At 40.1% G+C, this 124,971-nt stretch overlaps 4 protein-coding genes across 5 annotated transcripts in view; 1 reads left to right on the top strand and 3 right to left on the bottom strand.

Moving 5' to 3' along the window:
• sp3a (sp3a transcription factor) overlaps positions 1-8,471 on the top strand; it is an 11,726-nt gene extending 3,255 nt beyond the window's left edge. Inside the window, exons 4-7 of one of the 2 annotated variants that reach the window (XM_030758765.1) lie at positions 1,555-2,794; positions 4,686-4,872; positions 4,954-5,150; positions 6,093-8,471. In XM_030758765.1, the coding sequence (XP_030614625.1) occupies positions 1,555-2,794; positions 4,686-4,872; positions 4,954-5,150; positions 6,093-6,385 (1,917 nt within the window). In that variant the 3' untranslated portion in view covers positions 6,386-8,471. The remainder of the gene's footprint in view (positions 1-1,554; positions 2,795-4,685; positions 4,873-4,953; positions 5,151-6,092) is intronic. The other variant, XM_030758764.1, reaches the window with a different exon arrangement.
• A 34,369-nt stretch (positions 8,472-42,840) lies between these two features.
• cdca7a (cell division cycle associated 7a) lies at positions 42,841-46,058 on the bottom strand. The gene is made up of 10 exons (XM_030757866.1): positions 45,926-46,058; positions 45,092-45,235; positions 44,880-45,002; positions 44,580-44,780; positions 44,410-44,481; positions 44,142-44,333; positions 43,913-44,041; positions 43,679-43,828; positions 43,462-43,598; positions 42,841-43,364 (listed from the first exon to the last, which is right to left on the bottom strand). Exons 1-10 carry the CDS (start codon positions 45,944-45,946, stop codon positions 43,334-43,336), a joined length of 1,200 nt encoding a protein of 399 aa, XP_030613726.1. The 5' UTR covers positions 45,947-46,058; the 3' UTR covers positions 42,841-43,333.
• Positions 46,059-46,919: 861 nt separating this feature from the next.
• On the bottom strand, positions 46,920-73,978 carry map3k20a (mitogen-activated protein kinase kinase kinase 20a). The gene is made up of 20 exons (XM_030757865.1): positions 73,859-73,978; positions 72,180-72,369; positions 69,451-69,538; positions 66,718-66,819; positions 64,904-64,969; positions 64,789-64,817; positions 63,412-63,549; positions 59,467-59,553; positions 57,535-57,609; positions 57,346-57,452; positions 55,239-55,374; positions 51,237-51,281; positions 51,108-51,138; positions 50,858-50,997; positions 50,688-50,750; positions 50,488-50,577; positions 48,480-48,596; positions 48,268-48,342; positions 48,004-48,154; positions 46,920-47,838 (listed from the first exon to the last, which is right to left on the bottom strand). Exons 2-20 carry the CDS (start codon positions 72,336-72,338, stop codon positions 47,129-47,131), a joined length of 2,409 nt encoding a protein of 802 aa, XP_030613725.1. The 5' UTR covers positions 72,339-72,369; positions 73,859-73,978; the 3' UTR covers positions 46,920-47,128.
• Positions 73,979-76,397: 2,419 nt separating this feature from the next.
• On the bottom strand, positions 76,398-99,508 carry rapgef4a (Rap guanine nucleotide exchange factor 4a). Its single transcript, XM_030757902.1, has 27 exons — positions 99,441-99,508; positions 95,858-95,919; positions 94,686-94,736; positions 94,493-94,599; positions 93,729-93,850; positions 93,447-93,630; positions 93,273-93,357; positions 92,706-92,766; positions 92,493-92,569; positions 92,229-92,375; positions 89,985-90,100; positions 88,938-89,023; positions 88,487-88,565; positions 88,212-88,362; positions 87,431-87,519; positions 87,210-87,240; positions 87,040-87,118; positions 84,716-84,862; positions 79,209-79,306; positions 78,838-78,963; positions 78,520-78,698; positions 78,347-78,437; positions 78,194-78,244; positions 78,000-78,087; positions 77,824-77,888; positions 77,660-77,714; positions 76,398-76,891 (listed from the first exon to the last, which is right to left on the bottom strand). Exons 1-27 carry the CDS (start codon positions 99,496-99,498, stop codon positions 76,764-76,766), a joined length of 2,613 nt encoding a protein of 870 aa, XP_030613762.1. The 5' UTR covers positions 99,499-99,508; the 3' UTR covers positions 76,398-76,763.
• Positions 99,509-124,971: the final 25,463 nt, after the last annotated feature.

The following is a 124,971-nucleotide window of genomic DNA, read 5'->3' as shown; positions in this document are numbered from 1 at the left end:
TACGTGAGACTGTGGCTCCTGTATTGCAAAGTGATGAAACCAAGATGTCCATTTTTATATGTAATATTTGTAATTCTGGTCTTATTCTTTTGTTTTATACTTTAATCTATTGTTGATAAAACAGCAAAATCAAATATGTATAACAAACGCATCAAGGAAAAAGCTCTCCAACACCTTAAAAATGAGCTGATATAGATCAGCATGTATTTTGACTGTTTCTGCTGTTTGAAGGTTAGTTAGGTTTAGTGTTTAGTTTACTTCCATCAGTCAGTCAGGATATCAGGTTCTTGTTTTCTCAAGTTTGTGTTGATTTCTAAATGATTTTCTTCAGTTATTACAGATTAATTGAAACCTATACATTATGACATGAAGTCTTCTGGCCATCATCTTGTAGTGCCCCATTTTTTTGTTAGTACTCAAGACTTAACAAAAAAGGGTATTGCAGGTGAACCTGTGTGTATTTGTGTTGCACGGTTATGTGATGTTCTGGGATGATTTCAGTATGAGCTCGCACCTTGTGTCTACAAAATAAATTTGCAGTTTTTGTTTTTCATATTTTCATAAGAGAAAGTTGTTTCACTGTGTTTGGTTTGCATTTCTAGCTGGTCCGAGCTTATTGATGTATAGTGTTGCTCAAGATTTCTTTTATTAAAAACAAATGTGACCAAAACACTGCTGAGAATCAACTATGTCTGCTTGAAGCATCCCACTTCCAGGCGTTCACTTTGAAGCAACTCCAGCAGAGTTAATTTATTCTAAATACAAACTCAGCACATTACAGCTGTGGTACAAAAGAGTAAGAAAATTTCATGTAGGAGCTGTTTGATACATTGAACATAAACACAGATGTGTCCAGTTGCTGAATTTGACTATCGTGCAAAATCTGATGTGAATCAAATGGCTAATTAAACGCAACCAGTTGCAGTTAGATGAAGCCGGTAGTGTTGTCGTGCACAGGACTTCCCTTGTAGGCCTGATGTAGGATGCCAGTAACATTGGGTGGTTAGCACTTGCACCTCATGTCACAACAAGAAGGTTCCTGGCTTGAATCTCCTGGTCAGCTGAGACCTTTCAGGGCAGAATTTGCATCTTCTAATTGTGCCTGCATGGGTTTTCTCCACATGCTTCGGCTTCAGACCAAAGATCTGCCTGTTATGTAATTGGTGATTCTAAATAGGCTGTGAATGTGAGGGAGATAGAGTGCTTGAAGTGTATAGAAAAAAAATGCTGTGTGAATGTATGGTTAAATGTTGTGTAAAGAGATTTGAGTGGTCAGTTAGACTAAAAAAGCACTATGTAAATGCCAGTGCATTATCTAATGTTGGATTTAATGCTACAGTGCTACTAAAAGACCAAGGGAATCAGCACAATTACATTAACATTAATAAGAATGGCAGGTAGACGTCTAAATTTCAGCCATACAGAAGAATTTTGGTCATTTAGCTGATGCAGATATAATTTTTTAATAATGGTCTTTTGCAAACTTTAAAAGATGAATATAACTAGGTTTCTGAATGTTATTTATTTTATTTTATTATTCATTTTCTTCCATAGACCTCAGATCCATCTACACAGCTTACTGGAGCAGAGAAATGGGAGGTGTTAACCCCCACAACAGCAGGAAAAGACGAGTCTGGAATAGTTCAGATCCAAAGTCAAGGGATATTAACGTCAAATGGACAGTATGTTCTTCCTATCCAGAACTTACAGGGTCAGCCAATCTTTGTGACATCAGGAACGGACGACTCCTCTGCCAATTCAGTGCCTAACATTCAGTACCAAGTAATTCCTCAGATTCAGACAGCAGATGGACAGCTGAGCTTCTCCACGGCCAGCGTGGAAGGACCAACCCTGACTCAGGATGCTACAGGACAGATTCAGATTTTGCCTGATGGTAGCCAGGGTCTCAGTGTGACATCAACTGCAAGCATCCTTAACAACAACCAGAACCTCATTTCACAAACTGCTAATGTCCAGCAGATCCAGGGGGTTTCTATTGGCAGCTCCACCTTCAACAACCAGGGCCAGGTTGTTACTAATGTGCCTGTGGGTTTGCCCGGGAACATTACCTTTGTTCCTATTAACAGCGTGGACTTGGACTCCCTTGGCCTGTCTGGTGCTCAAACTATAGCAACAGGGGTCACTGCTGATGGCCAGCTAATTATGGCAAGTCAGGCTGTGGATGGCTCAGAGAGTCTGGCTAAGACAAATGACCACCTCTCACAGACACTACAAGTAAATGACTCGAATCCAAATCCTGAGATATTTGTGCCAACGTCTTCCTCTCAACTACATGTTCCAGCAAGCGAAGCAGGTCTGCTAACCCAGAACACTTCATTACCATCGGTGGCTACAGACCAAACCAACTCAAGTTCTGGTCTCCAGGAAGGCTTTGCCCAGCACAATCAGGAGCAAAATGTCCATGCTTCTTCAGCTCAGCCCATCATCCAGCTGCAGCAGGTTCCTGTTCAGACCACCAACGGACAGGTGGTCCAGTCAGTGGCGGCAGGTGGGCAGAGTCTGCAAAATGTACAACTGATCAATCCGGGAACCTTCATCATCCAAGCTCAGACAGTTACACCGTCAGGTCAGATACAGTGGCAGACCTTTCAGGTGCAAGGAGTGCAGAACCTTCAGAATCTCCAGCTGCCCACCACACCACCCCAGCAGATAACTCTTGCTCCAGTCCAGACCCTGTCACTGGGTAACATCAGCACAGGACAGATCCCCAACCTGCAGACCGTCACAGTCAACTCAGTGGCCCAACAGGAAGGAGACACTGATCCCCCTGCAGGTATAGTAGCGCTTTATACTGTCTTTGAGAAAAACTTCTCAAAGATCTAAGTAGCCTGCACCTTACTGACGTCTCTCTCATTCACCTGTTAGCTTAGTTGCATCTTTTTAGAGTGGGACAAATTAGACCTCTGCTGTTGTTATTAGTGCATGAACTTTTTTGATCTCTTGACAATTCTTAATGTAGCAGAATCCACCTACGAGTAAAGGTCTAATAAGCAATTGAACTTAAAACGCATGTTAGACTGTCCAGGGCATTTTTAAAGGTTTTAAAGTCAAAATGCTCTTTAATTATTTTTCGTCCCATAATTATGCTCTAATTCTCTTAAGTTTAGTTTTCTTTTATACTTACTTTCAAATCCAGCTAGTTTAATGTCTTCCAGAAAGGTCTCTAGTGAGAAAATTACTTTAAATTGCTATAATGTGCTCAATTACTAATTATACTAATGCAATGAAGGTCAGTGGGATTTGTTCTTGGTGTTTAAAGCAGACAATCCACAGTGACATCTGTATATTTGTATGTTAATTCATGTAACTTTTTGCATTATTACTGCTAAAAAGTTCACGTGTAAATATTAAAATTAATAGTGGCTGAATTCCATTTAGCTGCTTTTGTTTCAAAATCATGAAGTTGTGGATGTTAGCTCACTGAAACATCATCACGTTTACTTGGACACATGAATAACGTTAAACAATTACATCCGCGCTTTTCCTCCAGCAACAGCTCAAAAGTGCCGTAAAATAGTTGCTTTTTTTTTTTTTAAATGTCCAGCAATCCAAAAACAAAAATGTCTCAATTTTCAATCATATGAAATGGAGGACATCAACAGAGCCCTGATAATTTAAAGGTTTTCCTTGATAATTTTAACTTAAAGGGATTCATTGTAAATATGCTCTCACCAGACAGTTACATCTAGCTAGATTAGATTCAACATGGTGCTGGAGCATTTCTCAGAGATTTTGGTCCACATTGACACAATAACATTTCACAGTTGCTGCAGATTTGTCAGCTGAACATCCATGGTGTGAGTCTCCCATTCCACCACATCCCAAAGGTGCTCTACTGGATTAAGATCTGGTGACTGCGGAGGCCATTTGAGTACAGTGAACTCGTGTCTTGTTCATGAAACCAGTTTGAGATTATTAGAGCCTTGTGGTAGTGTGTGTGATTTAAGCAGCCATCAGAAGTAGGGTAAACTGTGGTAATAAAGGGATGGACATGGTCAGCAACAATACTCAGGAAGGTTGTAGCATTTAAACAATGCTTAGTTTTTACTAAGGGGCCCAAAGTGTGCCAAGAATATATTCCTCACAACGTAAACCACCACCAGCCTGACTTTTTGATACAGGGCAGGATGGATTCATGCTTTCATGTTGTTTATGCCAGACCAGCCCGTCTGTCACCAACAACCATGTCATATTCAAAGCCTCTTAAGTCACCTTTCTTCCCCAATCTGATACCCAGTCTGAGCAGGTCGTCATGTCCACATGCCTAAATGCACTGAGTTGCTGTCATGTGATTAACTGATGAAATATTTGCATTAACGAACAGTTGAACAGGTGTTCCTAACAAAGTGGCCAGTGAATATAGCTTGCCTAGTCTCATCAATGTTCATTGTTTACGTCCTTAAAACCTTTGTGTTTAACTTTATATGCAATTATTGCTGTCATAACATTGTGATGAAATTTCCGATTGTAGCAAAGTCCATCCACCCATTTTCTGTCACTCATCTGGGCCAAAAAGTCCACAGGGTATGCTTAATTAGTCATCAGAATTGTCACTGATACATTAAATTTGCTGCCTAGCTGTCAGTCACACAGTCACAAAGCAGCTCTCACTGTTCAGGCTTTTTGGCCAGTTATAACTGCAGACTGTTAATATTCATTTTTAGATATTCAGATCAAGGAAGAGCCAGACTCCGGAGAATGGCAGCTTAGCACAGATTCTACCCTGAACCCAAGCGATCTGTCCCATCTCCGAGTCAGGCTTGTGGATGAGGAGGATCAGCTTGGCCAAGAGGGCAAGAGGCTCCGCAGAGTGGCATGTACTTGCCCTAACTGCAAAGAGTCGGGTGGGAGGTGAGTAATTCTAACCAGTGTTTCTATTGTTTCTCCGAGCTATATGTCAGTATCTCTAATGTCAATGCATGTGTTTCTCAGAGGATCTAGCATGGGGAAGAAGAAGCAGCACATCTGTCACATCGCAGGCTGTGGGAAAGTGTACGGAAAGACATCACACCTGCGAGCACACCTGCGCTGGCATTCAGGGGAGCGACCTTTTGTTTGCAGCTGGATGTTCTGTGGAAAGAGGTTCACACGTAGCGATGAGCTGCAGAGGCACAGGAGAACACACACAGGTGCCCTTTTTTTGCTCCCTCGATGTTTGCACATCAGGAAAACATCCATAAAATCAGTAAAATGTGTTAATTTGTGCCCTGCAAACTGTGAGTCATGTAAGAAATAACAGCGTTTGTCCCCCTCTGGATTTAAAATGTCAGGTTAGGATTGAAGACCATTGTGAAAAAAAAACAAAAAAAACAGCCAGATTCACATGCTTGGTGAGAATTTTACAGCTCAAAATGAATGTGCTTTAAACAGTTTGCTCTGCGGTCTAATTTGAAGGATCTGTTAACAGCACTAAAACATTACAAGAGTAATGCGCTGTATTTTTAATCATGATCCACGAAATGCAGGAAGTATGAATGTATGTATGAGAAATCCAGATAAATGTACTGCCACAGCGAAATGGCAGTACAGATCTTTGAAAGGGATTTCACCACTTGGTCACACTGTTGTTGCGTTATCTTTCCATATCACTGGCAGAACGAGGCCTCTGACAAGACGGGCTAAAGTAGCAATTTCATTACGCTGTCAGCGGCAGGATATGAACAGTTAGCATTCACAGTTAACTTTTCAAGAGGATGTTCGATGATTGTAGGCTTCTAATTGGTAATAATTGTAATCAGCTGTATAGCATCAATTTGTCATTTTTGTCAGTGACAGACTGGCTTTAGGAAACTAATTCAGATTAAACATTGGACCCAGGTCACACAGCATTCTGTAACAGCACACAATAAAACTATTACGAATGTGCATGTCACTGACAGTTCTTCCTTTTGTTATTTTTTGTTTCATCTATTCATGGATCAGTCAATTTGAACTTTGCTTGCCACTTTTTTCCTTTTTTTTTTTTTTTTAACTTCTGATCTGGTGATAGACGACATGCTTAACCTTCTCCAAATGTATTCAGCATCAAACTCTATCTTTGAAACTGCGTTTCCTCTCTCTATCTCTGGCAGGAGAGAAGAAGTTTGTCTGCCCAGAATGTTCTAAGCGCTTCATGCGGAGCGACCACCTGGCGAAGCACATTAAAACTCATCAGAACAAAAAAGGCGTGAACTCTGGCAGCGCTGTGGTGGCCTCGATGGAATCGGCAGGGTCCTCAGACAGTATCATCACCACGGCAGGCGGGACCACCCTCATCCTCACCAATATCCAGCAGGGCTCCAGCAACGCCCAGGACATCCTAGCCAACGCAGAGATCCCACTCCAGCTCGTCACCACAGTAGCGGCCAGCGAAGTCATGGAGTGATTTACACTCCACTTATGAACTTCTACAACCTCTCTCATACTGTATACTCCTACCTGCATTTTTATTCACGTTTTGAAGGAAAAACTAAAATTATAAATATATAAATATATATATATATATATATTTTAACACAGAAATAGTCAGTCCATGTCCATCCTCAGTTTAGACTGAGGGAAAACAAGCAAAGGTGGAAAAAGACATTGCAGTAAACACACAAGGAAATGCCTTATTTTGTACAATATTGTGTAGTTGGAAATGTAGGATTCCACTTTCTTTTAAATTTACTTCTTTGTTAATGTGATTTTTATGGAAAATAATTGGTTGAGCAGTTTTTTTCTTTGCCTTTTGTTGATGGGATGTTTTGATGAGGTCCTTCATAATAAGCAAATATTTTTCCCCCCATATTCCTATGTGCAAAGACTAAATCTCACAGCAGAGCTAATTTTATCCAGCTGAAGTAAAGTTATTGTTACTGCCCATGTAAATTTTACGTTTTTATTATTATTATTATTATTATTATGCATTCTTGTTTCCTTGCAGTCTGCTTGCAAAGCCCTCCTTGCTCCCTTTTTAATGAATTTGCTCAAGCCTACATTTTGCAGGTGAAAATGGAAAAAACAATCAGAATTTTTGTATTTTAATTCCTCTGGAGCATATACTGTTGATATGATACATTATTTGCATATGAAATATTTCGACTGAACAGCCATTTATATCGGGCTTTACATAAACGATGCATTTGCGGTATTGAAGGTTTAGAACGTTTCAAATGGCTCCATTATGTGTAATTCACGTGTTTTTTGTAAAACCTTTTTGGAGGACTTCCAAACAAAAAATATGTTGTAATATGAAGAGAGAAAAAAAAGCCATTTTTTTTAAAGGTAATTGCCAAATTTAAAACCAAACTCAGGATGACTCGTGACTGTGTGATATAAGTAAAGTAACCCCCCCCCCTGTAGCTTCTTCTGTAGGCCATCGTGGGATGTTGTGGGGAAACGTTTTTGATGGATGGAAAAGCTGATGTGAATGAAGCTGTCATCATGTTACCTATGCTCATTTGATCCTATCATGTCAGCTGTCCTTTTACTCTGATTTCAAACAGCAAACTCCTGCTCGTGTTAGGGAGTTTTCGCTGGTGTCTGGCTCCCATCAGAACTGTCGCGCACTTGAAAAATCTCTATTACTAAAAAAGTGGTACTCTTTTAAACGTCACTGCTCTCAACACTTTAATCTTGTTTAGATTTTGTATAAAAATGTTTTGTACGTTTCCCAACAGACTGTCTGTTATACCCATTGTCAGTAAATGTGCATTGCTTTTTTGTTTGTTTTTTTCTTTATTTGCGTGTTACATTCCCCTGTACTGGGTTATCCATTTATGTCTTCTTTTTTTTTTCTTTTTCTTTTTCTACTGCCACCCTCCAAACTGCTTAACTGTTAGATTGAATACATGTACACGCTGAACAGTGAATTTGCTTGTGGCATATTTGTTCTTTTAGTTTGTTTTTTTTGAGACGGTGCAAAATATATAATGTGATCAGTTTTACTCCTGTGGCCACTTGTTCCTCTTCAAGAGATATTAAAATGCCATCTGAGTCAAATAGCAGGAAACGCATGAAGAAAGTCTTCATTATTCTTTGCTAAACACTGAAGGTTTATCCTCACTCCAGTCTTCTGTATAAATATGTCAATATAACATCAATATAAATGTTTCTGTTACACTTGAATGCGCTTTATTTTTGATTTATTCCTTTTTTTTTTATGTGTATCATGTCTTCTGTCTGAGGGCAGTTTGATATTTCATACTAAAACGACTAAACGTGAGACCAGTTTGAATTTTTTTCTTTGCTCTCTTTTCCCGAAGACACCTCAGCTCCTTGGAGAGTGTACACTGTGGGTTAGTAGTCCAGTAGATGTCACTGCAGCCAAGGGATGAGGAGGGGAGGTACGTTTGACCCCCTGACCTTCCCCATGTAGCTGCAGCTCAGATGAAGACAGAAGTCACCGAGGCCAATGAGAGGTGCAGACCCCCACAATTAACTACAAGTTAATGTCGCACAGAAATGTCAGGAACGTATTCTGCTGCTGGAGAACAAACTACTGTCGTGACTTTGAACAGACCCTGCAGAGGGGCATGCTCCGTCTCTGACTTCAGAATGTGCGCATATTTCCTGCCACTAATTTATTAATATTTTGATTAACCTCAGCTATGACACATGCTGCATCACTATCTTTAACTCCTTCATTAAATGGAACATTTTACTAATTAGGCACTGTTTCTATTTATTTCTATAATACTGGACTCGAGACTGCAGAATCGGAGTTAGTTGCGTATTATAGCCTACCTGGTTTTAATGCCTGTGAACATAATTAAAGTGGTAGTCTATGAAAAGCTTTATCTGGTAAATCTAAGTGGAAAGCAGATGCTTTTTGACTCTTCGTCAATTTGAGTTTGAAAATGTGGTCTATAATGTTCAAAAGGACTCGTTCATTTTGTCATTCCTTTCATTTGCATAATTTAATGAATCCAATTCATTGTAATGCAATACCAAGTGCACCAGGAACATAGAATGACAGTTTGAGTTAATGAAATGTGTTAACGGTATCATCATTTACTTGTATGTTAATTAGTCCAATTAATTTCCCCTGCTCGGTAATCTGAATATTGTAATAATCTTTGCTCCCCTGCAGGAATGAAATCTGTGATGCACAGACCTCAGGGACGATCAGCGTTGAGAATCGTGCTTTTTTTTTTTTCAGTTGTGAATTGTTGCAGATTTGAAAAAGCTTGAGTGCTTTAAGGTTTTTTGTTTTTTTTCTTTTTTAGGTCTGGAACTCAATAATATTTCTGCAGCCTTAATATTGCTTACCACTGGTTGTGTGTCATCTGCTTTTATGATGCAAATCACACGCCTAGTCCAGTATCAGACCCCAGGATAACTTTGTCTCGCTTGACAAAGTGCCACTGCCTCGTAACAGGAAGAGCCACGGTTCTTCTGGCCGTGGCAGATAAAAGGTGCCATCAGTGGGCGATCCTCCGTGGCAGCTCGGCAGGTTAAAGGGAGGAAAGGAGAGATCGGGTGGCTGCTGAGCGTGACACTATCCACACTCACTTTTCAACTAACCACCTAGATTTGAGGTGAACTTTGTTCAAGCGCCTCTTTTTTGTGTTCTCAGATGCTTATGTCAACATCGCCCTGCAGAGTATAATAATGACGAGCTTTCAACAGTCCAGTTAATGAATTTTGAGATAGGTCTCAAAAAAGAAGAGCCACGGCTACACAAAAGGCTTAGATTTGATCAGGTGATGTCTTCACAGCACGCACTTAGTTGCAAATTGTAACTGATGCAATTTGAACACCATGAAGCACATTTTGCAAAACAACAAATCAGAATTCAAACTGTGTCCTGTTTTGGAGAGCAGAAGGAAAGCTTTTTCGATCATATGACTTCTGTGTTGTGTTTCCGTGATAGACAGGTATCATTTCAAGCAGTGCTTACGCTACAAGTTGCTTGTGTACCTCCATTGTACCAAATAGATTTGGTTCTTCTAACTCTGTTTTTGAATAGCAGTGTAATTGTACATGGTGCTCAACTTCTCTTCCAATTCATGTGCAAAATGCATAAATACAATAACTGTGCAGAGGGAAAGAAACACTGTAATCATGCAATAACATTTCCAACTGTATGTGTGATAGAATTCAAAATGATATTGGGATTATGGTTCTTAACCATTGGGAGGTAATGTGAACTGTTGGCAGAAATGACTTATTTCATTATGCTGTCCCAAATATACGAAATACTTCAGCGAGAGGGCTGCTTCTTCCCTATCCGTGCCCAATTTTAACTGTTTTCCCCAGTTGTTGAAGGATAGGCCTGCAATTTTGCAAAATGACTATTATTTGCCTTTCTCAAGGAATCAACAACTTGAAAGTACAGTGCAATGAATTGTTGGGGTTCTGCAGCTGCATTCATTTACAATGTGTCCTTTTTTTTTTTTTTTTTTTTTGCTCAAAGCGTTTCACAGAATTTAAAGCATAAAGCCTTTATTTAATTTTCCTTTGGATATGAACTGCAAGCCTCTTCATAAGTAAAAAGCACTTACCATCCTAATATTTTGTTTACAGCACTGTACTTATGTTGTTTTTCTCTTTAACCATTAGGAATACATTTGAAAGTATAGTTTTTTTTTGTTTGGTTGGTTTTTTTAAAAGTGCCTCCCGTTTCAACATTCCTGACACATTCTTGCCCTTGATCAACTGCAGAAGGCAGACAATAGCGCAGATCATTTTCCCCAGGCAAGGAAACACAGCATGGATCAACTCAATAACCTGATATTCACTGTCTTCTGAATGTGGCCAATTTAGCAGAAGGTCAGTGCCTTTTTTTTTTTTTTTTTTTTTACTCCAGAGACTATTTGGTGACCTCCCTCCGGAGCCCCAGCGGGACCAGAGGAGACAAACAGAATCGCCGAGCTAGAAAGTGCTTGTGTTGACATTGCGTTAAGGTCTGGACTTGTCAAGGTGAACAGATACCTGGTGTGGGACAAGGGGGCCTATTATGTATACCCGGTGGCCACGACTAGTTGTTGCATGCTCGTGGATTAGATTTTTTTTTGTGTGTGTGTGTTTTGGCCATTATGGATGATAAAAATTTAAAGATGTACATCAGGTAGAAAAGTAGGGTGTGCACGTGTGTTGGTGTGGCTTCCATCATCCTTTTCTATGCAGAGGTGCCCTTCACGACGTCAAATTTAACACTCTTGTCTCAGGAAAATTATGGTCTGACTATGTTCTGTTTCAAGAGGGTGGAGTTCAGGTCAGATCTATCTTTGCTATCTTTATTGTGAAATTTTGCTCTCCTGCCGTTTTGCATTTATTGACTTTATGTTGTTTTTTGTTTTTTTTTGTCCCCTCAAATCCAACTGTGAAAATTGAATCAACAATAATGCTACGCCTCCATCAAAATTTCCCACATTATGCCATTCTTTGTACTCATACACAGTATGTGTCTGTTTTTAGTGAGGAGACAATTGCATAAAATGATGTTAGAGATCTATGAGAAGATTAGCAGGGATCATTTTTAGCCTTTCCTCACAGCAGTCATATAGTTTTCACTCTGTATGAAATAACTCTCCTCATTTTGAACCTCAAGGTCAAACAGCTTCAACTTTTCTGAGTTGAGAAAAAAAAAAAAAAGAAACTGCGAGTGTTCGCTGAGTATTTTCTTTTTGTGACAAGAGCTGGCCTGCAGACCATTGAAAACAATTTCCGATATGAAAGGAGACGTTTTGTATCTGAAAATGTACATTAAATGGTGTCAACAACATCCCAGAGGTCAGAGCAGAGTCCCCATGGAGACTGAATCTGACTGCTGTGCTCAGAGACCAGACACCCCCCCTGAGTGGCGGCTCTGTGATGGCTCTCAGTTTCTCTCGTCATGTCCCTGGCAGCTTTGACACAGGTAATATGCATGCAGGCTGACAGTGGCTGGGATGTGCGGCAGAGACAATGATGTACATATCATTTTCCTCACTGACTGATTGAAGACTGTAATCTGTGCTGGACTTTCTCTCTGATTACACACGTCTCAGGGAGCAAAACAAGGACTCTGAGCTGCCACTGGGCACTGGGCTCATCCAGGGCTTTCAGCCTTCAAGAGGACTGAAGTCCGCCTTTAAGGTGAGCTCAATTTTCGTCCCATTTACACTATTGTTACAAGTGTCGGATAGAATGCATCTAGTAGATAGTGGTCAAACAGTGGATGTCTGAAGATGACACAGGAACAGAGACGTATCTGACACCCAAGGTCATCCTATTCCCATCTCCAGCAGAGTCACAAATGTTTAGAGCTCCTGTAAAGACACTCACAACGAGAGAGCGGAACAATATGAATGTTACATTCGCCGGCAACATGCAAAGTGTCTCCTAGAGCTCAACAGGCCAATATTAAACCTTTCCAGCAACAAAGAGAGAGCATGCTGTCTGCAGCTTTAGTGCTCTATTGTTCTCTGTACAAAGAAGGCATTTAACTGGTCTAATGATGAAGCAAACCATTATTTTAGGGTATTTTCTTGCATAATGTGTAATGTTTGCAAACAGCGCACTCACACATGTAATACACTCTTAACCTGCCTGAATAACCTTGTGGGGTACTCGTGTCTTTATGTAAAACCTGAGAGATTTCTCTGTTGACAATAGGTCAATCCTTTACAGAAGGTACCTAGCACATTACAAGGTTGGTCTCCAGGGAGAAGTAATGGGTTCTGGGCAATTGACCAACCTGCCATGCTTTACTGCACCTGCACTGAGTTAGAGCTGTCATCATTACCACTTCCTCTAACGTTCCCCCGCAGCAACCCAGACACTCCCACTTAGAGCGATATTTCACTTTGGTGGAACATTTTCACTTTTTTTTTTTTTTCCATGCTTCCCTCCATATATGAGTGGAAGAGTGGTAGTCTAGCTTTTACTTTCGAAGCAGTAAGGTAACCTCTAGCAGGCGTTTGGGGTCTGCACTGTAACACGTTTCCAGAACAGGCCGCAGTTACAAGCTATGATCTGACTTGAACTTTTCAGATTGAAGGCGATGCTTTCCAAAAGGGAAAATCTTAAGGAAAAAGAGTTGCAAAAGACGTCTGCCCATATTTTCTCTGTGTCAAAATATGAAGAATATGAGGTTAGTCATTTGAATGGCATTCATCCTCTATTTTAGTTGGGTTATTCAAAGTGATTGCGAGATTGTACAGTCTGAAAATAATCATTAGGCAGTTCCGAGAAAAAAGCTGTTTGAATGGTTCATTAAAGTGAATCAGAAACGGAACAAGCTCCTGCATTAGTTACTTAATCAAGACTTGCTGTTAGAAAGCACCTTTAACTTAATTTGTATTTTTCATTAGTGCAATCCTTTAGAAATTGTTCTGCATTTAAATATGTAGCCACGCTACAGACAGAGGAGGAATCAAAACTGTGGAGGTCACAGACATCACGCACATACAGCTTACTGATTACAACGCCGCCTGAAATCGGGACTAATCAACAATTATGACAACTTCTTCGTGCTTTAACAGTAGTTACATTAAGACTAATGCAGATAGAACAAACAACTGCAGAGAAGTAAGTCTTTCCTTGCAGGTTTCTTGATAAATGGTCTCAGGCTTAGTGACTGCAGAGGAGTTTATGATGTTCATCAGCAGGTAGTTTTTTTCCCCCATTTGAGTTGTAGATATTTAACTTTCCTGCTTCTTTTTTTTTCTTTCTTTCTTTTGAGCACTGTGAGTCTTGAAAGGGTTTCCTATCAGCTGGTTTCACAAAGCGTTTGAGATAAAAACTGTAATATTTATTTAATTTTTGAAGAATTCCCACACAGCTTATGTTTCCAGAAATATGTCTGGTAAATTACAGCACTGACAGCTCGATTTGACAGCATTAAAGTATAATTTTACAGCTGTAATCCACAACAACAGTTTCTTACTGTTAAAACTATTACAGGAAAGTATAGAATGAAGGCTTTACAGTATAATACTGTCGACTTCCTTGTTGTCATTATGTTATTTGTAGCATTCCTGCTTTAATCTAAATAAAAAGCTAATTGAAATTAATACTGTATGTAACCTGAATTCAGCTGCTGCATCTACAGGAATGCCAGTCATTGTTAGATAAACCTTAACACAGTTCTTTGACACAAAAACACTGAAAACCAGTCCACACATCATTAACAATCAACATCTAAATAAAAAGTAATACTGAAACAGCCACTTCTAAATTAATGACGTGATCCTATCCATTGATTTTACAGTATTCCCCTGTACTCAATCAATTCAGTTTGTTGTATTTGTTATCTTTTTTTATCTAAAGAAGGTTTTGTTTTGCTCTCTGAGCAATTATTCAAGACAGAAACTAACCAGTCACTTTACTCTATTAAAAATGTTTCAGGGTTTTTGAATGACAAATATCAGAAATTATCAAGGCCTCAAAGCCTGCGGCAACTTTGCTCTGACTTGCAGATGTTTTTCTCTCGGTTTTCACTTCCTCCTCCCACACATGTCTTATATCAGTATTTGCCGGATCCAAAACGACCAGCTTCGAAAATGAAGGAGAGGAACTTTACATTGTGCCAGAAAAAGGAATGGAAATTGCGGGCAGTGTCAGATAATTGAGCTTGTCGTAAGAGACATGTTAATAACAGACGGAGATGCAGAAGACTTGTCACTCCGTACCCTGGGTGACAGACTCTCTCTGCTGTTGATGAGCTGTTTTAGAGGGGAAATTGTTCCACGCAAACACCATCGTTATTACAAGCTGGCAAGCTGCTCGCTTGTGTACCCAATTCTGCTTGAACTGACAGAATCCAATTGACCGGCACATATTCATGCACTTTATTTTCTTTATTCTCACCAACAATGCAGATAATTACTGCACCAAGTAAAACTGAAAATAGAATTTCACTGTGTCCCAGAAAACAATGCCGGAGCTGTCTCAGCAACATGTCTGCTCAAATTGCCATGACTGGGAGACCTACTGTAAGACAAGCAGCAATCCAATATTACTTGTCAACGTAAAATCTACTGAAACCATATTACCACTTTCTTCTGTTATAGAATACAGTGAAATAACTTGCAGTTTGCTTGGTTTTTTCCTGCCATTGTCCCTTCTGCTGCAAAGCAAGGCCTCAAGCAGTTCTTTATAAAGCAATGCACTCAGAGCCTTATCAACACTTTTAGCTTTGAGCTATGACCCAACCTGGATTTATGGGTCTCTGTGCATCCTGTTGAGGGTAAACTTTTCCATTTACCATCGCTCTGCTTCAGGCTTTTTTTCTGTTTTTCTGTAACAGTGTAATCAGTATCTGTAAACAAAAATGGTGAAATTGCAGTATTGGGTAGCAGATTTGGGTTATCTCTTCAGCAATCATGAGGAGGCTGATTATGTGCAGAATATTTTTTGGCTTTTAAATCTCCAGGTTATTAATCAGTTGCAAACTGAAGTGTGTCTTTATGCTCAGAAGATGGCAATATACTCTGGTTTAGCTACACGTGAATAATTCACCGTTTCTGCCTTTTTTCCATATGCCACTGAGACTTGTTCTCAAAGAGCGATTGCATCATATTTTAATAAAACAGCCCTTATTTAGGTGCTGAAATAGATTTTTAATCCCTTGTTGTGTTTTCCTGTAGAGTTCAGAATTTGTTTTTTTATTATTTTAAACTGCATCATCACTAAAATCTTTACATCATAGTTGCTTGTTGATTAATTAATTGTTCATAACTGGTCTCTGCAGTAAATATTTTCCACTGTAGTTGGAACGGCCTAAAGCCCAGAACTTGCCTTGTTGCTTTGTTTTCTATTGAGTTTTTATTTTTTCTAATATATATATATATATATATATATATATCTGTAGATATTTATAGCAGTGCATGTGTCCTAAAGGGTTGGAAGAGGGCTGAAAATGTATATGGATGTTACCCAAATGAGTTGAAATAGGTTCATTTGCCTAAAAATGACTGAACATGGATTTTGATGTGGTTAAAAGGCACATTTGCCCTAAATTTCAAGCCTGTGTTCTGCTCAACAATCCCCTTGGGAGCTAATGTAATCAGCGGAGTAGCAAATGGGACGTTGTCTGTGATGCTCATGCCCTCAGAGAATACCGCCACGGTGGGAAGGTAAAGTGTCTCCCAGGGACCAAGACCACATCTGCTGAGTTCATGTCCCTCTACCACCTCTGACACATCTCATTAATAAGAATCTTTCACTGACATTTATTTAGTTATTTATTTAACTTTAACTTTGTTGTGAGTCCCGCTGTGCAGAGGATGTGTGGCTGTCATACTAATGTATAGGGACAGTGTAGTGCTGCTGTCCAACAAGTCGTCCGTTATCTGAGGGAAATGTGTCTGTCCAGAGGTGGGGGCGGCTTTGTGCTCTCAACCAGGCCACCTCTCAGCCTTTGTGCCAGTAACAAGCTCAGCTCAGGCTCCAACGAAGCGAGAAATTGTAAACTCTCCGGAGAGGCCCAGTGGAGAGATAAGGGCTTAGTGTTTGCTGGCAATGTGCATGGGGATGAATCTGATACGGCCGAGTCCCACGCCAGAATGGGAGTGATGATACCTCCCCTTCTATGGAGAGTTATGTTTAATCCCCTTTACCAGTGTATTCACTTGCAAATATTCCTGTCACCATTAATATGTATTAACATCCTTCACACACTGTTCAATACAGATTTATCAGACTCCATTTTTCCTCTTATGCTCACCATCATCTCTGTGCTGCTCTTGAACCGCAGCTTTTTATAAGGAGAATAGACCTGAATGTGCTGCTGATGCTCAAGCAGGGTTTGATGTCGACTCCACCAAAAAAAACAAAAAGTGTGAGAAGAAGTGTGTCGTACATCATCATACATAAAGTCTTGGATTCAAAATTATTTTAAAAAACAGACTCAAAAAAAAAATCCTGAAACTGCTTTAGATTATTTCTCAAATTAAGTCCATTGTTACCATGTTGGCACACTTCATTTTTCTTCTTGACAATATTTTTCATCTCTTCAGAACAAAATTGGGTGCAGGTAAAGGTAAATGTTAGGTTAGTGGGGTTTAAAAGTCATACAATCATCTAAACCTGCTTATCTTTTATGCTTACCTGCTATGCCATGTTTTTTATGGATAAACAAAACCACCATACTTCTTACCTATCGACCTGTACCTGCAGAGGAACGGGAGATGAAGCATTCCTGCATGATTTTCCCGCCTAAAAAAACAGCTTTAGCTCATTGAGATCTACAGAACCCCAGGTAACGCTTGACTTACCATGTTAAAATCTCGTTTTTGATTATTTTGACTTTAATTTTTTTATGAATTGAAGCTAATTTTGAATTGCAGCACATGGCATAATCTAACAAGATAAAGAATGTTGGATGGGATTTGTGTGACATTTTGTTTGTGTTTGGGGGTCTAATCCAGACAAAGCCCTGAGAAGCTCATTACAGCCTGGTGAGGCCTTAAGCCTGTGCTGTCTGCATTAAAGCAGCCAAGAAGTGTCTGTCAGCTTTCCTGGCAGAGCCCAAATCAAGCTGTCAATTACTGGACGTGTTTATGGAAATTACATGTTTGTTAACATGCTGGAAAAATGTGCTCTCGGCTCAAGCAGCATGTGTTCGGAGAAACAATTTTGCTCGGAAATCACCTTTCAAATGGATGAAGGTGATCCTCATCAGATCACAGACACAGGGAACATTTTAACTCTCCCTGTCCTGATATGTGTGAGGAAAAGCCCAGACGGAAGGAGACACAACTAACAATCAAAGGTGGAGTCCGTGGATGACGCTGTGTTTTTGTTTATTAAGTCATCTCTCGACTGTAGTTCAGCCTCCTTTTTTTTTTTTTTTTTTGTTACTCTTAAAGCGGCAAAAGCAGCGTTTAGGTAACTAATGTGGCTGTGAAAGGAGACAGCTGACATCACGCTGTGCAAAGTAAACATTACACTAAAGGCGTTTTATATGTGTACAAAAAAGATGATTTCACCTCGACAGGGAGCAACACGTCTGATTTATAAACAAGAATATCAGGTTAATAATGGATGCACAGCATTTCCGTTTTCACTCTGTGCATAAAGTTGGCCCTTTACACCAGGAGAATGGTTCAAAATATAGCTTCACCTTAAATAGATTTGTAACAATGCCTCGCGGAAATGAAGCGCTCGCTTCCATTCAGTCTAATGTCTCCGATGAGATGTTTATGTCAATTTCCTCGTTGGATTTCTCTCACATAAAGGCCTTGATTTCAGCCTCCCGATGATCATGAAATTGAGCCAATCGACATGCATGTCTCAGATGTCTGGTCGAGCTCATCTTAGACAAGGTAATTTTGTCAGAGCAATTACCATTGTAATGTATTCCAAAGTCAGGGCATTTTCTGCTGCTTAGGTGAGCCGCTGACAGCATGTTTTGATTTTTAAGCAATTGTGCTTTTCACTCTGAGATCATGCTCAGGTCCACATTTCTCCCTATGTAACAGCCCACTATGATTCCATTATTTCACATTAACATCTAATTACCTCACTCAGACCTGCAGCTATATTGAAAAGTCAGTGCGAGTTCTGGGGTTTGATGAAGCTGTAAGTAAAGATGGGTGTTTACGAAAGAAGAAAATCCAACTGTAAGGCATACGCAATTCCCAGTGGGACCATATTACCTGTCAGGGACGATGACAATGCCCTGGAGAATGTCACTGTGCAGTGAAACTGTCATCACACTATTACGCTCACCATTACTGGCCCTACATCTCCATGTAATGGCTGTGGCACACTTTACAATTCAGATTGTCTTCTCAGTCATTGGCACTTAAATGCTGCACTCCATTTTATGAAAAGATAAAGATCTCTGTAATCTGCCAGAGCTCAACCATCCCTTGAAAGCTTGTCAGGCAGCATTTTGTTGTTCACAAGAAGTTGTCATACCCCATAGCATCTCCCTTTGTTGGGCTGGTGAAAGTGTCTTTTTGAGTGCACTATTGTGTGCTTGTTGATGTGTGCTTGCCTATAGAGTCAGACTGTGTTTTGGTCCAGCAATTTATTTGAGTCATCACAAGAGGAATGTGTAATGTGGTATATTGTACAGTTCAGCTGTGACTGCAGATCAGACGATCCCTTAGTCATGGATTGTCAAATTAGCGCTCATTGGTGGCGCCTGCTTTGTTGTGTTTTAGCTCAGATGCGTAGCATGCCACACTCTCTGCATTTATACCTGAACCTTGGTGTTTATGGGTTGAAGAATGAGTCTGGAAATAGTTTCTTATCTTATTCTTATCAAATTATGACATGACAATTATGGCACTTATAACAAGAGCCTGTTTGTTCCAGCTGAAGGCATCGATCTTTAAAACAAATGTGCACCCTGTCACTGGGCACAGCTGGGCACTGGAGCTTTTGGCAAATGTTCTTCAAACTATTGACTGTAAATTAAAGATGGAAATATAAAATATAAAAATATTTGCATTTTGAAGCCTTGACTTTACTTTGTTGATTTCTGTCATCTTGATCAAAACCAGCAGTGACCATATGTGGACATGAGGGGTGTGTGCTGAGCTCAGTTAGAAAGGTGCATCTATAGATTGTATTGGGGAATTACACAGACATAGATACCTGCTAACAAAGTAGCTGACCATAATTGGAGCAAAGCCTTTTTGGTACTGACTTTTGTTTGTTCAATCAGCTGCTCAGCTAACCGCAATATCTGTTAGACAGTTGCATTAATAATGCTCTAAAATTGACCAACGTGGTTGAAACAGTCCAGTTTAGTGACTCATATTTGCGGAGCAGAAACCTAGCACATAGCTTCTTTTATTCCAGCCCCACTTTGGCATTTTAACATGGGAGTCTATGAGGATTGATTCACTTCTGGACCTGCAGTGCTTAAGTTTTCAGCCCCGGAGTCAACCACTTAGTTTAAACAAGAACTAAACATTTTAGACCTTTTTCTTTTTGATTTTTGTTTTTGTTTTTCAGCAGGAGGTCAAATCCCTAACAAGAGAACTTTCTGGACTCTGCAGTGACAGATTAAGCTTTCTGTGTGATTCACTGACTGATAAAGAGGTTTGCTGTGTACCAGTGATTTCACTAATTACCCTGACAGTGTATTTCCTTTTTAACGCATTTGAATTTCCATGCTGAAAAGTATGTGAAATGCTCAGGACTGGATTTGTAAAAGAACACTTTCTGATTGAAAAGCGCTAGCCTACATAAAGAGCAGTCTTTGTTGCTTCCACTCTCACAATAAGCTCCAGTCACTTTTGTTTTGGGGAATTGTTTACACAAAGAAAAAAATAGAATATCACCAGTCATATCTCTTAACATTTCAGTTGCCAGCAGGTCTGGGAGCAGTCCAAATGGAAAAAAAAAAAAAAGCTAAACTGCGAGCCTGCATGTGATAGCAGATTGAGTTTAACAAGCCAGATGGGTTGTAATTGTCTGATCAATCCAATGTTTGTGAGCTTTTATGCCTTTTCTTATGGTTTGTTTTCCTTACGTGCTATTTCCTCTGCTGATTTGCCTTCCCTTGGGGAGTGTCTGTGTCAAAAACACTCTCTGCCTGACCAGCGTTACTTTGCGCAGGATTCTGTGTGCTGTCTGAGTTGGGCAGCACCTCCCATGGAAGTGACTGGAGCAGTATCATCTTCCACGCCTGTCTGCCATGCCACTGCAGTTTTACTGGTCACCTTTTCAGAGCAGTTGTCTGTTACAGTGCTTTATGATTAACGCTGCCCCTGCTTTCTCCTCTGCGCAGAGGTTAGTGAAGACCTTTCTCTACACTAAAGAGTCACTGAAGAGTCATATCATCTCTAGCGAAATTACTCATCCACATTAAGATATTTACATACTTTCATAATTAAGCTGCTTTTCTGATTTAACATGATTTAGGTTTAAAAAGAAATACGGCATGCGTACAAATCTAACTTACAACTTTTCCAAGGCGCAGTCTCATAATACAGGCATTGTTATTTTCATGCCACATGTAACAGCAGGCACTCGTTCTAATCATAATCTTAAGAGTTGGTCCCTGTACAGATGTGAAGAGGTTAACCCTTCACTTTTGGAAGTCGCTGGCTGGTTTTCTTGCCTCTCCTTTACTTTATCACAGTAATTGAGACTCTTTCATGGTACTTCTGTTTCTTTTCCTAGATATATAATGCACTGGATAGATCCTCAACATGCTCAATCACAGAGAACTAATTTGACTGTATTGTTTGACAAGTGTTCCTTACAGCTTGGTGTGAGTGAAATGCAATCTAAGAACAATTATGCCATTTTCTGAGAACAGTATGGGGCAGGTAAGAACCATTTGGGATTTTTGCAGGTTAAATGTAATGGCTACTCTTAAGTACAGAATTTTAGAGTTTTGGGGGGATTTTTTTTTTTTTTTTTTTTATTCAAACCTGACTGCCTTCTGTAGCAAAGAGAAAAGAAAGTCAACTATCTGTGCTGGATGCGATATTGTAACATTTACAAAATGCCTATAGTTGTGTCCTCACCTTCTTGCATTTTCTTTCAAAGCTGCAGAACCTGCGACTGTCTGCCACAGAAAAAGAGGATCCGGTCATTTTCATGGTGAGGCTTTAATTCTAATTCTGCACCACATCAGGTACCTAATCTTAAAAAATGGCCGGTAAAAGACCCTGAAGGTGCACTGGCATTTGAGAGGTAGTGAAGTAAAAGAGCTCAAGGTTGCAGAGGACTGAAACCCATCTGAGCCACGTCTTTGAAGCCCCTGTTGGACTTTTAAATTTTTATCACTCCTGATATTTGTTCTCAATGGCAAATTAACAGCCTTCCTCGTGCCATTCAGTTTCCTTTCTGAAGACAAGGCTTAAATTTTGTCTAACTGCCTGAATTTACTACTCTTCTATTTTTCACACGACAGAATCGATAGCAGGACTGAAGAAGAGGGGATAAAAATTTATGGTATCTTGCAATTTAATGGTTGAAAAGATGCAATTTGAAAGATCATAAATTGTGAAGGAGCTTATGCTTCATTGCACTTGATTCAGTGCTTGCTGTTAGAACTTGATTTGCGAGTGTCTGCAAAGTGTGATTAACGAGGCGATCAATGTGCAGTGCAGCACACTATGGCACTCCTAATGCTCTTCATTAGAATAAATAAAATAAATTGACTGCAGCTCTATGAAAACTCTGTAATGGTTAAAAATCAAAGAATGTCATCCCCCCCAGCCACAATTTAGCTTCTCTCAGCCTGCATCCACCTTGATCACATTATCCTGACAGCCTTGTCTCTGAACCTGCAGGGGCCCTGAGACGAGCTCATGGTGAGGGAAGTAAAAGGAAGTGGTGTGTCGGCGGGGGCCACAGCCTATTGCTTAGTCGACTGGTAATCATAAATCGGAGGCTTTTGTACAGAAAGTGTTGGGGGGAATGCGGTCCGTGGAGTATTAATGCATGAAATAGCATTTCAAGCTGATAAACGGTTCGCAGGATGGTCAGTCTGCGCAGATTGCTCTTCCCTCTTTCCTTTTCATGGAGGCATATTGTTTGTAATAACATTTACCAGAAAAATTTATTCCACCTCATCTCATGTTTTCTTGCCAGACAGTTTGGTATTGCTGTTGTGGCGGTGGGCAGGTGAATTGCCGGCTGTAATATTCACTCCTCCTGTCTGCTCTCTCTGGATTATTGTCTTTCCAGATTACACTTTGCTGAATTGTCTTCGATACGAGCTGTCATGCAGTCACTTAACTTGGCCCTTTAATTGATTTCTTGCTCCGTCCCCTGTGCAGCTGTTAAAATCAATTAGCTATAAGTAACTGGGCAACAAAATGTATTTGTAAATGAGCTGGTATTGATATTTTCATCTTTCTCCATTAAAAGCAAGGCATCGACTCAAAGCTTCATGTGTCATGTTGTCTCTTTGTCTACATTATTACCGAGGAAATAGCTACAAGAAAAGTAAATATGACATTCATAACACCAGAACATTTTGTGTGCATGTGTCCTCTGCATACAGTATGTGAGCTGTTTATTTTCATTCTGGTGCAGGATGGTGATGACGGAGTCCATATGGGTGACCACCAGCCGTCCTCTTGTCTTTGCAACACCTTTATGCTTCTACTGTAAGGTGAGTCACCTCTCCTGTCACTCAGTCCAACCTTTATTAGCTCTCTGCCCATTAAACATGGCCTGAGTGCTCATTTTGCATGGAGACATTTAATTGTGTGCTGCTTAAGTGTTAGTCCTAATAGGCTAAGTGTTGGCTCCTACAGAGGCTATATGAACTGTGCATGAACTGCAAAACTTTCCTCCTTCCTGCAACCGTTCATTATATTAATCAACTTAGAAATATTACTCTGTTGTCTAATCATGGTATGTTTGTGTAAATTAACTAATAAAATACCATAAAACACCCCTTCGTTGCAAAGAATATCTTTAAAGCATTATTAGATGATTTACAAAACTCTGTATCTATTTAAGTTCAGTGAAATTCTAAAATAAATCATCTTTTGAAATCTAATCATCAGATCGGGTTCAAAATCACTGGAATTAATGGTTACCGTTTATCAAATCTACCTGTGCTGTTTTTTCAAGCATGAATTCATGCAGGTGTGTATAAGAAAGCAAAGTTTTTAATGGACCTTTACAGTGCTTAAGATTTAGACTCCCATGAAATGTTCCAGCAGGTTTGGCGTTGGATGGTCTAACAAAACTCTGAGACTCACAAAGACGAGTAAAGTTTATTCAACACTGAAGAGGTTAAAATAACAGCTTACAGGTGCCTATAGCACACAACATGTTTTATAACAAAAGTCAGATTTTATAAAAGGTCTTCAGATCTTTCATCATGAATACATCATGCCTAATGAAACACTGTGTAAAACATTTTTTACATGTAATTTTTATTTTCAGTATAATGAAATCAGCCCTGCCACCTTCTGCCTTCTTATACTTAGATTTTTTTTAAGAGAAACAAAAGTGCACAGAGCAACAAGAGAAATGCCATCACATCTACATCACAAATATTAAATGTATATACTGTATATAATGAGTTATGAAAGGCATTTTTTGTGCATTTCTACATTAAGTTCTTATAATTAATTGTGACTGACATTATATACAGAAAAACAAAGGCAAATGGGATTTTAAGCTGTAAGGAAGTCAAGGCAATGCCCTAGCCACACTCAGGGCTTGAGATGGGTTAGTGTCGGGTGGCTGTAGCACAGGAGGTAGAGCAGGTCATCTACTAATCGGAAGGTCGGTGGTTTGATTCCTGACTGCTCCAGTCTGCATGCCAAAGTATCCTTGGTCACGATACTGAACCCCAGGTTGTTTTCTGGTGTGTTCATTGAAGTGTGAATGTTAGATAGAACACACTTAGGTGTAGAGAAAAGTGCCTGTGTGAATGAGGCCTGCTGTAAAAGTACTTTGAGTGCTTGAGTAGAAAAGCACTGCATAAGAGCTGGTCCATTTACAATTTAGTAATCTACTGTAGGTGCGTCAGCCTCTAACTTTTTAATTACTTGTGGGAAAATTAATATAAGCATCACTTCAAGTGAAATTTAAAAAAAAGCCTCGTAAAGTCTGCAAATTTTTGTATTTGATCATTGAATTTGAATTTGAACTTTGGCATGAGGTTCTAACTGTGAGTAGGCATCAGTGGCCAAGATTAGTTAGAGAAGTTATTTTATTATTATCAATTTGAGCAACACATAAAGGACACTTTATCAGTTATACCTTGTTACTACTGGCTTTGACCTCCTTTTTCCTTCAGAATTGCCTCAATTCTTTTGGCACAGATTCTTCTGAGATTTTGGTCCATATTAACGTGATAGCATCACACAGTTGCTGCAGATTTGTCACCCATGATGTTAACCTGTCGTTCTACTACATCCCAAAGGTGCTCTATTAAATTGAGATCTGGTGACTGTGAAGGCCATCTGAGTACAGTGAACTCATTGTCATGTTCAAGAAACCAGTCTGAAATGATTTGAGCTTTGTGGCATGGCACAATATCAGTGGGTACACTGTGGTCATAAAGAGATGGATATAGTCAGCAACAATACTCAGGTAGGTTGTGGCATTTAAATAATGCTCAGTTGATATTAAGGGTCCAAAGTGTTGGAAGAAAATATCCCCCATATCATTACACCACCACCAGTCTGAACCACTGATCCAAATTCTGACCCTACCACCTGAATGTTGCAGCAGAAAATGAGATTCATCAGACCAGACAACATTTTTCAATCTTCTATTGTCCAATTTTGGTGAGTCTGTGCAAATAGCAGCCCATGTTTCCTTTTCTTAGCTGACACGAGTGGCACACAGTGTGGTTTTCTGATGCTGTAGCAGGTCATCTTGACCATGTCTACATCCCTAAATGCATTGAGATGCTGCCATGTCACTGGCTCATTAGAGATTTGCATTAACAAAGAATTGAACAGGTGTACCTAATAAAGTGGTCAGCGAGTGTAATGCACATCTTTCTTGTAGCACCCATGTTGTTTATGAACACGTGCGATCCTCAAATGGGACCATCTGAGGGGCAAGTGAAATAGAAACTGTTTACTGTTTGTATCAAAGGAGATGAGAGAACTTCAGCTTTTCATAACTGGCAATAATATGATGGAAAACAACAATAGTGAAACCTTTAAAAAAAACCTGTAAAATATAAACTTAAGGGACAGGAAAGCTCAAGAGCTTGGCCTGACAAATGTTAAATTACACCAGATATAATTATGACTTTTATTTTAAAAAATATTGAAGTGCTAAATTGTACATTTCACAGAATACTGAAACTTAACTGTGGCTTTGCTTGTCTGATGTGTCTGTGAACACAAACCCCTACTGTCCCCTGATCCACTGTTCAAGTACATTTAAGCAGAAAAAAATGTGCCCATATTTTTTACACTGTATTTGTGTATAAATCATAAATAGTATCGATTACTTTTTACTAGGTGACTGGGAGCCTTCTCTGCAGTCCCTGTCAGGGTGTTCAGTTTCTGCTGGGTTTTCTTTTCTTATGAAGGAATTGTTTTAGCCGTCCATGATGGGAGGAACATTTCTTGCCCCTTGTTTGTTTGAGATTTCTGCAGCTACTATGGGTCAAACCCCAGACATGGTGGCCACTGATATATTCCATGAGAGAGTACTGGATACCCTAAAGTAATTATGGCGGCATCCTGAATGTTTTTGGGTTTTTTGTTCTCTTGATGATTTCCCTGGGTATCTCTTTTCAAATGGAGGACAATGTGTGCAGTCATTTCTATATTTTTGTTTTCAACCGTCAGCCAGAATACTGCTAATAATCCATGAAGGCATTTTTTTTTCCCCCTAAAAGGTAAACAGTAACGTAGCCCAGACAAATGGGAAGGGTGCCGAAACAAAACACATCAAGGTTTTTTTTTGTTTTTTTTTGTTGTGAAACACATGATTTATTTCCAAGAATCTCTTGAAGATCGGGTTAAAATTGCTCAGATAAGATAAACAGATGCTGGAAAGCATCCACCTCTCTTTATGAGGAATTTGTTAACTGTTTTCAAGTGGGGCTGAAGGCCAGAGTGGAAAATATATGACAAAAAAAAAGTTGTTAAAGTTTTTTGGAACTATTTTCTGTCTACCAAGCTACGCTTGCACCAACTAAAGGAAGCATGTAACTAACCAGCATTACAACTCAGCTGAAACAAATGCCGCAAGTGTTTCAATCCTGTCTCAAGCAGGAGCTTCTCATCATGCCCGGATAGACAGCAGGTGTAGTTCAAAGGAAAGAAAACTCTAAGTGCAAAAATGTACATTTACAACAGGTTTTGGGAATATTGTGAGTAACCTGGTCATTTCTGTAAAGACGCGTCACTGTGGAAGCTCGTTTCCATCACTGAAAAACGCTTTTTTTTTTTTTTTACATCCATGAGGCAAAACTGTGACTTACTAACTCAAACATCTGAGAAAATAAGAAAATAACTTGAACTTTTGAGTTATTACGTTGAAATTTGAGATGATAACCCAAAATTTTAACTTGGATGGCAAAAAATGTTTTGGGTTTTTTTTTTTTTTCCAGTTTAGTTTCATTATATTTAACAGGAGGCAGATATCTCTCCAACAGATAGCTCGAGAACTGGCAACAAAATGATCTAGATGAATAAAAAGCACTGCAAACCAGAGGAAAAACACGAGTTTGGTGTGAACTGTATAAAGGGTGAGTTACAAGTAAAACTCCAGCATTGAGAAGGTTACTTAAGGATTTAGTTTTACAGCAAAATGTTTATCATGCAGGAGCTAATTATAAGAAGTTTCCATAAGTGTAGTTTTAACCTCTGACAAACGCTCATATTTTAAGACATTAATCAGCGTCACTCTGCTGCAGCTAAATAAATGCAATGGGGTGGAAACTGATGAATAAATATTAAAATACTTACTTTGAAGGTAGCAGGTATTTTTAAAGTCTGTGCTGCTCTAAGTTTTGTATCCTTTACACATTTTGCAGTTTCCGGTGTGTCTTTTAACTCCCACTGTCCTCCTTTGTGCTGAGGACAGAAACAGCTGTTGTTGCTCGCAGCTACATAACAGTATTGCTTTGTAAAATCATTGATTTGAAACTTTGACATCACACTCCTCATCATGTTGGAGCATAAGAAGCTGGGAGGGGGCACAGGGCAGCCGAGCTGTGAATAGACCTCATCAGCGAGGGTGAGGGTTCAGATCCTTATATTAGTTATACAGGAGTCACCCTCCCCGACCTAAGGCAAATAAGCCACTTAACGCAATTATTTGCAATCACTAAAGGTGGTGTTCATTAGAAAAAAGATTTTTTTTTCCTTGCCTCGACATAATTTCCTATTGTTCGTGTGAAAATGGCAACCAAAAGGGCATTTTGAGTGTTATTGTAGAGATTTTTTTTAAAAAGACTGCTTCGAAGTCTGAATAAACTTTGAAATTGTGAGATAAAACTGATCCTTAGTGCACATTGACCCTCGCTGAGAGAGAAAATGGCAGCCTTCCAAAGCACATTGTATTGGGCTGATTTGTAAATATAAGCTTTTGAAATGCAGCACAATGCTCCATCATGAATATTTCAGCTGTCACACATTCCATGCCATTGTAATACTTGGACTGTTTTTATTAACCTTATCAGTAGGTATTGTGGCTGAAGATTTTTCATCTCGAGAAGAAATGGGCTCCGCGCACAGAGCGAGCAGATGAACAATCATCCCAAACTTTCCCTCTAGTGTTTATCTGTACATCTGTCTTTGTTTGATTACAGTCTGAAGAACAGAAGCCTCACTCTCTTTAGCCTTCTATCTGTGTGGGGTGTAATGTGCTATTTGGTAATGCATAACAAATATCTGACTAATTAGCAGCTCCCTCACGTTGCTATATGTTTTTTCGCTCTGCATATTTCTGCCTTCCAGATAGTAATGCAATTAAGCACAACACTTTTTTCCCCCCCCTTCGCAAAATTGCTTAAGTAGATGTAATTAGGGAGAGAATGTTTTGATGAGGAGAAAAGAACTTATGGAATATATCTATAAGCCCTCACTGTGGAGAAACATACAGTAGCTATAGAAAATGTGCATTTGCAATTTGTGTAGTATTGCTCGTTTAAAGTATAGGCTGGCGTCGTCACATACTCCACGAGAAGATTAGAAGCATGTAATTGTTCTTCCTTCTCCAGATGTTAAACTGCAGAGTTTTCCATCTGTGTCCTTATTTTTGTCCCCCCCCCCGGACAGTGTCTTCGTGCTGAGACACAAAAAGACTCAATATCAGAATGAACCTTGCATCGAAGGACCATCTCTTCAGAATATAGCCATTTAATTTGGTTAGATTTGATATTATGATATTAAGTTTGGTAGGATTTTGTGGGGCAGCTTTCCACAGACTGCACTTGGTCCTCGTCACTTACACAGAAGTAGCATTGCAGGGTGATCTGCAGATTTTACCGTCAGGTGCTTTGGTGATATGAAGTGCTTAGAGCTTGCAAATCTATCAGTAGTACTACTGTTTAAGTACAGTACTAAAGAATATGTACTTAGTAGTAACACCAGTGTCCATGCAAGTATTGTTTTAAGACAGACTTTTCTTGAAGTTTATAGTCAAACACTAGCAGCATTTTTATGTAGTATTCTCTGAAATACTGATGTGCATTATTTGTTTATATTAATAAGACATTCCTTTGTATTGTGTCATTTAAACTCCTTTGAAACCCCATTATTTACTGAGGAGGCAGCTGAGCCAATCCCTCCTGCCATTAAACCCCATATACTGAGCTGAGAGTTTGAGAACTTGTGGCGGCATGCGCATCTGTGTGAAAACTGGTGGCAGCGTGATGCGTCACAATCGCCTCTGATCAGTTACAATGGAAATAAATAATTCATGCTGGAGGAAATGAGTCTAATTAGCAGGCAGTTTGGGTCCTTTGATAAAGCTGAGGACTAATTCTATGAAGGGCAGGAAGCTCTGTCATCAGTCAGCCCTGAACAGATTAGCATCTATTATGAATGAGGGACGAGCACCCTGGTGAAACCAAGTGTGTCCGAGAGACAAACTTAATAACTCCTGCGATGGGACGAACTTCCCCGCAACCTCCACCACCCCCCACCTCCTCCACAGTAACACACGTATACACACCCTCCTCTCTCCCCCCACCTCTCTCTCACTCGCTGCCATCCTGCAGGTTTATTGTGTGCAGGTAGGAGCATGCCGTTGCAGTGGAGAGACTCGCCCCTCTGTCCATCACTCTGACAGCTGTGGAAATACATTCACCATGCTGCATTAAGGAGCACCCACAGTGTTTAACACCACACTTAAACACAAAAGAAATCTAGGGCACGTTCTCCATGCCTATTTTACACAGCCTTGTCCCAAATACACCGCTTTTTATTGAAAATATCTTTGAATTTTAATGCCTTTTTAAAATCCTCACAGGATTTTTTTTTTTTAATTGAAGAATAGAGTGCAATGAAGAGATAGTTATATAAATGCGGAACTTGTGGATTCAACTGATGCCGCATCTCTCCTTTTTCTTGCAAGAACAACACAATTGAGGCCAATTAGAACTGAGTGCAGAGCCGTTGTGACAAGCAAAGGTCCCGGTATCAGGGGGGACACGCGTGGGCGGGGTGGACCTGTCAGCGCTACATTGAGGGAGATAACAATAAATAGCTAATAATGGCACTTAATGAGCTTGATTAAGTTGATTTGTTATGAAAAAAAAAAGTGCGGCAAATGGTGGATGTAGGCGATGTGATGAGAGATTGATTTTAATAGATAGAGAACACTGTTGGGGCTTTGCTGCACAATGGGGCTGCAGAGGGAAAATAAGGTACAAAGGGATGCTGAATGGATTCTCACGAGACATATTTGAGATAATTAGATAAATTTCACACTAACATACATCATTCACTCAAGGACATGATGAACATGTTATAGCCTATTTCTCACCAGGGTTTCATATAGTCTGAAGGGAAGGCTGGCGTCATTATTTTCAACTTACATGTTTCCAACAAGTGCAGTATGTTCATACAGTATATGAATGTCGGTAAATGCTATAATGGGAGCAGTAATGACTGCCAGATAATTATCCCTCCCACTCAGACTTGACGGCTGCTGAATTTCTTTCATTTCACCACATAATTGTCTATGATTGAACTGGAGATTTTATATACTTCTCTGTTCTTTGAGGCTGAGTTGACTTTCCACAGAGATGGTGGAGGTTATCACAGGGCTCTACAAGTCCCCCGAATTGCCCTGTAAACAACATGCAATAGTGAACAAAGTTTCCCTGCATGGCTTTGAATATGCCTCTCCCAATTTTCCCTCGAAAGCGACAGAAAGTCATATGAAGGGAAGTTTAATTAAGTAAGAACCTGTTGAGGAAGATTTCCAATCATGGTCTTCAGAATGAGTGCATTCAGCGTATTCATCTCCAGGCGATATGCTCTCTCTTTATCCAAGTGTGCGCTGGAGTTCTCTAGAGGGACCCCAGTTAATTGAATACATTAAAGTAGAGCGCCGGAGGCTTTATTTATTTTTCTACTTTAGTCAGGCTTGTTTAAAGGAGACCAACTGCTGATGTTTGGCCCCTTCTAGAGTTTAAATGGTCTCTACACTGGGAGTGGCGTGCAGGAGTAGAGGTTTGAGAAGAGATTTGATGTAATCCACAGCCTTCTTTATTCAACATGAACCCCTGAGTGAGCCTAGTTTATGTATTTGGCAGTCATTCAAATGTGCATCTTGGCCCTCAGGCCTGTGTCCCATTATACGTCTATAGGACTCAATGCATACACTGAAGGTTTTATTTTGTTCCCCTTTAAAGTTTATCTGCTGCTCCTGCTGCATTCTTTCTCCCTTGTAACTTTTATAACAAGTTGAACCGCACTCTTTGCTAACATGAGCCGACTTGACATCTTTCTGGGGGCTTTCAACTTTTATGCATAAACCAGCTTCACCCATATGACGATATCCCATAATTGTGGCCAGTCTTTACCCATTTTAGATTAGCTTTAGTCTTTCCTGATTTATGTGAATTAAAATAACATGTGCATAATATGAAAATTAAAAAAAAAAAAAAAGTTTAAAATCTTTCATTATATTTAAATAAATCGTGTGCGTTCTTTTAAGAGCGTTCTGCAGCAGGGTCACTGGAAAAAATCTCTTTAATTTGCATGTTTATTTGGACATCTGTAAACACATATGCAAGTGCTTACTGACTTATTATTACTCAGGATACTGGATAAATGAGTCAGACACTTGCACAAAACTTCAGTTCAGATGCTTTTTTGTTCATTAGTTGCTGCAGGCACTGTTTAAGTTTGTGCTATTTCAAATCAAGTACACTACTAAAAGAGGCAGTTAGTACCAGACTTTTAATTGCAACTCAAGGCCTGCACCCTAACCTGAACCAAGGTGGATGTAGCAATGACAGAGCCAGTTCTTTAACAAGCAGCTTGACTGTTGGACCTTGGGGGTATTAACATCATGTGATGTGTGAAATTCAGACAGTGGCTTCCCCCCACCAAGAGGGCACCAAGATCAGATCCCTGGACAATACTCATTAGTCAACATGCTCTTCACCTTCATCATCACATTTATCATGAAGGCACAGAAAACTTACTTGCACAAGCACATTATATGCTCATTAATAACCTGGTGCAACATTCATCTTGCAGAAAGAAAATTAATTCCCTTGCTCTTATGCACTTGTTCATTTTAATGTCAATTGTCAAAAAACCTTTTTCTTTGTTTTGCTAAGCAGGATTTGCAGTATCCATTTAATCATAGTTAAAAAAAGGTAATGGGACAAATGTCATACTGCATTGTTAATCTGGCTGGCTATTAAAAATGTTTTGAAAGGTTAAAGCCTTCTCTCTTTTTTTTTTTTTTGCTATAACAAGTATGAGTTTTCAGGCTAAAAAGACAAACAAAAAAGTGCGTGTTTGCTGTTGAGAAAGTTCCGTTTAATCAGAATATGTAAAACACTGTAATTTGAATACCAGGATGCCTTTTAATAAAAAAAAAAAAAAGAGGACTAAAGTGAGATTTAAAATGAACAAGGTGATTAAGAGCGACCGTGCTGGACATTTATAGAGCAGGACTGCACATAATGAATAAAGATTCACGCTTTAGTCCCAAATTTAAATTTTTGCACAAAATGTGCCTGATGTAGGCAGCTTTTAATCACCTTACTGACAGGAGTAACTGCTTTCATTTAACCTTGACTGAAGATCATGAATTCTAAAGCATTTAATTGGATACATCATTTAACAGAATGAACAGAGCAAATTTTCACCAATTCAAAGGCTCAGATTGACAGACAGTGGCAGTAAGACCCACCACAATTAAAGCTGATCTGTATTCACTGGCCCTGTCACCCATCGCCATTAGTGATGTGACTGTTTGATCATCTCTGCAGAGAAACTTTGCTGAACTTCACCTTGTTTTGAAAGGACTAGACGTTGAATGAAAGACGAGGTTTGAGGAGGGAGAGGGGACACACATACACACGCGCGCACGCGCGCACACGCACACATACAAAACCCACCTCTGAGACCAAAGCTCCCTCTGATGTACCTCAGGTTTAATAGCAGTAACTGTCCTGAAAATGGACACAACAAGACAGGAGAAAACAGTTCAAGTCTCACGGCATTATGTTTATTATATCCGTCAGCGGCTTAATTGAAATGTTTCAAAATCAGAAAATAACAATGCCATCTTTTTGAGACATTGAAAGTAATGGCTTTGTCTCGGCGCTCTCTGCAGACAATTGCCCCAGTGATGTGAAAAACTGTGTCAAGTGGTACACTGTGAAATGTGCGGCAGACACTTAATTGTTTTCCTGCCTTTGACTTTAGAGAGAACAAATTCAATCTGCGTGCCAGACATTTCCTCTGTGACTAAGCCTAACCAGCCAAAGCATGTTTGGTTAAGCAACCACCCCCAGGGTTAAATTTCTGATTTTGCAATTACAGTTTTTTCTTTTTTCTTTTTTTTGTTAATCCACAAAATACATTGTGTTATTTAAATGAACATAGCTTTGGGATGTTTCTGTTAACCAGATCCAATGTGGTGGTTCTTAAAGTCAGGTCTGGGTACCCCTGAGGGTCCTTCGGAGTACCTTGGGGGGTTCTCCAGAAAAATGAATTGTAGATTAATTTCACTCTATTCTAACTCAGAGTTTGATACAGGGAGACTAGAATAGTTTTTGGGTCATCAACAAGACATCTCTATATGAGGATATTTATTATGTTCTTGTGCCAGCCTGTAAAAGATTGTAGGAGACAGTGGAGTTTTTGATCTAAATTAAAAAAAAAAAAATGCTCCTAAAGTCTTTGGCAATGAGTCTCCATCTCACAAAATAAACAAGACAAACTGAATGTTGAATCTGCATAGCGTCAGCTACAGACCAAACACTTCATTCTGTCCTCTTGGGAAAAATCTCAAAGATTTTGCAACTGGGATGACAGACACTGACTCGTTCCAGCTGGAGTTGATCAACACTGACATTTTGGAACAGAAGAAAAGCATGTTAAAGGAAATGCAGATTAGGGAGACCAAATCAAATCCACTCAAGTGTTGTTCATTCTGCCCTGCCACAATGCAAACCATGTGTACTGCTTTTAAGTGGTGAAAATAATCTTAAGATTACAGAGTGGTCTCTGGTGCTAATTGTCTAAGAGCTGTTTTTCTTTTGCTCCCATTAATTCTTCCTTTAAGAGCTCACCCTGCATGTTTTTACTGGATTTTGTCAACTGTTAGCTTTGGAGATATTATTTGATGGCAAATGTAATGAGGGAATCATTATTTCAACATGTGTGGTGAAACAGATCTCACAAATGTTCTCCGGGACAGCTGTCGTGACAGATTTGAAATGTTAAGAAGTTTAGACTGCCTCAAAGGAGAAGCACTTAGCGCCTGCTCACTGATGTGAGTTGTTCTCATGCTCAGCGAGGGAAGAGTTTGACAACAAGTCCAAAGCGTGAACAACTTCACTGCTTCCAAGCAGGAATCCACGATGCACTCAACCACATACAAATGCCATATTTTGGAAAACCTCAGATTTTTATCCTTAACATATTAGTTTCTTTTAAAATTGAACCTATAATGTTGTTGAAGACGCTCCATTTTTGTTTAGGGTTAGGGTTGCATGGTTGACACATTTCAAATTTTACTTTGCACACTTACAACTAAGTGTCTCAGGACAGCTTATATTTTGTGTCATCACAAAACATGAGCCAGTGCACAGCTTGCATAAGTGTGATGTAGACGCTGGAATCTGCGAGTGCATAAGAAGTGAGAATGTAGTTCACAGTTTCTCACATCAAACGTCAAATAAACCTCAGCAAGTTGTACTCCAACTTTTCTCAGGAGTTCATGCAGCCTTCATTTTTCTTTCACAAACAAAGTGTATTGTTACAGAACAGGTCAATCACTTAAAAAAAAAAAAAAAAAAAGTAGGGGAGGGGGCAAAAGCAAACCAACACCATCCATTTATCCCTCTTTACCTCCTGACACCCTCCCTCCGCTCGCCTTGCAATCCAGCGTCACTTGTCTGGAGTTAATGGTGACGCAGGGCATAGCAGCATGCATAGGTGCTTTCATGACTGATTGATATTGTTGGGTTTAAGGCTATAATATTAAACAAATGGTCCATTCTAAAGGGCCCACGGGAAATTTTGAATTCCTCGCTGTGAAACAAAAAGCACCAGCTGAAGCACCTTGCAGCCACAGAAGTAAGTAAACACACTGCAGTGAAAATACAGCAGCTATCTAAAGATGAGGGTCTGTAATTATCAGGCTGGAGTTTAACCGGTCACTGATGCATTCTGAGAACGGCGACAGTGACGTGCATAATTGTGTGAAAATGCCTTGTTGTCAATAGTAGAATTTTACATCCTCAGCATTAAGAAGCTCTCCCAAAAGAAGTTTTTGTTTCCATGAGTTTTTTTTTGTTTGTTTGTTTTGTGCTTTATTTTCTGAAGCTGAAATGACTGTTTGACAGCTAAATCAATACAGCACTTCATCTTATTGAGAGTGCAATAAAAAAAAAAAATTCCTTATGAACATATTTTTTAAATGTAAAGACACAAGTTCCATAGACTGATCTGAGATTATGTATGTTTCATGTGTTACTGATTTGTTTTGACAGCCTTACTCACTGTATCCACTCCACTGAAAGTCATCCCGGGCTTGTCCATTTGCCTGTAGCCTGGATTCATGACCAGCAATGAATTCTCCAATGAAGGGTCTGAAGGAGAGAGTTAATGAAGTAAAAATTAATGAAGCACGTGAGCACCACCATCTCAAGGCTGTAAGCTCCTCCATGCCCCATTTATAATGTATGATCTCAATAAAATCAATCCAATGTACCAGTTCTTACTTAGGGTAAGAATAGATTTACAGATTACAGCTCTGTGTTCCCTTGATCATAATTACCCCACCACCACCTTCCCCTGCTTCAGCTCCTTTAAATGTGAAGCTTCACAACATTTTGCACAGACAAAGTCAAAATGCTTCCTGTCAAAATGCAGATCATTCAGCTGTGATCCCACAGATGCAGAGCCTCACAATCCCCACTATCTTTTCCCTTAAGGCACAAAATAGACTGAATTTCGTCTCATACAATAAAACTCTGAGTGTTGTGTGTGTGTCAGTATGTCAGTTTTTTTCGGCTAAAACTCTGATGGTCCTTCCACTTTCTCCTCAACTCCTGGAGACTTTCTGAAAGTTGAAGACAAACCAAGTGCACCAAGTTACCTGTATTAGAGCTCCCCCTTCAGGTGCCATGGGGAATGAAGTGTCTGGGGACTGAAGTCCTTCACATGATGAAGAGCAGCAGCGTTATATGACAGTATGCAGCACATTATTTACCAGACGCACCGTGAAATCATGAATATCTATTTTTAGATAGCTATTGAGATTTCTTTTTTTTTTTTTTTTTTTGGCAGTGTCTTGGTGACGACAGCAAAGAAAACAAAGAAACAACATTAAAATTCCTACAGTTATTTGTCCATTTGTAAAATGTGCAGACACTCTCCTGTAAATTCATCTTTACCTTTTAAAGCATACTGTACACTTACCTGTGCACTTACCATAATCAGTGCATTTGCTATACACACAATGTACATGATATGATTTGCCCCATTTACCTCTTCTTGCTATCATCATTTTTTTTCTTTGTCTTATCAATTTGCCAGTTTTCCTGGAAGTGAAGCTGGAAACTTTCCGACGCTCCAGTCCCAACTACCTTAAATTATTAACATTCGCAATTGCAGCCAAAAGTGGATAAGAGGCAGATTTTGTTTTACATAAACCCATACAGGCTTTGGAAGTGTACATGAAAAACTGAATTGTCAAGATCAGCTGCCTGATGTGCCTACCCCTCCACCTCCATGAACAATTCTGTATTTATAATGTCATCTTATCACGCTCCCCTTGAAGGCAGCAGCAAGTGCACTTATGCCTTCCTTTGTTAGGGTGAGTTGGCAATTTCCTGTGAGATGGAGCAACTGCAGGCAGCCCTTTTCTTTGATAATGTCCCTGACACCTGGACCAAACTGCTGTTTCCATCACTTTCTAGGCTGGAACAGGAGGGAAAGGAACATGTCATAAGCCTCCTGCCACCCCAGAGTCGCTCACTATGCATTTAACAGCACTCTCCTCACTATACTTTACAGGATGTAGAGGTCAGAGCCAGTGGGTGATTCTTGTGTGGAAAGTCTTCTTGTTGAGCCGCATCGAATAATACGAGCGGTCAGTGTAACTCCTCATTTCATCTTATTGTTTTGTCTCGTTTTAGTATGAGAAACATGTAAGTATTTAATTAGCATATTCACAGTAAGGACTTAGCTTTACATGGTGTACCACAGTGTACCATGTTACATTTGTACCATGTAAAGCTGGTTATTAAGCAGCAAGCCTGAAAGGGTGTTTATTACAGAGGCCTGACAGATTGATTCTAAATTATAATTAATCAGTTGATTTTGACCCACAGATTGTGATTGTGCCCTGTGAGTTTCATTTATTCAGCTTTTCTTCTGGCTCTGCTACAATCACCATAGACCTGCAGGACTCTCAAGCAAATTAACAGTCTTCACGCTACCCTGCAGCCATAATGAAAATATCAGTCAATCAAAACCCATATTATGCTGTGAAATCCTACCACATATCTCCAGACCTGCATACAAATAGTAACTGCAGAATAAGCGCTCCACCTGTTACGGCTTTATTGCAGGAAGTACATCAATAAACCAATATTTAAAAGCCTCTGAAGCTCCACTGTACTGAGTTTTCTTTTTTTTTTAACCACCATTCTGTCTGTTGACGTGCAATAAAATAGATGATTTGGACATTAAGATGCTTTTGGGGATTCCAGCCTTAATACCTGGAGGTTGGAGAGCGGGGTATGCACTGATATGGAGCCCATCTGCGACCTGTCTGCAGGTCAGGTGATGTATTGCTGTGGGCTGGACGGTCACAGTCAGGGCTGTGTGTTGCTGTTCACTGTGGCATGGCACTCAGGGCACTTCAACCCCCAGTCCCTCCTTACAGGTACCCCGCAGCAGCCCCGACACCACCGTGCGCTACTCATTTACTGCTACACTGGTTTTCATAATTAGCGCCGCAAGGCCTCATTAAATCTGCTCTAATGAATAAATATTGTATTTCATAGCCTGATTACCAGATCAGCTCAATGCTTGAGCGTTGTAAACAATTACTTCCCTAAATATTCATCACCCCAAAGTGGATGATCATTGGTATTTAATACAGGACTAGTATTCTCAAGTGCATCTTTATTATACTAATAATAGTTTTTGAAATGTTCCTTTTGGAGGCAAAAAAAGGGGGGGAAAGAGAAGAGAAGTTATACTGGTAGCTATATGTATACTAATGCACCCCTTAAAAGTATGAGGATATGATGATTATTTTCTAATTATTAATTAAGAAACACCAGCCTCACAGACTTAATTAGAATTGAGAGAAGATTACAGATTTGTAAGTTGACAGAATTATTATGAGCTGCTAACAGTTTAGTCATTTTTACACACACTGTTTAAAATGTGACAAAAATACCATCAAATGGTGCAACAGCTTTAATTAAATAATAGGGGATTTTTTTTTTCAATAGCATTTTTTTTTTTTTTTTTTTTTTTAGCATTAAAGCAATAGCCTCACATTTTTGCTAAAGACTGATGGTAGTGAGACCTGCTATGATGTATGGTTTGGCACTGACAAGAAGACAAGAGGCCAAGCTGGAGGTGGCAGAATCGAACATGTTAAGGTTTTCATTGGGAGTAACCAGGATGGACAGGATTAGAAATGAGTACATCAGAAGGACATCTCGAGTGGTTAGGAGACAAAGTTAAAGAGGCAAGGCTGAGATGGTTTGGACATGTGTAGAGAAGGAATGGGGGATATATTTGACAGATGATGTTGATTATAGAGCTGCCAGGGAGCAAGAAAAGAGGAAGACCACAGAGGAAGTTCATGGATGTAGTGAAGGAGGACATGAAGAGGGTTGGTGTGACAGAGGAGGATGCTAGAGATAGGGTGATATGGAGGCAGGTGATCCACTGTGGGGACCGCTAAAGGGAGCAGCTGAAAGAAGAAGAAGAAGATGCCACCCTCATGTTTGTACTGTCAACATGTAGCAGGAGCTAGCAGCTGCTTGGCTTAGCATATTTCTCATCTCTAACCCCTCCCCTCCTCCTCAGTAAGTTAAGTGTTTTTCTTTTTGTTTGCACCCATCACACTGCACTCATCAACCAGCCTCAATGAATACTGACTTACCATTAATCCATTGAAAATGAGGGGACCATTATCTTGATTTTTTTCCCCCATGTTCAGTCATTCTGCTGGTTTAAGCTGCTAGCTATAGATACTTATTAATTATGCAGACACTGGAGGGATATTAATCAGATCACCCAGTTGTCAAAAAGAAAAGGAATATACGTTTTTTTTTCACTGAAAATATCTTTCACAAAAAATGATTTTCATCTCTCTGGCAATGATATTCATGAGAGGCCCAAATTAGATAGATCCTTGCACATGGTGTATATTAGGCTGCTGACAAATCCTATATAAGTATTTCCTTTCTTTGTGGTTATTGTTGAGATTATTGATACCACCAAACTGATGAAGCATGTATGTGTGGATTCAGGCATAAATCCTGGATGATGTCAAGCAGGCTGTGATCTTTTCATATTTTTCCAGGATTTGTAGGTTGGCAAATTTAACATTCTGCAGCTGTGCTGACAGATCATCACATTCTTTTTTCAGTGTGCTGCATGCATTGCAGGGCCATGGCTAATGTTAGGTATTTTTAGTTCTCCTCTCCTGTGTACATTTCCCTTCAACAAATGGCAGGATGCAGAGCAGTGAGGATGTGGGCTGTAATGAGCGACTAGACAGATGGGCCAAGGTAACAACAGTGAAGGTCAACTATAACAAACTTACTGATAAACAACAACAGTGAAAAGCTAAAAGTTGTCCTGCTGCAACATCACAAAGCCTTCTGACTGCCGTACAGCACATACAGTCGTGTGAAAAAGAAAATGTATTCTCTTTCAGTTCTGAGGTTTTATATATCAGGACAGATTTAAAAAATAATCTGGTCCTCAGCAGGTTCTAAAATTATATAAACACAACCTCCATCCATCCATTTTCTTCCGCTTATCCGGGGCCGGGTTGCAGGGGCAGGAGGCTTCCCTGGGCTTCTCAAATTAATAATAACACATGACATATTGGACCAAGCAGTGTGTGTAAAAACTAAGTGCACCTTTACTGCTTCCATAGGATTTAAGATGGTAAGTAGCAGACAGGTGCTGATAAACAAATACACTTTATTAAATGATCAGCAGCAAGTGCGAGCACCTCTGTGAAAGCAGAGGTTGTGGCAGTTTGTTGGCCTGGAGCACTCAGGTGTGTGTTAACACAATGCCAAAGAGGAAAGACATCAGCAATGATCTTAGAGAAGCAAATGTTGCTGCCCATCAATCTGGGATGGGTTATAAGGCCATTTCCAAAACCATTTGAAGTCCATCATTCTACAGTGAGAAAGATTATTCACAAGTGGAAAACATTCACAAGGCACTTGCCAATCTTCCCAGGAGTGGACATCCCAACAAATTCACCCCAAGGTCAGACCATGTGGTGCTCAGAGAAACCCAAAAGCTACATCTCAGACTCTACAAGCCTCAGCATGTTAAATGTTAAAGTTCATGACAGTACAGTTAGGAAAAAGACTGAACAAGAATGGCTTGTTTGGAAGGGCCTTGTCTCTTTAAGAAGAGCATGACAGCACAGCTTGGGTTTATTAAGCTGCAGTCTGAACAAACCACACAACTTCTGGAACAATGTCCTTTGGACAGACGAGATCAAAGTGGAGATGTTTGGTCATAATGTACAGTGCCACTACTGGTAAAAAATAAACACAAAATCAGCACATAATACCAACTGTGAGCACAGTGGTGAAGGGGTGATGATTTGGGCTGGTTTTGCAGCCGCAGGACCTGCACACCTTGCAGTCATTGAATTGACCATGAAGCCCTCTGTACAGCTAAAGATTGGCTGAAACTTGGAGCAGGACAATGATCCCAAGCACAGCAGCAAATCTACAACAGAATGACTGAAAAAGAAAAGAATCAAGGTGCTGCAATAGTCCAGTCAAAGGCCAGACCTCAGAAACTTCAAGTTATTGCCACTAAAGGTGATTCTACAAGCTACTGAATCTCCACACACTGCTTTTGCATTTTGACGTCATTTTTGTTAAATAAATAATGACATGGTGTAATATGTCATGGTATGGTGTTGTTCAGGGTCGCGGAGGGGTTGGAGCCTGTCCCAGTTGTCATAGGGCCTGTCGCAGAGCTAACACTGAGAGACAGAGAACCATTCACACACATTCACACCTATGGGCAATTTAGAATCACCAATTAACCGAACCCACTAACTGCATGTCTTTGGACTGGGGGGGGGGGGGGGACCAAGTACCTGGAGAAAACCTACACAAACACAGGAAGAACATGCAAACTCCACACAGAAAAGTCCCGACCAAGGTGGAATTGAACTCAGTAGAGTAACTAAGGGTAGCACGATGGCACGGTGGCCTCACAGCAAGAAGGTCTGGGTTTGAATCCACCTTGGCCAGGACCTTTCTGTGTGGAGTTTGCATGTTCTCCCTGTGTTTGCATGGCTCTTCTCCAGGTACTCCAGGTTAATTGGTCATTTTAATTAACCTAGGTATGAATGTGAGCGTGAATTTAGGGGAAAGCCGTTTCAGGCTTTTATCACATAAAAATGCCAACTCTTCTCCAGTTTTGAGCTGTGAATTTTGGAGAGATCTCTAACTTAAGAGAAGTGAAATCTATATTTTAGAATTTAATGCTTATACTATTAATCAGCATACTGATATGGGAAAAAAAAAACCGAGGCAACCCTGATTATGAATATGCAATAACAGACTGACAGCACATTAGATGTTTTCCTTACACTTCAACAGATCAGCAAAAAAACACTTATTTGTATTTTGACTTGTGTGGTGCCTTTAATGCAGCACAGTTGTTGTAAATGGTGATTATCAGACCCATTCGAGCTTGTGCCGGCAGATGAATGACAACCTACACCCCCCTCACAGTGCAGTGGTTGTGACAGCCCTGAAGGATGGTGTCTGCCTTGTTAAATGTTTTAGTGTGTGTGTGAAGGAATTCCAGCTCACCATAAACCCTGATGGTACCTAGCTAACATGGTGCTACTTTTCCTCTTAAATCACTGCAATCGTTCAGGATTTCTGCCCTCTAACATTTCAATAAGAGTAATGGTCAAGTAAAAGAACACTGCTGACACGACTCTGCAGAGATCAACACTTTATTGAAACTGTAGTTAACCCAACAAGCTCAAAGCAAGCACCAACAAAGGCGAATCAACAGCATTGCTCTTCCTTTCGGAGTACAGAGCCTTATAAACAACCAGCAGTACCTCCTACAGTAAGGAAACACCAACCTTTATTTTTCATTAAACAGTATCATATAATTACAATATTTTCAGGTCAAATGAAGTACGTTTCAAAGACGAACTGCACAAAGGTTAATTTCACCTCATTGTGCGCAAGAGTATCGCACTTCTGAACAGAAAATGCAGGCCATAACTCTACTGCACCTTCAACCATTCCTACTTAACAGCGTAAGGCAGAAAATGAGCCAAAGAGACTGGAGCAGAGCGAGAATGTGCTTTAACAGGATAAAATGATTTACAGGTATGAGATTCCCATTAGAGTGTGCTAATTGTTTCCACACCATTAGCGACAGTTATCTAATGAAGGATATTTAACCAGGCACTGTAGTATATCTCTCAGTTCCTCTAGGTTTTTCTCCAGCTGCACTCCCACCCACCCCCCCAGCATGCACATCAGACATTTCTACAGGCCTTCCCAAGGAAACCAAACATTTAAAAAAAAAAAAAAAATACATGCATAGATTCGTAATAGATTTTTTTTTTTTTCTTTTTTTTTTGGGGGGGGGGGTCCCCTAGTGGTCAGTTCACGTCAAAGAGGGCAGTATAAAAATAATTACATTTAAAACAATGTAAAACAGATCATCTAAACAAGCCTTTCTGCAGCAGTTAGGATGATTCAGCTATTTTAAAAAAAAGGCTTTACATTCAAGCCATATGTACATCATAGGATTTCAGAATCATCTTAAAAGTTAAGATTGCAGACTTTTAAAAATGGTTTTGCTCCACTGTAGCTTACAAACAACTAGTCTTAATGTAAAGCACTCAGTTCTTGAGAACAGGCAGGAAAAACTGTGCAGAAGAGAACAGGCTTTGAACCCGTGGAAACAAAGCAATATGTGCTACAATGGTTCAAAAACTATGAACAATATGATGACTGTGTGTAAAAACTGGTCCCAGAGCAAGTCGGTCAGGTGTAGCCAGGATCTACAAGAAGCAACTTCTCATCCACATTTCACTTGCTTTCATCCAGCTCCTTTTTCAAGCTGCAGAGGGGGAAAAAAAAGAAAAAGATCTGTGTTAACAATCTTACACGTAACCACACCAAGACAGACTTAAAAATTTCACAAATGCATCCGTCACCTTTTCAGGTAGGCGTGCACATTATCAAAGCCGTGGTATTTGGCCAGGTACACCAACACTCCGGTAGCACAGCGACCTTCTCGGGCCCGGCAGAAGCTGCAGTTACAGATCCCTCTGCATGGTGGGCACTCCCACTCCTACCCGGAACAATGAGAATGAAATGAGATACAGTTCCAACGCACAGGTACATAGAACAATCTTACGTTTGCAAACTCACCGGATTCAGCAGAGCATCTCGGACCTCCTCTCCATAGCGGTTACGGAGACACGGGCCACAGAACTGACCCCTTACGCCCACGCACTCCGGATTACGGCAGTTAGTTTTGGTGTCGATCGTTTTCTGGCGGCACTGGTGACAAGTGGTTCCCTGAAAAAGAAAAATGTTGCATCTGAGCTTCACAAAACTCTACTGCTCAAATGTTTTCAGATTACAAGTGAATGAAAGACCTACAGTGGAGCTGTTGTACACTTTCTCTCGCACATTGTGGCAGATGCGCTGCAGCTCCATCTCTGTGATCTCCTCCACAGGCCGCACTACATGGGGGATGGCCTTGCATCCAGTGAAGGATCGGCGACGGGGCTGCACATGAATTTTTTTAAAAAGTTAATTAGAATGTGATTATGCCTGTTAAGCAAGTTTACAGCTACTTAAAATGATAAAACACTCCCATTTGACTTACAGGTTCATCAACTTCTTCATAGTAGCGGCTTTTGCGAACCAGGCTGAACTTGTCCTCAAGTTCTTCCTCCGGAGGAGGGCTGGGGGGTCCATCCACAAGGGAGCGGGAACGTGTGTGGGGTCGAGACAAACGTTCTGGGTTTCTCCTGTAGGATCCCGGGGTTCCCATGGACCGCCGAGGTGCCTGTCGAGGCTGAAGAGGTGCAAATGTTATTTTAAGGCACCATGAAGCATGGTAAAAGCAAAACAGATTTGTTTATCTTAAGTACCGTAGTTGATGCTGTCCGTCTCACTGGAAAGAGTCCAGGCACTTTGTTCAGTTCTGCCATAAGCTTTGCAAGCTGGAGAGAAAAAAAAAAAAAAGTAGCAACACATAAATGAGACAACCAATGATCAGTTTATAGCATGATAATCCAAGTGAAGCAAACATAAGCTTTACCATTTCTTTGTTCTCCTTAATATTCAGGGCTCTCTTGCTCATAAAGTTCTCTTCTTCCTCCAAGTCAGAGTCCCGCACTTCAGGCTGAGGCAGTGGTTCAGATGCAGGCCTCTTCGTACCCGTCTTCTTGGTGGGGAAAGTTAAGGCAACCTTCAGAGTGTTGGACTTGCGGCCACGTCTCAGGGGTTCAGCATCTACTTTCTAAACGAAAACATAAATTACAATTAGAGGACACATCTGTGCTTTCTGAAGATGTTCTAAAGCATGTTGCAATTTTATTTTGCGTTAGTCAAACTTTACCATAGCTTTTATCTGACGGCTGATCACGTTCTCTTCAAAGCTGCTGCACGAGTCCTCCTCTGAGGTAGCCTCGAACACCTTCGGCTTCTCCCCCGTTCGCCTCGTCTGTCTCAAGCTGCTCCTCTACAACAGACACAAGCATTAGTTTCATACAAGTCCTGCATAGGTTTTTCACAGTAGGATCAAATTTATCACTGGCATTTTATCATTACCGTATTTGCAAAGCCTCCATCGGAGCCGAAACTGTCGCAACTGTCATCAGAAGAAGAGGAGGAGGACGTCTCCATGGGGACTAGCGGGACACTGCGGAAACTCCTCAGGCTCATCCTGGTGGATGGCGACTGGGCTGCCAGTTTCTACAAAGGATTCCAGGAGCATTTAGAAAACAGGTACTGAAGTGCAACTGCACAGAAATCAGGGGGGTCTACAAAGCCACATGGTTTACTTCTCACTATGATGGAGATGCTAACAAAACAACCAGATGATTTCGTTTCCAGGCCTCAAAAGAACAAATAGTGGAGCTTGTGTGAAAACTGAGAAGCACAAGTCTGAAGCCCAAGCTGAGGGCCAAAAACCAGACTAAGGCTTTATCAAAAATAAAAATAAAAAACTAGGACTATTACCACTAGTTTAAGATTTTACTTAATTACTTAGATAACCCATTATTCAAGTGTTTCCCAGTCAATTCTCTTTCAACAGGCTTTTCATTAATGTTTCAGCTGCAGTTTTATGGGACACACCCCTGACTATAAAGCTAGTAAATGCAGGCAACTTTTAATGTGCATGGAAAAAGAAAAAAACAACCGCATGTACGCAATTAAAACTTTATTTCCGCCGCATATTTTCTGCGCCTGTAGTCCATTTTTTTTAACCAACGGCACCAATAAATATAGATTATAAGGACAGCGGAAAGTTGGGGCCTAAACCCCCAACTTAACACAATTTGTTATGGAAAGTAAATTTTACAATAAATAAGTTAACAAAACACAGTATATGTAGTAAAGGATGCACTTTTACTAAAAATCTCTGGCTGTACTTCTTCTTACCTTGGAGCGGGTGAGTGGCATTTTCTTTCCTTTTTGAAAAACTCGTCACACACGAACAGAAACAGACCCACGTCGTGCAGCAGCTCCACAGCGAACAAAGCAGGACCTGCAGCTGCAAGCAGTCCACACGCCGTTCATTTCCCGCGCCACCGGAAAGTCCTGGAAGCTGCATAAAACGCAGGCCCATGACTTTTTTTTAATAACATGGTAAATCTTCTGAAACACACAAGAGACCAAACTAAACAGAGCCTCTTATGATTATATAATGTGTGCCCTATCATTCTGTGAGCCGTCAGACATTAAATACTAACGAATTTATGAGGCTTTTCGGGTACGTGTCTTCCATGTCCTTTATCGCGGCGCGAATTTTTTTGCTGAACTATTTGCATACAAGGCGGGTAAAGTGTTGACTCCTTTCCAACTTCACAAACAGACCAGATTTGTTTTTGTTTTGTTTTTTAGCAAGGTTATTTTATGTTCAGACCAAAGTTCAGCTGCCACTAATAAGTTAGCAGACAGAAGAACAAATGCAATTTACAGAACCTTGTTTATATTTGTATGTCTGTGTAGATTCTCAGTTATCCAGGTCATAGTAGTTTATAGTAGGTTACATTTGTAATGTAAACATTTAAGGTGGATTTAAATGGGTTGTGGTTGCTAAATAAAAGAGATTTGTTTGCAAATGAGGGACTGACACAGAAAGAAAGTTGAATTGAATTAGGCTGAATAAGAGAAATTTAAAAGAGAAAGCTACTCTATAGTCTGCAGTGAGATAAGACAAAAGAAAGGCATTTTCTATAAATGGCAGGAAGTGGGCATGATTGCTTATGCATCAAAGAGAACAATGGGGTGGGGTGGGGCAAACCAGATCAAATAAGACTTTGCACTTCTGTATCAGTAGGTGCAATATATCTGTTAAGAAAAACTCATATTATAGAAACAGTAAAGAGGCAAGAATCTAGTTTGAATTTAATCTTTATTTTATAGGGGTGATAAATAGCATATTTTCAATGCAGCCACAGTTGTGAATGTCATCTGCCAAAACACAGAATATACTGTCATTTTTAAAAATACAATGAGCAGAAAAGCTCATTCTTATAACAAATCCCAGTTACTAAAAGAAGAATCTCTGTCTCGTGTAGACATAATCCATGTGTAAAATATTTTTGGTGTATAACATGATCAGTTCATGTGTGGCCTATTTTAAGTTCTTCCACCACCACCTCGCCCTCCCCTGCCCCCTCTCCTCGGTCGACCTCTGACTTGTTTATTGTCCTGGCGTGGTAATCTCTTATGACGCTCCACTTTGATCCACCCTCCATCACTGGCTTTGGCCCCCTCCTTTTCCTCACTGGCGTTTTGTGTCACAGACAATATACCTGGTATCGATGGTGGGCGGCTCTGTACTACGACACTATTGGACCGCGGCCTCCCTGGTTGTCGGGAGGTTTTGCTGCCTTTATTATAAATATGGCTACCTCTAGCATTATCCCCTGTATTACCCCTACTCTGCACCCCACCTGCAGTTAATGTATTGCCAAAGTAGCTGTTTTTGCGATAGTTATGCATTGCTCCGGCACTGAGTGGGCGCTCTCTGTCTGAGGTGCTCTCTGACGTAGTGCTTGAGGGACTGCTGCCCTTTGACCCCAGATGGAGTGGTGAGAGTTTGGCCGACAGGCTGGCAGTTGGCGAGGAGCTGCGTGAGTCAGTCCAAGGAGATCCGTGGACGCGGTTTGGAGAGCGGCGCACAGCTGCAGCATAAGAAAACTCGTGTCTTTCATGTGCAGACAGGAACTGAGGCAGAGTGCGAGCATCGGAGCTAGTGAAGGCAGTGCGAGCAGCGGTCGTCGAATGGGATTTCTGTGATATCATCTGCTTCAACCTTACGTTGTACATCCACGTTGGATCAATATCTGAAACAAAAGACATGCAATTCAGACTCATATATGAACAACAAGCATAATACACACACACACACACACACATATACAGCATATATATATATATATATATATATATATATATATATATATATATATATATATATATATATATATATATATATATATAATTATTACCACAGTTTGATCTGTCCTTGAGGTTCCAGTCTGTGTTAGCTGGTACTGTTTCAATGACAAGTTCCACAGTCTTGATCTCATCTCCTCCACCACCGACACTCCATGTCATCGAGCAGCTGTGTTTGGAGGACTTGGGAGACTTGACATCATTCTGAAGTGCAAAAATAAAAAGGAAAATAATGATATTTAATGCTTATTGTTAAACAGGATTGTTTGACTGCCTGTGTGATGCATTTTCAGATTGCAGCTGTTAAAATGACCCACCTCATAATTGACTGTGTAGTCCACTCTCTGGTTCTCTTGTAGCCCAGTGATCCATTTGTCCATCACAAAAGGTGGCTGCATTGAATAAGAGTATTTTGTTTAAACACACACACACACACACACACACAATACAACAATCCCATCAGTAAAATGCACTGATCAAAACATTTAAAACAATTAGATGTGTTCCAGAAATGCATTTCCGACGGCACCTTAGTCATCCGCAGGATTTCAACGTCTTGTCTGTTGGCATTAAAGATGACATCTTTAATGTAGGTTACAGCAACGTCATCTCCATCCAGTTCCATGTACATTTTCCATTTGCAGTCCTTGAAATAAAATAATTAATGGTGAGATAATGTAGGTCTGGTCTCAGTGACAATATATGGAAAACTTTATAATTTCACTCATCTGAGTGGAGAACTTGGCAAATTTTGTATATAAACCAACAGCACAACCTACAGGTAGTTTAATGACAGTGGCAAGTTAATGGCCACAAAGCTTCACTATGTTTGTGAAGGCAGAAAAGAAAAGTGAACTGAAACTTTTAGAAATAAACTACAAGCTGACCAAAGGGAGAAATTATATCAAAAGCAGTGTGTACATAATGTGTACAGTGGGGTAGACCTTAGTTCAAACAGTGATCTTCATGGAATTAAGTTCTCAACATAAATATGCCATATATTTGACAAATTTCATTAAATGACTCTAACAGCGAAACAGAAAAAAAAAACAGTTGCATATATTTTCATGTCATTATTGTAAGTTCAAAACGCTTAGCTTTTTTTTTCAGAATCCAGGATTAATTTTTGGAGCAGGAAACTGGCTGATTGTAGTTGATAAAAACATTTTTTCTTCTTCTTCTTCTTTTTTTTTTTTTTTTTCTCATGCAGAGAGACACACATCAAACTGGGAGGCACAAATCGGAGCGATTCCCCAGCCCTCTTCTTCTGCATACTGAATGCTGACGACGCATGTAATGATTTCGCCAATCCCTAAAAGCTGCCAGGAAGCTACAGGTCACTGCTTAACCACACAGGGTTCATGGCACAGGCCAATCCATTGTGTAGTGATCACAGAGAAAGACATCAGAGGAGTGGCACTAACACACTCGTCTGAGGAGCCTTCGCCCTCTCCTTCATCGTCCCCGGGGGGCTGGAAACAGCTCAAAGGGGGGAAGCTTGAGCAAGCCTCTGGCTCAGAAACACACCAGTGGCCCAACGCTGGCCTGGTGTAGGGCCTGGACGGTCGCACCGGTGCTCCCAGGTCTATGCTAGTCTAATCACTCCAGCAGAAACAATGTCTGGTAATGATGCCTAGGACCCGAGTGCGTCTAATGACAACTCATACATAATTCAGCACCTTTCACTTGGCTGCACGGTGATATCCTCATTAGTAGGGGACCCTCAGTGGCTGTCAGATGGTGGCCGCACAATCGCAGGCCCTCATTTTGTCTTTGAGAAGTGCAGCTGCTTCCATGACATCGCCAGCAAAGAGGGGCGAAGAAAAAAATGCAGTGCGGGTTTGTTTTATTTAGTGCAAAAAACCTTCCAGTTTGTAAAAACAAGGCTGACACGGAACCTGACACCAGGCAGGGGAAAATAATTAGCTCTCATTTTCTCAGCCTCCTGTTTCCTTCTCCCTGCTGTGTTTTCTACCCACTAAACCACCACATGTCAGAAGAAATGGGAGGCAATTAGCAGGCTCGTTTCAGCCCTGCCGAACACACTGAAAGAGGACTATTTATGATGGGACAATGAACAGCTGAAAGATTAAATAACGTTTGCCTTTTAAAAGAAAATGACTTCTGGCTAAATGGGCTATTTTTGATTAAATTCAAACAGCAAGTGAAGAGCCACCCTTTCTCCACAGTTTGAGACCCTAACAAAGGGCTGTGAGCAAGTCGAGGTGGATGTGGTACATGGCTGAGCCTGAAATGTTTATTTGTCTGGTTTAATACGTGTCTAGTGATGCCTTCAATGGTCAGTGTAACAGCCGCCATCATGAATCCTCAGAACAAACAGCTTCAGTTGTAGTGGGCTGATTCAATCATATGTCTCTATATCTCCTCAGAAAGTATCAATTACACCAAAATGCTCAAAGCAGACAACATCTCTTTCTGATATTCATCTTTTTTTTCTTTTTTTTGGTTTCATTACATGCGCACAGCTGCATAACATGTTGGAGTCAATCTTTGAATGTGTTTCCTTACAAACTTACAGATTTTCCTGTTCCTGGTTTCCAGTGGTACCCAAACACCAACTCCAGATTTACAGTTTTACTCTGCTCCACCTCCTTTTCGAGCTCATCCTTGGGAAGAGATAAAAAAAAACAAACAAACAAACAAACACAACCTCAAAAAAGGTGCATAAAAATAAAAACATAACATTTCTAAAGGATAAAGAAGAAATACCTCATACCTTCAACAGTGGTGGGAAGTGGACGAACCCGAGGTAATCATGGGTTAGCTTTTCAATTTCACACTGGAAAAAAATGAAAATGTACTAATTGAATTCACTAAAATGCAAATATCAGTGAGCTCTGCTTTTATCCTGTAAATCTGGCTGGTTGATGGTTGACCGTGTCTTGCCTTTAGGTGCATGATGTGACCTTTGGACTTGACCCCCATGTCCCGCATGTCGTTTTCTGTGAGCAGCAGCAACCGCTTTCCTGTGATGTGATTTGCTTTAAACAGGTCTGCATAAAGCTGCATGTCACATGTACTGTCCCCTGGCAAAGAGGACACAACCAAACATTGAAACAACAGTGCAGAAATGAAGAATATGAAGCTGAGTTTGATTTAAGACAATCTGAACTATTTAGAAAGTAAATCAACAAACCTGCACCAAATATTTGCTGCATCCAGAAATACTGGAGGAATAAAATAGTGATTTATTAGTTTTAATAGTAATAGTGACACATTGTATCAAAATTGAAATGGTTGCGGGTAAAAACACTTTGATACCGACCACATGCTCCTCTGTCCAGGTATATATGTCCAATGTGGGCAGCAACTGTCAAGACAAGACACATTTAAGCCACAGCAACAGAACATGGTTGGATACAGACATCATGTGTGTTTCTATAAAAGACAGATCTTTAAAGTAAAACTCACAAGACTTCAGTAAATATTATTAAAATGGAAAATGTCCATATTTTTCTCCATGTCTTTGAAACCATTACTTTTTCAGTTATTGTGCTTTATGATAAAGAAGACTGGATGTAGCCCTAATGGACTATATAAAACAGAAATGCCCATCTGACTGATCTAATGTGATCTATTTGAATGGGGGAAAAAATCATTTATTGCTCATTAAATGCAATCAGGCAGAAACTTGCCAGCCAAAATAAAGATTTCATCATTGTGATTATGAGACTGGTGTGTAATGACAGAAATAATGCAATGGGAAATTGGAGAAAAGATGTCTAAATGAATGAGTAATCCCCCATTCACTGTCTTCTTCCCACGACATCCTGTTACAGCTCAGATTATGAACTAAATGCCGGGCTCAGTCGACAGTCGCTGGCATACATTATAGTGCAGGCTTCTGCCTCATAAAGCCACTCAGCCCTGCAGCAGTTTTCCGCCTCCTCCTGTAATGCGGTTGAGAAGTAAACACATTCGGAAACACTACGCCAAAGTCTCACTGGAGTGACTTAACATTACTTTTCAAAACCCTTATTTTATCTGACAAATGAGCTTGCACCGCACGTCGTTGGCAAATGTGGGTGAATGTAAAACTTTAAAATGGGAATACAGTCTTTGTGTTTAAGATTCATACTGTATGTCTAATGTGCAGGAGAAAGATTATGAGTTGGGTTTAGTTCACACAAGTGTGCCCCCATGTGGACTAAGTGGATGATGGGTAACCAGGCCATGAATATCATGACTTCAAGCATGTAGTTAATGTCACGAGAAAAGACTGAAAAACACCCACAGGAGCCACATATTTTACTTTTTTATGAAAATGCTGTCAGTCGTGCTCTGTTATTGTAAACGGATTGTTAATAACAGCCACAGAAATGTACTTAATTTAATTCTAATGCAAAAACATTTTTAGTCACTATCTGTTCACATGTGGAAAGTAATGAAATAGAGCTGAGATAAATTAGTAAAAAGCAAAAAAAGGAAATAATTTATTAACATGAAAATAAATCAGACGAAGAAGTTTCATTATTATAACAAAAGATCCGGGAAATAACAAGTTTTCACACAGGGAAACACAAAATCGCTGCTGATTGTTATGTCTAGTCTAATGTGTCTAGGACCTGATGGCACAAGAGGATAGGCAATATTTGAACAGGAGTATTAGCTCATGGCAAGAAGCTAACAAGCAACAACAGAGGAATACAGAGGATTACATCCTCATGAGACTGACTGATTATAACAAGCGAAGGGGACAATTTAATGGGCTATGCTCAAGGAAGCATGTCCTTCCCCCAGAAGAGGCATAATACCTAAGTGAACACTAATGCTAATGCTTTTCTGTACTGTAAAGAGCAGCTCTTGAGGCGGCAGATATGGTGTGATTCGGCATGTATAAATACAGCGTGGTGTCTATAGAAAGAAGTTATTCTGTTAAGCTTTTTAATGTAAATTCTTTGGTGGAAAATTCATCCTTTTTTGGAGACCTCAGGAGGAAACCTGTTTTCAGAGGTAAAACGAGAGAATGAAGCTGACAGCCACACAGCAAAGTCCCTCTCCTACTGTTTTGAACCTAGGTCACTTAGAGGAAAAAAACATGTACTTTCTTATCCTGGTAAGAGACTGTGTCTCAACAACTGCACTCCACCACAACCAGAACAAATTGGCCAATCTTAATGTCAGCAAAATGTCACTTCATCATAAAAGCCTGGCCTTCTCTAGGCAACTGGCTCACATGGCTCTTTCCTCACAGCATGGCACTATACATCCAGAACATTAGGCATACGGCAAATTACATCCATAATATCCACAGGTGGAGGGCTTCAAATATGCTCTATAATTGTGACCAAGTTCCTGCGCTGTATGTGGTGAAAATACATCATGAGCACAGCTTATAAAGCAGAATAAATGCTCTTTTGTGGTGTGACAAAGTAATGATTAATGAAATAATTGTTAAATAATTAAAAGCACGACTTAACAAGCTGTTCTTATTAGTGCTTCTACAACACCAATAATATATTAAGTGAGATCACATTATGTGAGGCAATGCCAAACACTGGAGGGGTTTGTTCACTGTCATCAGACCACGGGAAGTGTCCCATTTCCACCATCATGTTGACACAACTCACAGACCTGGAGGAGTTTTGCTTGACCCGCATGCTGACCTGCACACCACAGAGCAGGACAGGCCGGCCAAGATCCAAAGACAATACGCCCTCAGAGCCTTTCATCACAAACTGCAGACTCATCTCCTCATTACCAGAGGTCGTGATATGACAGGACACCTGTGAACTGTTTGACTCCTTCGTCACAGACTGAAAGGATGGCTTAGCGCTTCTCTTTACAGGTAAGGACAGCACAGAGGTAGGAGACAACAGAGGAAAAGACGAGAAGAGAGGACAGAACGGAAAAGAAATGACATGGAAGTAAACAACCAAGTAAAAGGTAAATGAGAAATATCAACACTGTGAACCCTGAATAAGATGATTTAAGAAACCAAATGTTAAAGAGAAGTTAACAGGACAGCAGAATGAGTGAGTGGATAGTAGGCAGAGAAAGGAAACATATTTAATATAGTTTATTCAGAGGACGTGCTGACTTTTTAAAATACAGGCTAAAGAAATTGCGGGTTGTGTGTATGTGAGTGACAGCTTCCAGGTATCTACCCTGTGCATGACTGTGGCGTCTGGCCACATATGCGTTGAAACAAATGACTGGGTACAATCAATTTATCTTTCTTCCTCAAGCACAAATTCCAAATATTTTCTAGTTGTAGTGAGGATATAATGCTTTTCTTTGACATATATCATTCTTAAAAATATTCTTAGCTTGTGGACTGTTGGACAGAAAAGACAGAAAGAAAGAAAAAACATACATATCTTTACTACTTTCTGACATTTTATAGGCAAATAACAGGAAATTATTAACACTACAGTATTGTTTGGTCTCTAAGTTTAGTCAGTTATTAGATAGTTGCTAGGCAACATGATGACATCATAACACAATGCATAATTAAATTTTTGTGGATAGTTCCAAAAGGGTCATTTTAGTGGGTTAATATGTGGTTGCTTGGCGACATGATGGTGTCGTAATATATCATGCACAATTAATGCTCTGTGGATATAAATGCAATATTATTATCATGAGATTAAAATGATACAATGCTTTTATAAGGTGTTATAGGTGCACACAATGCTACAAATGGGTCATCGTAGCCCACTGGTAGGTGGTTGCTAGGCAACATTATGAGGTTATAATATCTGATATAGATGAGAACCTTCAGGGGCCTGAGATGTACCTGTGTACCAATTTTAGCTACTCAATTCCTGATCGTGTTGGAGAAGATTTTGTGTATTATAACAAGATATTGGTCAGTAATAAAAATAATCATTCGTTGCAGCACTCTAAATTGTGTTGCATATGATGTTAAGTGATGTATACCAACCATTCATGCATGGAAAAAAAGCAAAAACAAACAAATAGAAGTAAATAGAAGTAAACCTGTGACAGTCACGTCAGAGGCTGCATGCTTATAATCCAATTCTAATCTTTATCATAACGATAAATATGATCATAAATGCGCACTGCCAACAGTTTCACACTGTTTCCCTTTCCTTCTCATTTCATGCTGTTTATTCTCATTTCACTGCTTTCCTTTCACTCCAGAAAAAGGTTGAGGGGACTTCAGAAGTTAACTCAGAAATCAGGCCTGAACGTGGAAACGCAGACGTGAACAGCGGCGCAGAGTCGATGTGCTGCCGCTCTGACGCTGCTGTCCTGAAGGTGAAGGTGGACCAAAGTGAAGAGGGGATAATGAGGAACTCACCGGACTGTTGGACTGTTCGATGAGTTTGCGCTCCCACATCTTTAGTCGCCGCTCTCGCTCCTTCAGCTCCTGCTCTTTAGTGCTCAGGTCTCTCTCCAGCTTCTTAAGTCTCTCAAGTGTAGCTTCAATCTCACACCTTCATCATACAGCAGGAGAAAACTGTTAACATTTAAGGCTGGCTGGATTTTTTTCTTATAAAGACCAAAACCAACATTTTTCACTCTTTAATTTCTGGCTTCCCTACAATCTGCAGCACTCAGTCTATGCTCTAATTTCCAAAATCAGCTGCACTGTAGTTTTTAACAAACCTCAGTTATGCAGTGGTCAAACATGCAATGGATGGTCATCAGATAAAAGCAAATGGGTTCATACTCCTACATATTCCCTGAGTTAATGTGTCTCGTATGCTATATAAACATGAGCCAGCTTTTTGATGAAGATATATAATCTCTACACTGAGTGAAAAATTCACAGAGACTAATAATGTTAGTCACTATATACACTTTCCTAAAAATTTTGCTTCATATATTTGTCAGAGTTTGAAATTTTCTGTTAGGTTATGTGCATTTCAAGTCTGACTGCACAGCACACGGAGAAATACATCAAACTGGCTTTGCTGATAAAAACATTTGTGAGAAGAATCAGTCCACTGTAGGTTTTGTTGAGCGTGAGGGAAAAATTAAAACTATGACCACAAAATTAAAACAGCAAGAGTTTTAGGACAGCATCCAGTGACATAACATTAAAATTCAACCAAAATAAAGCTCTGCTGAAAACAACCGAGTGATGCCCTGCACTCAGGAGGCAATTACGCTGACACTTTAAATACCAAGTGCAGGACAAAGCATGTTGGGATTTGTTTTGCCCAGCAGGTGGGGCTGCACAATGTATCGCAGAAGGCCATGCTGAACTTCAGCCCAGCCAAAAACTCCCACACTCTTTTCATAAACACATGCAGCCCAGGCAGGAAGGCCATGCCTTACTCCTCCCAGTCCTTCAGTTCCTCCACCCACTTCCCACGCGAATACTGAGCTCTACAGCCTCCTGCTGCCCTGACAAACCTCTACATTTCACATTACCCTGACCCCCAAAAAAGCACTTAAAACTGCAGTAATCAGTATATGAATATTAGCAATGAAGGAATCCACTTTCAGCAATCAGATATAGATTTATGTCCCGCAACTCATCCAGGAGCCAAAGAAACAGATATTTAGGGGGATGGTGTATGTTTCTGTTTAAGTTTATTGTGCTTAAGAGGAAAACTATATATTAATTAACATGAGCACTTAGGTCCATATGACAGATTTATTCATAGAGCTAAAACAAGAGTGAATATGGACCTTGAGATGAAAGTCAGAATGTTTCAATTTACGCTAAATGTTATAAAGCAAAGAGCCAAACACAGTAACTATAAAAATAGTACTCTTTATTGGCTGTTTCTGAGTAACGCACATACCTGAGCAAATGGGAATAAGCACAACAAGTTTCTCAGTGTCCCTCAATTACATGTGACAGCCTCATCTTTTATTGCGAGCCAGCTAATCTCGTAGTCTCAAACTTCTTGGGCTAAAACACATTCTCATTTTCTGTTTTCCAGCACTGAGATTTACCCCAACCTGCTCCACCTGCAGATGGCTGCCTGGACACAATGACACCAACACAACTTCTGAGGAAAAAAAAAAACTCCAAGCACAGACAAGGCCCGGGGAGAGGCAGACGGAGAATAAAGTAACAGCTGAGACTCAGGCTGTGCCGAACATCACCAAACCTCCAGCTGCTCATACAGGCCAATTAAACACTTCTACTTGAAAAAGATGGTGATTATTTTTAGGGTCTTATGGGTAAAGAGAGGAAGTATATCCAGATGGATGATTCTTTGGGGGGTTTTTATGTCTTTATGTAGCTATCAGTGTGATTATTAAAGATCTATATGCATGATCTCAAGTCCTTTTTTGTGTTTCACGGCCCCCGTCAGCCACATTTCCACATCATTCTTTGAAAACAGTCGCACGTCTTCCTACACTGATGCAGTATACTGGCAAAAAAAAAAAAAAAAAGACAGTTATAAATACATTTACTGGGTCTGAAGAATAGCTGATCATGTTACCTCCATTCAGCCTTGTTGTGAAGGAACGAGTTGCACTGTTGAGGAAGCTGGCTGTCATTAGACATGGACTCCAAAGTAGAGAGGATCTGCTTGAACATCGGCCGCTCCTAAATGAACGTAAAAACATTAGCTGTCTATATGATTCGCATACGTACACGTGCACCATATCTGTATGCTTGGCCAACTCACTTTTGGCTCTGTTGCCCAACACTTTTTCATGAGCTCAGCAAAGCAGGAAGGGCAGCCGCTGGGGATGGTTAGCCTCTAAAACACACGCAAACAGAGAAAACATGGCCTTAAAAGGAATGCTTTAATACGCTAATAACAGAGTTACAGAATGAGTTCAGTACCTTTCTTGTGTCTGTTAAATGTGATCCTAAAGCTGACAACCATTTAACTTAGCATAAGACTAGAATCCAGACTTTTGGCTTGGTCCTGAAGGTGTCTCCTGGTTGTCTAGCCCATGGAGGACAACTACCATGATCAAAAATAAAGATATAAATTAATACACTCGTTTTATCACCATTTTATCAGGCACATCTAGCTAGTATTGATTAGACCCCTTCTGCCTTCAGAACTGCCTTAATTCTTTGTGGCATAGATTCAACAAGATGTTGGAATCATGCCTCAGAGATTTTTGTCCATACGGACGTGATAGCATCACACAGTTGCTGCAGATTTGTCAGCTGCACATCCATGATGCAAATTTCTCGTTCCACCACATTCAGGTGCTCTGTTGGATTGAGATTTGGAGACTGCAGAAGTCATTTACTCAGGATGTGGCAGTTAAACAATGCTCAGTTGGTACAAGGGAAAATATCCCCCCACACCATTACACCACCAGCAGGATGGATCCATGCTTTCACATTTTTTACACCAAATTCTGACTGTGCCATCTGAATATGGCAGCAGAAATTGAGACTCATCTGACCAGGTAACATGTTTCCAAACTTCTGTTCCCTTGCAAATTGTGTCAGTTTCTTGGTTGACAGGAGTAGCACTCAGTGTGGTCTTCTGCTGCTGTAGCCCCTCTGCTTCAAAGTTCGGCATGTTGTGTGTTCAGTGATTCGCTTCTGCATAACTTGACTGTAACCAGTGGTTATATGACTTTCTTTTGTCTTCCTATCAGCTCAAAGCAGACTGGCCATTCTCCTCTGACCTCTGGCATCAACAAGGCGTTTTCACCCAGAGAACTGATGCTCACTGGATATTTTCTCTTTTTCAGACCATTTGCTGCAAACCCTAGAGATGGTTGTGTACTAAAATCCCTGTACATCAGCAGTTTCTAAAACACTCAGACCACCCAATCTTGCATCAACAACCATGCCCCATTCAAAGGCACTTAAATCACCTTTTTTCCTCATTTTGATGCTCAGTTGAACTTCAGCACATCATCTTGAGCATGTCTACATGCCTAAATCTACTGAGTTACTGCCATGTGATTGACTGATTAGATATTTGAGCTAACGAGCAGTTGAACCAGTGCACCTACTAAAATGTCAGGTGTGTATGACTTTGGCTGTAGCTCAGTAGGTAGAGCAGGTCACCTACTGATCAGAAGGTCAGCGGTTCGATTCCTGGCTACTCCAGGCTACATGCCAATGTATCCTTGGGCAAGATACTTAACCCCAAGTTGCTCTCCGACCGTCCCGTCGGAGTATGAATGTGTGTGAATGATAGTTAATTAAAAAGCACTTAGCTTAGCAAACATGGAAGTGCTTGTATGAATGGGAGTGCATGGGTGAATGTAAACATGTTGTAATAGCGCTTTGAGTGCTCATACTGAGTAGAAAAGCGCTATATAAGAGCTAGTCCATTTACCATTACCATTTACCATTAAATAAATTAATGTTCCATGCAATGCACCAAGAATCATATTAAAAATACATCTAGGAGTTAGAAAATTTTCTAGTAATTAAACACAGGAGGGATTTAAAATACATTTATAAATTAATTTAAGCCTATATTTATTTCTAATATTATTTTGGTGCAATAAAATGGCACATCTATTTGTTTAGTGCTTCATTTATTTATGTTTCCACAAATTTTTTTTTTTTATATTGCAGTTTCCCGTTCAGTATTCATTCAGTATACATGTAATCATGAACAGTAGTAAAATACCTCGTTCTTCTCCACCACAAGCCATGCCACTTGTAAGCCTTCCAGGCCTTTGAACGGTATCTCACGGGTGAGCATTTCCCAAAGCACCTGTCACAGAAGATGAAGAGTCACGTAAAAATATTATAAACTTATACAACGATACACTCACATATGTGAAAGTCCACATTTGGTGATAAATGTGAATATGCTGCTGTTTTTCTTCACCACGTGGTAGGATCACACAGAAATATCATGAATATATAAACACTGCAGAGTATAACACTGCATAAACTGTCTGTTTATATAGCATGTGTATTCATATACTGCACAAATAAAACACTAAAAACATTTATGTGTTTCCCTTGGAGACCACATGCAACATAAAAAGCAAACAAAAAGGTTCGCATTAAAGGCTGTTAGGCTGTTGAAGCACTCCCTTCATAATTCCGCTTCTTTTCAGCTGGGCTTCACTAGTGTCAGAAATAATAACCTGTGTCAACATCTTAAAAACCACATAATGAAAAGGTGAATGAGCGCTGCTTTCAAACATCAAAGAGGAATACTGTATATGTACGCCACATTCCCAGATTTATGCTTCTTGTCAGCTGCATCTAATTACACGTATGTGTTTTACTACCGAAATCAGCTCAACATACTGTACGGGCGTCTCAGGGAGAAACGTAAAGCTGCAATGATTTTGCAGAAATGAAGACTGTAAAATCCTACATAGATCTAAGAAGAAATCATTTTAATTGATGCCTTTGAATTTAACAACAGTAGCTCACTCTTGTATAATAACGAAAACAGTTTCAAAACAACTTCAGAGCAACTGATGAGAGATTTCACAGTGAAACCACTCCCAACAGTTTAACAACAATGAAAGACGCAGTAAGTTTCTAAGAGGCAGTACTCCTGCAAAGGTCAAAAATGCTGTTTTTGTCCACTTAGGCAGAGAGAAGAAATGTTAAAATGAAAAATATCAGTGGGACTGGTTGAGGTTTTTTTTTTCTTCTTCTTCTCTTGAGAGACTTTAGTGCTTTTTTGTCAGCTGCATTCATTTTACTTGATAAAATCTTATTTTTAGTCTGAAATTTAAAAAAAAGCCTGCCAATCATATGTTTCCTGCAAAAGAAAGAAAGAAATACATAATTGGGCTCCAACTTCTTGACCTTGCACTTTTAGCTGCACCTCCTGGTGAATTTTTCACGTCTGTGATCTTTGATGTGCAATAATAAATGCATTTTCAAGAGATTTGATTATATTATTTACCACATGATTGAATGAGAAATAACAGAAATCTACCAGAAATGGCCTTGACCTACTGTATGAGCCAATGGGTTCTTAGTAAATTTTACAAAGTTGCAAAAAAAAGAAGTGAAAAGAAACTTTTTGCAAAGTCTAAGTGACTCCTGATGTGAGAGACCTCTGTTATATCCATCCACAATGGCATCCTTTGTGCACTGAGTCTGCCTTACATACTTTGTAATAATTCATCTCTTTGAAAGCCTGCTGTTATTACCACCACCTAAGAGGTTAGGCTTTTGGCAGATAGTGTGTGCGTGAGTGCGCGGCGCGCACACGTCTTTCTTTCTGTAAACACGATAGCTCGAAAAGTTTTGAATTCATTCTGATAAAACCTTGTAGGGGCGCAGAGTGGGGTCATGTTAACAACCCATTAAAATTTGACTTACATCCACCAAGGTCTTCAAGGTCAATTTAATGATTTATTGGACAGAAACTGGTCTGGTGTGTATTGTCAACATATCACATTTGACCTCTGACCTCTCCTTTAAGGTCAATAGATTGATCTGAAGGTCAGAGTGCTAGTAATGCTATAAAGTGCTATTTCATGTTTCTTACTGCCATTGTTTGTATTAACATAAAGGTATATAGGAAATGATATATGGGTCTTCTCAGTATCACATCACATTTGACCTCTGACCTCGCTTTTACATTTCACATCTGCCTTTCTTTCAAGTTGACCTCAAAATGTGTGACATCTTTAAAGAAGGTGAATGAGCTCCTGAGATAGTTAGAAATATTTTTACTGCACTATAAACTTCTTAAGGAATGTTTAAAAAGAACAAAGAAAACACAATGAATATACAACATAGAATACCACCTCCTTAAAAGTAAATACTGCTCAGAGAGCGAGCTGCCTTGGCGGAGTTTGCGTTCTCAAAGTGTTTTTTGTTATTCATTGTTTTCTTTACATTTTCTCTTTATAAAACAGAAGCATATGCTACATTTTTATCATCCAGTGAATCACAGTTACCTCATTTACCACCTGTATGTGTACTGGGAATAAGGTCATATAAAGAAGGAAGAAATAGGGTTGTTTAAGGTTTCTATACAATCACACTTCTCTTTGCAACCAGAGGAGTCACCCAGCAAGAATGCAGGTTTAATATACTTCCTTATTGCTAGAATGTTGATTCAGTTCATCTAGATGCAAGGTTTTCAGTGGGAGAAAACATTTCATCACTCGTCCAAGTGGCTTTTTCCATCTCAGCTGACTGCAGATTTCCCCAACTATGTAAACAGGTCATCATGCAACTGTACTGGTTATAAGGTCGGGGAAATCCGCAGTCAGCTGAGATGGAAAAAGTCACAGGAATGAGTGATGAAATATTTCTCCCACTGAAAATGTTTCATCCAGATGAACTGAATCAACTTTATGGGATTTTCCTTATCTGGACTACTGAGCATGTATCAAGACACTTCAGTGGTTCATTGGTTTTGCTTTTTCAGAACCTGGGTTCAGTCCATCGTTTATACAGAGTCTATGGAGCGCAAAGTGCCAACATCTTCTGGACAGACAGCCTTCGCAATACGAGCTTTATGTTGCCGGGAATACCATCAACCTATTCTTTTTATTTCATAAAAAATAATCCTGCAGCATCTGCAGAATAACTCACAAGTCCTGATTATTTTTGTTATGTCTTCGTCCGCCAAAAATCTCTCATGTTCAGTAGATTTATCTGTTTGGCCTGTGGTGCTAATAAGAAGCTTCTCAATAACTTACCACGTCTTACTATGTTACCAGATCTTGGACAAAACAGGTTTATGAACTGAACTCATCACAGTGAGAAGAAGCGCCCACATAACAGGTCGAGGCAAACTACAAACACGCAGGCAGGACTCAACAAGTACCGTGTTACCATGTAACACTATTACTGCAACACAGATTGAGTGGATGCAGTGTTAGCGTTACTTCCAGTCTTACATCTATCATAATACGTCAGAAGGAATGAGTCAGCTCAAGATTAATAACTGCACTCCAACACCTCCTTTGTGATCTCTGAAGAAATACTTGTGGATAAATGTATTGCTATTACCCAACCACTGCTGTCTGGGCTCTATTGCTAAACTCAGACAGGAAACAGGATTTTAAATAAATCGCTCTCTGAAAGATTGTGCTGCTCTGTAGAGGAGAGGCTAGGTGAGCAGGAAAGGCAGAGACGGGAAGTGATAAACTTTAACTGCATTTACTCAGGGGAGGTTATCTGTTATGTGAGAGCAGAGGGCCATGGACACTGAGACCTTTCTATTAACCTTATAAGAGAGGAGTATAAATGGTAAGCATACAGAAAAATGGCATCAGCTGTAGCCTCACAGTGCTCACATTTAAAGTGGCAAAAATCAGACTGAAGAAATCCAGACTAAAATGTTTGCAGTTCTTGTCGACTGAAACATAAAAAATAAAAATCAAAGGACTAAGTCGCCAAACATTTTTGGTACTGAGATGTTAGAAGTATGTCATTAAAAATTGCGCATAAAGTTTAGAAGTTTAAAGCATAAGTAATTATATTTATATCATAAAACACAACTGGAAACAGAGGGTATATTCTGTATTCAAATAAACTAATTCCCACACAGTATTTTTATTATACCTCTGAAGTGCTTTATGTGGTCCTAAGGACAAAAAGTAAGCATCAGAGTTATGAAGATATGTTTGCTACCTACCACACCGTAGGAGAAGGTGTCACAGGTCTCAGACACAGGCAGGCTCTGGATGACCTCCGGAGCCATCCAGGGAAACGTGCCCACCAAGGACATGTGCGTTGTGTGAGTCAGAAATTTAGATGCCCCAAAATCACAGATCTGTAGAAACATAATAATATTAACAATTACCATCATCATAAAAGATGAAGGTGACTCGTTGTGTTTAGAGACCAGTCATTATCAAACCTTGTGTCATACCTAAAATACAGCAATCACAGCAGCATGCAGATTTATATTCACCTGATGCTGATGCAACAAATCTGCAGCAGTGTAATCATATAATTTAGTCCTGGAGTCGACTAATGTTTTTGTCATTGCAGAGTCAAATTAAATGCAGCACAGACAGAAAATGTGTCTCTATGATACCTCAAAGCATGTTTAAAGTTACAGTATAGGTCCATGACCCATGAACTCTCCTGCAAATTTAAAGTGTAGTATCTTTTTAAGTAAAGCTGATTTAAATGGCAACTTTCTATATCACCTGTTAAAAACATAAGAAAAAAAAAAACCCTCACTATAAAAGAGCAAAACAAACAATTTAGGGAGACAGACACTTTAACAAACAATAAATAAAACAGAGATAAAAGCTACATCTAAATAAATGGATCGACTGTGTCCACAGATCTTTAGTTAAAGGGGAGAATTCGTTTAGGAGCCGCACACTAAAACACAGATCAGAGAACTGTAGAAACCATATTTGACATATATGACATAAGGTTTTAGCTGATTTACAGGCGGATGAACCTTGCAGGGCTCTTAAAGCAGTCGCACACTGCACCAACACAATTACTACCGGCTTTGTTGTTGTTTCTATCTATGTGAGGGACTGTATAAAGCCTCATGAAAGAAGAACTGGTAACCAATCAGCAGCAGATCAACAAAAAGGATCCCATTTTCTCTCAACTTACCCCACCTATAGCATGGGACACATGCAAAGTTAGTCACTGCCCTCTTGTGTCAGTATACTGTAGATAAATAACAAACCAGGATTTCATGCTCATATTTCTTTCAAATGCTGAAATAAAACGCGGCTCTTTCAGCTAATGGGACTATCACATCACAGAGCAGGTTGAGAATGCAAGAGTGAGACGTGGTGCTTCAAGAATCCACAGAAGCAAAGCCGGTAGCGTAAGTATGATTTACAGGTGCAGAAAAGCTTTTTATTAAAGTTTAAGTCTTGGCCAAAGTCAGCTGCCCCCAAAAAATGCCTGGATATGTTGCAAGGTGGCTGGGGAGTACCAAAGTTTATGATTATAAAATTCAGATTATTTCTGATAATTTTATGATCATTTGAGATCTAATTCCAAACCATAAGTTATGTAAAAAAAAAATACTTACTTTGAGAACTTTGTCTGCAGATAAAACCACTGAAAGAGGAAAAAAGTCAATAAATAATAATTTACTTAAAATATTTAGGAATTAGATGTTATAATGTCATGTTATATTCAGTTACCATTCCTGGACTTTAGGTCTCTGTGGATCACCTTCACAGGAGCTTCTGAATGTAAATAGTGCATTCCTAAAGCAGAAATAAAGAGATGTTTTTAGAGGAACATCAGTGAAAACTCATGTGGAAACTACAATCCCAATTCCAAAAAGTATGCTATGGTATCTCATGAACCCATATTTAGATTTTTTGGGTCGTGGAGCAGCACTGCATTATAAAACAGGTATGATTCTGTCATGGAAATCGCTGCATGGGCTCAGGAACACAGGAACACACACCAAAGATCACACTCTGGGAACAAAGGTCACTGCATTTGTGTGACATCCACAAATGCAGGCTAAAGCTCTGTGATCCAAAGAAGCAGCCAGACGTGAACATGATCCTGAAACGCCTCCTCCATTTAAAATGGTAGAAAACTGTGCTGTAAGAAGTCCAATCAAAATTTGAAATTCTTTTTGGGAAATAAAACTAAAGATGACTAAACATGAGAGGGACCATCCGGCTCGTTATCAGTGCTCAGTACCTGCACAGTATGGGAGTGCACTGGCACATCTGGAAAGGCACCATCAGTGCTAAAAGGTCATCTTGTTCAGATGACATTGTTTTCAGGGAAGGCCTTCCATATTTTTAAACCACACACTGCAGATACTGCAGATCTTCACAGTAGAAGAGTCTGTATGCTGAACTGGCCTGCCTGCAATCCAGACCTTTCACCAACTGGCAAGATTTGGCTCATTGTGAAATTAAAAAATACAACAAAGACCGAAGACTTTTGAGCAGCTAGTATCATCTATCAGACAAGAATGGGACAATATTTCTCTCCCATAAGTCCAGCAAACAGGTTCCTCGGTTCCCAGCGTTCACTGACTTAAAAGAAAAGGGAATGCTGCACAGTGGTAAACATGGCCCTGTCCCAACTTTTTTGAGATGTGTTGTGGCCATCAAATCCAAAATGAGTTAATAATTTTTCTTAAAATGGTACATTCTCTCAGTTTAAATGTATTTTTGTTCCATTTTTTATTAAAAACATGAGTTTACAAGATTTACAAATCATTGCATTCTGTTTTTACTGACATTTTACACAGCACCTCAACTTTCTTTGGAATTAGGGTTGTAGTTGCACTAATGAGAAGATAATGCATCTTTCAAATCATAATGTCACATGCATGTATATCAGCAATGTGCAGTGAGGCATGGAGCTCTTTTGAGCAACATGCAGTCTTTTTTCCTCTTTTTTTTAATGTAAGCATATGCTTGTGCTTTAATAGGTGTTTTTATGACTGGTAAACATATAATAGGCTAAACAACTTTCAAAGAAAAAGCTCTTTACATCAGTACAGGTATTAATTTTACTACTTAGCTGCTAGTTCTGTCAAGGATTTGTAAACAATTTTTATTTTGTACAATTATGGGCATAAAGGATCTTAGATTAGATTAGATTAGATTAGATTAGATTAGATTAGATTAGATTAGATTAGATTAGATTAGATTAGATTAGATTAGATTAGATTAGATTAGATTAGATTAGATATCTTTATTTTCATTGCAAGGTCGGCATACAACAAAATTTTAAAAAGTGCAACTCTTGTGTGATGCAACAAACATGCACATCATCAATTAAAAGACTCATAAGACATAAGCAACTCATTCATGAAACAAACAGACATCATATAGACACCCTATAACCATATGTGATGCGTGTTTGCGCAGTGGTTGGGAAGGGACGGGGTTGGAGTTTAGGATCCGGATGGCCGTGGGGACTCAATCTCAAATAAACTTTTTATTTATTTATTTATTAATAAGACATATTGGACGTTTACCTTTGGCGATCTCTGCAGCCCATGTCATGATCTGTCCCATGTCCATCTCCTCACTGACATCACTGGACAGGTAATCGTACAGCGAGCCACCGCTGGCATATTCTGAGTAAACATGAAACATAAAAGTTTGTATTGCTGATAGTGGCTGACACCAAAATTCATGAACATATCCTTCACAGTGTCTTGCTCGTCGATTGCTATGGCCTAACGCTGTAGGTGAGCACTGAGCTCTCCTACCCCCCCACGCCACATCTGTTAAACCTCTGCAACACAAAGCTGCTCTTGCTCCGTTGTCAAAGGATTCATACATTTAAAATGGGCCATTAGAAGTGTTTGAAACTTGTAAATTATGTAGATTTTTGCATTTTTTACAGTCTTTCACAAGACTGTCGAAGACACTGACAGACGGCTGTGATAAATCAAACATGGTTAAAACACACACATGAACTTTAAGCTTCACTGTCTGTGGACAGAGGCTAAAGTAAAGTGAAATAAACCCCTTAAACGGAGATAAACGAGCATCAACTAAACAGCAGGAACCCTCTATTTGTGCGCAATAACCCCATCGTATCCCAACATGCTACTGTAAACATGTACAGGCACTGAGACAGGAACCTAATTAACAACCATAAAATACACTGAGGACTTTTATTATTATTATAAGCCAGAGTTTCCTGTTGATTTTTTTCTTTTTTTTGACTTGTGCCACAGCAAAAGCTGGATGAAAGCAGACCTACAAACTTGTGTTAAACATCATGCAGCTAGTTTACCTAAGCATGTAAGGTGAAGAAATGTCTGCTTTTGCACTTTGCCACCTATCCACATTCCTTAGATAATAATGATGACCCATGACGGCTCTGTTGTAAATGCACTCTCATTTTAGCGTAGTGTCACGGCAGAGTCCTAATCAGCAGAAGAAAAAAAAAAAGAAAAACGCCTTAAAATGACTATAACTGGCAAATGTACTTTAACCCTGAAACAATACTCTCCAATAATTTATCAGGTTTATGAAGCCGCTGAGCGACAGCAGGTATTGTTAAACTCCTGCAGGTCAACAGAGACAATCAGGTTTCTCAGATAGGTAGTAGATATTGGCCGCAAGAAAGAGGGAACTGATGCTGTGTGTCAACAGAGTTATAACAGAGATGATGAATGTGGGGATGGCAAACGTTTTTTTTCCTCTCTCTCCTGCTAATTAGATTCTGCCTTATTAAATAGAGACCGCATCCTACTCCTTGACAACAAAACCTTCCCCTTTCAGAGCTCTGAAGTACAACCAAGGCTGAGAAGGAGTCAAGTGCACCGAGTGTTTCTCCACTAAACTTTAATTTGATTTCGGATTCTTTTTAACCACTATTATATAGAAAGCGTGGGCATAACATTTTACAAAATTCTGCCAAATCAAACATGCGAAGCTGCTCGCTGTCACGACCCCTTGTGAATAAGGGAGCAGCTGAAAGTAGCTGCTGATGGGGAGGAAAGGGGAAGGTTTTCTACAGGGCAAACTCCGTAATGTGGTTGGCCCAGAAACCAGACTGAAACTTTTCACAAATGTTGCTTTGTTGTAAATGTGGAATCAGTTTGTTGCCCTAACTTTCCCATTTTATTATAATATTGGAATTTTAAACCATGGCTACACATTCATCTCACATTTGACATGTTTTCATTATTTGTTTACCGCTGCTTTTTTAATTAGAGTTTTCAATTTGCACATTTTCCACTTCATCTGCAAGTTTACAACAGGAATTGTGCGAATGCTACCAGTTTATCTACAAACTGCAGAGGAAATGCAAAACACTTTGTAAAATTTAAATACAGAAAACCACAGTCTGTTAGCATATCTTTTCCACCCTTTGTAAGTCTACACGCATATTAAGTATAGCCATGTTTTATAGGAATACCTGTGGCTTTATTTTTAAAGCATTTTAATATTTTAGTTTTCCTGTTCAACAGAACAAATGTCTCTTATGCAATACCCTATGTTTAAGCTGTGAATGAGGCTGTTTGGCTCATTCACAGAGTGTTTTACTGTTTACTAAACAGAGAGCAAGATATCAAAGTGAGGACAAAATATTAGAAAGATGTAGGGTGAAGGGAAGAATCAGACTTTCCAAACATGCAGCAATTCCTGAATGTCAGGAGCATTTTTTTTTTTTTTTTTTTACAGTGGCACAGTGAAACTGAAACTGTTTTGTCAGTTCACCACAAGAACTAAAGCAAAGTCTGATATGAGACACAAGAAAATGTGTTAAGAGCCTATAAAAACTTCCAGTCTACACAAACTGAGTGACACCTTTAGATGCCTTTTACAATCAAACTGCATGTACAACATTCAGGAGTGAAGGTCAAACAATAAGTTAAACATATTTTTGAGCTGGCAGCTATTTTTTTAAATGACTTCTCTGCGGGACGCCCTGCTAGATGAGAGCACGATGGGCCCCTTGTTTACAACAGTTCATACCCACACGGGCATTTGAGGTTGCTTTATTCTCCTCGGCCTTTGACCTGGACAAAAAAATGAAAACAGGACCACACGACTACTGTATGAATGTGTGCACTTCCTGAAGCCTCTGGCATTCACTCACACTTCCATAGAAACTTCTGCTGCATTGAGCAAGCTAGGCAACTGTTGCAAACAGATCTGGCTGCTGGATGTTCTTTCACAATTTCTTTTTTTTTTTTTTATTTGAGACTTACTTTACTGTAAATATGCTTCTTAATTTATTAACTTACCAGTGACGATTCCATAGTTGGGCGCCTCGACAATTGCACCGTAAAACTGGATGATGTTGCGGTGGCTGAGGACGCTGAGGATTTCAGCCTGAGCAGTGAACACACACAGGAAGATAAGATCATTTGGAATTTTTATGAAACTAGAAGAGAGAGCAGAAGTTTTATTTGCATTAGTCTAAATAAACGAAGGCTGCATCGATAAGTTTGCATGCTAAAATAGAATTATTTAGGATATCTGAAATCTTAGCCTGAGCCCAATAGTATATGCAGCACATACTATTTACAAGGGAATATTACAGTATGCAAGCACAGGACACCACTATAACTATCCCATAATGCAATGCATTAGTAACACACATAACATTGTAGTGGACAGTGTTAATTATTCTTCAATTTCAATGTGAAAATAAAGTTTCATTTTGCAGAGAGTCGTATCTTTATAAAAATTTTCTCACAGCTTAGTTCACCTCAAATTAAGTCATACGTGCTTCTCAGGAAGTGACATATTTCACACACATCATATGAGATGACAAATATTCACACTAAATTATGCTGAATGCTGGTATATACACTGTACACTTTCCTTAGTAGCAGATCGCCAACTCATTCACAGTGGATTCAGGGATGCACTGAGCCTGAGTTACTATGCTACAATTAACTGCAGCCTGGTGAAAAACCTTCAGTACACCTCGTGATCTAAAAGCAGTTTTAGCAGATGTAACTTGAAGTAATCCATTTCTGTATGACTTCAACTGTCTCTCACATCCCCACTCTTCTTTACAATCCTTCATTTTTTTTTTTTCCCCATTTTTGGCCACAGCAGCTTTTCGTGACAGTGGAGAGAGACAGGAAATAGGGGAAAGATACAGGGGAAGACACACGGGCAAATTGGCGCCGGGCCGGGACGCGGACCCACGCTGCCCGCACCGCAACGTGTGTATGTGGTCGCTGGCTTCACCACTAAGCCACCCAGGCACCCTACAATCCTTCACTGAGGTTTGCAAGTATTTCTTTAAGCACAGCATTTCAAACTTGGACATTGCGATTCTTTTCTTTGCTGCTGTGCTTGGGATCATTGTCCTATTACATGACCCAGTTTTGGTCAAGTTTTAGCTGTCAGACAGATGACCTCACATTAGACTCTAGAATACTTTGGTATACAGAGGAGTTTGTGGTCGACTCAGTGGCTTCAAGGTCCCCATTTCCTGTGGATGCAAAATATGACCAAATCATCACCCCTCCACCACCGTGCTTGACAGTTGCTATGAGGAGTTTGTGATGAGCATTATGGCATTTGTCCAGATGCAACCTTGCAAACCCAAAATGAGCTGCAATGTTCTTTTCAGAGAGAATAAGCTTTCTCCCAGCAACCCTTCAAAATCAGCCATACATGTTGATTGCTTTTCTAATTATATTGTCATGAAGTTTAACATGCTAACTGGGGCCTGTAGAGTCTGAGCTGTAGCCTTTGGGTTTTGTGCATTTTGTCAGAGCATTGCACGGTCTGACCTTGGGGTGAATTTACTGGGATGTCCACTTCTGGAAAGATTGTGGCATTGTGTTAACACACAAGCGGGAATGCTCCAAACCAGCAACCTGGCAAAACTTCCGCTTTTACAGAGGTGCTCACACTTGCTGGTGATCACTTTGTTAAATGCCTTTGATTAGCAGAATGTTGCTGCTACTTACCCTCTTAATTCCAGTGAAAGCAATGAGGGTGTGCTTAGTTTCCAAAGGACTGCACAGAGTCATGTGAAAATGTTCTTTTCACGGGAGCACAAAACACAAAGTAAGCTAAAGTAAGAGTTCTAAATTATGACCTGATAACTGCACTGAATGCTTCCACAAACTGATTATAAAAGTGCCGTCATCCTAACCTAGACATGAGCGCATGAATAAAAATTTACTGCAATCCATTTAGAACCCAATCACAGCTAACTTAAAGTAATTCACTGAAGGATTCACCAATTGTGAATTCACAATGATTAATTCCATAAAAAGTAGAAATGAGAACTTCCTGGTTCTCCTGATGCTCCTACAGTCAAAGCGTAACAGAACTCAGTGGCATAGCTCTCACACCCTAACTGGTCGACCGTGACTTTTTCCTCTAAGATTCTTGGTCCCATGGAGTCTTCTGGAGCATATATAAAGACATATGAATACATAATTGTGGCACAGAGAATTTAATGTGCAACCAATTTTTTTGAATGAACAGAAACCTGATAAAAATGAGCTCATTTGATCGTAACCAAACACTATAATTAAAGGAACATCTGGTTCAATGTGAAAGGATTACATTATTATTCCCATTGAACTATCATCTCCCCCCAACACTTGAGTGAAGTTGAATGGATATCTGTGATCTTTTACAATTTCATAAAAGAAACAATGAACAATTTTCTGAGCATCCGATCACAGGCCGACACACATAATACGATTTCCCTGAAAAGATTTCAAAGATAATTCTGTTTTGTCTTTAAGACAATGGGCCTGCGCTTTCAAAGAGACTTCAGGAGCAGCCTCTCCTGTAATGGGGCCAAATACATTCTTTCATTTGGCAATAACGTTTCTCTCGCAGCACACTGCTCTGAGAGGGGGAGTATAATGACCATGAGTGATGGATACAGAAGTCACCACATCTTGCTAAATGGGATAGCAATTAAAATGATTACTACACTGACAATTAAAAATATATGAAAAAAAAAAACTCAGGTAATTAAGACTCCTACCTCATTTTCAATCTTGAGCAGTTTCTTCACTGCCACCTCTTTGTCCCGGGAAATCCACCTCGCCCTGTACACACTTCCGAAGCTGCCACCACCACAGTTTTCGTAGAAGTGGATGTCATCAAACTTGATTTGCACGAACGACAAGCCGGGAGGCAACATCTCATAATGGCACTCAGTTCCGAGTCAGCTTCTAAAAGGGGTGGGGACAGGGGGTGGGGGGGATCACGGGAAAGGAAGGAAGCCTGGTTCACAACAAAATCCTCTGTGGTCAAACAAACTTACTCCATCAAAGAGAAGCTTTGCTGTGAAACAGCATTTGTGAGGGTGGCTGCAGGTTTGAGGCTGCTTTGCTGCTGGCTGATGGAGCATGTCAGTGTGATATCACTTGGTTTATCTGACCATTCCCTGTCTCTCCCTCCTTTCCACATTACAGTCCTCTTCATCAGTACCAGTAAGCAATGGGCCCAGGGTCCAGGCTTGCTTGTATAAGGACAAAGGCATGTCTGGTATGCTGGGATCATGCAGCTAAAGTCACAGATTACTCCAGCAGGTTCTGCTGTGTTTGGTTCAAGTAGGACAACAAGCTGGGAGAGCATAAAATTGTGACACTAAAAACTGTTTCTGTTTTAATGCAGAAAAAAAACTTGAGAAATCCTCATATTCTCTTTATCTATTTAACTTAAAAAAAACAAAACAAAAAAAACAAGGAGCTATTCCTGCTTGTGTTAAGGCCAAACATGATGATGGTGTGTGTGCAAGCCAGGGTTAGTAGTATAATGCTTGCAAACCGGACACCACACAGATTTATTATCATATCCTTTTGTTTGTCTGTAGCAGCATAAAAGCATCTTGTAAAGAAATAATTCCATCATTACAGGAAATTATAGCATTGCCATTGTTCATAGATTTCCCATTTACAGCTGAGCAATTACGGCTTTTAAAAGGCTGTTACCTGGGTCCTCATAGGGATTACTATCCATCACAACGGGAAATGCCTCCATTGTCACAGAGGGGAGCCATTGCTCTCTGCTGATTTACTTGTATTCATGCTATACTTAGCCTCACGGCAATTTGCTCAGTGGACCAGCCCCCCAAGTATTGTCTGACCACTCAAGAAGCCAGGGTTACTGGGATATGGGAGTACTCCTGCAGTCATTGCTGCCAGTTTCTCAGTTAATAGCAAACAAGGCTGCGAGCACTGCAACAATAAGGCCTGACAGCCACATGTCAAACCACAGGTAGTCACTGTATTCTCAACTAAATGATGAATTAATCACTCAGACAGCGAGGTCAGCTTCTATATCACATCTCCACAATTTAAAGTGTGTCTATACAGTATGTGGATATTACAAGCTTAACCATTTTTAACCCCTAATCAGTTACTATGCTGTGCATGATATATAAATATTATCTGTGTGGAGGTTAAATCACCGGTCAAAACATTTAACAAGAAAACGAAAAAAAAAATACTGTATCAGCAAGGTTAGGATTACGGTGAATGCGGTATTACTTTTTTTATTATTACATGTTTACAACAACCTTATATTAGTGCACCACACTCAACAGCCTACATAAACATGTCTGCACAAATGGATGTGCAATTTGGATATGCCGCCTATTTTGAAACTGTTGTTTGAGACTTACTGGAAACCAGTAAACAACATCAAAAACATACATACCGACATTCAGTGACGGCTGGCGCTCCGGAGCAGCTCGTCGTCCGCGCAGGTAAAGCCGGGGGTAACTTTAAGAAACAAGATCAGTTCCGGGAAATCTCACGTGACGTTGCTTGAGTTCTCCGATCCACGGTGGTTTTACTGGTTGCACAACTTTCAGCCAGCTGAACTTGACCGTATGCTGCAGATGATACTGATGACAACAGCTCCCCCTGCTGGACAAAAAGCACGACCACTACATGGTGCACGCTCCAGGATGTTGGCAGGCTCTCAAACAAAATTTCAAAAGTACAACATGTTATTATCTAGCCCTTACTGTATTGTTTAATTATATATTTTTATTTAGTTTTTAAAATTTAATTTCATATTATTTAATTTGTATTTTTTTTTATTACAACCCCAATTTCCAAGAAGTTGGAACACAGTATAAACTGTAAATAAAAACAAAATTCAATGATCTGCAGAGCTCATAAATTAGTATTTTACTCACAATGGAACACAGAAAACATATCAAATGTTTAAACTGAAACATTTTATGTTTCCATGAAAAAATATCAACTAATTTTGAATTTGATGCCAGCAACACATCTCAAAAAACTTGGAGCAGTGCCATGTTGTTAAAAGAACAGCATCCCCCGTAAACATCTGGAATTAAAGACCAGTTGTTGGACTGGACTTGCTGGCTTAGTAGCGCCAGCCATCACACTGAATGTCATTATGTATGTTTTTGATATTGATACAGATTTATTTGTGCATGTGAAAAAAAAACAAGATCTTTTTCCTTTGGTGATGATATGACATAATAAAACTGATATATTCAGACATGCAACAAGATCCTTGGCATGAAATCATCACTCTGTGAAGATCTCTCCATTAAAGACCTATATTCATGTCCCAATCAATTAAAAATAAAACTGCTGTAAGACTTTAATCATTGCAGCAACTCTGGAAGCTTGTTGGAAAATCAATAAGATCACCAATGACTCATTTAATCCATATAAACTCACAATGGTGTGCCTTTCTTAATCAATAAGACCACCTAAAAGAAACGATTCACCCAAATATATTGTAGCATCTATATGAATACAGAAATAGATCACTCAAAAAAAAAGCCTTTAATAGTATTTTCAACAAGCTCTAAGCTGTAATGTATTATGTACATATGTATCCCAACTATAATGAGTACTTCTTTGGACTCCACTGTGACATCACACTTAACGTCAGCCATCTAAGACTCATTTATGATCCTCTGAATACTCTTTTCATTGCATAGTTAATCTAGGCAAAATACTTATGCATGTTTAAAAGCTATTAATCACTCATTCTTTCCTTGGGTTGTGGGGAACAGAAAGCATAAAGCGACCATCTGTTTCACTGCTTATACAGTTTACAGGTCAACAGTATAAGTCAACAATAAAAATCTTTCATGGACTTTTATAAATGAATGGAACTAACTGGTGATTGAGATGTTTGATCAACCACACACAATCACTGGAAGCTAAATTTGAGATAAGGATTAATTTACATTTAATCACTTAATCAGGTGTCTCTCCTGCTGACCCAAAGACTTTCAACATAAGAGTTCAGAAAAAACAAAACCTTAATGAAACCAGTTCTTAACTAAACAAATCCACCCAAGATGTTAAGCAGCACTATTGATCTACTGCACACAAGAAAAGTTACAGTGCTGTGTGAAAGCAACTCCTTTTTGGCTGCCTTTTGTTCCGCTCTCTGTCAAGATGATCCCACACTGCTTCAATAATGTTGAGGTCCAGGCTCAGGGGAGGCCAGTCCATGACTGATTATGTTCCACTGTTTGTTTCTCTATTCAGGTATGCTTTTACTGCATTGGCAGTGTGTTTGGGATCAGTGTCGTGCTGAAAAACAAAGTCAATAAGACTCTTTGTAGATGGTATTTCATGGTGGATCAAAATCTGAAGCTACTTTTCTGCATTCATAATTGCATCAATTTTGACAAGATCCCCAACACAACTGGTTGAAATGTAGCCCCAAACCATGACAGAGTCTCCATCATGTTTTACAGATGGCTGTAGACACTCACTGTTGTACCTCTCTCCTGACCTACTCCGTACACACTGACAGCTGGAACCAGAAGTTCCAATTGTCAGTAGACCTGTTGACACTAATTTTCAGTCCAGTTCTTGTGTAATTTGGCATACCTCAGCCTTTTCTCCCAATTTTTGTCTGTTATGTGTAAACACACAACTGGTTCATCTCTTGAATTAGGTGTCTTTTTATGCTTGAATGATTCATACTGTAGGTCAGTATTAAGTGGCCTAAGAAACGAAAATAAATCCACTGTACATGCTCAGGTACAAGGACTGGATTGAAAATGAGCAGCCAATGTCCAAAGATAACGTCATATTATTTAACACAACAGTAATGAAACTGCAGCAAACAAATACATCTAAAAAGGTTTTATTTAGAGCGCACAAAAGGTTTTCAGACACTTGTGATCCCTCAGGCTTTAAAGAGAAATGTGCTCACATGAATAAAAAGGTCAGACAACTGTAATCCTCTGCATGCTGCCATCAAAATAAATATCTGTATACAATTTCCAACACAAGATTCTTAAAAACTTAAATATGTATAAATATTGTTTGATACAAAATATATGAAACAAATGAATAGAGCTTACACAATCTGATGAATGAGCACCCCACCCACCCGCAAAACATCATTTCTTCATGCTGCTTCATGTGATATCTGCACGACAATGATATGAGGAGATACGTCACCTGCCGACAATTACTGCTAAAATATCACAAATGACTGTAATAAAAGGCTTAACAAGTCAGGCTTCTGTAACAATATATTATCTGATACAACATCAGGTCCATGTCATGGAGTAGCATCTTTGCGTAATACTTTTGTCCCTGAATAGGTCTCAAGACCTGCGGGGCTCGAGTCCATGAGAGAGCTGAGTTAGCATCCTTTGGTTGTCGATCACGTTGAGCTGACGCACGTAAGTCCAAACATCCGGGTGGTTCTTGTTTGGCAGTGGTGACTCTGGGCCTAATTCCACAGAAAAGATGGGTAGTGTTGGGGAAAAGTGTGAGAGCAACGTATAACTTCATTTTTAAAAATTATTTCTGCTGATTGGTTTCATCCAAGCTATATGGGCAATCAATATGAAGGGATTAATGGGAAATTGTTGGATAAATCATAAAGAAACTAGATGTTGACAGTTCAGAGATACAAATATTAAACTCCGATTAAACTCCAGAAGACGGGATTCGTGGATGTCAGTCAGTCAGAACAGATACTTTTCTCCACCAATTGTGGGAACATTATTTTGTTTTTGTTTGTTTTGTTTTTTTTACTTTTGGAAACAAATAAAGTATGGGAGACTAGCTGCATACACCATTGTCAGAATCTCTCCAAATGTTCTTACTAGGAGAATGGCCACTTGTACTAGAAGGCATGTATCTCAGTGAAAATTGAGACTCTCACTAGCAGGCACTATTCCAGCTTCCAGGTTTAGTCCAAGCCCAACAAAGCCAGAGTTTGCTGAAAGGTTTAAATTGATGATCATCACTGGTTCCTTTTAAATTTACAGTCACACTGACAACTGCCTTGGAGCGACTTTAAGGAGGTTTGTTCTAACTTTCTGATGAATATATGAAAACATCAAACTAACAAGAAATAAATATTCTCTTTTCTTCATGATACAGTTTTCCAATATTACACTTCCAAGATATTTTTTATTTTAATAAGTGGTGTTGTGTTGCATTAGGTGTGATATATGTGAAATTAGTAAATTAAAAAAATATGGAAACTTACCGAATCTCTGGCTCCTACAGTATCTCACTATTTTCACTGTGTTAGCTATCATCCGCTGCAAGACAAAGAGCAATGATCAGCAACTAATATCAACAATTAGCACAAAAAAAAAAAAAAAGACATACCCCAACTCATAGACAATAATCTGCACAGCAGAGCCTCACCATTTTCTCAAAATTGACCAAATTATCGATAAATGTTTTGTTGCCCTCATGAGTAAATGTCATGTCTGGAAAAAAAAAAGACCAATTGTGTTAAAGCTTTTGAAGCAATTCAACAGCAAAACAATTGTGGTCTACAGGCCAAAACGATAAACTGTCATCTAATAAATTGGCCTGACCTTTGATCAGCAATGGCATAAAAGGAATGATGGGAGGTTCCAGTTTGGCTACTGTCAGCCGGTACGCCCGGTGGTTCCTGGACGGATCCTGTGGAGACAGATGCTGTGGATCAATCACAGTCTGGACACTAACCTCATACTTACTCTAAACCAGCTGACTCTTCCATAATTGAATTTAAGATGGTTCGACTTACCATCAAGTTTTCAAATTCCACATAAAACTTCTTGAATTTGCTGGGAAGTTTCTGTAAACAAAAATGACAGAGGGAAGATTTACATGCAGGTAAGTTATTAATAAACAAAGACTATTAATTATTAAAAGACAAAGACTATGTATAGGTACACACCTCCCAGGTTTGACACAGTCTGCTCACGGCCGGGTTACTCAGGCCCATAATGATAGCAAAGAAGGCATTCAGATTTCTGTACTCCTTACAGCTTTAACACAAAACATGAAGTGGAAGTTAGGGCGGCAAATAAACCAAACTGCAAACCAAACAATGAAAAGAAAGCAACATACTGGGCAGCAATCTTGATAAACTTCTTAAGGAGTTGCACTCGCTTGCTCAGCTGGGGACATAAACACATCTCAGTGATCACCCAAAACTGAATTTCATTGAACCTCCGCAGGAACAGGTCCAGGTTCACGGTGGTTTTCTTCACGTATTGTCTCCCAAATGTGTGGTAGATGAGCTCAAGCTGCAAGATGCAGAAGAAAAGCAACAGATTTTTATGTGAATAAGCAACTGGACTAACTGAATGATTCATGCCAATAAAAGAACTCCTTTAGGAGGGATATAATCAGTTCTGCTAATCGGACCTAGTTGATTTTTAATACCTCATGTACACAGTGGAAAAGCTCCCAGTCATAGGAAGTCATGTGGTAAGCCACATCCTTAGAGCTCATCAACTCAAAGCTGGCCAGTGAGCCTGTACAGTGACCCTCCTGCTCAGGTAAAGGGGTCTACAGAGCACAAAAACACATTACATTCATAAAAATAGAGACTAAAAATGTAATTAACTAATACTATAATTTCTATCAATTCACTGAATTTTTTAAAGCCAGCTGATGGCTAGGAGTGTAGAAGACTTCATAAACATGAAGTGTGGGTGATTTTAGAACAAGTGTGATATACTGCACAGCTGGACCTGCAGCTGATCTACATGTTAATGTGGGAGTTTCTCATGTACATGTAATTTGTAACACACCAAAGAATCCAACTGGTCCCTCCGGCAGACAAACAGCCGTCCATTTATGCTGAGTGTGGAGAACACGGACACATCGTTGGGCTTGAAAATGGTTTTCTCTGTAAAATGAAGATCATAACACAAAAATGTTAAATTAAAAAACACATTATTAGAAGACATAGGATACATTTTCATTGCTATGCAGATGATACACATTTTTATTTGTCTATGAAGCCAGATGATGCGAATCAATTAGTTAAACTACAGACATGTCTTAAAGACAGAAAGGTCTGGATGACCTCTAATTTCCTGCTTCTACATTGAGATAAAACTGGGGTTATTATATTTGGCACTAAAAATCTCAAATCTCAAACATGGTGTCTAACCAGATAATTACTCTGGATGACATTACCTTAGCCTCCAGTAACACTTCAACTTTCAGGCACCTCTTCTGTGGAACCTGATCCCGGTTTGGATTCAGGAGACAGACACCCTCTATATTTTTAAACTTTCCTTTTTGATAAAGTCTATATTTAGGGATGAATCAGGTGACCCTGAACTCTTAGTTATGCTGCCAAGAGGACTGCTTCTTCTTCACTCACCTCTTCTCACACTCCACATGTTTATACGCCACTATTGCATTTAGAGGTTTAAGCCAACAGTATTTATTAAACTCTGGCTCTCTTGCCTATAGTTTGCCTTTCATCCTGTCTCCTCCTGCTCTCTTTTTTCTCCCTTTACCCCCAACAAGCTGAGGCAGACTGGTTCTCCTGGAGGTCTCTTCCTATTAAAAGGGAGTTTTTCTTTGCCACTCTTGCCAAATGCTTGCTCATAGTGGGGGTTCGTCTGATTGTCGGGTCTTCTTTCTAATATTGTAGGGTTTTTACCCTACAGTGCAAAGTGCCTTAAGTGACTGCTGAACTGTTGAAAGTGCCTAGATTTTACTTTGCAATGCTAGGCATTTACTTATTAGAGACATACTGTGAATTCTGAAAGTTCTGCGACGCTTTTAAATTTTAAGTTTTTCTTATTACTTAAAATATATTATTGTTTTTTAAACTCCAAAATAACAAACAGTTTTTGAAGTCTTAAATGTATTACCAATAAAAAGACTTACATCATATTTCCTAGCTTACTTGGTTTAAACACCTTTAAACACCTTTGGCAGCAACGATAGCCTCCAGACTTGTTCCTACAAACCTGGCTGCCTTCCTTTGAAAGTCGCGCCCAAAATTTTCTTGGCATTAATACTCAACATCAACCAGCTTGATTGTAGCTCATTAGTGCACTGCTTTAGGTCTCGCCGTTGGGTTCAGGTTTGCACACTGAGCCACTCCTCAGGCCAGATGCACAAAACTAATTTCTAAGTCTCAACCATCCTGAAATTTACCACGTGCTTCTTATTTCTACTCTCATCTTTATCCATTTATTACACAATGGAAGATGTGCATTTTGCTTCACGGAAGAAGTTGAGAAAATGGAAAAAGTGGGTTTGTAGCTCTCAGTTCTGGAATAACAAAGAGAAGGAAAGCTACCGAAGAATAAATAAGTAACGGAAGTTAAGCTGTGAAGTTCAGACCAAAGGACTCTGGCAGATGTAAAAATAAATAGTTGAACTACAAACAAGAAGCAAAAAAGCACATCAGTTCACAGAGAAAAAGCAGATCATTATACAAGGCAGCAGATTTATAACACCAACACTGGCTGCCAATATTATTAATATTTATAAGAGGACCAATACAGTTGGTATGTTTGAAGTGAGGTTTGTGAATGGTAAATTGTACATTTTAATATAGATGGATGTGTCTGAAATAGAAGAAGAAGAAGAAGAAGAAACAGCCTTTATTGTCCCACAGAGGGGAAATTTGGGTGTAACAGCAGCCGCAGTTATTATAAATATAAATAAAGATATAATAATTCACACTATTAAGAAAAGAATATATATAAAATCAACAAACAATATTAACCTTAATACTACTAATAATAATAACACTATATACAATGTGCATGATGTGCCGGACTATTTACAGTATATTATATATTATCCTACATTGTGTAGGCTATTGTGGTTTTTGTTGGGAGCAATGATGGTTATAAAGTCTTACAGCTGCTGGGAGGAAGGATCTGCGGTAACGCTCCTTTGTGCATTTAGGATGCAGCAGTCTGTCACTGAAGGAGCTCTCCAGCTCAGCAACAGTTTCATGCATGGGATGGGAGACCTTGTCCATCAGTGATGTTATTTTGGTCAGAGTCCTTCTGTCTCCCACCACCTGCACTGAGTCGAGAGGACATCCTAGGACAGCGCTGGCTTTCCTGATGAGCTTGTCTATCCTCTTCCTCTCAGCTGTAGACAAGCTGCTGCTCCAACATACTGCTGCATAGAAGATGGCTGATGCCACCACAGAGTCATAGAAGGTCTTCAGGAGTGTCCCCTGCACTCCAAAAGACCTCAGCCTTCTCAGCAGGTAGAGTCTGCTCTGACCCTTCCTGTAGAGCGCATCAGTGTTATGAGTCCAGTCCAGTTTATTGTTTAGGTGAACACCCAGGTACTTATAAGAGTCCACTATCTCAATGTCCACTCCCTGGATGTTCACCGGTGTCCGTGTGGTGGGGCTGCGCCTGCGGAAATCCACCACCAGCTCCTTGGTTTTAGCGGCGTTGATCAGGAGGTGGTTCCGCTGGCACCAGTCCACAAAGCCCTGAGTCCACTGTCTGTACTCTGAGTCATCCTCACCTGTGATGAGGCCAACTATGGCAGAGTCGTCAGAGAACTTCTGCAGATGGCAGCGTGGGGAGTTGATGGAGAAGTCTGCAGTGTAGAGGGTGAAGAGGAACGGTGCCAGCACAGTTCCCTGTGGGGCCCCCGTACTGCAGACCAGCCTGTCAGAGACACAGCCCTGTGTCCTCACGTACTGTGGGCGGTCAGTGAGGTAGTCCAGTATCCACTCGGAGATGTGGTGGTCCACTCCTGACAGTTCCAGCTTGTCTCTCAGAAGTCCTGGCTGGATGGTGTTAAAAGCACTGGAGAAATCAAAGAACATGATCCTCACAGTGCTTCCAGGCTTCTCCAGGTGGGTCAGAGCTCGGTGCAGGAGGTAGATGATGGCGTCATCCACCCCGATGCCAGGCCGGTAGGCGAACTGCAGCGGGTCCAACGAAGACGACACCATGAGGCGTAGATGGTTGAGGACCAGCCTCTCGAGGGTCTTCATTAGATGCGATGTCAGGGCTACCGGCCTGTAGCTGCTGAGATCCTTTGGATGTTTGGTCTTTGGTACCGGTACCACACAGGAGGTCTTCCACAGTTGTGGTACTTTCCCCAGCTTCAAGCTCAGGTTGAACATGTATCCCATGATGCCACACAGCTGATCTGCGCAGCACCTCAGGAGCCTGGAGCTGATGCCGTCTGGACCAGCAGCCTTTCGCACCTTGATCTTACGTAGCTCCTTCCTCACATGATGAGTTGAGAGGGACAAGATGGAGGTGGGGGATGGGGGTTGTGAGATGGAGTCCTCAGACGTGAAGGGGGTGGGTGATGGCTGAGAGCTGAGAGGTGTGAGGTCCCAAGAAGAAGAAAGGTTGGCAGTCATTAAAGATGGTGGGGCTGACAGCAGGGGGGACTGGGCGGGGGGTGGGGTGGTTGGGTGGCTGGTCAAACCTGTTAAAGAACTGGTTCAGGTTGTTAACCCACTCTAAGTCTCCCACAACCCTAGGGCTTGGTTTGTGGCCTGAAATTGAGTTCAAACTCCTCCAAACCCCACTGATGTTGCTCTGCTGTAGCTGGTCCTCCATCTTCTTCCTGTAGATGTTTTTTCCATCCCTGATTTTCCTTCTCAGATCCTTCTGCACGGCTCTCAGCTCCTCCTTATTTCCTGATCTAAAGGCTCTCTTCTTCTCCTTCAGGAGAGCCTTTATTTCAGAGTTGATCCAGGGTTTGTTGTTTGAAAAACACCGTACCCTCCTGGTGGGCACAGTGTTTTCCACGCAGAAATTGATGTAATCAGTGATGCAGTCCGTGATGCTGTCGATGTCCTCCCCATGAGGGGCACAAAGCTCTTCCCACACAGTGGAGCTAAAGCAGTCTCTCAGAGCTTCTTCAGTCTCCTCAGACCATTTCTTCACTGTGTGTGTCACAACTGGTTCTCTGTGTACCAAGGGTTTGTACACAGGCTGGAGATGAACCAGGTTGTGATCTGAGCCCCCCAGGGGAGGCAGAGGTGATGAGCTGTATGCCTCCTTGATGTTGGCATACAGTAGATCCAGTGTGTTGGTATTCCTGGTGTGGCAGGTGACATACTGGGTGAAGGTGGGGAGAGTGGAGGACAGGGAGACGTGGTTAAAGTCCCCTGAGATCAGAAAGAGGGCCTGTGGGTGCTGTGTTTGGAGTCTGCTTTCTTTTATAAATTCTGTCTCACCTTATTGTTTATCTTCACAGTATTGCTTGGCTCAATTTCAGAACAAAAAATATATGTGAGGAAGAGACTTTTTTCGTACACATAATTTATACATGAGACTAAAGGAGTTTTTCCAAAGCCCAAGTCTTGTGGTTTTTTGTTAGTGTGCTTCTTCAGCCTGAGATCCTGAGCAGTACAGAAAACGGAAAGTTTCTCCATACTGACTAGTCTCCCAGTCTCTGTGCAACAAACATCCCCACTGTTTTTGACTTACAGGGATGATATTAACATAATACCTAATTTCATCCACACACATTGCTGGGAATTGTGCCCAAATATTTCAATCTTCATTAAAAAAAATCCTACATTTGGGAATAATGGAGGATACTCAACTCATGGGCACTTTCAATGCTGTAGAAATTTTCTTATGTCCCTCCCAGATTTATTCCTTGATACAATCTTCTCAAGCAGGTCTCCAGACAACTCTCTCTACCTCATAGTTTGATTTCTAGCACAATTGTAAGACCTTAAATTTTACTTTTTCTTTATTATGTTCAGTAAATTAGGCACGGGTAGACCCCAGTCAAGACTGATAAGAAAGGGTACAAATATTTATGTAAAAGTAATATATCAGTGTTTTATTTTTGACTCCAAAACCTGTTTTGCGTATTCATTGTGGACACCTGCATGTGCATTTGTGACTATAAAATTAAAAATATATTAATTTTAGGATCCATAAAACTTTCTGGATGCTCTTTATGAGCTCTTTGATAATCCATTGCAAGAGAGCAGCTTCAGCTTTGTGTACTTGCCACTGGTAAGGAAAGTCCAGGTCAAGTACAGAGGAAGGCAGAACTGCTTTAAAACTTTCTGGCAAAGACAAATATTACTACAGTAAAGAGCAGCCACTAGCACAACAGCTTTCTGCTGAATGTTATAAGCAAAACTGAGCTCAGGTTATTTCTTGGGCCACTTAAAGGTCATTCTTTAGCACCTACTAAAGCAGCCATTTACCGTCAGCAAACTCACTGCAAAAGGTCACAAATCATCCAGAATGACTTAATACACCACCTGCTTTGGCTCTACCTTTTTCCCATCATCAATCATTTGACAAGTAGCTGCTGCTGCTCTCACCTCCTGCTGAACTGAGGCCGACCAGGAGCAGGTCCTCTGCTGACCCCAGCTTGTCGGCCACAGCGCCGATGACCTCCCTGACTGAGGCGGATACAGGGACCCGGATTGTGGTGTAGGTGTGGTCACAGCAGTACACTTTGAACAGAACTGGAGGCATGAATTAGAGCAAAAACAGGGCTGTCAACAAGAAGGAATGACTGCATGATAAAGAAGGACTGCTTACTATAATACACTAAATCTCTGTTTATGTTGTTTATGTGCACGTAAGTGTGTTTGTTTCTTTGCGTGCTAACTCCTCCAAGACCATCAGGAGTTCAGACTTGGCACACAGCTACATCTCAGGCCCCTGAAAGGTTCTTATCTATATAAGATGTCATTATATCATTATGTTGCCCAGCAATCACCTAGCAAAGGGCTAAATCAGGGGTCAGCAACCTTTAACACTCAAAGAGCCATTTGAACCCGATTTCCACGGAAAAGAAAAGAATAAGAGCCGCAAATACTACCGGAAGCCGGTAGCGGCTACCGTGAGTGACGCATATATTGAGAAACAAAAATAATTAAATAAATAAAATTATTTTATTTTAAGATGACAATAATGTTCCAATTTAGAACTACAACAAAAAACAAACTGACAAAAATAAAATGCACTTCAATTGGATACTCATAATTTACTTCCACAAGCCGCACAGAGCCGCAGCATAAGCCTGAAAGAGCCGCATGCGGCTCCAGAGCCCCGGATTGCCGACCCCTGGGCTAAATGATCCATTTTCAGCATTTATATACCTATAACACCTTTTAATAGCATTTATATTTTTTATTTCACAAAAATAACATATACAAAAGTTTAATTATGTATGATGAAGGCTAAAATGACCTGTTTTCACTATATAAACATTTATCCCCTTTTTTTACTTTCTCAATGTGATTGAATATATCATCAGTTTGCCAACAGCATGACCATGCCAAACAGTACTGTTTGGCATCTGTAAATTTGTCTATTCTTTATTTCTCTGGACCTACTGTTTTGGTAGCAAAATCCAAAAACACTATTTGAATTAAACAAGCTGACAGGAAAAAATATATACTCCTTTTTATGAATTAACTTTTAAAATTATAACTTTTAAAAGGGCAGCCCAGGCAAGGGGCCCAGTCGACATGACTATCAAATGGACCCCTTTATGTTACATGGCATGCAAATCTTTGCTGGCTTGCATTAAAGTGGACAAATGATAAGGGTTCACTATTTAAGTCCTGGTTCTCTCTTGTGGCCCAAAGCCTAACTTAATTGATGTAGTTTACATTTTCTTTATCAGTTAAATTTTAGCTTCAAAAATCTACTGACTCCACTGATTAAAAATAGGCACCTTTTCTGAAAAGTTTTGATGGCGGAGGGGCACGCTTATAGCCATTACAGTTGTCTGGGTGTTACTTTGTCAAGGATAAATCTGTCTGGCTTGTGGTAGTCTAGTTGAAGAAGATGGTGTGAGTTTACAGCATAAGCTTAAATAAATGTGCCCGTTCCCCTGACCTGACGAGACAGAGACAGACAGACAGACATTGCTGTTTTTGCTCTGGCACAACATGATGGTAAGGATGAAAAATACCTGCCCCAGGGCCTGCCACAGAGTTGCTTCACTTGTGGTATTATCTGTGTGTATTAGCTGCACATGTGGCTTTACTTTTTAGGAGTGACAATCTGTTAGTTCTCCATATGATAGTATTTTCCATGTATGATTTTGCAGCCAAACGAGAGACATTAGTAACATCATCAGTCTCACTGATGCAACCGAGTAATCACCTGGCACTCATGATATTTATCCACAAACCTTTACTTTCTCCTTGTGATGGTGAAACTGCAATGCTCCTGTTATTTTCTGCACAAACTTTCGTATCTGCACATACAGCCAATTTGGAATCACCAATTAACCTAACGAGCAGCTCTTTGGATTGTGGGAGGAAACTGGAGCACCCACACAGGCACAGGGAGAACATGCATATTCTGCACGAAAAGGCCCCAGATGACCAGCCCAAAATCTGGTTGCTGTGAGATGAACTAAAGAACAAGAGGTGCCTAATCAACATACTTTAACAGGAAATATACTCTACGTTTCAAATGTGTTGCTTTCAAAATATTGATCATTACAGCACCAGCGTGCTGCATAACCATGAGTACTTCATCTTCAAGTGTATGAAATGAATGTGTGTCTGTGCAATGGATCCCAGCGCTCTTTAACACACCAATAAAGAGTTTCAAATAGAAGACATAATGTGACAGATAACATCCCAGCTATGTATGTATATGATCACTGGGCATTACTCACTTTCATCGCTACTCCTGATGGGCTGACGTTTCTGAAGCTTCTCATCTCCCACACTGAACTGCCGCAGCAGGACTTTGTGCTGTGTGAGAATTGTAGGCTCACAGTTTAGGTTCACAGAAATTTTAATGAACATGAACTGTCATTTGGAACTAAAAGAGCCAGTGTTATACCTTTTTCTGTGAGGATCTGGCATCTCCAGCACTGAAGAATAAAAAATTAAACAAAAATTAATGAACCTTTAGTTAGGTAAGTTTGATCATTTCCAAATAAGAACCAAGAGACAGTTTTCTTAAGGGCACTGCTCCTTTAATGCTCAGCACTGACCACGTACAGCAGTATGCATCCAAAGTGAAACCTTAAAATAAAAAAAAAAAGCAAAGCTCTAACTTACTTGAGCTTTACAATTCTTTCCAGTTCTGTTAGTTGATCCCTGAGGGCTGGAAGTGCTTTGGCATCATTAGATACTGCCATGAGAAACTCCTGCAAAATACAGCAGGCTCTGAGTGAAACAATGATTCAGGAGAACTAATATAAAAAATCATTTTAACATAAATTTATTGAGGTGTTATGGAAGTGAAATGAATAATTGTTCCCCTCAAGCACGACATCACATTAAATTAAGTCAGTATATCAGGAATCATTTTAGATCATATTATATTAGACACACATATTCTTATCCATCAAAGCAGTACATGAGCCTCAGACAATGTAGTGCATTTAATAAAAGCTGTTTATATTCTGATGCCCACATCTATAATAAAAGCACATTCAGAACTGCTGATTCAGCGATTCTGATTCACTGAAAGGTGTCTGTTTATTTAAAGCGAGGGGAGAGTGTAACTAAACTCTGCAGACAAAGGTTTTTTGTTCGCAGCTGTAAATAATTAATATGGCAGAGAGTGACTGTCAGCATTATATCTGTGAATCTACTTCGATTTGGACATCATGCACTCACAAATTCATTTGATTTTCCATCACTTTTCCATTACTTCACAATTAGATATGGTTAACAGTGTGGAGCCTCCAAACTCTCAACCTTCCAATCTGTTTTTTTTTTTTTTGGGGGGGGGGGGGGGGGGGGGGGGACTACACACTATTAGGCAGACAGCTCTGCTGTTGTGACTATTCTGTACATATAGGTTAGAACAATATTCATATTAATTTAGGCTGACCTCCAGGAACATCACTGAGACATCCTCTTCCTGCAGGTGATCTCCGTGTACAGCAGCCCATTGCATCACCAGCCGGATGACCCTGCGCTTGTTGTTAAGTGTGTAGTCCAGCTTCTCCTGCTCACTGCCCTGTGAGGCCAGGGCATGGTAGCTGCACAGCAGTTAAAGATTAAAACAACGTAACTGCAGCAAAGTCGTCAGCTCTCTGTTTTCAGGTTCACAGGAGTGGTAAAGAATATTTAAAAACATTAGGGAACATAGTGCTGAAAGGATATTGGGACATCAACCCTGGGCATAGCTGACTGTTTGGTATGAAGACACAGTGCATGAGCACAAAGTCATCTAAGGCTGAGTCTGTGATTAAAAAACAGAAAGAAGCTTATGTCAAACACCTGTGTAGCCAGTGAAAGAGAGCATCAAAGAGCGGCATCAGGCCTTGATCCTCATGGCCCAGTCTGTGTCACCTCTGCCGGCAAATGAAAACCATATGTATCCACACAAGCGAGAGTAATTAGATCAGCTCTGTGATGTGTGGCTAATTATAGACAAGAACAAACGGGTCAGTGCAGAGCAGTCGGTAGAGGACAGAGGAGAGAAACAGAGCCAGAGAGAGCGGAGGAGAATAATGCATAGGTGAACACTCTTCACAATAAATGATCATCGTATTGACAGGCGGTATTTGATGGCACTAATCTGACACATGGGATGTGTCGTGTTGAGCAGTACCTGACTCTGTGAATTGAGAATCCAATCGCATCATTTCAAGGAGGTGCTCCAAAATCTTCTCCGGCGTCCCAGACATTACCTTGTATCTGCAGCAACACAGAATAAAACACACCCTTCACTAATCAAGAAACTCTGGCTCTTAATGCTTGATGACACAGCTATGGCCCTTCACTGTTCCTTCAACGTGTGTCTGTGATTGCTTCATTTGATAACAATCCTATTTACAATCAGTGTTCTTGGCCAGCTGAAGATGAAGGGGAGTCTGGGCTAAGTGCCACGAGAAAAGCCGAGGGAAAAAAAAAATGAGGGGGCATCTTCTACGTGAAGGAGAATCAACACAATCCAGCCACGGTTGTTTTCATTACTTGATAACAGCGTGGCAAGAAGGAGCTACACAAGCAACGCCGTGTCTTCCCCACTCATGGGGGAGAACACTGTCTTGACACTCTTATGTGTGAGGAGTGGAGTTGATTAGAGGGCGACCCTGAACAAGTAATTGTGACTTGCCAGTCCTTCTTTTTCCCCCTAGGAGCAAGGCCATCATAACCATTAATATGTCTCTCCAGCAACTGCGGTGCAGTGACAGATGCATTAAGATAACACTCATTGGCTGCAGCTCACAAGATTGCCGTGTGTGCGCTGCCTGCATGTTATCTGCTGGTCAAACTGAGCGTTATAGTTCAGTATTGTTTTTATTGTTCACAAATTCAATCACAAGCCCAAAATGACCATAAAAGGATCACTCCTATAGTTCTCTCTTCTGCACCACAGATTTGCACTGATGTCTGAAAAGTGAACAAACATAGCTAAAAGTAACATTTATTTTTCTTAAGTTACTTAGAACGGAATATAGCATCGAGCTGTTTTTCTCTTTAGTTCCTCTTTGAAAAATGAACTATACAAAAGTAAACTTATTTTAAAGATCTTCTGCAACAATTAAATTATACCATAACATAAAGACAGCTGACAATGCAAGTTTAACAGACAACTGCCAAACAGTGCAGCTCTGTGCAGCACTATGCATGCATTAGTGATGGGTACTTTTACTTGTAATGGGAGGACGAGGATCCCTGGACAGAGTTGCGACTGCTGCTGAGGCTCTTCTCTAACACCAGAACGTCCTGACCGTGCTCCTTCAGTCGAACAGTGTTGGCTTCCACATCCTTCATGCATACAAATAAACACAAACACGCTTATGTATTACTTGTTAATAATGGTGTTTGATTTCTATAGTCATGTGACCTGATAAACCCAGGTTACCTGACACAGGTCACAATGAAAGACTATTAAACTGTTGTGATATGTTTACCAGTACACCAGAAGCTTAGTGAACATGCGCTAAGTAAGAATGACATGACTTCAGTACTACAGAACCATTTGATGATTTAATATATATTTTTAATTGGGGATACTATAAGTTACAAATACCTGTATTTACAAGTTTGACAGACAGCAGCCTGCAGACGAGCTGAATGTTAACATGCCTGAGAAGTTGCTGTGAAGCCTAACTTCTTTTAAATATGTTTGAAATTATGGTAAAGATCAAAATTTTAAATGTATATATGCTGTATTTTCCACATATTTTTAACTTATTTATTCCTTGTTTTATTTAGTATACAGAACCTTTCTTGCACTATTTTGAGCCATGCAATATGTGTACATAATCTATCTACACTATAGCCTACTGCCAAAAGCATTCAATCATCTGCCTTCACAAGCATATGAACTTGAGCAACATCCCATTCTTATTGCATAGGGTTTAATATGACGTCGCCCCACCGTTTGCAGTTATAACAGCTTCAACTCTTCTCGGAAGGCTTTCTACAAGGTTTGGGAGTGTTGATGGGAATTTCTGGATGTTGGATGAGAAGGCCTGGCTTGCAGTCTCCACTCTAATTCATCCCAAAGGTGTTCTATCAGGTTGGGGTCAGGACTCTGTGCAGGCCAGTCAAGTTCTTCCACACCAAACTCGCTCGTCTTTATGGTCCTTGGTTTGTGCACTGGTGTGCAGTCATGTTGGAACAGGAAAGGACCATCCCCAAACTGTTGCCCCAAAGTTGGGAGCATAAAATTATCCACAATGTCTTGGTATGATGAACCATAAAGAGTTGCTTTCACTGGAACTAAGGGGCCGAGACCAACTCCTGAAAATCAACCCCACACCATAAGCCAATTCAGTGGGACAAGTACCGTTCTCCTGACAACTGCCACACCCAGACTCGTCCATCAGATTGCCAGACAGAGAAGCGTGATTCATCACTCCAGAGGACACATCTCTGAGTCCAGTGGTGGTGTGCTTTACACCACTGCATCTGACACTTTGCATTGCACTTAATGATCTAAAGCTTGGATGCAGCTGCTCGGCCATGGGAACCCATTCATGAAGCTCTCTATGCACTGTTCTTGAACTAATCTGAAGGCCACTTAAAGTTTGGAGGTCTGTACTGACTCTGCAGAAAGTTGGTGACCTCTGTGCACTGTGCACCTCGGCATCTGCTGACCCCGCTCTATCATTTCATGTGGTCTACCACTGCATGGCTGAGTTGCTGTCATTCCCAGTCACTTCCACTTTGTTATAATACCACTAACAGTTGACTGTGAAATATTTAGTAGCAAGGAAATTTCAGAACTAGACTTGGTACACAGGTGGAGAGCGACACATTCTTTCACAAATGGTTGGAGAAGCAGTCTGCATGACTAGGTGCTTGACATTATACACCTGTGACCATGGAAGCAATTGGAACACCTGAATTCAATGATTTGGATGGCTGAGTGAATACTTTTGGCAAATTAGTCTATCTATCTATCTATCTATCTATAATACCAGATACTGTATTTCTGGCTTTTTTAAAAATTTGGTTGGGTGTATTTTATATGTTGGATACATTGCATACTATATATGATTCTATAAATCAATGACACACTTTCAGCCAATTTAAAGATACACAAGGAGTTAGTAAAAATGGTTATAAAAACATGTGATGTCATTCCATTTTCCAACACTATTACAGCATTATCAGACTGGAAAATCAGTCACTACATGTGTAATAAGCTCCCAGATGTTAGATTCCACACAGAAAGTTTACATCCACAGCTAATTAAGCCCAAATTAGTAAAAGAGGTCGTTATCAACATATTTCACATTTAGTGAGATGACTAAGGTAATGTCATGGCAAAGGGCCAGCAAAAGATGCATTAAATAACTTTTATGGATGCATTACTATGTTTTTGCCAACAGAGGGTGATGGTGCATTTTTATTGGTACTGAAATGGCTTTAAACAGAAACTAACCCTCAAAATCCTGTTAAAGTCCTCCTTGTCGACTCTCAGGAAGTGACAGTTGTCCTCTCGCAGGACAATGGAGGCGGCACGGGGGGCGTCGTTGACGAGAGCCAGCTTCCCAAAGTCGTCCCCTTCATGAAGAGTGCAAACAACACCCTGTCCAGGACAGCGTACTGATCAGTTACTGACTGATGAATCAATGCCCCGGACAGAGCAGCATAATCCATTTAATGCATTTAGAAATCATATGACCTCATCAGGAGAAATACCTACCTTTCCATAGATGACAACATTGACTGAGCCCTTTAAAATGATGTACCAGGATGTGCCCTCCTCCCCTTGATTAAACACTAAGGGAGAAAAGATTTGATTTCATATACACTGTCCTGGTTGGATTAATACTGATTGCGTACTGGGTGAATTCAATCATTAATCAGCATTAACAATCCATCTGTTACATATTGCTCATTTTATCTGATTACTTACACACTGTTCCCGCCTTTGCATGGGACTCAAAGATCAGCACTCCTGCTAGCTCTCTCTTTACCTGCACAAGCATGAGAGACAGACATACAATTCAAACAGAGAGTAACCAAAAAGAGTAAAAGGAAATTTTACATGTATGTAGGTTAGTACTCCTGCTAGTCAATGCACCACAGGTGTTTAAAAGACTTTTTTCAAAACTGAATATTAAAAATCCATGTAAAAGGCAGGATGAGTACAGCAATCCACACATCACATATCTTGTATTTTGATTCGATTGAATCCCAGCAGCAAGGTCAAATGGATGATTTTACTATATGGTGCGTGTTCAATGCCTGGCTCCTCTGGTGTGCATGTCTTAGTCTTCTTAGTCTCCTCGGTGTGTGATTGTGAAAGAGATAAAGCGAGTTTTCATGCTTGCATCTTTTCTCTTCACTGTCACCACTCAAGGTCTGATGAACCGAGCATGATTTTTTTTTTTTTTTACCCCATCATGAGACAGAACCAATTTCAATGTGGGCACAGAGACACGAATCATACAGCCACATAAGACAGATAGACTGTACTCACAGTGGTGGAGAGGTGTGACAAGGCCTTAATATGAAGCAACTCCTCATAAATGATCTCCAAATCATCTGCTGTCCTTTCAGATGGACTAGAAGCCAGAAAATAAAAAGAATTAATGAAACAATCCCAGTGATCTCTTTTTATATTGCTTTAGTGAGTGCTCCTTCAGAAGCGTACGGTTTCCTCAGGATCATCCTCAGATGGGCATCGGGCCCGATCTGCGAGAGAAGCAGCAGAGTGTCCTGTAGCTCCTCTTGGCTCTCCTTTCTTTCTTCCTCAGTGGGGAAAGGGGCATCCTCCTGTTCATCGTCAAGGAAGCGGTAGAAAAGGTACTTGTCCTGGAAGCTCAGCTCCTGGTCCACTGCATCACAAAACACAAAGCACAGACAGCAGGGCTTTAATTTAAATTCACTGATTTGCACATGCATGCATGTAGACAAACATCACACAGAGCCTCACCGTGGTTGAGAACACCTTCTTCCAGCAGCACCTGCCACATGCCTACAGCCTGAATACGAGAGTGGACGCACGAGCTCTGCTGCATTTGCCAGTCAACCAGTTCTGTGCCCACGCAACACTGCCTGGGAAAGACAAATGCATATGAGCGCTTATACAAGCCTGAGCAGGTCAGAAATGGGATTTTGATTTGCTTTTTGTTTTGTGTTTTATGAACAATCACCAAATGACTGTGGGACTGTGGGAGGAAGCCGGAGTACTGGGTGTGAACCCACGCAGCTGCAGGGGGAACATGCAAACTCACACAGAGAGGGCCCCAGCCAGCCAATGGGTTCAAACAAGGAACCCTCTTGTTGTGAGGCAACAGTGCAAACCACTACAACCCATATTCTTAATTTTTTTAGACTAAAAACACAAGCATGCAGATGAGAGTTATGAGATTCTATCATAAAGCGTTTTCATACATGCACCCTGCAGCCCTGAACTTTTCTAGACATTACCTGGTGAAGCTCCTCTGTACAATATCTGTCAGATTTGCACCCTCCTCCTCTGCCTCCTGCACACTCTACTCAGGCAGAACATTAGACTAACCCAGCTGACACTGTCCAGAGTCCATCATACACATCCCAGTTTGGTGATATTGGATACTGGCATAATTCCTTCATGTTTTTCAACAAACTATCATTGCTCTTTCCGAGTGATTAAAATAGAATAAAATACATTTTTGTTTGTGTGTTTCCATTAAAAGACAAAGGGTGCCAACTAACCTGTACGTCTTCAAATGGTACTTTCTGTCTCTGATCATGTGAGGCGCCCTGGAGAGGATGGCGTTACGGAGAATCTTCCCCGCGTGGAGAATCTTCTCAGAGGGGACCTGCCAGGTAGAATTTAAGTTAAATCTCAGTCAACAGTGGAGTCCTGCTGAGTACAGTGGAATCCTACAGTGATTGTGTTTACTACCTGAGAAAAGCATTTAGGGTGGGGTTTGGCTGGACTGTCAATGAATGACTTCTGCAAAATAAAGTGAAACAAAAAAATGAGAGGAGGTGAAATAAAGTGCTTCATGCATGACAATGAAACTCTAATGAGGTTCTACTGATGACATTACATTGACGCTCACAAAAAGTGGGTGAAATTGAAGGTTCACTGAAGAAAAAAAGAAAAAAGGGGTCCTGTAATTGGCTTTAAAAGACATCAGGGCAAAAACAATGTGTCAGACAGACGAGTCCGGTCAGTTGTTTTTCCTCTCACTGTGGTCCACAGGATTCCTTCCTCACTGCTACTGCATGACTCATAGCTGACGTTATGTTTTTATTGCCTTCAAATGTAATTTTTATTTCCTTCTATAATGCTCAGTTACCAGAGTCTTGACTGATGCATTCAGTGGCTTTAATGGGACACAGATACTGTGCATTACCGTATGTAAGTGCTGGTTTTTTTTGTTTGTTTTTATTTTTCCAGATTAGGCCACAGGGTGGGCTGCAGGACTTTGACATTTAAAATGCATTTTGAATGCTTCAGAGAGCAGCGCATTTATGCATTTATGTGAAAGCTTTAAAGCCTCATCATTTATTTACAAGACATTAGTCCACTCAGTTGCCGAAGAAACTGGGCTTATTTATATATGCTAAAGTAAATTAATTCGGTCTTTGTTGGTTGCATAACAAGAATGCAAGCTTTGGATTGCTCTTTTTATGTAAGACAGCAATTGTGTTTTGACTGAACTTCATAATGGAACAAAGCACACAGCTCCATAAATCTGCTGTAGTGCTGCGTTATCAACTCAGTGGTCAGGAAATGACAGTGGGAGAGGGGACAGGAACTGTTCTGGATGGAGATGAGAACTCCAGTCACTGTGTTTATATTTAGACCAACTTTAAACAAACTTCCACACTTATTTCTATACCCTATTGACGAGGTGGGCAACAGCACAGGATGCTGTTGCATCCTCATATCTCGTTCAGTTATAGCTGAAGTTTAGCTTGTTCCCAAACTTTCAGTTTTCATCTAGCTGGGAACAAGGCCAAGGAGCAAGCTTTGTCTGTTTTTCATCACACGTGCTAACACTACATTAGCTAAAATCTTGTAAGTCTCATACTAAATAGTTGACATGTTAGCATCCGAGGAATTACCTTGTTCAGAGGTCTGGAAACAGCAAATGAGTTGTTGCTTATGTTTTCTTTGTCAGGCATCCCTGGCGGAAAAAGCAGAGGATGTGTGTTAAAAAAAAGTGCTGAAGGGTCTGTGAAGCAGGAGAGAAAAAATAGCATAATCACTCAGATGTCTGCTAAAAGTATGCATCAGTGTATATGCATGTACCTGAAAAAAATTGTAAGTCTTGGTATTAAGACGCATGAACAAAAAGTTGTACTGGAGAATCTGATTTACCATTAAAGAAAGCACAATTACTCCTTAAAAACACATTTTAAATCAAATTAAAAGAAAAGCATCACATGTACTCTACATGTGCCTTTTGCATTTCTAAATCAAATAGATAGATTCTTCAAGTCTTGTAAGTTTTGAGGTGGGACCTCCATGGAACGGACTTGTTTGTCCAACAAATCCCACAGATGAGGCCAATTCAACACCTCAAACTTGTTGTGCTCTTTAAAGCATTCCTGAACCATTTTTGCTTTGTGGCAGAGTGCATTATCCTACTGAAAGAGGCCACACCCATCAGGGAATACTGTTTCCATAAAAGGGTGTACTTGGTCTGCAATGAGGTACATGTCAAAGTAAGACCTACATGGATAGCAGGACCAGCAGGTTTCCCAGCAGAACATTTCAGAAACCATCACACAGCCTCCGCCACCTTGACTTCTTCCCATAGTGCCCAGGTAAGTGACACGTACGCAACAGGCCACCAACATGATGTAAAAGAAAATATGATTCATCAGATCAAGTCACCTTCTTCCATTGCTCTGTGGTCCAGTTCTCATACTCACATGTCCATTGTTGATGCTTTCACCAGTGGATAGGGGACCGCATGGGCATCCTGACTGGTCTGCAGCTATGTAGCCCCATACACAACAAACTGCAATGCACTGTGTATTCAGACACCTTTCTATCAGAACCAGCATTACAAAATATAAATATTTTGTAAGGCTGGTAAACCACATCACACCACATCACACCATCACCACCAACCTGAACAAGGCAGGATGGAGTCACGCTTCATGTTGTTTGTGCCAAATTTTGACGATACTGTCTGCATGTAACAGCAGAAATCAAGTCCCATCAGACCAGTCTTTGATTGTCAAATTTTGGTGAGCACATGTGAATTGTAGGCTCAGTTTCCTGTTCTTACCTGACAGGAGTGGCACCTGATGTGGTCTGCTGCTGCTGTACCCGAACTGCTTCTAGGTTCAATGTGTTTTGTATTCAGAGATGCTCTTCTGCATACATCGGTTATAAAAATTCTTTGAGTTACTGTTGCCTTTCTATCAGCTTGAAGCATTCTGGCCATTCTCCTCTGATCTTTGGTCTCAACGAGATATTTTCACCCAGAGACCTGCTGCTCACTGGATATTTTCTCTTTTTTTGGACCATTCACTGTAAACCAGTAGGGTAGGTTGTGCAAGAATATCCCAGTAGGTAAGCAGTTTCCGAAACACTCAGAGCAGCCCATCTGGCACCAACAACCATGCCAAGTTCAAACTCACTTAAATCACATTTCTTCCTCATTCTGATGCTGGGTTTGAACTTCAGCAGGTTGTTTTGACCATGTCTAGATACCTAAATGCCTGCATGACCACATGCTTGAATGCACTGAGGTTGATTAGATATTTGTGTTAATTAGCATTAGAACACCCTGTACCCTGCCTCTCACCCTATGACAGCTGAGATATCCCCAGTTCAACAAAATGAACTTGATAAAATAAATAGGAGCTTTAAGGTTGCATTGTACTGTTCTCCTTTAGGACAAACAGCATAATCAGATAAGGCTGCTCACTAACAAATATCTGCAGGGGAAAAAAAATCTATTCTTTTGTGAAAAACAAAGTTGCTCTGACAGTTGACACGATGGTTTCTGTTTAATATTATTCCTTAAAAAATAGTTTAATTTGCTCCAAGTTCGACTCACCACAAGAGTTTCTGAAAAACACTGAAAACACAAACTGATTATATAACCTACTGTATGCGATTCAGCCTGGAGGATTTCTGCATTTTATTGAAAGCTTCAGCAGGAGAGAGGCATCCTTGCAAAGTTTTAGAATGAATTCTATTCATGTTATGTGTCTGTATAGAATTTGTGCATGTTTACAGAAATTAACACAACTGCCCATTATTTGTTTTCTTGTAAAGCTGTCCATTCACTTAACTGTCACACCACGGAGTAAATTATGCGAGTGAATGTTAAACCAAATGTTGGACATTTGCCTGGTTTGTAGTGGACAAACTAATGTGCGCTTAGGTGGAGTGGTACTGACTGCATGACTAGAGGGAAAGAAACAATGCTGACCTGTTAACAACAGAGTGCTGTAAAAGCACACTGTAAGAAAATGGTTTAAAACATGTTTAATTCATTTGATTTGCCGTGACCGTTACAAAGCCACTAAGCTGCTGTAGAGGAGGGTGCGTCAGCCTCAGGCCGCTGATGCTTGTGTGACTTCTGTCTTTCTGCATCCATGCATAGTATACACTGTACTGAGGGAGTACTGAGGCATTTACACTATGCATGGATGCATAGTGTAAATGCCTCAGTACTCCCTCAGTACAGTGTATACTGTAAAAATACTCAAAACGCAGCTCTTATAGTGCTGCACCAAAGCATGCAGCAGTGATGAAAACTGAAGAAGGCTCATCCACTTTTAACAGCAGCTGAAACAGCTACAGCAGTTAATCAAATCATAGCTTCAGGGGACATAAGTTTGATGTTAGGAGTTCTTAAAAAAAACAAAAAAAAAACAATGTAAAGCATTTTCTTTAAAATATGTTTGTCATTTTATAGCCTATCATTAAAAATACATATAAATATACAGTGATTCCAGTATTGGTAAACCAGCAGACTATGGATTTATGGACTGCTGTTCATCAATTTTAATGGTACATGACTCTGAAGCAAGTTAAGTGGTCTGTTTGAGCAAAGCTAAGTCAATATCAAGTTAGGTTGCAACAGAAAAGCAGAAATGATAGTATCAGCTTCAACACAACGCCAGAGGAAGGTTCCAACAATAATGGCTATAGGCACACAAAAATACAATATTAGATTATCTATATTAGTATGAGAAGAAAAATTGGTTAGGAGCCATTTACTGTAAAACGAAGAAGTTCTTCATCTTGATAAACTGAAGACAATCGGCATACTAACACTGATGTGAACTGAATCAGCATGAGGACAGCACGACAGTCGAGCAATTCGGAAGCACAAATGCATATCATTCCCCAACTCCTTTTCTCCAAATTTCCCATCGCTCTACATTGTGTACTACAAAAATATCAAAAAAAGTACCCATTTTAAAAAAGTCAAAGCTGCTGAAAATAATACAAATGCACAAGCTTTTAATACTATCTACACAACCATCTGCACAAGCTTCTGCAAGAGCTAATGCAAGTGTAGGAGCATCTGCACTGTGACAGTTTACAGCTGAATGTTGGGACAAATTTGATTTAAAGTTCAGTAAATGGCTCAAAATCACAGCCTGTCCTGTATAATAACTCCAACAAAGTTAGGAATGAAATATACAGTTGTCATGTCCAAATGAGGCTACTTACTGTCAGCATTACAACTGCTTTCCATCACACCATAGGGTGGGGCAAGTAGTCCAGCCATGCAGTGATGATATTTCTATAAAAATAAACACAAGTGCATATCAGTTATAGTCATTAATAAGCAGCAAGAAAATAGTCACTCTAAAATAAATTACACAAAACATAAACGGGTTTCCTCTGTGCTAACAGGAATTAGGCACATTGGAGCTTTAATGTGTACCTATGCTCATTTTCACTGTATTCTGGAGCACTAGAGGAACTTGGCATGATTTACTATTATTTTTTCAAAATCATTCTTATTTATCTTACAGTGGATCTTAAAGCTGTCCCCCAGCACATCCACTATCTGAAACAAAGTGTTTTACCTCCCCCCTCCCTCCTTAAGTCAACTTTCTTTTGATTGGCCGCGCTCACAGCCAGAGGTGTTAGCCTCAGATGGCCTTATTAGGAATACCCCTGCCATATCAAACATATGAAATGGAGCATTTAGAGCCATCTGAAGCCTGAACTTTTGGCTCACAAAGATTATTTGTACCATATGTACACTGGCCATGATTAAGATGAGCATCTACCATTGTAAAAATATGCATGACATAAGCTATGGCTAAATAATGAGTAAGCAGGTTTCTGTCATAAACTGATGTGGATTCGTGGCCAAATGACAACCCTCAAGTACGTGTTAGTGAATCATCAAAGTGACTGCAATTCAGCCTGTGGGAAATATGAAAATGGGAGCCATATTTTATGATACTCCTTTCAGAAGGTGCCAGGACAATCTGCTTAAAACTTGTGCATCTCAAGGTGGTGTTACAGAACAGTCTAAAGGGATCAAGCCATCCATTTTCTTCTGCTTACCCAATTTAGGGTCGCGGTTAGGCTGGAGCTGTCATAGGACAAGAGGTGGGGAACACACTGGACAGGCTTTCAGTCTCTCACAGGGCCAACCCAGAGGAAGCCAGAGCACCTGGAGAGAGCCCACGCAGATGCAAGGATAATACGAAAACTCCACACAGAAAGGCCCCAACCGGCCGGTGGATTTGAACCCAGCTGTGAGGTGATGGTGCTAACCACCACACTACCATGTAGTCCAAGCTTACATCACCTGGTATTCCCAGGCAGATTCCAACCCATGTGCTAACCAGGGCCAAGAATGCTTATCCTCGGGCATGCTCAGGTTTGCATAGCCATAAGCCGCCAAATATATCCATGAATAACTGTGGATATTAAATATTTTAGTTTAGGCCAAAGATGCCCTTGTTAGCCCTGTCCAGGGTGTACCCTGCCTTTTGCCCTATGATAGCTGAGGCAGACTCCCAGCTATCGTAGGGTTAATAAATGATTAAGAAACTATATGGATGGATGGCCAAAGGAGTGCGATGAAACAATAGAGACTGTCATCTGTGCAGTTATGTAGCTAAAACTGTACTGTATCACCTTCCACTGCAGCAGATTAATACAGTAACGTATTTGAGAAGAAGAGATGGTGTAGCCAATCTATCATGATTACATTTAAAATTAAATTAAAATATACTCTTATTACAGCCACTTCTGACTTGTCAAGGTGCCTGATGAACCGTAGCAGCAAAAAGTTCACAATAACGGGAAAATACCTAAATCTGTCTCCTTTAGATGAAAAGGAATCACTCTAGTAATCAAACATCCATACTTCTGAAATGCCTTAGTTTGCATGTTCTCTATCTCCCTTTTTTCCAGCATTTCCCATCTCTGCTTCTCATTAATGTGCTGTCTAACAAAGGCAGCACCAGAGGGACAGAAATCACCCGCTGTCATCACTTGTCTCTAGGCTGTGTGGATAAAAAAAAAAAAAGGTCAATGAGCATTTCGGGTGTCTGATGATATTTCATCCTTATTAGTCCTGAATGTAAGAAGCGTTCAGTGAATAATTATCAAAAATAGTGGAAAATCTCATACAAACACTTATGTTGCATATTTATTTTTGCCAGCAAGTGTTTGTCTATTAATAAAATATAGAGAGTCATAGAACAAGCACAGCGAGACTCTACAACTGTACTTTCCTCATATCTGTGCTGCCCTGGAGCAGCACAGATATTACATAATGAACATCGTACTGCACTCATAATTGCAATGTTTATGATGTTGGAGCACCAAGAGGCAATTCCAACTAAAACCAATGATACACATTTTTTTTTCCAAATTGAAAAAAAAATACAAAAAAATGATCACCTGTCCAAAGCATACCCGCTTTACCATTTAACTCCAAATTATTTCTGTTGTTTTTAAAATAATACTGTTTTCCCAGCAGTGTATTGCTGTGCAAGTTGTGTGCAGTCAGCTGTGGTTGTAAACTCAGCCTACTATAGATGATAAAAACAACCAGCTTTTAATAATATATGCTCACCAGCAACTTTATTGGGTAAACCTATCAACTACGCATTAATTCAAATATCTAATTAGCCAATCACATAGAAGCAGATCAATGCATTTAGGCATGCAGACATGGTCAAGATGACCTGCTGAAGTTCAAATTGTGCATCAGAATGGAGAAGAAAGGTAATTTAAGTGGCTTTAAATGTTGCATGGCTGTTAGTAGCAGACGAGGTGCTCTGAGTATTTCAGAAACTGCTGATTTCCTGGGATTTTCCCGCGCAATAATCTCTAGGATTTACAGAGAATGGTCTGAAAAAGAGCAAATATCCAGTGAGCAGTAGTTCTCTGGGTGGTGAGAGAAGAATAGCCAAACTGCTTTGAGCTGATAGGAAGGCAACAGGAACTCAAATACCCACTGGTTACGACCAAGGTATGCAAAGAGCATCCCTGAAAGCACAGCAGAAGACCACTCCAGGTGCCACTCGTATCAGCTAAGAACAGGTGCTTTTTATATTGTAAGGTAAAGACTATACAATAATAAAATACAATAATTACAGAGAAAACCCAACAGTCAAAATAACCCCCTATTAGCAAGCACTTGGTGACAGTGGAAAGGAAAAACTCCCTTTTAACATGAAGAAACCTCTGGCAGAACCAGTCTCAGGGAGGGGCAGTCATCTGCCACAACTGGTTGGGGGTGAGGGGAGAGAGGCAGGACAAAAGACACACTAAGGAAGAGAGCCAGAGATTAATAATAACTAATGATTAAATGCAGAGGGGTGTATAAACAGAGTAAAAAGAGGTGAATGAAAAGAAATATCATCAGTGCACCCAGCAGCCTAGGTCTATAGCAGCATAACTAAGGGTAAGGTAAGGCCTTGTATCAGTGGTTCAGGCTGGTGGTGGTGTAATTGTGTGTGGGATATTTTTTGTGGGACACATTAGGTCCCTTAGAATCAACTGAGCACGGCTTAAATACCACAGTCTACCCAAGTATTGTTGCTGACTACAGTGTACCCATCTTCTAATTGCTGCTTCCAGCAAGATAATGCACCAATCACAAAGAGCAAATCCTCTCAAACTGCTTTCTTGAACATGACAATGAGTTCATTGTACTCAAATGGCCTCCACAGTCATGAGATCTCAATCTAATAGAGCACCTTTGGGATGCATCACGGATGTGCAGCCGACAACTCTGTGTGATGTGTAGTGTCATTATGGACCAAAATCTCTGAGTAATCTTTCTGGTACCTTCTTGAATATATGCCACAAAATATTTAAGGCAGTTCTGAAGGAGGCGGGGGTACTAACAAGGTGTAGCTAATAAAATTATATTTCTCATGGAACACTTTTTTTTTTAACAGTATAACTCATTTTCTTATTTCCTGTGCACACACACAACTCAACACCCCCCCAAAGCTGCTGCCAAAAATAGAGTCTATGTATATATGTCACTCTAACACAGCTGAATGTTAAAATTGTATTTTCTAAACAGGAATTTGACAAGTAGATTGGCAGCTCAAGATTAATATGGAGTAAAAGGCAAACAAAAACTGATTATGTGCTGCAGCAACTGAATTGTAGGTCAATAAAAAGCTGATTGAGGACCACTTAGTGCCAGACCAATTCTCCCTACCGTCCTAGCTTCTGGTCAGTGGAGACTGAATGAAGTCAAGCCCTTTGTTCCCTTGATGGCAGCATACTCAGAGGTCATGCTTTAAACTCAATTCTACACTCTGAAGTCAGTTAATCACTTAAGTGACCCCCTCAGTGGCACATAGCCCTTTCCCTCAAGCCTTTTGGATATACTTCAGTGACCTCAGGTTTCAAAATGAGAACTGGCTTGTTGCTCACCAAGATACTAAAAGATATGAGGTCTTCACCAAGCTCCGAGTTTGATAAGGTGCCTGCTGTAGAGTGTTTGTGCAACAGATTTCATTATTAATTAATAAATGCAAAAGCACTGATTCAGTCGGGGTCCACCAGTTCTATCAGTCTCAGCTGACAATTAAAGGATTTAGGATTAGGGAGGAGCACTTAAACTGAGGCACACATGAACAAATGAACTCAATCCCTCTGAGCCAATAAAGCCCCGCTCCCTGAGGGACTGAATCCAACAAACGGGATGGGAGTGTGTAAAAAGCAATCAGTTTGATTTTATTTGTAATAAGAGTCTCTGACTCTTGTGACACACAACACAATATTTTCTGTAGGGAATTGTTTTAATACCAGTTCACGCTAATCTGCTCTGTCAAGACTGACTGTCTTACCTTTTGTATAAAAATGTTGTTTATCTTTTATTTTAAAATTAGCAGGCAGGTAATAATAAAATATTTTAAGGCATTTAAAAAAAAAAAACATGTTCAGCAGTACTTATCATTAGTTTCACAATATAATTAGGATTTCAGTTTTAGATGGCTAGTAAAACATTTACATATCCATTATGATGTGTGTGTTTTTTTTTTTTAAATCTATGAACATTGATATTTATTATTACTTTCTCTCAGGATATTTTTTACATTCTTTCTTATAAGTAAAACACACACGATACAACAATCTAATGTGTGTCTGCTGGAAGAAAATTCGCATTTTCAAGCCAGACATTAGAGAGGCAACAGTCTCATTTAGGCTCATTTCCTGAAATGTCAAACTGCTGCTTAACTTAAATGAATCAGTCTGATTATTCACTCACTGGCCTTTATCACTTTCATCCAGATTAGAAGATTATTAGAGCATCAAATCAGCTCGCACATCAACCAGAAAGGTTAAAACTGCAGCTATAGTACAATTAATTTGATAAGTCATAATGATAAGTTATCAATTTAATAAGCCACAAAAGTCATTTCTGACATCCCAACTTAATAATTTATGAGGCTTATTTATTAAGATGTCTAAATGTGCCTGGGTTATTCCTTTGAAATGCTGGTTCAAATATTTATGTCACAATAAAACAGCAATTGCATCTGCTATTTCTCTGTAGTTTACACTCACAGGACTCTTTATTAGGTACACCTTGCTTGTACAGGGTTGGGCCTCCTTTTTTCCATAAACACTGCTTTAATTCTTTGTGGCACTGATTCAACAAACTGCTGGAAACATTCCTCAGAGCTTTTGGTCCCTACTGACATGACAGCATCATACAGTTGCTTGGATGGGATGGACATGGCCAGTAACAATACTCAGGTAGGCTGTGGTGTTTAAATGATGCTCAATTGACACTAAGGGGACCATACAGCATTACACCGCCACCACCAGCCTAAACCATCAATACAAGGGAGGATGGATGCATGCTTTCACATGCTGTTTACATCAAATTATGATCCTGCCATCCAAATGTTGCAGCAGAAATCAAAACTCATCAGACCAGGCAACGTTTTTCCAATTATCCGGTCTTCTGTTGTCCAGTTTAGGTGAGCTTGAGACCATTCTCTGTAAATCCTAGATATGGTTGTGTGGAAAAATCCCAGTAGATCAACAGTTTCTGAAATTCTCAGACTAGCCCATCTGGCATCAACAACAATCATGTCATTTTCATAGTTGTTAATATGGAGTCTATACTAGAACTCACAGGCAGCTCATCAAATAAGGTCCACGCTTGTATTTGTGCTGTTTCGGATTGTGTAGAGTGTGTAACGCATCGATTAGAAAGACCAAATAAGATATGCAAATCAAATGATCCCCCAAGGTTTATCATTAATACAGCAAGCACAGAGTTAGTCAGCCTACAATTTTAGATTCAATCTTGTATCCAAATGAATGACTGTCTTATTTCCATCAATAAATGAATGAACTTTTGCTTCAAGCAGATTAGCAGTTTTACAAATATTTCAAGACTAAGAATGATGCTGTTTAAAGTGATACTAAATCAGACCAACTCATGAAATGTAATCAATTATTTCAGGTTCATGGGCACAAATATTTTCAGTTTTGGACATAAAAATCAATCACATATACTTTACCAATTCCAGCTGAAAAGAGCAACAAAGTCCACTTGAGGAGGCAAGAGGGTGGGTAGTGGTGTAATAGGACTTTCATCCAAGTGTGTGGGTGTGTGTGTGTGTGTGTGTGTGTGTGTGTGTGGGGGGGGGGGGGGGGGGGGTCTATTTATTTCTACACTTACATTTCATTCTCACTCACATTTAAGTGAGGTTTAGGCACCAAAACTACTTAGAGTTAGAACATCTTGATTTAGGTAAAGCCATATTTGGTAGAAAGTTTCATTTGTTTTCACGGTCTCAAAATAAAATATTTGGTACAGGCACAAAACGTCTTTCCAGTTGAAATACGTTACTTTCAAAGTCATTATGACACTTGTGATAAACAGGGCGGTTTGTACCGCTGTGCATAAACAAAAACACACTATATTCCATGAATATTTCACAAATTGCAATGAGAATGGGAGTCATTGTAGGAGTCTAAATCAGATCACATTCAAAAGCTTGTAATAAAAGCAGAATTGCAGATAGATAATAGATCTAAAGCATTCAATTCAAAGAGCAGCTTAAAAAGATCCCCTTGGCAACCTGAAGTAGAAAAGAGGTATAAACCTGGCTTTAAGAACATGAATTTCCTCATTTGAAGTATTATCTTCAAAGTTGAACCAAGAACAGTAGACAAAGCTTAAAGAATTATGAATAATACAGCAATGTTTTTACAATGTATGCAAATTCTATATGAAGACAAAAAGATTTAAATGTAAAATGTCTGTAGTCGTCTTTCCACCTTCAGAGCATAAAGAATAACAAGACCCATCACTGATAGACATATCCTCCCAGGATTAATAAAAATATAAAATAAATGTAGAAGTCAGGATAAAATTACATCCCCAGTTTCTAACAGAAAACCCACAACAGCAAGGACGGGAAGACGGACTGTATGACAACAATATCCTCCTGCTTTATTTTGTGTGGGAGGATAAAAAATTGAGCACACTTAAACTGGAAAATTAATCTTTTACTTCTGAGCGATGCCACAGATTACAGAATACAATCTATAAATTTTGAAGCATATGTAAAGTAGTTGTTTATCAACTAAGAGATTTAACTAATTTTACTTCATAGTTTCTAAAAGTAGTCACTTAACTGACAAAGAAAGGATCATCAGTTTTATTTATTGCAAAGTGTAGTCTCCAGCGTCAATGATTGTTTGCTTGTTTGTTGTACAGTAAGAATCTAGTCTTAGCTTTATTCTTTTTTAGTGCACATCTGACTTTCTTTTAAAGAGCCAAAATTCTGATTTGCAGTTGCTCATCTTAATTTGGTAGCTAGGATTTATCCAAAAAGTGCTCACACTGACAGGCCAGCCACGTAATGCTGAAAGTGTCCAGTTAGCTGGGAGTATTGCGGCATCTGAAAGTTCAAATGAATAAGCCCAGAAGGGCTCTTATACATCTCTGAACATTGTCCTCTAATGATAATGTCATTTTATGTTTTTCCATGTGCCTTAAACAATAGAAAAAAATAATCACAGTGGAGTGAAAGTTGTACATTTTGCATCAGATGCACGCAGTTGATATACTTTAAAGCGATGACAGGTAAGTTTTGTCTTATCTATGTCATAACAGGAGATCAGTGATGCTATTAACCGAGTCATCTCAGTGCATTCTCAGTTCAAGTTCCTCCACTGTTTTTCACACTTGAGTACATTACTGCATTGTGAGCATCACCATGCATGAATGCACGCCTGTATTTTGAGCAATTTACAACAGATTGCATAAGCAAACATAGTACAAACTGTTCTTAAAATATTCAATAATTATTCTGAATATTTATAGGGACGCTTTGAGTTAAAGGAAAACAATTTGGGGAAGACCCTCCCAAGAGCTTCACTCCTGCAATAAGAGATTTTCTCCCATAATCAAGCTAAATTCAAACAATATGGTAAGAGTGAAAAAACAAAATTTCAACTTTTGACATTTAAAATGCGAATTCAGGTTACCCTGATAATTCTAAATTTGCCCTGGTAATTACATGGTAATTATCCTGCAGCAGCTGCAAGAACAATTCTGCACAAATTTCTATCAAACATTTTTCATTTCCACAAATTCTTTATAGTGTTTATAATGCAACAAATTTGAAAGTTTTGCAAATATTACCTAAAGATGCTACCAGCGTCCCATGCAGCCTGCTACTGTAGTTAATGACTGAAAGCTTCTGCACACTCTCTTAATCCAGATGTTGACACATCCAAGCACGTACGTCCGATTCTAAGATTTCCAGAGTGTCGTGCTAGTCACAGGTCACAATCAGCATGGTGCAGCAGGATCCAGCAACGCCTTCAAACTGATCTCAGAGCAGTGCGAACAGACCGTGTCAGCCTGAGAGCTCAGCAGTGTGCCAGTCAGCTGCTGACTTCTTCTGAGCAGCAGTTGCTAGGTGATTACTCAACTCCAGTCACTGAGCACACAGGAGAGCATGCTCAATCTCAGTCTCTCCCTCTCTCTCTCTCTCTCTCTCTCTCTCTCCCTCTCTCTCTCTCTCTCTCTCTCTCTCTCTCTCTCTCTCTCTCTCTCTCTCTCTCTCTCTCTCTGTGTCACAAGCTCAAGCTTATCTATTCACACAATACTGATTCATTGCTCATTTTCAGACTGACCACCTTCAAAAAGCAAGAGCTAAAGAAAAGTGAGGCCAGTCACACACAGGACGTAAAGACTAATAATCAGGAATATTAAAAACATGTTATACCAGGGGGTGTGTTTCTGCTAACTTAAAACTCTTCAGGGAGAAACTTGATTTAATTAAAAATACATAGGTAGGGCACACTGACTGAGTTGCATAGACAACTGAGCTATAAAGAAATTAATTGGAATACTAAATTTAAAATAGTTCTGTGTTTCCAGTTTAATGCATTTTCCACAGAAATTGAAAAAAAGTATGAATATAAATTAGTTCTTAAATAAGGCAGCTTTGCTGTCTCATAAAACAGCAGCTTTATGCAGAGTTAACACACTGCATTTTTGTATCCTGGCTTGTTATGGTTTTCTAATATATGACATTAAAAATGTGTGATTTGACAGTTAAGGAGTTGTTTACTGTATTTCCAGAACTTACGTGTTTCTTATTAAACGCTAAAGACACTAAAATATGAGTTGTGGAGAGTTGGTGGAACTTAACCAAAACAACCCAATACCAGCTTGATATTTATAAATTTTATAGATTTATAAAGATTTAAATTTTATTCATTATCCTTTGTGCATTCAACCCTAAAAACATACACACTGCCATTTCTAGTGTCTTTGACCTTGTTATTAATCAGAGCCACAAGACAGCTATATTAGACACTGAGGTCATTTTTAAAACCAAGAAATTATTCACACTGCAAGTACTCACTTTATTAAATACACCTGTTCAACTTCTTGTTAACCCAAATATGCACAATGCACAAAACGTTGAACCTTGAAACGCATGTACTACAGCAGCAAAAAACCAAATTAGGTGCCATTCCTGTCAGCTTTGAACAGGGAACTGAGGCTACAATTCACACGGGCTCACCAAAATTAGGTGCTGGTGGTGGTGTAATGGTGTGGGGGGTACTTTCTGGCACAATTTGGGCCTCTTAGTACTGACTAAGCATTGTTTAAATGCCACAGCTTACCTGAGTATTGTTGCTGACCGTGTCCATCCCTTTATGACAATGTACCCATCTTCTGATGGATGCTTTCAGCAGGATAACATGCCATGTTGCAAAGATCAAATTATCTCAAACTGGTTTCTTGAGTTCATTCAAATGGCCTCCATAGTCACCAGATCTCAATCGAGTAGAGCGCCTTTGGGATCTGGTGGAATGGGGGAGTCGCACCGTGGATGTTGCAACTGTGTGATGTAAATATGGAGCAAAGTCTCTGAAGAATGTTTCCAGCTTGTTGAATCTATGCTACGAAAAATTACAGCAGTTCTGAAGGCAAAAGAGGGCCCACCCTAGTAACTAATGAAGCAAGGTGACATGGCCAGTGAATGTATACGTAAGAGTATATCATCAGCAAAGTTGAAAAAAATAGAAATGAAAAGAAGTTAGAAAGCAAAATCCTAGACCAAGTGTTGCCTAATGGATCTTTGCTTCATTTTAAAAAATATTTTAATTATTAACTGATGTGATATTTGTTTCAGTAGTTTGAGATTTAGCTTTCTCTTTGTTTTGTTATTGTATTCTTTGGCATTGTTTCATATTGTGAATGCTGAGGGTGTGGGGGATATTAGCTCTTTAAGAGTTTAATTAAAAGCAATAATTTGAATTTAAAAATATGTTCTCGAAAATGTTTAACTAAACTAATAAACTGAAAATGTTTCCTAAAAGCTTAGCCCTTTGCTGCTGTATTGACTGTAAAACTAAATTTGAAGGCTTTTAGCTTTCCACAGGTGAGGAGGTGCTACATTACACGTTTTATCTCTCCTAATCCATCGAGAACAATTGAGTCACTTTATTTTCCTAAAGTATTTTGTCACTTATATCCTAATTTCTCAAAATACGTCAATATGAAATAAATAGTCATCCAGTTTATAGACATTGAAATATGATATAGAAAAAGAGTGGATTAAAATGTGAGAATGTGCTGAAACACAGACCGATCAGGTGTAGGTGTGTGTCACCGAATCACCATCCAATCTGACAGCCTGTCACATCTGACCGAGAGAACAAAAGGGGTTTAGCTGCAGCAACAACTTCAGGAAAATCCTGCAAATGAAATCATATTTTGATTTGACAATTGTCATCTTGAATTTGAATAAATACAGGCTTGTACTGTACAGGCACTAGCCTAAATTATATTTTGTGGCTTCTCAAGACTGTGGAAGAAGAAGATATGCCATTTCCCTGATGTCACAAATTTGATCTGTATGACTATGTGCTTTAACTTGAAGGTTCAACTGAGCTCTTGGCTACTGGTTACATTTCTCTGCCTCACAGTAATGTGGCTGAGAACTGAACTGAAATAATTCCTGTGAAAGATTTTAAGTCATGCTGAGGATTGAATTTCAAAAGTAAACACCTCAAAAAGTTTACAGCCATGGTGGCAGCGTTATCATAGATGTGAGGGTATAAAGTGGCTCTTCAAGGAAACCACAGTGTGAAACAGATAACAATAACAGACAAATGTTATTTATGATTAGCAATAGCTGGATAAAAAGATGGATGATTTCCAAATTTCACAACAAACATGAATGACAGCACCTGGATTATGGCATGGATGCAGGGTCAGCAGGGTTCATCCATTATTTTCCATCCATCCATTATTTTCAGACAGACTGCTAGTCTGTCTGAAAATAATTATAAAGGGCAGCTGCAGCTTCATGGGTCCTGTTTTATTTTAGAGGAGGCTCGTGACAATGTAACAACTCAGAGCGGAGATGAGGTAATAATACGATTTTAATACAATCCTTCTTTTCTTTCATTGCACATATTCACTGACCACTCACTATCAGGGGATATATGTGGCCTCATTTTTCCAACCTCCCCTTTACCCAGTCTTCAGATACTAGAGGGAATGTTGCATCCCTGTCACTTCCTATTCATCACTTTTGTCCACAGGCTGCCCACCCAGTTGCTTCTATAGGCTGATAATACTGACATATCAACCTTCCACCAAGGTTCAGTGACTAACACACATGCCTCAAGCATGAAAACACACAAAATATATAAGGAATATATGCGAACTATATATATCCCTACAAAACTGCTCTGTCAGATGTGGCAGAATATAACAAAGCCAGGCTGTCTGCAGGCTGATGTGATTGTAATAGAGCCGCCTTGCCACCCTATAAGCACAAATTACAATTGTGTTGTTTCAATCACGGTGGCCATCGGAAGCAGGAAACAAGTTGATGACCAGGCCATCTAAGCTTCAGTCAGCCTCCCTGTGTATGCTGAGCTTGGCTCATGTCTGCTGTGTAAAACAAACAGAACACGGACAGAATCCAGCTTCTGTCACGTGCCGAGCTACATGAAAGGCGCTCTCAATGGTCGGACGATTCAACATAAGAACATAAATATTAAACTGCACGCATGAGTGCTCAGGCTTCAGTATGTGTAATTGTCATCCACCAAGACATGCAAAATTTAAAGGAACAAATATGGTGCAAAATGTCCGGTTAGCATCAGCTCTATGTAGAAAACATATCTGTGCAGACTGGTGAAAATCAAAGGAAAAATCTGAACCTTTGACTGCTATAGTAAGGGGATCCTGTGGCTGATGCTATGCAAGGGGGGGGGGGGGGGGGGGGGGGTCACTGAATGGCTCGAGGTGTATCATAATGATGTGAATCATAAGGTATGGCTTTCACAGTTACCAAATCTCAACCTAATTTATCATCTCTGGAAGAGTATTTCACTGACATTTCAGGCACCAATCTCCAATACCACCACCATCGAAACACCAAATGAGATAATATATATATTATCTGGATATTTTATTAGGTCCACCTGTTCAACCGCTCCTTAATGCAACTATCAAATTTGGTAACAACGGGCTGGTCTGAGTATTTCAGAAACTGCTGATCTACCTGGATTTTCCCACACAGTCATCTCTAGGGTTTACCAAGAATGGTCTGAAAAAGAGAAAATATCCAGTGAGTAGCAGTTCTCTGGGTCAAAATTCCTTGCTGATATCAGAGGTCAGAGGAGAATGGTCAAAATGTTTCAAGCTGACACAAAGGCAACAGTAACTCAAATAACCACTCATTACAACCAAGGTATACAGTAGAGCATCTCTGAATGCACAGCGAATTAAACCTTGAAGGAGATGGCTGAAGCAGCAGAAGACCACACCAGCTGCCACACGTGTCAACGAACAATTTGCCCTTGCTAAAATTTGCAAGGGCTCACCAAAATTGGAAGACAGACGATTGGAAAAACGTTGCCTGATCTGATGAGTCTCGATTTCTGCTGTGACATTTGGATGGCAGGGTCAGAATTTGGTGTAAATAACATGAAAGCGTGCCTCAATCCTGCCTTGAATCAATGGTTCAGGCTTTTTTTGGTGATGTAATGATGTGGATCATATTTTCTTGGCACACTTTGAGCCCTTAAGTAGTTTTAGTTGCTGACCAGTATTGTTGCTGACCATGTCCATCCCTTTATGACCACAGTGTCCCCATCTTCTGATGGCTGCTTCCAGCAGGATAACACACCATGTCTCAAAGCTCAAATCAATTCCAACTGGTTTCTTGAATGTGACAATGAATCCACTGCACCCAAATCGCCTCCACAGTCACCAGATCTCAATCTCAATCAATCCAATCCAATTCTGTTTGTTCTGTTTGTCTTCTTGGATGGGTGTTCTGTTAACTGTAATTTTCCCATTGTGGGATCAATAAAGTATCATCAATAGAGCACCTTTGGGATGTGGTGGAACAGGATTCACGTCATGGATGTGCAGCCGACAACTCTGCAGCAACTGTACGATGCTGTCGTGTTAGTATGGACCAAAATCTCGCTATACTTTCTCTTATTTAGTGTAAAATTCAATAAAGACAAGAAAAACTAGAGAAAAAATATACTGAATTATTCAAATGTACAGCCATAAATACAAAAAACAGTATCCATAAGTTTTTAGGCCAGTGTTGTTCTCACAATTTTCTAAGAGTACTTAGCCAAAGACAAGAGGACAGTTCAATGTGGGAGGAGGTGTTGGAGAAGAGGAGTAGGAGGAGGCATGTAGCTTTGTTTAAATCCTTCCTTTGGCTCAAATTAGGGCAGGTAATATATTTCCTTTAACATCACTCCTTTGCCATCTCCTCACATTAGCTGTAATCAAGCTGTATTCTTCTTTTCCCCCCAGTTTTCAGGGGCTGGAAGCAGTAAGAACACTGCCCTCATGCAGCTCAACATTCATCATGCACCACAGAATGCAATTCAGCTTAAATTAAGCCCCTGTGAAGCAGCTGAGCTTTATCTGCAAAAGCAACTATCAAGACACACAGGAAACTTAGAGTCACCACAGCACATCTGAAGCGGCACACACACAGTCTGAAGTCTGATATCACCAGTAACAAGATACGCCATAAGCAATTGTTTAGCATTGCAGTAAAACTAGGAGGAATAAATAAGCACGAATGCCAGGGAGAACATTTTGGTGAACCGTCTGTATGAACACAAACTGCAAAATGCTGGGAGCTAGAGAAATGATTATCTGTCGACAGGGTGATTGTGTGAGTTTTGACCGCAGTGCTGCTCAGGGAGAGGCTGGCCAACTCAGCACATCTAACAATAGGAGATCCATGTATTGATGCTAATGCTGTAAATCGCTATCACTTTTTTTTTTTTTAGCTGTTCTATAAAAGAAACACCGCAAGGAGGGGATACATCTCAATGTAATACATATCTCGTTAGAGAGCTTCAACTTTGAGCTGCACAAGTAATTAGTCTGCTGCAGGGCAACACAAAAAAGAGTGCAAACATTTGCACCCAATATGTTTTTTTCTATGCAAAAATACTAATTACCTTGAGAAAACCTCAAAAAATCTTTAAATTACATATGAAAACTTTAAAAATGTTGAAACTATAATGAGCACTGCACAAAAACGAAAAGATCATATTTGGTTTCTATAAGCTGTATTTGTGATGTTGCAAAATAGTGCTTAAATGTCTAGGTCTTGAACTTAGATTTAAATACATATACTATAATATTTATTAGATAGAAAATACTCGAATGGACCATCATACAAGTAACAAAGAGGACCAATGTTGAGCAGAAAGCATTTCAATGCCATTATCTAAGGAATGTGTCTATTGTGTGACACCCTTCACAAACATTGATTTTGAACCTGAGTTTGAACTGGAACTGTGCAAAACTTTTCCTTATATAGATACCCAATACTTTTAAAAGCAGGCAGAAAAAAAAATAATAATATCTGTTTATCTTCACGCACCAAATGGCATCTTAACCATCACTTCGCAGTGAGTCTTTATATTAAATAACAACAAGTCCAGAAAGATCCAAGAATGAGATAAGACAATCTGAACACCAGAGACATAAGCTGTAAAATCTAATTTGAGACAAACCGAACCGAAGAGGTCGCCCCAGGGCCGAAGTGAAATGTGTGTCCTCGTTGAACTTCCACGTGATTCTCAGTGTACACACAGCCGAATTAAAGTATTCAGCCACACGCCGCTGCTGATGGCCAGTGTGCTGGAAGAGACACACAGCCCATAACTTAACCTACTGACGGCCTCTGGTCCCCAAGGAAATGGGCTGTCTCGCTCAGGAACCCAGCCCAGTTGAGGGGGAGGTGAGAGACGAGAGGAACTGCTACACAGCATGACACCCACAGCCAACAGCAGCAGGAGACAGAAAGATGAGTGAGATCTTTCTGGCTGAAGCTGTCAATAAATATTATGTCTGTCTTTAATTTGCACAACAAAGTCATCTTTTACAAGTAATTATGCAATTATTTTTATTAATACCGTATGTTAGTGTTCAGTTTATATTTACACTGAATCTCTGCCAAAATTATACTTGTAAGATGTCAGGAAAAATATAAGGCTAGAAAGGGAGCTTCTACTCAGAGCTACGCTTCCATCTAGTGGTCAAAAGGTATAAGCCAACTACTCAGCACTGAAGGCAACATCACATGGAACACTTGCACAAAAACTCTGTAGCAGAAGGTTACAGTAAAAGAACTGACAGCTCTTTCCTCCAGGGGCCCATCAATAAATTCGTAGCTCAACCTTGACTAATCCACAGGTGGTGTATAACACTCTGGTTATACACCACCTACGCTCTGGCGAGCCCTCAGCTCAAGTCATCACAGTTTTCAGATTTAACATTTCAGCTGCAACAAGAACAGGCTGGGACAGGTGGCTGTTCCCTGACTTTAAGCAGCCCCCTCAGTTACTCACAAAATAAAGGATAATGGAGAGCAATACGTGCCACCTTTAAGCAACCCACTCAGCTGATCAGGCTCTGCTTTGTCTCCAAATGATCACAATCAGTCAGAATTTTCTGTTTATTAGAACCACTTAAAAAGAGAGAACTTACACACACACATTTAGTCCATAACATTTTCAAATTTTACCTTGAGTTAATCTCTGAGATGTGTCACAAACTGTAATGGCCTAGAGAATTTCTCTATTCTGCTACATGTATAGATGGAGCAAAATGAGGCACATACCTCCCACAGTGACCTGAACTCCCTCTGTTCAATGCGTAGGAGCTCACTGAATTCCCGTGTAATAATGGTAGCATGTCGGGGAGTATTATCCAGTATTGACTCCCCAAAGGCTGTTCCAGTCCCCAGCGTGCATATAGTAACAGCATCCTGCATGAGACACACAGACATGGAGGTCTATACAGATCATTCCTTTATTAGGATACTAGGATCAGCTAGACAAGAATGCTGTGAAATTCAAATTTAATGCTCTTATTAAAAGAAGAAAAAAAAAAAAGAGTTTTGTGCACTGTGCTTGAGGAACAATGCTCTACACTGATCAGACCACTCTGAAAGGTTAAAGGAGATCTCCCGAGTATTTGTAGTAAACAGATCCATACTCTCTACAAGGTGCAGATATATTACTCCAGTCAGCACCCAGACGAATAGGCTGAGGTGTGAAAAGTTCCACTGTTAACAAATGTTCAGTAATAGTTCCCCATCTCCCACACTCTAAACAGGCTTAAGGTTTCATGTGGATTCTTTTGTTTTTCAAGTGTGATGAATTTTGGTTGGAGCTTTAAAAGTGGAGTTAAATGAATGAATGAGATCACAGAAAGAGTGATTCAGCTTTGGGTGCAAATTTAGAGCATTGTGTACAAAACTATGACTGATTAAGAACTAAGTACTTCGAATTCGTATTACTGCTTATTTCATGATCCTTCATTTTAACCTGGGCTTTTATGTAATGCTTGTGAAATTATATCAGTTGCACCTGATAACTTGATTGTCTCGGACACCCTTTACGTCCAGTGAACCTGAGAGGACAGCATACCAGCTGGTGCCAATATCTCCTTGCCGAAACACTGAAAAAAAAAAGACTGTTTGAAACAAATTGCGCTGACTTCAGATTAGTTTCAGAGCTTTCATTTTGACCTACAGGTGATGCCTTTCTCCAAACACTCGTAAAATCCACACAGGCATATCTGCTGCAGCAAACTGGGGTGAAATCTCTCAAAGGCCTTCACATTCTTCAGGCGTGCCAGGATTATGTCAACATCTGCCCCCGAGCGCTCTGCAGGTCTGCAGAAATAAAAAGAACAGCATGATGTACAATCAACTGAAAATGTACAGAAGGAAGCAAACATACTGCAGAGCCTGCATCACTCAAAGCAGTTCAAGTTCTTTAACTAAAGTCTGGCCTGAAATCTGAAATCTCTGACATCTGAAGCTCTGCAAAAGGCATGTGTTATGACACCAATAAATTCTCACATAATCCTGCCCTGCCTAATGAGCTTGAAAGTCAGTATTTGGCATGGCCACCTTTATTCTTCAGAACAGTCTAAACTCTCTTAGACAGCATTCTTGTAATTTCTTTAAGTAGTCTTCAGGAATAGTTCTCCGGGCTTCTTGAAGGGCATTCAAAGCTCTTATTTGGATGTGGCTGCCTTTTGTTCCGTTTTCTGCCAAGATGATCCACACTGCTTCAATAATGTTAAGGTCCGGGCTCTGGGTAGGCTAATCCATGACTGATAGTGTTACATTGTGTGTTTTTTCCATCCAGGTATACTTTTTATTGCATTGGCAGTGTGTTTGGGCTCATTGTCACGCTGAAAATTGAAGCCAATCAGAGGCTTTTCTGATGGTTTTACATAGTGAATCAAAATCTGACCACACTTTTCTGCATTCACAAGTCCATCAGTTTTGACAAAATCCCCAAAACCGATGGCCTGAAACACAACCTTAGACCAGGACAGAGCCTCCACTGTGTTTTACAGATGGCTGTAGACACTCGCTGTTACACCGCTCTCCTCTGTACATGCTGATAACCAAAAATTTCTCATTTGGATTCATCACTTCATAGGACCTGTTGCCAGGTCTTATGGAGTCATTTGGCATACCTCAGCCTTTTCCCCTGTTTTTCTTCCTTAAGAATGGCTTCTTGACAACCACCCTTCCACTGAGACCATATCTGATGAGACTTCAGCAAACATAAAATGGATTAACTGAAGGGCCAGAAGCCCTGTATCAGGTCTTTGCTGGACTTTTTCCTATTTTAAGGACATGACTTTTGTATGCTGTTCATATGCTTAAGACAGTTTTTTTTAGGCCTGTCATTTCTTCTGTCCTCCACTTGTCCAATTTCCTCACTTTTTTAAGGACACACTGCACACCATGCTGAGATATGACAAGTTTCCAGCTAATAGCTCTTTGTGAATCACCTTGTTGGTGCAATATTTTTTTTTTTTTATGCCTGTCAAACTGTATTATCTTTGACATTTTTTCATACTGTCGATTCAACTAAAGAAACTGGAACAAATGATGTGTTTTTGCAAAAGGCTACTAATAACAAAGTACCACAAGATACAACTTAAAATTTGTTCTTTAAAAAAATATATATATGTAAAACATTCCTCTGAAAATGGTCAGATACAAGGATTGGACTGAAAACAAGTGAAAAAGCAGCCAATGTGCAAAGAAAAACTTTTAAAAGATGGTGAGAAGCCTGGAGAACTGTTGCTCAAGACCACTTAAAAAAATTACAATAAGTTTGCCTCCTTGGAACCAAAACGTAAAGAAATAAGGGATGGTTCTTTTACATGGTTCTGTAAATATGGAATATTTGAACTGTGAATCATGCAAAGCACCTTTTAATGAAAGTGCACCAAAAGTTCAAAGAGAGTATCTCTCTGAGCTGTTTCAGTTAGAACAATGTGTTTTCACTACAGTCAAAATTTGGTTGAACCAAATATCTTGTTCCTCTCTAACAATAAATAGTCATTCCCAGCATGCTCTGCTGATGCATTTGTGAGTTGCATAGCAGCAATAAGAAAAACTGAATTCCAAAGTTGCTCAGACTCTTACAGTCAAATGTATTTTCTTTAGTCCTCTTATTTAAATTGTAAACAATGACCCAGTTTTGACTCTTGTTCCATTTTACTAATGAAGCATTTCAAAAAGGAGACTGTTACTGCACTAATCCCTTCACTGTATTTTCTGTGTTCATTCAGAACTGTATTCACTGTGTTCTGTGCCTGCCTCACTTTTGTTACACTCAGTCCAGAGCCTCTGATGTAACTTGTGGGCGGTTGAACTGCAGCTTACATCACCTTTGAATCGATGTCCAGCTTTTTTTTTTTTTTTTTAAAAGTGAAACCAAACATTATTAATAATTCAAAGATGGAAATAACCTTTGTGCTTTTGTATAGTGAAAATGTACTGCGCTGTTGTGGTACAATACACTGAGCAACAGCTTGCAAAAAAAAAAAAAACGTCATCCATGACAACCTTGAAACTCACAGCAGTCACATTATGCCTCTATAATTATATGTACTTTCTGATAAGGCCCTATGTTCACACTTGTAGACACATTGAATGTACTCTGTTTTTCTACCCTACATTACCACAGTCAGGACAAGGCAAGAGAGAGAGAGAGATGTGTGGGAGCCTGAATTCAAAGCCAGCGTCTGTTTGAAAACTGACCAAGATGAAAAAAGAGAAAAGAAAAAAAAAAATCAGAAAGTGCCAATTCGAAGTGCAAGTGAGGACAGATTATTTTCATCATGGCAGCTTGTTATAGTTTGTACAATGCAAACAGCGATGTGAACCTAATGACGAGATACAAAATAATGAGCAGTGGGATAATATTTCTGTGAGCTTGGTTCTGCAAACAACAGCACTGCTTCTTCTGTTCACCCATCTTTTCCAAACTTACAATTTGGATACAGGCAGAGACTTACATGTCCATCATCCACTTTATTTCAGTGTAAAAGCAGCAACTGAATGATAAGGTGAAGCATGGATGCCATTTGCTATTGGAAAGGTGAGTCACACAAGAACCATTGACTTGAGGGACACAGGTGGCTTCTAGAAGCAAGCAGAGGATATGCTGTGTAAACACGTCTGGCACGCTGCATCACTTTGCTGTTTATAGCTGCTGTACTTTGGACCTCTTGATGGGTGCTGCACCTCTTATTGTCTTCATCCTGTGGATCTGCAGTAAGTGACCCTCTAACACCTGAGCTGATCCAACATATATTTGTTCACTGGCCAAATTGTTGTTTAAGTATGTAAAAATCTAAATGTCAAAAGCATGCAGCAGATAGCACTTTTAAAATGTCCAGCAATAAAAGAAAGCATGCGTGTGTACATTCTGTATGCAATTTTGCGGTTATTTGCTGTTGCTAGTAGAAATATAGTTGTGCTAGGAAATATATTATCAAAATCCAGCATTAGCAGTCTTTAACAGCTGTTTCATTCTCTTCTGGCAGTAGGAGCAGAACCAAGTGATGGCCAGGTTGTGGCCATGGCAACAACAAACTAAAGTTTGGCCACCCCTTTCTGACCAGCAACCAGGTCTGTGCGTCCCTCCATGGACATGCCTCCCCAGACCAACACTGACCCACCACCAAACCATTCATGCTGGACGATATTACAGGCAGCATAACGTTCTCCGTGGCTTCTCTGGACCCTTTCACATCTGTCACATGTGCTCCAAGTTAGCCTACTCTCATCTGTGAAAAGCAGAGACCTGCTAAAGTGGTGGACTTCCCAATTCTGGTATTCTGTGGCAAATGCCAATCAGGCTGCACAGTCCCGGGCAGTGAGCACAGGGCGCACTAGAGGACATCGGGCCCTCAGGCCACCTTCATGAAGTCTGTTTCTGATTGTTTGGTCAGAGACGATCACGCCACTGGCCTGCTGGAGGTCATTTTGTAGGGCTCTGGCAGTACTCATCCTGTTCCTCTTTGCACAAAGAGCAGATAAGAGTCCTGCTGATGGGATAAGGAGATTCTACAGCCCTGTTCAGCTCTCCTAGAGTAACTGTAATCTCCTGTGTGTTCTTGAGACTGTACTGGAAGATACAGCAAACCTTCTGGCAATGGCACGAACTGATGTGCCATCCTGGAGGAGTTGGACTACCTGTGCAACCTCTGTAGGGTCCAGGCATTGCCTCATGCTACCAGTAGTGACACTGACCCTACACTGTAAACCCAGATTTTGATTCCACTTAAAAATATTGAGTTCATATTAGTTAAAATTGCCTAGAATGTGAACATTACTTGTTAATGCTGAGTAGACTGTACTTTTTGATGGTCTGTCTTATTGTAATCATGTGTTTGAGTTCAAACAACTTAATATCATCAAGTTTTGCACCTGCTAAAAATCTAGTTTATACCAGTTTTAACAGACTGGCTTAATGCACAGCTGCATGGTGACATGATGGTTAGCACTGCTACCTCCCAGGTAGAATGCCATCTAGAAGGTCTGGGTTCAATTCTGGCTTGGCCCAGCCCTCTTGCTGTTTGGAATAGTAGACGTTTGGTGTTTTTGTTCACAACGCTCTCTCATATAGTTTTTTATTGTTCCATGGACAAATGTTATTTGTAAATGTTAATGTACCAGCATTCAGCAGGGCTGAGTTTTATCATGTTTATTTACCAAATTTAAACAGACACAGTTCAACACTGTAAAAAATATTTATGTTACTGGGCAGCATGGTGGCGTGGTGGTCAGCACTGCTGCCTCACAGCTAGAATAGCTATCTGATAGTCTGGGTTCAATTCCACCTTAGCCTGGGACTCTTGCTGTGTGGAGTTTGCATGTTCTCCCTGTGTTCTCCCACAATCTGAAGACATGCAGTTACTGGGGTTAGGTTAATTGGTCTCTCTAAATTGCCCACAGGTGTGAATGGTTGTCTGTGTCAGGCTGGTGACCTGTACGGGGTGTACCTGCATCTTACTGCCTTATCAGCTGGGATAGGCTCCAGCCCGCACCACCCCCACACAACCATGAAAAGGATAGGGGAATTGATTGATCAGAAGATATTTTATTTTTTCATGAACTATAAAAGATAAGTTTGGTCAATTAGAACATACAATTTAGTTCAACTAGAAATGGAGTAGTGCTTACTTAACAGGCTGAGTTAAATAAACTGTTTCATTACTTAAAAAAATTTAAGGCAACGAGTTACCTTGGTTTTTTTAAGTAGATTCAACTTATCAGGGTTTACAGTGTAGCCAAATTCAAAACTAGTGAAAAAAACCTAGTTCCTTTCATTTTTTATTTTTTTTGAACAGTGTTATATATTTATAGAAGTCTTCAGGAGCACTTGTAGTGACTGACTAAAGAGTTTATTTTTCCTGCAGCATTATGCAACGCAGGAAAAAGCTGTTTGTCAGATAGCAGTGCCACTCCAATATATTTAATGGTCATAGCTTGGTCACCATATAAAAAATTGCCTGCCTCCATCTGCGTTCAGCAATTTCAGTTACTGATCACGCCAAAAGTTATAGTGTAAAGAGTGTTCTCTAAAATTCACATTGAATTTTTTTTTTACAGAATATATCAAACTGTCCATGTCGCATGTTCATTTTTTTTTTTTTTTTTTATCCGTGATTACAATAATTTGGTCTCAGATTGAATACTGCTTTAGTCACATTAATCAGTTTGGGGCTGATTATTACAGTGGTCTAAGATAGTGAGTAATTGAAGTAAGTAGGATGCATTTAAGAGCCAAATGTAATCAGGCGCGCAAGCAAACGTTTGACAAAATTACTAAACGCCAGTCTAAAGTTAATGCTTTAGCTTTCCCCCAGTGTTGCAGCTAAGTGGATTACTGTTTATTTGTGACTCCTTCAGCCAAGAGTAAGGTCAAGGATAACCTCTGCGCGTCCAAGGATGCCCTAACTCAAGCTGTGATGCATGACGTCCTAATTCCGTTATTAAATTCAAACTATGTCGAATTTAATGTTTTAATGCAGCCACTGAAACACAACGCCCAAGTTCCTACTGGTAGAAAACCAAAAATAGCGTTATTTCCTCATTAATTCATCGCTCATATAGTGGCCTGAAATGAGTTGGTGCGTGCGGTTAAACGGTATAAACTGAATGATTACCTCTTATCCAGGCAAATAATCCACTCGGCAGATTCCGAGGAATGTGAAGAAGTGTGCGCTGCTACCATCTTGCGATCCTGCTGCTGCTGCTGCTGCTAATGCGGAGGAGAGGGCTGGACAAGCGACAGCTTCATCTGCCTTCACTCACTCACTGCTTGACAGCCCTCACCGTCCCTGCTTACCTGGGTGGGAGCGGCGTGAACGAAAAGCAGCCTACAGTAGCGGTGGGGATGCAGCTGTAATGAGGAAAGCTAGGTTGTTTGGAAAGAAAATGCAAAACTGAGGAAGGCAACAGTTTTCAGCAGAGATGTTGCTGAGGGAAAACAGTGCTCGGTTTGTCATCTTTTCAGCTATGGAGGTCAGTTTCTGCAATTGCAGTTTTTAGGCATATGTGGGTAAAATGAGCGCAGTCTCATACATCAGTACTGCAGCAAGTCCATTTGTTCATGTTATGTTCAATCTGTTATGAGAAGTGTTATTTTGAATTCCACAGTTATTTCAATTTATGAAGCTGAAGTTACCCCGAGAGCTGTAAATAGAAACAGCTTTTTTGTATAGTAGTTCAAAGCTGTATATAGTATATTTAGGTATATATATATGGGCATAAGGCTTGAATAAGGTGAGTCAGCACAAAGAGTCACTTCTCTCCTGAAGGATACTGTTGCAAAGATGAGATGGAGGGCATTCGGTGACTTATGATTACTCATCATTACAGTTGGGTCCATAAGTATTTGGACAGTCACATGTTTTTTTGTAGTTCTCCCTCTGTACACCAGCACAAAGGATTTCAAATAAAACAATCAAGATGTGACTGAAGTGCTGAATTTCAGCTTTAATTCAAGGGGTTTAACAAAAGTATTGCGTTAACTGTTTAGGAATTGCAGCTATTTTTCTACACAGTTCCCCAATTTTAGAGGCTCAAAATTAATTGGACAGTTGACTGATAAGCAGTTTCATGGCTATGAAGATAAAACCAGAGAAAATCAAGATGAACTTGTACCAGAATAATGGGAAGAGAAAAGTATGCAGGAGGAGAGCAACAACTCATGATCTGAAGTATACCACATTGATAACAATGTGACTGCTGATAGAAGCCATCCATTTTTTTCTATCCATTTTTTTCCGTTTATCCGGGGCTGGGTCATGGGGCAGCAGCCTAAGCAGAGAAGCCCAGACCTCCCACTCCACAGCCACCTCATCCAGCTCATCCAGGGGGACCCAAGGCATTGCCAGGCCAGCCAAGAGATATAATCTCTCCAGTGTGTCCTGGATCTGCCCCGGGAGCCTCCTCCCAGTAGTATATGCCCAGAACACCTCACCCAAGAGGCGCCCAGGAGGCATCCTAGTCAGATGCCCGAACCACCTCAACTGGCTCCTTTCGATGTGGAGGAGCAGCAGCTCTACTCAGAGCCCCTGCCCATGGTTGCACTCCTCACCCTTCGGAGGAAGCTCATTTCTGCCTCTTGTATCCACAATTTCATTCTTTTGGTCACTACCCAAAGCTCGTGACCATAGGTCAGGGTAGGAACGTAGATTGACCGGTAAATCGACAGCTTTGCTTTCATGTTCAGCTCCCCCACGACAGACCAGTTCAGCATCCGCATCACTGCAGATGCAGCCCCAATCCATTTGTCAATCTCCAGCTCACTTCTCTCATCACTCATGAGCAAGACCCCAAGATACTTAAACTCCTCCACCTGGGGCAGCAACTTGTCCCTGAGCTGGAGTGGCCAATCCACCCTTTTCTGGCTGAGGACCATGGCCTCAGACTTAGAGGTGGTAATTCTTATGCTAGCTGCTTCACATTCAGGTATGAACCATTCCAGTGCGAGGTGGAGGCCACCACCCGATGAACCCAACAGGATTGCATTGTCCACAAAAAACAGAGATGAGATTCTGGGGCCACCCCGGAGAAGCTTTCCGCCACTTGGCTACGCCTAGAAATTCTGTCTATAAAAATTATGAACAGAATCAATGACAAAGGGCAGCCCTGGTGAAGTCCAACACCCACAGCAAACGAGTCTGACTTATTACCAGCAATACAAACCAAGCTCTTGCTGCAGTTGTACAGGGACTGAATGGCCCGCAACAACGGGCCAGACACCCCATACTCCCTTTGAACCCCCCAAAGGATGCCCAGAGGGACGCAGTCAAATGCCTTCTCCACGTCCACAAAACACATGTAGACTGGATGGGCAAACTCCCACG

This window comes from Archocentrus centrarchus, chromosome 21, assembly GCF_007364275.1.
Source record: "Archocentrus centrarchus isolate MPI-CPG fArcCen1 chromosome 21, fArcCen1, whole genome shotgun sequence".
Classification (NCBI taxonomy): domain Eukaryota; kingdom Metazoa; phylum Chordata; class Actinopteri; order Cichliformes; family Cichlidae; genus Archocentrus; species Archocentrus centrarchus.
Note: the sequence above shows the minus strand (reverse complement) of the source record. Positions and strands in the feature narration are given on the sequence as shown.

Coding starts and splice junctions, on each gene's coding strand:
- map3k20a (XM_030757865.1), bottom strand. CDS start 72,338: ATGTTGCCTCCCGGCTTGTCGTTCGTGCAAATCAAGTTTGATGACATC. Junction 59,554..63,411: donor ACACCTTCTCCTACGGTGTG/GTAGGTAGCAAA, acceptor CTTCTGTGACAG/GTGCTTTGGGAAATGCTCAC. Junction 48,597..50,487: donor AACCAGGAACAGGAAAATCT/GTAAGTTTGTAA, acceptor TTTTATTTCAAG/GACTGCAAATGGAAAATGTA.
- rapgef4a (XM_030757902.1), bottom strand. CDS start 99,498: ATGGCTGGACTACTTGCCCCACCCTATGGTGTGATGGAAAGCAGTTGT. Junction 87,520..88,211: donor TCTCAGTGATGTTCCTGGAG/GTCAGCCTAAAT, acceptor TGTATTTTGCAG/GAGTTTCTCATGGCAGTATC. Junction 87,119..87,209: donor CCAGATCCTCACAGAAAAAG/GTATAACACTGG, acceptor ATTCTCACACAG/CACAAAGTCCTGCTGCGGCA.
- cdca7a (XM_030757866.1), bottom strand. CDS start 45,946: ATGCCACTCACCCGCTCCAAG. Junction 44,042..44,141: donor ATGAAGAAGTTGATGAACCT/GTAAGTCAAATG, acceptor ATTCATGTGCAG/CCCCGTCGCCGATCCTTCAC. Junction 43,365..43,461: donor GTGCACGCCTACCTGAAAAG/GTGACGGATGCA, acceptor CCCCCTCTGCAG/CTTGAAAAAGGAGCTGGATG.